We start from the raw sequence: 135,863 nt of genomic DNA, 5'->3' as shown, positions 1-135,863 counted from the left end.
CAGTGTGGTTTGAAGGGCAATGGCTTCAACCTGGAAGAAGCTCAATTTAGGTGGGATGTTGGGAAGAAATTCTTCCCCATGAAGGGTGGTGAGGCACTAGAACAGGCTGCCTGGAGAAGCTGTGGAGGAAGGCTCCTGGAAGTGTTCAAAACTAGGTTGGATGGGGTCTTGAGCAACCTGATCTACTAGGAGGTGTCCCTGCCCAAGGCAGGAGGTTTGGAACTAGATGATCTTTAAAGTCCCATCCAACCCAAAGCATTCTGTGATGAGGAAAAAAAGTGATGCAGTAGTCTGAAGCCTTGACCATCATTCTCCCATTCCTGCAAGAGTTTCTTACTGCCATCTGAGGATGCCAGCTGTGTGTGGTTGCACTCTGAACTGGAAATGGAAAAAGAATTACCAACCACAGCTGAACAAGAGCAGTTCCCAGGCAGTAAAGCTCCATGAGGGTACGGGGAGAGCACAAACCTCTTATATCAGATGTCTCAATGAGGGCAATACCTTGAAAACACAAAATACTTGTGCTAGAAGGCAGCATCCAAACAAGGTGCCTAGCTGCACTCTCCATGCGTGAAACATGACTCTTGCCTCTAGAGAGGCAGTTCTGGAGTTAACCCCAAATACGTAACTACAGCATGGTTCACAGAAGGGGCCTTGCTTATGGAGAACTTGCCACACATTTAATCTGTCCTCCAAGCATAGCAAGAGCTGGAAAAAGGCAAAGAACCATTCCAAGGCAGGGCAACAGCAGCGATGCTGGTGGCATGAAGTACATGGGACACAGCAACACACATTCCCAAAGTAACTGTTGGGAAGTGGTTGAAGGCAGATACCCACCAATGTGGTCCAAGGGAATGCCAAGATACCGATAAATTAACATTTCAGTCTCTTCATAATTAAGGGGATAGATAAAAAGAGGGACAAAAAGAAAAATGCTAGGGGATGGGGGGGGGGGGGGAATGTGAAATTGCTGGGTTTGAAATTGGCTTGTGTGGGAAAAGGCAGTTCCCTTAGAAAAGTGCTGATAGATGGAATGCGAAGGCAGATCACAGCAAAAGAAACATCATCTTTGTTGTTTTCATGATCCTGTGTTGAGCCACTGAGTTTGAGCATTTCCCCCTGCTCTGGAGCTGGAATAACTTCTTTGGGTGCTATGATTCCACTACAGCTAACAACATTCAAGAAGGGACAACAGGAACCATCTTTTGCTCCTTTTATTTTTTTTCCCCTAGATTTGCACCACCTGTCAGAAATGCACCACAAAGTCTGAATAGACCATTTGGAATCCCTAGCAAATTCAGTAACTCCTCCCTGGGGATGAAGCAACACTAAGAAATCACAGAATTGCAGCACTATAAAGTAATAAAAATGTCTTCCACATGTCCAATAAAAAGAAAGCTTTTGTTCTTATTGTTGATGCACTGTAAACTCATACTCAGCTGCTTTATAAAAGCCTTTTTGGTAAGTTTAAATGTTGGGTGAGGGGCCACAACACCCATGGCTGCAGCAATCCTCTACCTCTGGCAGGACTGCATGCCCACAGTACTTACACCCTGCTCTGAAGAGCTTGTGAAGTAGATTTTTGAATCACCATGTGTTAAATTTTCAGCCAGCTCACATGTGGAAAGTGTTCTTCACAGCTGTCTTTTCTCTGGCTGGTGTTTAAGGTCTGTTTTAGCTTGGCGGGCTGCATCAGGAAGGTCTGACTGACTGCCAGGTGAGTTCCAGCATGTGGCCTCCAAATGCAGGTTTCTCACCTCTGAGGAAGTCTGACTTTGTGGCCCATGTGCACAAGATTGAGTTGTGGCTGCTGCTGTTCTTGCCTGGCACAACCAGGCCACCTAATGGGTGGCCTTTAACTCCTGTGCTGCCAGCAAGCACTTAAGTAAAGAGTACATTTTACTGTCAAGCAAGGATAGCCCAGAATATGCCTTTCTATCATTCACAAAACCACAGATTCACAGGGTTTTGATTGGAAAGGACCTTAAGATCATCCAGTTCCAAGCCCCTGCCATGGTCAGGGACACCTTCCACTTCATCCCACCTGGCCTTGAACACCTCCAGGGAGGAGGCAACCACAACCCCCCTGGGCAGCCTGTTCCAGTGTCTCCCTACCCTCACTGTAAAGATTACTTTCTAATAGCCAGTCTAAAACATTTCGTCTAAAATTCTAGTCTAAATTTTATAGTCTTAGTCTAAACTAAAACTAAATATATATTCTAAATATCTAGTTTAGAATTCACAGTCATAAAATCGTTTGGGTTAGAGAAGACCTTTAAGATGATCAAGCCCAACCCTTAGCCCAGCACTGCCAGGTCACCATTAAACCACGTCCCTCAGCACCACATCCTCACAGCTTGTATACCCCTCCAGTGATACCGACTGACCTGGGCAGCCTGTGTTAGGGCTCGACAACCCCTCGGAGGAAGAAATTCCTCCTCATGTCCGACCTAAACCTCCCCTGATGCAACTTCGGGCCATTTCTTGTGTTACCACTCGATACTTGGGACAGTCAGAGAAGAGCTGGTGAGGAGGGGTTACACAGAACAGCTTCCCAAGGGATTCGTGCAACGCCTGGGCCTGAGGCGCGGGTGGAGGAACAGCAACGTCGCTAGTGAGCCGGCACCCCAGGGGCACGCCGAGTCAAAGCAGCCCTACCCCGCCGCCATTTTCTTTCACCGAGGCGGGGGGCGGCCGCGGTAGGAGGGGCCGGGGCCGGGCCCGCCTCAGTGGCGCGGCCATGGCGGCGGGTTTCGTGCGGGAGCTGGAGCGGCGCGCCGGGCCGGCACTGCGGCTGGAGCAGCGGGCAGCAGGCGGCGTGGGCTGCGTCGTGTGGGACGCCGCCTTAGTGCTCGCCAAGTTCCTGGAGACCGGCGCTTGTCCCCTCGCCCATCGCCACGTCCTTGAGCTGGGCGCCGGTACCGGCGCTGTCGGCATCATGGCGGCCACGCTGGGGTGAGCAGGGGCGCTGGCCAGGGGCTGCGCGCGGCCGGGGCGGCGCTGGCTGCCGGCGCGGGGCAGCTCCTCGCCGCCTGTCCCTCCGCCCTCCATCCTGCCTGTCCCTCCGCCCTCCATCCTGCCTGTCCCTCCGCCCTCTATCCCTCCTGTCCCTCCGCCCTCTATCCCTCCTGTCCCTCCGCCCTCTATCCCGCTTGTCCTGTCTTGGAAACCTAACTTCTGGCCAGACCGCGGTTCTGTATGTGCTTGAGCGCGGTGGCTTGGGCCCTAACCCCACGTGTGTTCCAGGGCAAACGTGACGGTCACTGACCTTGAGGAGCTGCAGGAGCTGTTGATGGTTAATATAGAGAACAACAAACATTTGGTGACAGGGTCAGTCCGAGCCAAGGTACTGAAATGGTTTGTATGATCCTTTAATGTCTCTGTTAACGGGGGCGTGTTCAGTTGCCAAATGTGCTTCAAAACACTGCTGTAAAGGGGAGGCTCAATATGAGAGTGTAGTAATTCACTTCATGCTCCATCCTTTTGTAGTATATCTTGTCATCACCGGTTTGTTTTGTTTTTTTCTTGTTTTTAGGGGTGAAGATGTGACAGAATTTCAGCCTCCCCCTGATTACATACTAATGGCTGATTGCATTTACTATGAGGAGGTAAATGAGGAATTGACAAAACCCCTGTAAAAAGCTTTCTTGGGAGGGGTGTGGGTTCAGTGTGAGGAAAGCTCAGACAACTGTACTTGCATCTTGATCCCCATGTTTTGGAGGAATACATAGAAAAGGCTGGAAAAGATACTTTAAGCTGATTCTAGGCTGGTTTCAATTCAACCAGTGATCTTTCTATGTTTAAAAACCTCTCAAACGTAATACTTGTGCTTCCTCCCCCTTTTATTTTTACATTAAGAATGAGGTGTGAAGCAAAACATTGTGACTGATAGTTGTAAGCTGCTTCATGCATTGGTAAATAGAATTTCATAGGGCCACGACTGCACTGCTTGGGTTTTCCTCACACTTCCATTGGGAAGGCAAAAGGAGAAATCATGCTCCAGCAAAGTGGTTGCTATAGCCTGCCCTATCTCCTCAGCTGGAGCTCTGCAGGGTGTGCAGCACAAACTGCAAGAAAGGGAAATGACCTGACAAAACCTATGTCACAGTGCCCTTTGTTAGTCTTACCAGCCCCTGCATGTTGCTCTTATTTCTTTATGCATTGGTCTGGATCTGAGCTGTGTTCCAAGAATGACAGAGAAAACGCCCTTTTGAAACATGTCATTGTTGTGTGCCTCAGAAAAATGCCCACTCAGCAGTGTAGGACATTTTTGGCTTTGATGCTAGTTCAGTTTTCTTGGTCAGTCTGTGAAACTCCTCCTGTGCAGTCCCCCTTTCTGCTCTGCTTTCCAGCTTACCCCTCTGTTCTTTTTGTCCCAGTTAAAGGACTAAAAATAACTCTCTGAAGAGAAAAACTGGAAAGGTCTCTCTTGGGTGAAGATTTTCTCTAGCTAGAGGGTATCATACTGGTAAAATGAACTTGAAATCTAAGTGGGAAATGTTAACCTCTTTTGGGCAGTCCTTGGAACCATTACTGAAGACCCTGAAGGACCTCACTGGCCCTGATACGTGCATCTTGTGCTGCTACGAACAGAGGACTATGGGAAAGAACCCGGAAATTGAGAGAAAGTACTTTGAGGTAAATGTTTTCAATGTGTGCTTTTTGAATACTGGGAGAACATCTTGGCTATAAGGAGGACTTTGGATCAGCTGAACCTGTAAGTTGCTGCACATACAGATTCAGCTGACTGCACAAAGTAGAGTTATAGCAGGAGAAGCATATTTGTCTTTCGGTGGGGCACAAATTTTGGATGGTGGCTCTTGAAGTTACTGCCCAGCTTAGTAGTAGAGACTTAGTGGACACTTGCTGAGCTTTCCTTCCCTCAGAAGGTCAAACTAACCTTACTAATTTTTAAGTGCATTGATGCTTTTGATCCAGGCAGAGGTTGTTAGAAGTCTTTCCAGCTCCTGTTGCCTTCCAGATTTCCAGCAGGGCTATCACACATGAAGCAATACCTGTCAAGACAGTCTTGCTTTTTTTGTGGAAGCAAGTGAATGAGCAGTTGGCTTCTATGGTGATTGTCTTTGATATTACCAGAGGTTATTGGAAGGATTAAAAATTAATCTGGTGAAAGGTTACTTTCTTTTGTATTGCATCACTGAAGCAGAGGGAAAATACAAGTAAAGTTTTCCACAGTGAGTCAGGAGCTCAAGACTCTGCTAAGTGAGAGAGCTGCTTTTGCAAACATTTTCCCCCTCTGCTGAGAGAGGTGATATAATCAAATCTAATCAAACAGTCCAGCTGTATGTTCTCTGCAGGTAAAGAAAAGCAAGACAGGTGAGAGCTGCATTGTTCCTCAGCTTGTGGGGTTGACTTTCACTACAGGATTTAACTCTATACCTATGAAGTCTACTGAAAAACAGCCCTTGTGCAGGACTACTTGATTATATTTAATGAAAAAACCAAATCTACAAAACAGGGGAGGGCAAGAATTCTGGGCTGATTTGTGCATGTTCATAGAAGCACCTCTTTGATAATTACCTGTACCTCAAACTCTTATGGGGACCTGCTTGTGAGGAGGGTTGGTGTAATGGGTATCTGCTCTGATGGGCTGCCTCTCCCACAATAAACACAATCAGTGTAGGTGTTTCTGGGCAATTCCTGCTTTCTTGTAATTTATTTCCTTCCTTAGCATGCCAGGGATCAGCCAGTTTCATCCACTGAGCACACTGCAGAGTCAACTCTGAAGTACTATTTTACGGGGTTTTTTAGCTTTTTTCTCCCCCTCCTCCTCCCCTCCAGTTGCAGACAGAGGAAGGTGCTGTGGTTTGGCTTAGCCCTTTGGAAGAAGCAAAATGTTTTATGTCAAGCTTTTGAGGTTTAGACTTGATAGAATCATTCAGGTTGGAAAAGACCTGTAAGATCATGGAATCCAACTGTCACCCCAACACCACCATGCCCACCAAACCATGTCCCAGAGTGTCTACACGTTTTTTGAATACTTACATGTGGCAAGGGGTCTGTATCTTTGAATTGACAGCAGAGTGGTTGAAAGCAGGGTGGGTGTGCTGCATGGGGGTAAAATTAGCCTCTATGCTTGTAGAGTCCTTCAGTGGCATGGTCTGAGCCTGGTGGTTCCAGCATCCTACCTCATTTTGCCCCTGTGCAGTGTCTTGTGGCACCTTTCAATTGAATGTGCTCAGTTCAAAAGGGCAGTGGGTGTCATTTGAACTGTTTTGTGTTTTCTCTGGTAACAGCTGCTTCAGGTGGACTTTGAGCTGGAAAAAATTCCCCTGGATAAGCACGACAAGGAGTATCGCAGTGAAGACATTCATATCATGAACATCCACAAGAAGCAAGCAGTAGGTTAACTGAACTGGTGCAGCAGTGCTGCCAGGAGCTCAGAGAGCTGCTGGTTGCTTGGCTTGTTCCAAGGCTGAAGCTCTAGACTCTGAAATACCAGAGTCAGGCTGGTTTGGGTTGCCAGAGACCTTTCAAGGTCATCTAGTCCAACCACCTTGCAGTCAGCAGGGACATCTGCAGCTAGGGCAGGTTCCTCAGAGCCCTGAACACCCTGACCCAGAACGGTTCCAGGCATGGGACATCTACCACCTCTCTGGGCAACCTGGGCCAGTGTTTCACCACCCTCAGCATCAAAAAAATCTCTTTCTCTCTAGTCTGAATGTTCCTGTTTTAGTTTAACTCTGTTACCCCTTCTCCTGTCTCAACATGCCCTCCTCATTAGTCTGCCCCCAGCTTTCTGATTGGCCCCTTTAAGCACTGAAAAGTCAGCAGGTCTCCCTGGAGCCTTCTCCAGGCTGAACAACCCCAACTCTCAGCCTGGCCTCACACCAGAGGGCTTCCAGCCCTCCTGTCATTGTTGTGGCCTCCTCTGGCTCTGCTCCAACAGGCCCATGTATGTCCTGTGCTGAGGACTCCAGAGCTGGCCTCAGCACTGCAGAGGGGCAGGTCCTTCATCAGGCCCATCCTTGAGCTGCACACTGACTTTCTTTTCTACTTCCACACTCTGTAGTGCCTTGGAATCTCAAAACTGGAGTTTTGAAGCACCAAAATAATGCCCTCAGTGCTGCTTTTAGCAGTGTGTGCTCTGCTGCACAGCCCTCTCCACAAAAACACTGTCTTGAGGTGGTACTTCACACCTGTCTGGGTTGGTTAGGTCCCTTTTTGGTTAATTGATGGAGAAGACAGTTCTGCATGACAAAATATTTTGCATGTTGGGCTGACAGAAGGTGTGGCTCCAGTGCTTAAAAAGGGAGCACTTAAAGATTCATACTTCTTTTTTTTTTCCTATCTTTTCACAGATTTTTCCATCGTGAGATCTTTGGCCACAAGATCTGTCCTCTGTCAGATGGTAGAGCTGTGTAAAGGAGGGAGTGGGTATAGACTAACACCACAAAGGGACTGTCTCCATTGTGGTTTGTGACTCATCTACAGAAAGCAGTTTCTCAAAGGTGAACTTGGCATGAGACACCACAAGTGGGCTCCTCTTTAGACCAGATCCACTGATGGCACCTTCCAGGAGGTCAGATGTGAGCTGCTGATGTCTGCAAGCTGAGGAAGGCCTAAAACGGACCCAGAGCTTCACCTAGAGCAGTGCTGGGTGCATGTTCTGGTTACCTCTTACGAGAGCAGTGGGTGGCTTGTGAGTGCTCACAGAACAGAGCTGAGGCCACCCCACCAAAGGCTCTGTGAGGAGAAAATGCTTGTGAGCAAGCTCACACAGCCTCAAAGAGCCACTCAATAAAAGCTTTCCAGTTGAGGTGGGTCTTGGATGGTGGCCTGTGTTCTGTGGCATTCCTGCATGGCCAGAGTCCTGGCAATCTAGTTCCAAGAGCAGAGGAACATGGTGGTGGATACTGCACAGCTAGAATATGCAGATAGTTCCTGCACCTGCATGAAATTGTGCCCTTAAAGATGGTGACTTGGTCTAGTGGAAGGTGTCCCCGCCCAAGGCAAGGATGCTGGAACTAGATCATAGAGTCATAGAATCACCAGAGCTGGAAATGTCCTCCAAAGGTCATCTAGTTTAATGCTATTGCCTCCCCCACCACTAGCCATCATCTTCCTAAAGAACTGCCAGCTGCCCCCCAACCCCCTTTCATCTTCCCAAAGCAGCCCCTGCTACACCTCCCCAAACCTCCCAAACACCTCCTGCTCCACAACCACCGTTTTTGCACCCATCCCAGAGCCAGAGGCAAGACCCTCAACCAGCCAAGATACCACACAGCAGAGCTCAGAAGCTGTAAGGAGGCCTAGCCAGCCCCCATGGATGATACTGCAACTCTCAACTGCAGCTGCAGAGAGGCTTGAAACAAATTTGTTGTGATAAGTCTTTCTTATTATGATCACAATGCATATTGTTTGACCTTGCTTAGAAGAGCTACTAAAAAGGAACTAAATTAAATAACTCTCCTTTCTTACATATTTACCTTCATTTCTTACAGAGGCACAGCAGAATTCCATCAAGTTCATTTACTAAGAGAGTTACCATTTTTTCTAGCTCAGAAGCCAAACCTGAGGTACTATGAAGGCTTCTAAAGGAGAGCTGTTTAAATATAAGACTCAGAAAATTTGAGGTTAGTTGCTGGAAAAATCACCTTCAACATATTTCTGGGAAAGAAAATACATCAGCAGAGACAAGAGTGTTTGTGTCCATATAGTTCAGTGTGTTTGGAAGCAAAGCTAGCTATTAACAAATGCCTGTCACAGAACCAGGGAGTGGGAGGGCTTGGACAGGACCTCTGAAGGTCATCTAGCCCAGCTCTTCAAGAGTAGCCTTCCTGCCCTTTCTCTCAATCAGAACTTATTGAGTCAGGCTGCAAAATCAGCCATGGATTTTGGAGTTTTTCTAGAGTGACAGAATACATTGGTAAGGCAACATGTCTGTGAGTTATGCCTTTACTCCAGAGTTTCCACTACCTGCACTTCAGACAAAGACTAACTTTTGCTGAGCAATGGCACTGAAACAGCCAAACCTTCTCCACAAATTCAGTGGGATTTTACATGGTTCTTCTGCCAATGGCTTTTACTCATTCCTGAATTTCATGTAACCATTTCATTTCTTGTGTCAACACACAGAAGACCTTATTTTCAAAGGAAGGAAGGGGCCTCTAAAGGTCATCTAGTTTAATGCTCCTGCCTCCCCCACCTCCAGCCTTCATCCTCCCAAAGCAGCCCCTGCTGCACCTCCCCAAACTCCCACCTAAGCAGCTCCTGCTCCACAACCACCCTCTTTGCACCCATCCCAAAGCCAGAGGCAAGACCCTCCCCAGCCAAGATACCACACAGCAGAGCTCAGCCCCAGGAAGGAGGCCCAGGCAGCACCCGTGGATGATACTGGAGGAGTCCTCAATCATTGCCCTACCTAACCGGGGGGCCACCAGGCCCCCCGGCCTTTGTTGTCACCACCACCATCACCCAGTGTGCACCATGGGCACTCACCAGTGATGAGAGGAGGATCCCTCAGCCCAGATGGGCTCAGCTTGGGGCTTCTGCCTTTCCTGGGGGAGATTAAAAAGGGGAGTGGGTGGGGAGGGCAAAGTGGCCACACCTGGGCTGGGAGGAGACTCCAACAGCACCCAGGTGCTCTGGGATTTGAGGGGAAAAAGGGGTGAAATGGGTGGGGTGGAAAGGGGACAGAGATGGTGGGAAAGGGGAGGTGGTGGTAGGAGGGGATTTTAAAATAACTTTATTTTCCATAAATCTTTCATCATGCACAACTGCAGTTCATGCTTTGCTTTGCCTCCATGCACAAAGAACAAACCCATCAGTACTTCATCAAATAAAGCACAATGGTGGCTAGGACAACAAAATCTTCCCTCGTTATCATTTTGCTGGGTGGGGAAATCTCTGCTTTTCAGATCAAAACAAGAAGTTTTAACCACAAAAAAAAGTTCCCCAAGAATGAATTTTCTCCCTCAGGTAGCCCAGAGAAGCAGGGATGCTCCCCTTGTTGCATGGTTGCAACACGAATAAAGGCTGTGCTGCAGGGGACAGGTAGCAGCTCTCATTCTGATCCATTGGGCTGTAAGGGCAGGGCAAGGCCTTGGCTGCAATTCCCTTTGAATGTCTGGCTAAGCATTCTCCTCCCTGGGTTAATTCTCCTCCTCTTCCATCTGAACAGGAGGAGAAACTTGTTTGCTGTGAGTGTGCTGGAGGCCTGGAGCAGGCTGCCCAGAGAGGCTGTGGAGTCTCCTTCTCTGGAGAGATTCCAAAGCCACCTGGACACTATGATCCTGGGCAAGCTGCTGTGGGTCCCCCTGCACTAGGCGGGCTGGGTTGGATGATCTCCAGACATCCCTTCCAACCCCCACCAGGCTGAGATTCTTGCTGCACTCTGCAAAATCAGGTTTGCAGGCACCTAGGTGCTTTTGGGATCTCCCCTGAGCTCAAGCTCTCTTTGTCCCCAGTAGGAGCATTCCATGTAAACGTCACACTCCATAAAGCACCTCCTTGGTGTGGTGGCACAGCAACAGTGGTTGGTGAATGTGCTGCAAGGCCAGAGCGCAATTAGTGGTAAGCACCTGTGTTATTTGTTAACTCATTATGAAAAGAGCTCCTTAATTACCTGGTGGCCTGCAGGAAGGTATTCATGGACATGTTATGGCAACATGGCTTCCCTGGTGGAAACTCTTGTTCCAGAAGAGCTGTCCAAAGGTTGTGCTGGTAACATCTCCCCACAGAGTGCAGACCCTAAGAAGGTGGCAGTGATTCATAGAATCAGAGAATGGTTTGTGTTGAACCTTAAATATGATCTAGTTCTAACCCCCCTGCCATGGGCAGGGACACCTCCCACTCCAGGCATCATCCTACCTGGCCTTGAATCCCTTTAGGGAAGGGGCATCCATGACCTCCCTGGGCAATTCCAGTGTCACACCACCCTCACTGTGTTCCAGAAGAGCTGCCCAAAGGATGTGCTGGTAGCATCTCCCCGCTGCAGACCCCTGTGAGGGTGGGAGTGATGTTTCCTCAGGGCTTGGTGCTGACCTCATGGTTGTGCTTTGTCCACGGCTGTGTGATTTCAGCACTTCCTTTTAGACAGGAGCTCAGGTCTCTTGCTCAAAAGAAAAAAAGGAAGTCGGGCGCTTTGTCTTCCCCTCAGTGCCCTCAACTTCAGTGTTCAAGTTGCCAGGCCAGCAGGACCTTGGGGGGGGGGAAGCATATCCCATCATGCCCACCCCCAACACCATCACCAGCTGCGTCTGCTGCAGGAGCTGGGGGGAGGGAGTGGGGACATAAAACCCAACCGCTGTGAAGAGGAAACTGCTGCAGAGCAGGGGAAGTGGGGTGACGTGTGGCAGCTGCTGCCTCACTGCATCTTGTCCCTGGAACCACCAGAAGAAACTGCTACTCTTTTTTTGGGGTGTGGGGGAAGGGCTTTAAAGAAGGGGGTTGAGCTTTGGGGTGGCTGTGGTGCTGGCTGCCAGGGCATAGGAATTGCTGCTCTTAGCAGTGAGTGGGTATAGGCCCCTCATGGGAAATGGGGTGTGAGGGTGATGCCAGTCCTGCTTCCTGCCAGCTGCTCCCTCGCCTGCCCATGTCTCTGACCAGGCTGCATGAGGCTTTGAGCAGCCTTGTCTAATGGGAGGTGTCCCTGCCCATGGCAGGGGGTTTGGAACTATATGATCTTTAAGGTCCTTTCCAATCCAAACCATTCTACAAATATCTGAATCTGTCCTCATTTGCTTTTTGTCCCAGCCCCGTCCCCTTGAGGGCAGGTGTCAGCTCCATGCCCATAAACACAGGGGCTCTTCTGCAAGGTTTGCCTGTGGCAAGGTGCCTGGCAGTGCCCATGTGCCACTTTGCTGGTGCTGCACACTCCTAAGAACACTTCCCATCCCTGCCAACTCTGGCCCTGGTCTATCCCAGTACACTCACACAGGAGAGCTCATCCCTGAATTGGCTTCAGTGGGCACATAGCTGCCTCCAAGCTGGCTGCCACAGGAGCACCAAAGCTGCAGTATCTGAGCTGGGCACCCATCCTCTGCATCATCTCACCAAAATTTGATGACACCCCCACAGGAGAGAGCAGCAAACCACAGTGGTGGGAGCTGGTTTGTCGTCACCGGTCACAGTGGAGACATTCGGGAGCATGAGGTGTTCGTCACACTTAGCTATGGGTAGTTTTCTGGGATAATTTCAACAACAGCTGATATGGTGAGAAACACAATGCATGGGTTGTGGGTGTGGAGGTCATGGGTGATTTCCATGGGAGACCCATGATGTGCTGGGGTGGCATCACCTCATGCTCAGGTCAGGCCACAGCCTCAGCTGGTGGCTCATTCCTGCCTCTGGTGATCTGATCCCTCTGGTGACACTGATGATGGTACTGTTGTCATATGGTCTCCCTGGGACTTTGCTGGGCTGCTCAGTCTTTGCTGTCACAGTTGTTACAGTTCTTTGCTTCCACTTATATCAACACTGAGGGCATCTGGACGTGGTCAGGGATTGAGCACGATGTTTAACAACAGCGCAGCACCAGCCACTGTAAGCGCTGGTTACTTCGTATCTGATGGACAGGCTGGAGAGTCCTGCGTCTGGGGAGGAATAACAGCAGGCAACAGTACAGACTAAGGGTCATCCTGCTGGAAAGCAGCTCCATGAAGAAAGACCTTGGAGTTCTAGTGGACAGGAAGTTATCCATGGGACAGCAATGTGCCCTCGTGGCCAAGAGGGCCAACAGCATCTTGGACAAATGGGTTTTCCTCTTAGGAAATGATCCTCCTTGCCCATGACATCTCTTCCTGCTCCCACCACCTGCTAGTGGGTCTTCATCAAATGGGCAAATAGCCCAGTTCAGCTGTGCCTCTGGTTCCTTCAGAGGGAGCAAATGTCCCTGAGTCTGTGGTTCATCAGTGCTTTTGGGCCATATCTTGAGCTCAGCTCAGGAGCTGCTCCAGACAAGCTTCATTGTCCTTCTCTGAACCTGCTCTAGCAGGGCCCAAAAATGAATCCTATATCTGAGGTGCAACTTTGATCCATTCCAATGTCCAAATTTAGTGCCCTCTTTTGATGTCTTTTTCCTCCTAGCCCCTGTCCCATGGGACAGGGAGGGAAGATGCTCATGAGCAGAGAGAGCAGTGGCTGAAGTTCTGGCAAACATTTCTTGGCCTTCAGAGATCTTTCTGGAGGGTGCTTCTTGCTGCCCCTTGGGATAGGTGGCTGAGTCCAGCACAGGTTTGCCATGGGAGGTTTCTCCTGTTCTCCTGTTGCTGCAAGCTGTGAAACCCTTGTGCCCACAAGCAGCACCTCCCTCTTCATGCCTGTTAATTAGCATGTGGCAATTATCTCTGCCCTCACAAGCTCCCACGTGGAACTGGGGGACAGCTGAGGGCTTATAGAGGTGACTGGGCATGGGTGGTGAAAGCAGGAGCTTTGGCTGGGTTGGGTTTTTATTCCTCTTCCACTTCTGGTTTGTGGTTTTGGGTGGTTTTTTTCTGCAGGGAGAAGCCAGCAGTGGGCGGGAGGGAGGTGGGGACACCCTGGGGAAGCAGCCAGGCTGGAGACAGCTCTTGCCAAGCTGGGATGTGGTCCCTGGTCCCCTGCCAGCGCCGGCTGGGAAGTACAGGCAGCCCCACGCTGGTGGCCGGTGTGGCTGCTGGCAGGCCTGGGAGGACGCGTGGCACGGCCCTCTCCACGTGTGCCCCCATGACTTCCTCTCACTGTAGCCCTGAGGGCAAGCCCCACGTTTCTTCTCACTTCTTCCGCACTCTGCCCCAGAGGAGCTTTTGCTCACCATGGTGCAGCCCTCGGTGGCCTTAAGGCCCTGTCCTGGCACGTTCCCCATCCCAGCACGTCCCCATCCCTGCTGAGCCCGCGCTTCCCATTGTGCCCAAAACCTCTGACTCATCCAGCTCATGGCCAGCGGCCGGGGCTGGGCTGCTCCCCTCCAGTACAGTCCTGGAGTGTGGCGGGGACATCTGCCACCTCCCTGGCTCATCCGTGTTTCTGTTTCTCTCCATTAGCCACTTCCCACGCTGAGCAGCCCCTGAAGCCCAGATCTCAGCTTCAGCAGAGTCCTGGCCCCAGAGCACTGGTTTGAGGGATTCATTGGCTGCTGCTGAGGACCTGTGCTGCCCCAAGGGCAAAAGAAGTGCAGTTTTGTCCCTGATGGAGATGACCCCAGGTCACAATAAATGCTCCAAAACATATGGAGCATCTCTGTGAGGAGGAAAGGCAGAAAGACCTGGGGCTGTTTATCATGGAGAGGAGAAGGCTGAGAAGTGATCTGATCAAAGCTGATTGTGGGTGGGGTGGTGGAGTAGGTTGTGTGTTAAAGTTGGGGGGAAGGCAGGGGGAGCAGGGGAAAGAGGATGGGGCCAGACTCGTGCCACTGGTGTTTAGTGACAGGACAAAGGGCAGAGAGCACAAACTGGAACCCAGGAGGTTCCATCTGAACAGGAGGAGAAACTTAGCTGCTGAGAGGGTAGGCTGCCCAGAGAGGTTGTGGAGTCTCTTGTGGAAAGATTCTAGAGCCACCTGTGATTCTGGGCAAGCTGCCTTGGGTGACCCTGCTTTAGCAGGGAGGTTGGACTAGATGATCTCTAGAGGTTCCTTCCAATCTCCACCATGCTGGGATTCTGTGATCATTTTACAGGGAGTGCACCATATTTGTGAAAGCAGTGTGGTTTCAGGGGTTGCTTTCCCCCTCGGCTTCCACCCTTTTCCACTGCATGTAGGACCTGGAGACCCCCAAGTGTTGCTGCACAAGAGCAACATGAGTGGGATGAGACAAGTGCATGCTCTGGGCCTTGAAGGAATCAAGTGAGCCCCATTGGAGCTTGGAGGTCCCCATGGGAGCCAGAGGGTCCCCACAGGAGCTCAGAGAGCCCTGTTGCCCCAGCCCTGCTGCCCAAGCTGTGGTTGAACCTCTCCTGCATGTTCAGTTCTTTCTGCCCTGGCACACAGAGGATCTCCCCAGGGTGGTTTCACACCCACCGCCTCGTTTGCTCATCCAACCCAGTTGAGGTGCCCAATTTCCTTTTGATTTAAATGCAAAGAAAGAGTTAAGGAGCTCCAGGCTCCTGTGGATTTGGGCCAGATATTTAAAGCTCTATGGCTGGGAAAGGAAAAGGGGAGGTGTGATGCTCTCCAAACGCTCTCCGCAAACACCTCGGAGGCTCCCGCTGCCGACGTCGTCCCCGCACTGCCGGCAGTGGCTGGCGGGGGAGAGGCAGAAGATGCCTTTCTCCTATTTTTAGCTCTTTGGTGGTGTCATTAGAATAATCTGGGATTGGAAAACATTGCTCTGCAAAAACTCAAAATGTAGGTCTGGGATGCTGCAGGCTAAAGGTGATGGGGATGGAGAGGAGACACGTGGCCATGGTCAAACGAGAGCTGCCCAGAGTGAGCAGGTGGTGATGAGGACAAGCTGTGAGGATGTGACAGTTTAATAGACATGTCCTTATTAATATCCCAGGAGAGAAGGGGTTTAAATAGAGAGGAGGTGCCTCCCAGGGAGGGTTATCCAGGCTAGTGGAACATGGCCAGCTCCTTGCCAGCAATAGGAATACTTCTGAAGCCTTGTCAGTGGTGCCACCAGGCACCTCATCTCGTCCCCTTAGTGCAGCCCTTGCAAATGCCCCTCTGGAGCCCACTGTGATGGGGATGAAACACATTAGGAAAGGCTGAGCATTAGATGAAGAGCTAAACTAAACATAGGAGCTCAGCAAAGCCTTGTCATCAAATGTCCTCCTGCTGAACTGGGACCAACCAGTAGAAATTACACCCAGAAATCACTCCCCTCAGGGCTGGAGCCCATGCAGGAGCCCTGGCCATGGGGAGCCACGACTGACTAGCAGCCACCTGACACCCCGCTTGGATTTCCTGCCCTCAGCCTCCTTTGTCCCTTGGACAACTTGGCAAAGTCCAAAGCTAAACATTAGCTCAGGCTTTGGAGCAGCTGCCGATGGCTGACATGCTGCCCTCAGCCTTCCCTGGCCAGGTCAAACCTCACCCCCTTAGTCTCAGCTTCCATTTCCATGCATTCAATCACTGCTGCAGTCTCTCAGAGCCAGCCGCCATTTCTGCACCTTTGCCTTCAGTCTATGCCCAGAAAGGTAGCATCTCCCTGGTGACATAGCCTTGGTGGTCCCACCAAACCCTCTTCTCAGTACTATGCTGCCTTTGTGTCCTCTGGTTTCCCTTGTACTACTTCTCCTTTCCATCCCACAAGCTTCACCCATCCCAAAATGATCTGGTTTCACATCCTGATCCTGCATCTGAACCTCATCCACAACACTGCCCCTGCAAAGGCTGCAGGCACAAATACTTGGGCTCTATACTTGCCTGCATCCTACTTCTGGTGGAGGTTTTTAGGGGCTGTCCTGAATCTGTGGTACCTCCATCACGAGGAGCCTTTTATTTTGCAAATCAGATCATGGGAAAAGTGAGCGATGGCCTTGGGAGCATGACTGGGTCAGAGAGCACCCTTCCTGTCTCCAGCTGGGTTGGAGGAGGACCAGAGCATCTTCCTCTGGAAGTGGATATGTGGAACAGAGCTGGGAGACTTGTTGCAAACCCTGTCAAATGCATATTGAGCCTTGAAGGCTGAGTTGGACCCATCTGGATGTGATGGCTGCCATTTGGAGTGACACCTTGGAAGCCGGTGTCATGGCTGGATCATAGAATCACTTTGGTTGGAAGAGACCTTTAAGGTTATTGATTCCAACCACTATCTAATTCTACCAAGCATCTTGTGCTAAACCATGTCCCTCAGCACCACATCTCTGCCTTTTTTAAACAGTTTCAGGGATGGACATTCAACCACCTCCCTGAGGAGCCTCTTACCAGTGTTTGAGAACCCTTTTGGGGAAGAAGTTTCTTCTAATGTTCACCTTAAACCTTCCCAGGTGTAGCTTGAGGCCATTTCCTCTTGTCCTATCACTAGGAAGAAGAGAATGACCCCACCAGGCTCCAACCTCCTTTCAGGGAGATGTAGAGAGCCAGGAGGTCTCCCCTCAGCCTCCTTTACTCCCGTCTAAACACCCCACAGTTCCTTCAGCTGCTCCTCACCAGACCTGTTCTCCAGTCAACTGGGAAAATGGGAAAGAAGATTCATCTCAAGCAGAGCAAAGACCAGGGGTCTCAGACCACCTTCCCTCCCTCACACTAAGGGTTACAACTTGCCTGGGTGCATCTCTTGGCGATCAGAAGGTCCTATTTCGGGCGAGCAAAGCTCACTGAAGGGCAGGACCGTTGCTCTCCAGCCTCAGTGGGGGGCGCTGGGGGACCTCACGGCGGGTGCCCATTGCCCGCCAGCTGTGTTTGAGGGCCGCCGTGGCGGGAGGGTGGAGCGCGCTCCTTGCACGGTTAATTGGATTTGGCCGCTGCGACAGAAGGGCTGGGGATTAGGGAGCAGGGGAGGAATTACTGGCGGGGGCGGGAGCTGCCCTCGGGGTCTTTTGTCCCAGGGGATTATTGGCAGGGGGCTGAGGGACAGGGCTTGATGTCATGCTCACAATGGTTGATGTAATCGCTTGTCGCAGCGCTGCGGGAGGCCCTCAGGGGTGGAGGATCCACGGGCTTCAGCTCCTCCATAGACAAAACCTCTGGGCTCTCTGTGGAGATGAAGGATACTCCAAGCACTTATGCATGAAGAAGGCTTCTCCATCTGTCCCCAGGCAAGGGAAGGGAATGTGTCCACCGCCACAGAATCATAGAATCTGGCCTGCAGCCAGCCAGATTGTCCAAGCAGCCCCCTCCGAGCCTGGTTAGCTCCTGGCATTGACCATCCTCCAAATGGTCAGATTCTGTCCACCTTGGATCTCGGGTTCTTTAAAATGGGGACCTTGAGACAGGGCAGAAGGCAGGGGCTATGCTTTTTGCTCCCATTTCTGGCTGACAGAATCTCAGAGCTTCCCAAAATGGAGAAACATCCCAAAAAAAAAGCCCATAAGGGGTTGTGGATGTAGCACCTCTGGGCCAGGACAGGGAGAGGAGTACCATAGGGGCCTCCTCCAACACTCCTCTCCCATCATGTGGTTCCTTCTCTACCAAAGCAGCTAAAATGCCTCATTTCCATGGAAATGAGGGAGAAATAAGCTCCCCAAATCATCTGGACATTGGCCATCTTGCTGCTGATCTTGCAGGGGAAAAAACATCAGAGCAACCCAGCCTGGAGGGGACATTCAGGCCTCTGGACCCAGGGTTTGCCCACAGTGGTGCACGTGAACGTCTGCCTAGTGCTAGAATAGCCCCAAAATCCCTGAACCAGCTTTGACACATGGCATGGATAAGCCCCCACAAGATTGTGCCAAAGGGCCTTGATCAATGTTGGGTGTTTGCTCCACGCCCAGTGCTGGATGTGTAAACTTTCTTAAGGAAAGCAAATGCCTTCATCCATGATGTGAGGGGCCTGAGACCCTTTCAGGGTTTGCCAGGGAGGGAGGAGATGAGGGACAACCACTTGTCCCACTAGGTGGGACACATCCCACTAGCCAGGGCTCACCCCTCAGCACGAACATGGTGGTGCCAGCAGTGGGGATTTTGGGCAATGCCAGGCTCAGGGAGGATACCAACTCTGCTCTCGGTCAGCCAGAAGCTGATAAACCAGTTCCTCTGGAAACCCAGGAGAAGCTGGTGGAGCAAAGTGAGTGATGCAGTGTGGTAGCTGGAAGTCACCAAGGCACCTCCCTGCTCAGATGCTGTCTGGGGCCACCTAGGGCATCCCCTGAAATGAAACATCAAGCAAAGTCAATCCCCCAGGGGCAAATCCCAGGGACATGGAGGTTCTGCAGGAGCCAGGTCAGACCATGTCACCAGTCGCCCCTTATAGAACCACAGAACTGTTCAGGTTGGAAGAGACCTTCGAGATCATCAAATCTAACTGCTTGCCCAAAGCTCACAATCCCACCACCATTGCTAAGCCACTGCCACCAGGCTGTGTCCCTCAGCACCACAGCCACATCTTTGAGATCTCTCCAGGGATGGTGACTCCACCACCTCCCTGGACAGCCTGTTCCTGGCCTTGACAACCCTTTCAGTGAAGAAATTTTTCCTAGTATCCAACCTGAACCTCCCCTGGAAACACTTGAGGCTGTTTCCTCTTGTCTTTTCACTCACTCACCTGACTCCAACCTCCTTTGAGGCAGCTGTAGAGGGTGATGAAGTCTCCCCTCAGCCTCCTCTTCTGAAGACTAAGCAACCCGTTTCCTCAGATGTTCCTCACAGGACTTGTGTTCAAGGCCCTTCACCAACTTAGTTGTTCTTCTTTGGACAAGCTCCAGCACATCAATATCTTTCTCAGAGTGAGTGGCCCAAAACTGAACCCAGTACTTGAGGTGTGGCCTCCTCAGTGCCGAGTAGAGGGGGAAAAATCTCCTTGGGCACTGCAATCCTCTCCCATCAGGAAGATCCTCCCCTATTTATTTTGGAAGACTGGAAAGAAAACACAGCTGATCCTTGCTGCCACTGTCCCACTGCTGCTGGCAGGAGAAGACCCAAATTCATCGTGGGGGCCTGGGCAAGCTGCCTGGGACAACCCAAGCAATGCAGGACAAGTTCCAGCAGTCCAGGAACAGGTCATACCTGCTGCACCTCATGGCAGGGCTCCCAGGGCGTGAGCAGTGTGGAATGGGTGAAACCCTGCGGCCCGGCCTGCACCACGCTCCCGGTGGTTCCAGCTGTGACAAAAGGAGGAAGAGTAGCAGGGAAGGTCAGGGGGAAGCAGAGGTGGCTTTTGTACCTGCTGCTGGTTTTCTCTGGCAAAGGGAATGCCATGGCATTGCTCTGTGGCTGGCACACACCTGAAGCATGGCAGCATGGACAGGAAGCTTCAAGAAATCTTCATCTAGACAAATCCCCAATTCATAGCCAAACCCCAAGCATGGGAGATGGAGGTTCTTCTCCACAGAGAAGCACCTCCCACCCTCCACACCTGGGAGTGCTGGTGGAAAACAAGTTTACCATGAGCCTTCAATGTGCCCTCATGGCCAAGAATGACAATGATCTCCTGGGGTGTATTAGGAACAGTGTGGCCAGCAGGTCAAGGAAGTTCTTGTCTCTGCCCTAATACACTTCTGGACTACTTGGTCCAGAAGTAGTTCAAAACAGACAGGGAACTACTGGAGAGAGTCCAGTGAAGGCTCCAAAGATGCTGAGGGGCCTGGAGAATCTCTGTGAGGAAGAAAGGCTGAAACCTAAGGCTATTTAGCCTGGAGAAGAGCAGCCTCAGAGGGGAATCTGATCAATGCTCAGCAAGAGCTAAAGGGTGCAGGCAGGAAGATGAAACCAGACTTTTGCCACTAATGCCCAGTGACAGGACAAGGAACAATGGGCTCAAACTGGAACCCAGGAGGTTCCATCTGAGCAGGAAGAGAAACTTAGTTGCTGTGAGGGTGCTAGAGCCCTGGAGCAGGCTGCCCAGGGAGGTTGTGGAATCTCCTTCTCTGGAAAGATTCCAAAGCCACCTGGACACTGCCTATCCTGGGCAACCTGCTATGGGTGACACTGCTTTAGCAGAGGAGTTGGACTCCAGGGGTCCCTTCCAACCCCTGTCATTCTGTGACTCTGTGATCAACTTCGGCCCTGGTGCCACTGAGCATCCCCCACACTCCAGCCCTGGCCAGGGTGGGGACACCACAGTTTTGCTTCAGGGCTGACACTCCCAAACACAACTGTAGGAGGGTTTCACTTCACAGCAAACCAGAGGCATGCCAGTTCTTCCCTGATGTTCTCCCCAGCTGCTGGGCTCCGGAGGGAAGTCACGCCGGGTGCTTTCCTCATCAGCTGCAGTCACATTTTCCAGACAGAGCCTCAGTGTGCAGTGCTGCACAGCAGAGATATTCTCCTTTCTCAGCTGAGATTGCTCAAGGAGCTTTGACTAAAATGGGGTGTCATCAAGCCACCAAGAAGGCTCCAAGGAACCCATATAGAAGCCTTCCAGTACCTGAAGGGGGCTACAAAAAAGCTGGGGACAGACTTTTTACAAGGGCTTGTACTGTACCAGGATGATTTGCCATACTGGCAGCTCCACAAAATCCTCAAACCTGGGGCAAGCTGTGGTGGAGGGGCAGGAAGATGCTTAGTCCAGTAGCAAACCCCACTTTTGGCACAAGGATCAGCTGAAGGTGCTGAGGGTTTCTCCAGCCCGGGTGTGTGCACAAAGGCAGGAGATGATTTGCATTGTGAGATCACAAGTTGCTTTGAAAGGATGTGACCTAATTAAGTCTCAGCTCTTTTCAATATGATTTTCATACTCATAGGGCTCTTTGTGACCTGTGGAACCAGCTGTCCCAGCCTTGGAAGTGGAAGAGGAGAAAACATCTACATTTCTCCTGGGAGTAGCCTCAGAGGCAAAATGTGAGGTCTCTCCAAAGCTCCAATCTGCTCCCAAATTTCACTTCCTAGCATGGAGCCAATGAACTCATGGAGCTCTCCCTATCCCTGCAAAACAGGGAAGGTTATCCAAATGATCACCCAGAGGTGATGAGGACTCCAAGGGCTGGCAGCAAGAACTTTTCCTCCCCAAGCCAACAGGAGAAATTTGCTTCACAACAGATATTTTTTTTTCCCTTCAGTTATTCCTCCACTATTTTTGGTGCTTAGGGCCAAAAAAGGGGAAGGGTTCTTACCACATTGTATTCCCTCCCCATCCCATTTTTCTCCATCAGCCCAATGACAGGCTTGGTCCAAAGCTGGTCAACCAGAGGCTATGAGAGTTGCAAAAAGAAATCACTTTGATGGATGTGACAGTGTGCAATGGATTGGAAACTGGAGCAAGAGTTTTGCATTCCAGTTTCAGTGGCTCGTGGTGCAGAGGGGGACATGGTTCTCCCACTCTTATTCTGGCCGATTTTAGGGCAGATCAGAGAGCAGAGTGGGAGAAGATGGGGTAAAAGCAGGTGATGATGTTGCATGAGAGGTCTCCAGTCCAGACAGGTCCCATTAACCCATCAGAACTCCTAAGCACCAGGTGAAACCAACCATCCCTCACAACCAGATCTCCCCAGGAGTCTTTTAAACCAACACATATGGATTTGACTCTTAATTTTCCCCACAGGGAGGTTCTGGGAGGGTTCATTCAGCAGTGTGGGCAATGCAGGTCCCCAAGGAGGGTATCCTCTGTGTTTTCTTGCCTGGATGAGCAGAATATCCTACACTTCTTTGTTACTATGGCGAGGGTGAGAGCTGGGATTGTAAAGCATGGGTTGGTAAATCCACTTGGTTCTGCATGGTTCATTTGCCCTGCAATTAAGGGCATTCTTCACTTCCCCTTGCAATTAGCATAAAGAAAACCAATTAACTCCTGCATGGTGGAAGCTGAGCGCTGCTTTCCGCAGTGTAAGAACCTCATCACTCTCCCATCTTTTGGTAGAGTCAGAAATCCTGTGAAAGAAAGACATTTGTCAGGCTGCAAGCAGGCCCTGCACTCATGTCAGGTGTGACACCAGGGCCACATGTTCCAGCCTGGTCTGTGTGGGAACATCTGGTATTGGACCCAGTGAATCACAGAATCCCAGTATGGTAGGGGTTAGAAGGGATGTCTGGAGATCACCCAACCCCCCTACTAGAGCAGAGGCACCCACAGCAGCTTGCCCAGGATCACAATGTCCAGGTGGATTTGGAATCTCTCCAGAGGAGGAGACTCCACAATCTCTCAGGGGAGCCTGTTCCAGTGCTCTGTGATCTTTACAGTGAAGAAGTTCCTTCTCACATTGAGATGTAACTTCCTGTGCTGTAGTTCATAACAATAACTCAAACTATTCTGCCCCAGATTATCAATCTCCAAGCTGTGCAGGAAGCATTGATAAAATGTTTGAAAAAAAAGAGCAGCTTGGGCTGTACAAGGAGTCTTGTGACTGAAAACCTCAGCTGTCACTTTAAAGAGATGCTAGAATACAAACCCCAACCCTTCCTTCCACCTGTGTACAAACTCTCAACTGCAGCTGCAGAAAGGCTTGAAACAAATTTGTAGTGATAAAGTCGTTCTTATTATAAAACAACGTGCATTGTGATTATTTTTACCTCACTTAGAAGAGCTGCTAAAAAAGAACTAAATTAAATAACTCTCCTTTCTTACATATTTACCTTCATTTCTTACAGAGGCACAGCAGAATTCCAACAAGTTGTTCATTTACTAAGAGAGTTACCATTTTTTCTAGCTCAGAAGCCAAACCTGAGGTACTATGAAGGCTTCTAAAGGAGAGCTGTTTAAATATAAGACTCAGAAAATTTGAGGTTAGTTGCTGGAAAAATCACCTTCAACATATTTCTGGGAAAGAAAATACATCAGTAGAGACAAGAGTGTTTGTGTCCATATAGTTCAGTGTGTTTGGAAGCAAAGCTAGCTATTAACAAATGCCTGTCACAGAACCAGGGAGTGGGAGGGCTTGGAAAGGACCTCTGAAGGTCATCTAGCCCAGCTCTCCAAGAGTAGCCTTCCTGCCCTTTCTCTCAATCAGAACTTATTGAGTCAGGCTGCAAAATCAGCCATGGATTTTGGAGTTTTTCTAGAGTGACAGAATACATTGGTAAGGCAACATGTCTGTGAGTTATGCCTTTACTCCAGAGTTTCCACTACCTGCACTTCAGACACAGACTAACTTTTGCTGAGCAATGGCACTGAAACAGCCAAACCTTCTCCACAAATTCAGTGGGATTTTACATGGTTCTTCTGCCAATGGCTTTTACTCATTCCTGAATTTCATGTAACCATTTCATTTCTTGTGTCAACACACAGAAGACCTTATTTTCAAAGGAAGGAAGGGGCCTCTAAAGGTCATCTAGTTTAATGCCCCTGCCTCCCCCACCTCCAGCCTTCATCCTCCCAAAGCAGCCCCTGCTGCACCTCCCCAAACCCCCCCAAACTCCCACCTAAGCAGCTCCTGCTCCACAACCACCCTCTTTGCACCCATCCCAAAGCCAGAGGCAAGACCCTCCCCAGCCAAGATACCACACAGCAGAGCTCAGCCCCAGGAAGGAGGCCCAGGCAGCACCCGTGGATGATACTGGAGGAGTCCTCAATCATTGCCCTACCTAGCCGGGGGGCCACCAGGCCCCCCGGCCTTTGTTGTCACCACCACCATCACCCAGTGTGCACCATGGGCACTCACCAGTGATGAGAGGAGGATCCTCCAGCCCAGATGGGCTCAGCTTGGGGCTTCTGCCTTTCCTGGGGGAGATTAAAAAGGGGAGTGGGTGGGGAGGGCAAAGTGGCCACACCTGGGCTGGGAGGAGACTCCAACAGCACCCAGGTGCTCTGGGATTTGAGGGGGAAAAGGGGTGAAATGGGTGGGGTGGAAAGGGGACAGAGATGGTGGGAAAGGGGAGGTGGTGGTAGGAGGGGATTTTAAAATAACTTTATTTTCCATAAATCTTTCATCATGCACAACTGCAGTTCATGCTTTGCTTTGCCTCCATGCACAAAGAACAAACCCATCAGTACTTCATCAAATAAAGCACAATGGTGGCTAGGACAACAAAATCTTCCCTCGTTATCATTTTGCTGGGTGGGGAAATCTCTGCTTTTCAGATCAAAACAACAAGCTTTAACCACAAAAAAAAGTTCTCCAAGAATGAATTTTCTCCCTCAGGTAGCCCAGAGAAGCAGGGATGCTCCCCTTGTTGCATGGTTGCAACACGAATAAAGGCTGTGCTGCAGGGGACAGGTAGCAGCTCTCATTCTGATCCATTGGGCTGTAAGGGCAGGGCAAGGCCTTGGCTGCAATTCCCTTTGAATGTCTGGCTAAGCATTCTCCTCCCTGGGTTAATTCTCCTCCTCTTCCATCTGAACAGGAGGAGAAACTTGTTTGCTGTGAGTGTGCTGGAGGCCTGGAGCAGGCTGCCCAGAGAGGTTTTTCAACTTTCAAGACTCCTCCGGATGCATTCCTGTGTGACCTACACTAGATTCTATGGCCCTGCTCTGGCAGGGGGGTTGGACTCTATGATCTCTGGAGGTTCCTTCCAACCCCTGACATCCTGTGAACCTCCTGACTTGCAGTTTGCACCCTCTGCCCCTTTCCCTATCACTGGGCATCAGTGACAAGTGTCTGGCCCCATCCTCTTGCTTGCACCCTTTAGCTCTTGCTGAGCATTGATCGGATCCCCTTTGAGGCTGTTCTTCTCCAGGCTCAACAGCCCCAGCTCTCTCAGCCTTTCCTCCTCACAGAGATGCTCCAGTCCCCTCAGCATCTTTGGAGCCTCTACTGGACTTTATACAGTAGTTCCTTGTCTCTCCTGAACTGGGGAGTCCAGAACTGGATGTAGTTTTCCAGATGTGGCTTCACTAGGGCAGAGCAGAGGAGCAGGAAAATCTCCCTCAATCTGTCAGCCACACTCTTCTTGCTGTATCCCACAAGGCCATTGCTGCCTCATGGTGAACTTGTCCACCAGCACTCCTAGGTCTTTCTCCACAGACCTCCTTTCCAACAGGTCACCCCTCACTTGTATTGGTGCAGGGGTTATCCCTCCCCAGGTACAGGGCCCTGTGCTTGCCCTTGTTGAACTTCATGAGGTTCCTCTCTGTCCAGGTCTCACTGAACACAGCCTGAGGGGGTGTTGGCCATCAGGTGGGTGCCATCATTTCTACCAGAGCTTTCCCTAGGAGGCAAACAGGTGCCATCAGCCTCACAAGCTCAGGGTGTGGGTCAATATTGTCTCTCTTTAATCTATACAACTGCAGGTGCCTACATTCCCTCTCTGGGTTTGCAACAGCTCCATGCCAAGGCTGGTCCACCCATCACCACATCTTTCTTCTAGGGGAAAACCTGATGTTTATACCCAATGTGACACTCAGGACTTGTATGTGTGCCAGGTGTAAAACCACAGGGAGGACTCACTGCTGCCATCCCCACAGGACCTCCTTACACTTTCTCAGCATTCCACCACATCTCTTGCAACCTCCAGGATCAAACAGCTCTCCACTTCTAGCTTTGCAACCTCTGGAAAAGAAAAAGGAAACCTTTTCCCAACCTCACCAGCAGCTTTCTCTCCAGCTACTTGTGATCCAGCCTCCTGCAACCCCACTTCTGCTGTGTCAGATGCTTACGGATGTCCACATGCATTGAGGTCTTGATTTGGGAGGAGAAAGCAGTTACAGCTACATTGCTTGGCAACAGATTTCTTTCCAAAAAAACCCCAACTCCAACCCCAAGCCCACGTGTTACATAGAATTCAGTGGAAAGGCCTCCAGGCAATACCCTGTGAATGCTGTCGGGGCAGTCTGAGCTGTGAGAGCTCGGTGGGGAAGGTATTTTGGGAAGACAGGGGCTGCTGCCAGGAAGACAAGGCTGCTGACGTGAGGGGGATTGCTCCCAATGCCTCACACTGACATAAAGAAAAGGCAGAAGAGCCCAGATGCAGTCCCTGAGTCTCCCACAAGCCAAGTGAGGGTGGTGTGTCTGCCTGAGAGATCACCGGGAGCCATATCAGAGACCTTTCTCCTTGCCATGACCCTCCCCCCAGCAGCCATCTGACCTAAAAGGGGCTTTAGCTTAAGCAAAAAAGGAGGGGGGCTGGGGGCAGGGCTGTGGCTTGAACATGAAGGGTTTGCCCCAAAATAAAACACCTGGCCCAAACAGGCATCACCAGCCCCACGGTTTGTGAGGTCCATGCAGGACCAGGTTGGGGTTCACAGTCTTGGCTTATAAACACCCCCATCTCCTTCAGGGTTTAAGCCAGGACCAGCTTCCTGACAATTAAACATCCTGAGGAGATGGCTGTAGCTGTGGATCCATCACACATCAACATAGACAAACCTTTGCAATCGTTTATAGGTCTGCAAACCTTTGAAGTTTAAGCCAGCAGCAGTCACTGGGGTCGTTTTTGTTCACTTACAACATACAGAGACAGATAGGGGGGTGGGTTTTGGTCTCTTCTCCAGGCAAGAAATGATAGGAGGACAGGCCTCAGATTGAATCATGGGAGATTTAGGTTGCACATTAGAAGAAACTTCTTCACAGAGAGGGTTCTCAAACAGTGGAACAGGCTCTTCAGGGAGGTGGTTGAATGCCTGTCCCTGGAGGTGTTTAAAAGCTGCAGAGATATGATGCTGAGGGACGCAGCAGAGTTAGAGAATGGTTGAGCTCAATAGCATCCACGGCAGCCCTCAGAACACCCATGGGGGCTGGAGAGCAACAGTCCTGCCCTTTAATGAGGTTTGCTCACCCAAAAAAGGACCTCCTGATAGCCAAGAGGTGCATCCCAGCAAGTTGTAACCCCTGGTGTGAGGGAGGGGAGGTGGTCTGGGACTTGTAGTCTTTGCCTGGTTGGAGATTAGAATATTCTTCTTAACTGAAAGTGTTCTCACATGCTGTCAGTGGGATGGTAGGTTGGGAGATGTGAATCATAGAACTGTTGAGGTTGGAAGAGACCTTTGAGATCATCAAGTCCAACCGCTCACAAAGAGCTCACAATCCCACCATTATTGCTAAGCTGCTACCACTAAACCATGTCCCTCAGCATCACATCCACACATGTTTTAAATCTCTCCAGGGATGGTAACTCCACCACCTCCCTGGGCAGCCTGTTCCAGTGCCTGAGAATCCTTTCTGTGAAGAATGTTTTTCTAATATCCAACCCCACAAAGAAGCTCAGAGGTAAGAATGGGTGCAAGGAATGGTCCCCTCATGGTCACCATGTCTCTGCTTGGTTGCCCTCCCTATGCCTTTCCCAGCTGCTCTCCTTCTGTTTCATCACCACAGGGATTGGGCTGGGGATGAATGGAGACCCTCTAATGTGTTTATTTAGTAAAAACAATGCTGGTGCTGCTGTGCTGAGTTCTAGTGGCCATCCCCAGCAGCATGAGGTTTCACTGGTGGTGGTGTGGAGCAGGAGGTGGGTGAGCTCACCCTCAGCATGCAGAATTCATTTTAGATCTAATTTAGATCCACATTTCAAGGCATTTTGCATCCAGCGCCTGACCGCGGCCCCACGCACGGACTGCAGCCAAGCTGAGTGTGTTAGATGTTGGCTCTGCTGCAGAAACATCATCCTGCTCTTTTTTATCCAACAGCTCCAAGCTGACAAAGCAGCTGGTGTGGAAAGATGCTCAGGGACCTCATGCTGCTGCACTGGATCACCCGGCTCTGGCAGCAGGGAAGAGCTGCTGGTTGTGCCTCCTGCTCTTCCGTCACAGCTGGCATTTTCCAGCCACATTTTGGTGGGAAGGATGAGCAGCACTGATCCCACAAAAGCTGATGAAGAGGTTTGGGCCCTGCTGGGAGATCTGAAGTCCCTCAACCTTGTGGTTTTGCTGGAATATGGACCAGGAGCCTGCAAATGAACACAGCACATGCAAACCCTGCCCCCACCCCCAGCTTTCAGCATGGGCAGGATCTTTGCCAGGACATACAGTACAGATGTAGGCAAAGAGTCACAAAATGGTTTGGGTTGCAAGGGACCTTAAAGATCATCTAGTTCTGACCCCCCTGCTATAGGCAGGGACACCTTCCACTAGAGCAGGGTGCTCAATACCCTCCCCCCCACCCATCCAACATGCTTGGAGCTTCCACAACTTCCTGGGCGACCCATTCCAGTGCCTCACCACCCTCATGGGAAAGAACCTCCTGTCACTCTATGCCTTTGTAAAAAGTCCCTCTCCAGCTCCCCTGTAGCCCACTTCAGATACTGGAAGGCTACTCCAAGGTCTCTCCAGAGCCTTCTCTTCTCCAGGCTGAACAAGCCCAACTCTCTCAGCCTGTCTTCATAGCAGTGGTGCTCGAGCCCCCTGATCATCTTTATGGCCTTCTCCGGACCTGCTCTGACAGTCCAATGTCCTTCTTGTGCTGAGAATGCCAGAGCTGGACCCAGTGCTGCTGGTGAGGTCTGAGCAGAGCATAGTAGAAGGAGAGAGATCCAGAGTGGTCTGGATTTCCTTGTGTCCTCAGGAGGTAGCTTCACACCCCACATTAATCTCTTTCTTAATGAGTGCTGTCAGCCTCCGCACCCTTCCGCGGCACCTCGCGGGGAGTGCTCAGTGGACAGCCTGTTTGGCACGCTACACCACCTGGGGCTTGTTCTTCTCAACCCTGTTTATTTATTAGCCAGCATTGCCTTCCACACCTACCAGGTTTCATTTTTTTGTTCCAGTTGGCAGGGATTTTATTGAGTGTGGAGAGGCAGATATTGCAGAAGATGCTGAGGTCACAGAATCATAGAATTGTTTCCGTTGGAATAAACTTCTAAGATCATCGAGGCCAGCTGTCAGCCTCAGACCACCATGGCCACTAAACCAGGTCTCAAAGTGCCACGTCCACATGCTTCTTGAACACCTTGAGGGATGGTGACTCCACCACCTCCCTGGGCAGCCTGTTTAAATGCCTGACCGTACTTGCAGGAAATACATTGTTCCTAATGTCCAACCTAAACCTCCCGTGGCATAACTTGAGGCCATTTCCTCTCATCCTATCACCTGATATTAGGGAAAAGAGACCAACCCCCATATGGATCTAACCACCTTTGAGGGACTCGTAGAGAGCCAGGAGGTCTCCCCTCAGCCTCCTCATCTGCAGACTAAACCACCCCAGCTCCCTCTGATGCTCCTCTCAAGACCTGTTCTCCAGACCCTTCACCACCTTTGTTGACCTTCTCTGGCTGTACTCCAGCACCTCAATGTCTTTCTTGGAGTGAGGGGCCCAAAACTGAACCCAGTACTCAAGGTGTGGCCTCACCAGTTCCAATTACCCATTACATTCCTGGTCCTGCTGGCCACACTGTTGCTGATCCAGGCCAGGATGCTGTTTGCCTTCTTGGCCACCTGGGCACACCTGGGCAGGACTCATATCCTGCTAGCTGTCAACCAGCACCCCCAGGTCCCTTTTTCCTGGGCAACTTTCCAGCCACTCTGCCCCAAGCCTGCAGCATTGCATGGGCTGGGACAGAGCAGCCCGTCACCTGCCGGATTGACAGCCCAAAGCCAAAAGGGCAATGAAGAAGCAGCAGCTTGAGCATCCTTTTCCCCTCTGTGCTGCTCTCAGAAGCCTCGCTGGTGGTGTTTAACTTACTCCAGACACAGGCTGGATGTGCACAGACATTCCTTGGCCATGTGATTAGACCGGAAAAGATGCCTTCAGCCCAAGAACCGCAGCGGGAGGGAAAGAGGCTGGGGAGAAGCTGTGCCTCAGCCGCCGCCAGAATGCTGCAGCCTCCAGAAAAAGCTGCACTCAACACTTTCCTTTCTTTTCTTTTTTTGTTAGGAGACTCAGTGCTAAAAGAGGAACTGCTGAGGGATGCATGATTGGAAAGGCCTAGATGGGTGTGGGGGGGAACTGCTTTTATTTTGGCAGAAAGCCTTCTCCTCCTCCTTGCAAATCTCTCTGCAGAGGGACTTTACGCACTGTGAGGACCTGCCTTTGCATTGTAGAATCAGGGACTCACAGAGTGGTTTGGTTTGGAAAGGACCTTAAATATCATCTAGTTCCAACCTCTCTGCTGTTGCCAGGGACATCTTCCCACTAGACCAGGTTGCTCAAAGCCTCATCCAACCTGGCATTGAACACCTCCAGCCCCTCCCAAGACCTTCCCAGGATCAGGATCCAGGATGCCACCAAGCCAACTTCTCACATCACCTTACACCTTATTAGTCACCTCTCCCATCACTGACCATCGCAGCTGAGGTGCAAAGCACCAGCACAGCTTCGATACCACCAAGCCCTTCACCCAGCCAGGGCCTTCTTCCTCCCAGGACCAGGTCAGGTGGGTGTTGGTCTCTTCTCCCAAGCAACTAGTCATAGGACAAGAGGAAATGGACTCAAGTTGCAGCAGGGGTGGTTTATGTTGGACATGAGGAACGATTTTTTCACTGAAAGGGTTGTCAGGCATTGGAACAGGCTGCCCAGGCAGATGGAGGAGTCACCATCCCTGGAGGTGTTTAAAAGCTCTGTAGGCATGCTGCTTGGGGATATGGCTTAATGGTGGACTTGGCAGGGTAGGGTTGGACTCGATAATCTTGGTGGTCATTACCAAGCCAAATGATTCTATGATTCTAAGCTCAGCCACTCCATGTCTCAACAGTCCCAAGACTACCACAGCTTTTGGCAACAACAAGGTGGACAAACAACACACAGAATCACAGAAACATTCAGGTTGGAAAGACCCTCAGGATCACCAAGTCCAACCCATAACCCTACTCTACAAGGTTCACCCCTAAACTATATCCCCAAGCACCATATCCAAACCACCTTTAAACACATCCGGGGTTGGTGACTCAACCACCTCCCTGGGCAGCACATCCCAATGCCTGACCATTCTTTCCCTGAAATTTTTTTTCCTACTGTCCAGTCTAAACCTACCCAGTTGCACCTTGAGGCCATTCCCTCTTGTTCTCTCACTAATTAATTGGGAGAAGAGACCAGCACCATACTCGAGGAGTGGCCTCACCAGAGCTGAGTACAAGGGGACAATCACCTTCCTACTCCTACTGGACACAGCATCTCTAATCCCAGCCAGGAGGCCATTTGCTTTCCTGGCCACCTGGGCACACTGCTTGCTCATATTCAGTTGCTTGTTGGTTAGAACCCCCAGGTCCCTTTCTGCCAGACAGCTTTCCAGCCATACTTCCCCAGTCCTGTAGCATTGCATGGGGTTGTTGTGACCCAAGTGCAAGACCTGGCATTTGGCCTTGTTGAAGCTCATCCTGTCAGCATTGGCCATGGATCCAATCTGTCCAAGAAGATAGGAGACAGTGTCACTGCTCCAAGCATTTGGCACAAACCAGGGGAGCTCTGTGCTTTGCTCTGAGCATCATTGAGCAGGACAGATGCTTAGCACAGGCACGATTGGGACCAGAAGTGGAGCTTGCTCCCAGCCTCCCCCTGGTTTGGACCAGGAGTGGGGCTGAGCCCCCTCCCTCCCCCTGCCTGGCACATGGCTTTGGTGCGGGTAGCTTCAGGCCGGAGCGGTGCTGTGCTGGGTGCTGAGCGCATCAGTCACTCCTGGTGCCACACCAGCATTTGCATAATTCCAATTATGCCTCCAAAACAAGGAACAGGCTTTGACAACAGCTCTGCAGTACCTTGAAACATCAAGAGAAGGCAGAGAAGGTGAGGCAGTCCAGGGTTTTGACACTGAAACCAATGGAAATAAACATTTGAGGAAAAAGACATACCCCCATCCCCCCCTTCCTGGCACTGCTTTCTCTCTCTGCCCTGTACCTGTCACCCTCCTGTGCCCACCACCCTCCCCACAGCCCCCATCATCTCCCTCAGCCCCCAAACATCTCAGCTACAAACAGCTTGTGCCTTTTGCCATTTTCCCCTACATTCATAGGATCACAGGACAGTTTGGGTTGGAAGTGACCTCTGAAGGTCACCTAGACCAACACCCCTGCAGGCAGCAGGGACATCCACAACTAGATCAGGTTGCTTAGAGCCCCATCAAGCCTGACCTTGAATGTCTCTAGGGATGGGGGCCTCCACCACCTCCCTGGTCAACCCATTCCAGTATTTGACCATCTTCATAGTAAAGAACTTTTTCCTTAATGTCCACATTGAGAGGCAAAATTAAACCAGAGCTTATGGAGCCAGCTGTGCCCCCACCCCCTCCCCATATCTGCCATCAGGGTGTTGAGACATCACTGCCTACAAGGAGGGTGCAACAGGGATATTTACACTTCATTTGTCACCTCACCCTCCCTATCTGTCATCTGCAAGTGCTCCAGCTTGAACTGCAGGTTTGGGAGCAAGCTGGTGCATACCCACGCAGCTGTCCTGGAGTGTTCCTCGGAGCTGTGGTGCATATTTTTGGAAACCTGGAGATGCTGGAGACATGGGAGAGGTTAAACACATCCGTGGATCCAATGCCTTAAACAGCACTTGCTTTTGGAAGGCTGGTGGCCGGGTGGTGGTTTAGCACTCAGGAGCAAAGCCTGCTCACAGCAGCCGGCAGCAAAATATTCCAGGTCTTGGCATTAAGCATTCCAAGAGAGGAGGAAGCTGCGAGCTTCCGATGAGACACGTCAATCCGTACAACCCTCAAGTGTTGGGAAGCTCTGTTTTATTTTCTGCAGGCCCAAAAGCAGCCCAGCTGCTGAATAATGCATCAGGCTGCTGAGGAGCTGGCACCCCGCGGGCGGAACGAGTTAATCCACGGATCCCGCGTGCTCGGGTGCCAGCACTCCTTCAGCGGCAACGTGACTAACCAGTTTCACTACTTGCAGTGTTTCCGGGAGGGCTGGGAGCTGCTGCAGTGTGTGAAAGAGGGGAAGGAGAAGCTGTGGAACTCCTTCTTCCCTGTGGTGTGGTGGGGCTGGGGGGCCACCAGCACAGTGAAGAGGAAACCATGAGCCAAAGAAAGTTTAGTGTTGAGGCAAGGGGCTTTCAGGATATGACTTTGGTGGTCTTAGCTGAAGGAAACCCATGTGCAGCTTCAAACAAGGTGGAAAGCTGTAGATCATCTTTGTGGTGAGATGCAGCCCTCCTCCCTCTCTCTAGTATCAGGTGATAGGACAAGAGGAAATGGCTTCAAATTGTGCCAGGGGAGGTTCAGGTTGGGAATGAAGGACAATTTCATTCCTGCAGGAGTGGTCAGGCATTGGAACAGGCTGCTCAGGAAGATGGTGGAGTTACCGTCCCTGGAGATGGTCAAGAAACACATGCACTTTGGGACATGGTTTAATGGCCATGGTGGTGGTAGTTGGACTGATAATCTTAGAGGTCTTTTCCAACCAAACCAAGTATATGATTCATAAATCATTAATAAGATCCATGGAAATAAAATCTGGGAAGCTCTGGTGCTGTGTTTGAGTATAGCCTCCTACCAAGAGGAAAATGCAGAAGATCATTTGTTAGGTATCAACCAAACAGGTAAGGCAGGAGCTGAGATCCTGAGATCGCAGCTGCAATGCTGCAGGCAGCATGACTTAAGGGAGAACATACACTACCCTGATCCAAAATGTTCCCATCCCTCCCTTAGGAGCAACAGAAAGCTGCAGCACAGTGGCCAGAAGCAGGCCTGAGGCAAAAAAAACCAGGTGCCTTTGAAGCTGCAGAAGCAGCCTAGGAGCATCATCAGTGTCCAGGCAGCAGCAGCCCAGCCCAGCCAATGGTGACCCTGGCTTGCACATACCACATACTCAAGATGCTTGAAGGCAAGGGCTGGAGGACTTTGAATTCATAAACTAGTCCAAGGTTGTAAGATGAACCAGCCAGAACGAGATCCAGGGACAGCTTACTGGCAGCCATTCAACATCTTCTACAATGCAGTGCCCAATGCCAACAACTTTGGGGTTTTGCTGCCTTGCTGAACTTGGCTCCTCTTCCAGCTTGGCCAGGTGCTGGGAAACTTTGTCCTGAAGCTTTGTATTAGGTAGCAAGAAGAAATGGAGCAAACCAACAGAGCCTGTCCTACTGCTGTCCCTCATCTCCCCCTGAAGTGCTTTTATTTTGAGTGTTGACATGAAAACCATCCCACTGCAGGTCAAAGCAGCCAAAACAACCCTTTAGAAGGAGAAGAGGAGTATCCTGGGGTGCATTAAGAAAAGCATGGCCAGTAGGTCAAGGGAGATTCTCCTCCCCCTCTACTCTGTCCTGGTGAGATACATCTGGAGTACTGTGTCCACTTTTTGGGGCCCCCAGTTCAAGAGGGACAGGGATATACTGGAGAGTGTCCAACAGAGGCTACAAAGACATTTAGAAGACTGGAGCATCTGTCTGATGAGGAAAGGCTGAGAGACCTGGGGCTGTTTAGTCTGGAGAAGAGAAGACTGAGAAAGGATCTTGTTAGTATTTATAAATATCTGAAAGGTGAGTATCAAGAACATGCCAGTCTCTTTCAAGTGGTGCCCAGTGACAGGACAAGGGGCAATGGGCACAAACTGGAACCCAGGAGGTTCCATCTGAACATAAGGAGAAACTTGTTTGGTGTAAGGGTGCTGCTCTGGAGCAGGCTGCCCAGAGAGGTTGTGGAGTCTCCTCTGAAGACTTTCAAAACCTGCCTGGATGCATTCCCCACACAGCCTGCCCTTGGTGATCGTGCTTTGGCAGGGGGCTTGGACTCGATGATCTCCAGAGGTCCTTTCCAGCCCCTCCCATTCTATGATGTAGGATGCAATCTGAACTCTCAACCGTGATACAGTTTGAACATTTAATCAGCCAGCCTTGCTCTGGCAGGAAAGGCAGAGCCAAATCACTGCTGTGCTTGCAAGAGCTCCTGCTCTCCGGTGAGAGCCGGGTTGAGTTACTGTTAGGGCAGCAGATTGAAAGCCACAATACGTGATAGGAAAAGCTTCCTGGAGAGCTGGGTCAGTTCCAGACTAATCCAGCCCCCATGGGAAAAGGGCCTTCTGGCAGATGTTAAGCTAATGGGATCACTGCAGGAGTGCACCTCGCTCCAGTGGAAGTTAACAACCATGGGGTTCGTGCCTGCTCCCCAACACCCATGTCTTCAAAAGGGAAATGCAGAAAGCTCCTCAGAGCAAACCCAGCAAATATTAACAGCACGAGGACTATGTGACCCCACATTCCACAAGCTCAAAGTGCAAAGTCTCCTCCTGGGAACACGTGCCAAGCAAATGTGACTTCTGAGTCTGAAGCTGTCAGCACCGGGTGTTGGGCTCGGTGCCAGAGATTCATAGAATGGCCTAGGTTGTAAGGGACCTTAGAGATCATCTACTCCAACCTGCCATGAGCAGGGACACCTCTCAACTAGATGTGGTTGCTCAAGGTCTCATCCAGCCCAGCCTTGAATACCTCCAGGGAGGAGGCATCCACAACCCCTCTGGGCAACCTATTCCAGAGTCTCAGCACCCTTGTACTGAAGAACATCTTCCTAAGATCCAGTCTAAACCTACTCTCCCTCATCTTAAAACCATCCCTCTTGTCCTGTTGCCAGACACCTTTACGAAAAGTCTCTTTCCAGCTTTCCTGTAGGCTCCCTTCAAGTAAGGCAGCTGTAAGCCCCCCCCAGAGTCTTCTCTTTTCCAGGCTGAGATTCATAGAATGGTTTGGATTGGAAAGGACCTTAAAGATTATCTAGTTCCAACCCCATTGCCACAGACAGGGACACCTCCCACTAGACCAGGTTGCCCCACCCTGCAGCCTTACCCTAGTGCTGCAAACCCATACAGCTCCCACTCTTCATCTAACCACTTTGTTCTTCAAGTACCAGTTTCAAATGAACACCATGGGTATTTCAGAGATGTCAGCCCTGGATGCTTTCCTCCTCTCCACCCCAAGTAGCTGGAGGTTGGCCACCTGCCGCTTTCCCCATGATGTGCCTTCCTCTGATGGACTCTCATGGGCCTGGGGACAAGCATCACTGCAGCTCAAGCACACAAAGAGCAATACAGTCTCCTCAAACAGTCCTCGTTAAAATGCTTCTCCTTGCTACTGGTCTGCCAGGCAGCCCACCCCACGCTCTCCTGCAAGTGCAGAGATCGAGGGATGGTGTGAGACAGCTGAGCACAGTGTGAGCTGTCTAAAGGTCTTTCTTTTCCCTCCCAAAACATGAATTCAGAGAGCACTCCCTTAAAACAGCCACCCTGTTAGCATGCAGCACAGCACTTTCCACAAGTTTTCATCTCCTGTAATGATGAGAGAAAAGCTTCCCCTCCTCTCCTGCTCCACCAGAAAGAAACCTCAGGGTGAAGCCAGCACCTGGCCCAGGCAGCATCACCCCCATTCTGTTTCAAACAAGGAATCCATTCTAGGCACAGACACACAAACAAGTTCAGTTCAGCCTGTTACCAACACCTTGGCTTCATCCCTCCTCTCTACTTAACCACTGAAGGAGGTTTTAACCAACTCTGAAGGGCAGTTGGGGCACCACAGGGTCCTACACAGACATCAGCTGCTGGTGCTGGTTGCCCCTTGAGGTTGCACTCAGCTGAATACTCCTGATGAAAATGAAGTGTTTCATGAGTTACCAGGTTTGAAATGTTATCAGTTTCCATGCATTAGGAAGAAGTTGTTCACTATGGAAGACACTGAAACAGGTTGCCCAGAGAGGTTGTGGACACCTCATTCCTGGAAGTGTTGAAGACCAAGTTGGATGATGCTCTGAGCAACCTGGTCTAAGTGGGAGATGTCCCTGCCCACGGCAGGGGGCTTGGGACTAGAGGATCTTGAAGGTCCCTTCCAACACAAGCCATCCTGTGACTCCATCTCTCACAAAACACCATGAAGTCCTGCTTAATCAATTTTCCTAACTCATGCCATCCTAAAAGATACAGCTACAGAAACCAGCAACAGAGAAGCAAAGTGCATTTTCAGGAAGGCAAAACACTTCTCTGCAGGCAAAGCAAGGGCCTTGAGCCTGCTAAACCACGGTGAGGCTCTGAGGCTGGAGAAGTCAGCAGATGACTCACATCTTTACCAGATGTTTTTTTTTAAACCCTCCCTTTCTTTTCTCTTGTTTTTTTTTTAAGGAGGCCAGAGATACCTGTTCTTGGGCAAGAGAAGAACAACTTCCTGGGTAAGACACCACATACCCAGCTATGCCTATGAAAAGACAGCGCTCACTCGAGCTCCCGGCGCGTTCTGGGGACACTGCCCTGGCTGCTGAGCACCACGGGGCTCTGACTCACCCGCTTCACCCCTTTGGAACTAAAGTGACGCTGCTCTTCCTCATCCTCCCGCTTTTGAAAGCCAGACAGATTGTGGTGCTCAAGTCATCCACCTCAACCTCAAGCCCTGAGAGCGTAATTCTGAGACACAGACTTGAGCAGCCTTGGTGTTCCTCAAGACATCAGAAGGGGGACAGAAGCAGTGTGTTGAGATGCCACCAACTCACCAAGGATGAGGCTTCCCCCAACAAAGGCAAAGCTTTCATTTTCCCGAAAGCACCAAAGCTGAGGGGATTTCAGATTTCTGAGCCCATCAGGCTGGACAGACATTAGAAACAAATCCAAGATAAAAGGCACAACCATGTGTTAGTGGAAAGTCTGAGTCATGGTGCCCACACCAAGGCTACTTCCACACTCCCAGAGCAAGCTCTCCCCTCCCAGCTGTTGCTTCTACTACTCCCAGCTCCCAAGGCAAGCTCTTCACTCCCAACAGTCACTTCTCCTGTTCCCAGTGAGAAGGAAAACACCATCCAGGTCCATCAGTGAAGCAAACAGCTATAGCAGCTCACTTTGACAACAGAACCAATTGGTTTTTAACCAGGAGACATTCCTTTGGGGAAAGTATGCCATTAAACAGGGTTAATCTCCAATTAGAGATGGCAGGGACATTTCTCCCAACCCTATCCATGAGGGCCATGGCCCTGTGACTGGGGAACAACAAAAAAAATAGCCCTGCTGAGGTGTGAGTCACGGGAAGGGTGCTCTGGGGAGTCATGCTAACTGCTGCTGTAACAAAGGTCCGATTGAAAAGGAGAAGGTGCTGACATTTGGAGACATGACTAAGTGCTCCAGTGAAAGAGACATGCGTTTACTCTTCTGGAACCTTGTCTCCAAACTCCCAGGTCGTTTAATTAAGGCAGAGTTAAGTTCATTTACACAGCCACACCCTTAACTGACATTCAGGTAGACAGAGCCCAATCTCAACACCCTGGAAGAGAAACTGCTTTGAGGAGGATTGCAGCCACCCCAGCACCCAGGCTCAACAAAGGTTCCCTGGCAATTCCCAAGAGCTTTTGCAACAAGGAAAAACAGGCAGCTCCTCATCTCCTGGCCTCACAACTGCAGTTCTGAGTGCTGGGAGCCACCTCAAACCTCTGTTGGCTGCTCATTTGAGTGGCTGGTGGCAGTTTGAGGTGGCTCCCAGCCCAGTAGCTGTCGTTGCAGTAACCCCACTGCTAGCACCCAAGTCCTTTCATCAGACCAGCTTGTGTCCTATCCATCAGAGACCTCCCAGCTTCACACCTGTCACTCCACAAGCACAGCCCTATTCACTCAGCTACCATTTTGTCCAGCCTCATCTTCCCTTTCCAACCAAGTCCTTGCTCAGCCACAGTCCCTCCCTGGGTTACGTGGAGCTGACACTAAAGTTTGGCCAAAGACTCTGAACTGCACATGGGAGCATTAAAGCAGCACCACTGATAAAATTAGTAGTTAATCTACATCTGGGAGGAGATAAGACTTCTGAATCTCAGATACAGAACAGAGCCTTCTGTGTTGGCAGGACACACTTACTCCAACTCCATTTTGCCCCTTCCTGTTTCTCTCAGAATTAAATGTAAGTAAGATACCAGGAGAGCTCTGCTGTATAATTGCTTTATTTTCTGCTTATTAGTTCTTTACCAACACTACAGCCATATTGAGAACACAAAAAAAAAAATAAAAAGAAAAAAGAGTCCTGTTGACTTTTTAAGTCAGGGAGATCACAGTCTACAAACTCATTCACTTATCAGACACGAGTTAACGCCATTCAGAACTTACTCCATAGATTCACATGAACACAAAAATCGATGCGCTTTGAAACCCCCAAATTAAAAGTTTCCAAATCATAGGATTTCTCACAGAACTTGCCACTTGATCCTACAGGCTCTGCTTGGCTGCCTGCTGACCACTATTTCATGGTGAGCTTCAGCTACAACCTAGAAAGGATGTGTTGAAAGTGAAACCTTGATCTGTGGTTCAGCAGCGATGGCCGTTTATTTTTGACGTCTCCAACACGTTTCAGTAACTTTTTTTTTTCCCCTCTCCCTCCCCCACCCTCCCAACTTCAAAAAAAAAAAAAGAGATATTAAAAAAGGTAATAATTCAGAAGCATAAACCAGTTTCCTTTCACCTACAAAAATGGAATAACAAAGTCACTAAGGGAATACAAAACTGTGGATTCAACTTAACGTAAAATCTAGAGAGAGAATTCTGCCCCAGCACTTGGAAACATCATAAATCAACTCAGACACAAAAAAAAAATGAAGTTACTGAAGTTTCATGGTGACTGAGAATAGATTTAAGAAAGTTCAAGAACCATTAATAGAGAGCTTCAAGTTTTCCAGTTTAGGCATTTACTTTGTGCTTGGCTGCTTTATTTACGCTCCAGAAGAAAACAGTAACCAGATTCTTGTATTTTTAGTCTTTATACCACCACACTATTTGTTAAGTTACATCAACAGCAAAGGAAAAAAAAACAAAACACCAAAACCCCCAAAAAACAAAACCCCAAACACAACCAACTAGAAAATAGAGCAATGACATTTCAGTGGCAAAAAGCCTCGAGTAAGAAAAAGAACCCCCAAACATCTCATCTCCTCTTCTTTGGAGCTGAGGTTTAAGTTATTCTACATTAAGCTGCTGCAGACTCTCTAACATAAAGGCTTCCAGCCCATCAATGCTCTATCTTCTAGCATCCAGACCCCATTCAGTCCCCACATCGAGAGAAATCATTTGGAACCAGGTTCTAAAAAGAACTTTGAAGTGGTCCAAAGCATTCCAGAAGCAAACTCAGTATTGTTTTCTTTCCACCTTCCCATACATCTTTGGTAAGAGCTTCCATACACAATGTACTCAGCGTGCGGCGTCGACACCGCAGAAATGTAGTGTAATGCCCCCCGGTTTCACGTAAAAATCCTTGAAAATAGACAACAAAAAAGACCAAAAACATAGTAGTAATTAAAAAAAAAAATTAATAATTCCATTTTCTTCTGGTTGTGTAGCATACATTCCTAGAATTCCCCAATGGAGTTTAACTCCTTGAGGAAATCTTAAGTTAATCCTTAAGGCTGAGTAAGAACCAGCTGCTTTTAACATTTTGTGCACCCAGCATTAATACTTGATTGAGTTTTCAGGCTAATACTTCTGAGTGGGGTGGGGTGGTATTTTTTTTTCTGCCAGTCACATCTGTGAGCTGTGAAATGGCAAATGAGCTGCTTGCCCTTTAAGAACTAATTATGGAAGTTTACATTCATAGTCGTCTACTCCCTCACTCGCTGCTGTCTTTCCTCCTCCTCCTCCCCGCTCTCATTAGGAGTTACTCAATGGGCTGCAGACATCCCAACATAGTTCTCTTCTTACAGGACCTACAGCAACAACCGGCTACAGGAGACACGGATGGTGAAGGCTGCAACTACCTGCAGAAGCTCAGGCGAGCCATGGAAAATTTAAACCCATGAGTGGGGCTTTTTTTTCCCCCCCCTCCCCTCAAAATGGCTATTTTTCAGATGGCAGGAGGTCTGAGCTCGGTGAGAGCTTAGCACAGAAGTCTACAAAATGGAAAAGGAAATAATAAAGCTTCTTTCTCCAGGAGCACAGCAGAAAGAAGCAGAAATTTTTAATTATTTTAAGATGCTTTCAACTGTCTTGAGACGAAAGTAATTCGACAGGCAAGTCGGCGCTAGTTTCTTTGCCTTAAGATCTGCCATTTACAGTCAAATTTGTGACACTGCCATGTTATTGCTGCATTTTCTGGAAGGAACCCATCTTGCACTGACTCAGAGACCGACACAAGGAGTCAAAAAAAAAAAGAAAAAAAGGCAGCTAAACATTAAAGTTTGCAATGCAAGAGGCAAAACTCAAAGAGTATCTACCCTGGAACGACAAGCGCCTTCATGTCTTATTGGCTATATGGTAGCTATGTGGTATGGGGAACTTCTTTCAGATCCCTCCTCATGCATGATGTATTGTTCAGAACTCCCCAGTTGACACTTCAAAGCAGTTCTTATGTTACCTGGTGAACACTAGGGCCTGATATGCACTTTGAACAGTGGTATCCATGCTATCTGCTCCTGCAGGCAAGGATTCGGTGCATTATGAGGCCGAGAGATGAAGACTGAGAGTCACTATTTAGTTACAGATTAACAGAAATTAACCAAAAAAACAACAACAACAAAAAAAGTCCTCAATATAAAAAGACAGACTGCAGTTTGATTTTTTTTTTTTTTAAAGCAGTAATTTTCAGTTTACTAGATGAAGCAGACCTAGCAACATATTTTCGGCGTGAAGGCAAAAATGTAGCAATCTACAGCAAGTGAGAGAAAGGAAAAATAATGTAATCCAAAAAAAAAAAAGAAAAGAAGGGGGGAAAAAAATCCACAAAAGAAGAGAAAGCATACACTGAAAACAACCCCTCCCCAGCCATCCCCCCACATAATCAAACCTTCTTAAGGGCTATCAAGAATAATTAAAAAAAAAGAAGTTACTTAGCAAGTCTACAATGTGTTCTTTCCCCTGTTTGCTGGAAGTCTGCCATAGCATCTAGTGCTTGTGTTCGTGTGTCACATTCGGAGGTTAGAGCATCCTAACGCCAAGCAAAGAGTTAAAACAGGAATCCAGTCAAGTGTGCAGAAGGAAAGGGTGGTAACTGGAGAAAGGTGATCATAATCCTATGGATGCTTTTACTTTTCAGTAGAGAATCATTCTTCTGGAAAGCCATGTGGGTTATTTGTTGGTTTGTTTTCTTTAATTCTTTGTAGACTAAATAGTTAAATTCTCTCATTAGGATTTATAATTGGACGTTAACCATGTCAGCCCTTCATAGAGTCCATCCCCTGTAGTAGCACAGGAGGGCTGCACGTACCAATTTCTATCCCTGATTCGGGTCAGGCCCAGTTTCTCCTGGATTTCATGGGGTTTCATGGCATCGGGCAGGTCCTGCTTGTTGGCGAAGATGAGGATGATGGCGTCCCGCATCTCCCTGTCGTTGATAATGCGGTGGAGCTCCTGGCGGGCCTCGTCGATGCGGTCTCGATCGGCGCAGTCCACCACAAAGATCAAGCCTTGCGTGCCCGTGTAGTAATGCCTCCAGAGGGGACGGATCTTGTCCTGGCCCCCCACATCCCACACGTTGAACTTGACGTTTTTGTACGTAACCGTCTCCACGTTGAAGCCCACGGTAGGGATGGTGGTGACGGACTGGCCCAGCTTCAGTTTGTACAGGATGGTAGTTTTACCAGCCGCGTCCAGACCCAGCATCAGGATCCGCATCTCCTTGTTGCCGAAGATCTTGGACAGCACCTTGCCCATCTCGGCGGCATCCAAGGGGCCCGGCGCCTCCGGGGCAGGGGTTGGGGGGGAGCAGAGGGCGAGCGCCGACCCACCCGAGCAGCCCGCTCTGGGCGGGGGCCGAAGCGGAGCGGAGCCGGTCCGGCGGGGCGAAAGGGGTAGGAGGGGGTGTCAGGGCAAGGGCAGGCGGGGCTCAACGCCGGCCGCGCATGGGGCGGCTGCGGAAGAAGCAGGACGGGAGCAAAGGGGTGGGGGTGAGGAGAAGCCTCAGCGGTGCGGGAAGAGTGGCCGCGCCGCGTTCTGCTCCGCTCCTCCACCGGGCCTTAGGCGGCGGCGGCGGCTCCGCCCGGCTCGCTGCCTTGGCTCCCACCCCGGCGCCTCTCAGCTCATGGATGCCGGCTCAGAGGGCGGCGGCTCGGCGTCCCAACCTGCAGAGGGACGGGAGAGAATGTGAGACAGGGCGGCGGGCCGAGGCGGGCGAACAGGAGACAAGGAAGCAGGAACCGGCGGCAAGTTACCTGAGGACGGCCCAGCGGGGCTCGGGGCCGGCTCCGCTCCGCGCCGCTCCCTCAGCCAGCACCGCCGGAAAAGGCGCCTCGCGAGCCCGCCTCACTTCCCCTCCTCCGCCGCCACCGCGCATGCGCGGCCCGCGCCCCGCCCGCCCCGCCCCACCGCTCAACGGCGCCACCCTCCGCCGCCACTCGCCGCAGCGCATCTGCGCATGAGCTGCCGCCGGCTCGCGGGGTAGGCGGAACTGGGCGCTCATTTTCCCGCCCCTTTCCGCTCCGGGGTGTCTTGCGCGCGCTACCCCGCTTCCCGCGCGGCCTCGGGCGGGGACTGCGCCTGCGCCTGCGTGGCGGGGCCGGAAGTAAGGGGGCGGGGTTTCCGTGGGGAGAGGCGCCACGCGATCCCACGTCAGCGGGAGCGGCCGCGGGGAGCATCTTAAAGGGCCCAGCCCACCGTGCCCTCCCCTCCCCTGGCCCGCGGGGCGGCTCCGCCAGCGGGAGTCCGTGAGCCCCTGGGAAGAGAAAACGGACTGGGTTGGGGCGTTGTAGGAACGACCTGTGCTCCGAGGGTTTACAGCTCAGTGCTTGGGGGTGGGGAAGCGTGTGGGGTGTGGTGCTGGACTAAGGTGCGCTCCAGTCACTGTGCTCCTGGAGTGCCACAGCTGCCCCCTCATGGGGTCATTGCGGATTCATGGAATGGTGACCTGTAAAGGTCATCTAATCCGACGCCTCTCTAGTCAGCAAGGACATCTGCAACTAGAGTGGTTTCCTCACAGCACTGAGATGGTTTGGAATGGTTCCAGGGATCAAGCATCTACTACATCTCAGGGCCACCTGGGCCAGTGTCTTGCCACCCTCCACAGAAAAATTTCTAGTCTAAATCTCCCTCTATTAGTTTAACTTCATCACCACTTAACCTGCCACAACAGGCTCTGCTCAAAAGTCTGTCCTCAACTTACTGATAAGTTCCTTCAAGCACTGGAAAGCCACCAGAAGATCTTTCTGGAGCCTGCTGCAGGCTGAACAACCCCAACTCTCAGCCTGCCCTCACAGCAGATCATCTTTCTCATCACCTTCTGGACTGCATGGGTTTTGGAGACCAAAGGTGTGCTCTCAGTTGGGATTGTGTGTGTAAAAATTACCATATCCTTCTACCCCTTCAAAAATACCAATTCTTTAGTTATTTTTTTACGGCACATGTTATGTGGCACACACAAAGCAATCCCCTGTGGAACAGCAAAAAGGAAATTGGTGTCAGTCTAGAAGAATTGGGAGATTTCCTAGACTGCAGGACTCCTAAGTGGATGACAATAAGAGTTTCCAAGGAAGCCTTGCTCTTTCATGCAGTGAGAGCAAAGAGGGAGGATGCCAAGGAAAACATTCCATCTGCGGTCTCCTAGTGAACCCGTGCAGGCTGTGCTGGGGGTACGCTCTGCTGACACCAGGGCTCACAAGTGTCCTCTACACGTGTCAGGCACTGCCAGAGTTCATGCTCTGGTGTTTAAAGCAGTGGATAATACTGCTAAGTACTGTCCTGGCGTGGGATTTACAGCAAGCCCTGGTGATCCTGCTGGATACAGCCAGTTCAGCTTCTTGCTGGCATGGGAAATTTATCCAAGTAGAGTTTACTGCACAGCAGAGCTAAAATTAACATCAGGATGTGGATGTTAGTGGGTTTCTATTTGGCTCTGCTCCCTGCACCATTTCCCTGCTGGCGAACACTTGTGGTAGTTATTACATCAGGCAGCAGTAGTGCAGCACCACGAGTCTTGACCAAAGTACTTGGGAATCATAGAATGGTTTGGGTTGGAAGGGACTTTAAAGATCCTCTAGTTCCAACCCTCTGCCTTTGGCAGAGCCACCTCCCACTAGACCAGGTTGCTCATCCAACCTAGCCTTGAACACCTCCAGGAAGGGAACATCCACAACCTCCCTGGGCAACCTGTTCCAGTGTCTCACCACCTTCACCCTACAGAATTTCTTCCTAATATTCAGTTTAAATTCTCCCCATTTCAGCTGCAATCCATTCCCCCTCATTCTATCACTGCAAGCCCCTCTATATTCTTTCTTGTAGCCCCCTTCAAATACTGGAAAGGACATGTCAGGATCTGTAAAATGCTGGTTTTGTCCCTGTGCAGGCATTGATTGCTCTACCTGCTGGCCTCCCAGCAGCATTTTCTGGTTTCAGGTAGTGACTCTTTTCAGCGTTTTAGTTCTGACTGTGTAAAGCATTAAGGGGAGGGTGTGACCCAACAGGAGGCTTTTCTGCTTTTCCTTTCAATAGCTGAGAGTTTGCTCCTTTCTCCTGGGATCTGCCAGTTGAGGAATGTGAATTTCAAGCATTAAATATGTGTCAGTGCCCAGCAGCCAGCACGGTCAATGAAACAGCAAATGGTGGGTGTCTGGGGTGCTTATCAGTCTGCTCATAGAGATTGGTCTCTTCTCCCAAGTGACAGGATGAGAGGAAATGGCCTCATGTTGGACCAGGGGACATTTAAGTTGAGTATTAGAAGAACTTTCTTCACTGGAAGGGTTCTGACACACTAGGAACAGGCTACCCAGGGAGGTGGTTGAATCACCACCCCTGGAGGTGTTTAAAAGATGCAGAGATGTAGTGCTGAGGGACATGGTTTAGCACCAGCCTTGAGAGAGAATGGTTGGACTTGATGATCTTAAAAGGCTTTCTCAACCAAAATGATTCTATGATTCTGGCTACATAAGATGGCTTTGTCACCCAGTAGTGGGTTCCACAAGGCACAAAGCAAAATGAGTCACTGCAAAGGGGGGAAGTACCTTTTCTATCACCTTCTCCCCCTGTTTTGGACCCAGGCATGCTGTCCCCTGGGTGTCTCCTCTTGAACCATGCCTTTTAAGGTTTACTGGTGACTGCTGTTCCTCATCTTTGGGGACTGTCTGCAGATGGGATTTAGCCAGTTTGGCTTTGCCCATTTCACCTGAGAAATAACTGAGCTCTTGGCTTTTCCTGAGCTCCTTCCCTCCTTTCCCACCTGGTAAACTGGAAGTAGTGGGACCTCTGAAATACTCTCTGAGGTGGGCAGTTGTTTTCAGAGAGACAGCAGCTGCTCTTGCATGAGAGCTGGTGAGGAGCAGATCTCCATGCAGTGGGGCCTTCTGCTGACTAAGCGGCAGTGCTTCCTGAGCTGCTCCCCTTGCTGGAGGGTTCCTGCATGCCCAGGCTTGATATCAGCAAACAAGAGGGTGCTCCAATCAGTGTTATCCCTCTGCCAGCTTGGGCCCGCTCCTTTCCTGCTGCATGTCCTGGCCTGGGTGAGTATGGGGCCAAGATGAGCTATGCTACTCCAGGCTATGGTCGGCAGCTTCTGCTTATCTGCCTTTGACCCACAAGTCCCTGAGCCTTTAGCAGCTGCATGTTCCTCAGCAGCTGGAGTGGGGACAAGCTGGGCACCCAATAGCTCCTTGAGCTCTTCCACTCCTGCCGCTGATGCTGCTCAGTTCTTGGACCACCTCGAGGTGGAGCATGGTGCTGTATTCTTCAGCTGCCACTGTGTGACCTGCTGAATGATAGGCTCACAGAATGGTGGAGGTTGGAAGGGACCTCTGGAGACCATCTAGTCCAACCTACCTGCCAGAGCAGGATCACATAGGGCAGGTCACGCAAGAATATATCCAGATGGGTCTTGAAATTCTACAGGGAAGGAGACTCCACAACGTTTCTAGGCAGCCTGTTTCAGAGCTCCAGAGCCTGACAGTAAAGAATTTTTTCTTCATGTTGAGGTGGAACTTCCTGTGTTCCAGTTTGTGTCCAAAGTTGATCTTGCCATCTTACAGGTCTAAAACCCCCAAAAGAAGCAGCAATGCACTGCAGTTCTTCAGACAGGGAGTCCAAAACTTAACTGAGGACATGGAGATACAGCTACATGCCACGGAATAGAAATGGGGTCTGCTCAGGCAAATGTCTTTTCCACCTGCGCTGGGCTTTGTTTGTGAGGATCCTCCCTGCCCTTCAGGAGAACTTTCTGTTTGTGCAGTATGTGCACCAGGAGAAGATTTGAGATGGTTGGGCATGTGGTTTTAAAGTCATTATTGCCACTCTCTAGGATAACATATAGTAGAAAAGACATTTGAGAACTCAGCACTTTCAATAGTTAAGATCTCAAATTAGTCACGAATAAACTCTGTTCATGTCAGTCCTTGTAGCTCACATTTCCCAGTCCCACAGAGAAAGGGTGAGAAGCTGGTGAGACAGCACCACCTACTTTTGAAACATTTTTATGTAGAGACGTACCAGTTTCCGTAAATGAACAGAAAGGTTGGTAAACAGGAAGCAGAATGTAAGTGGCATAACTTTGTAAAGCAAATAAAGGCTTTGTTGTCCAAGGAGCTACACTGCTGAGTCCCTGGATGGTATCTTGGAGAGCCAGGGGATCACACAGCTTGTGCTACAAGCCTCTAAAACGTGTCTTTGACCCAGTGTGAGATGTATTGTAAGACAGGTTCTTATTTTGAAGATAGTGACTCAAGTAGCTGTGGGATGGAAATGTGGCATCAAAGGTGAAGTGTGATGTTCTGAGCAAAAGAGATTCATCATCTCAGTGCTCGGCCTGTGGAAAGGTGACAGAAACCTACCCCCTAAAACCGCTCCTGGGAAAGAAGTGCACATTAGGCATTATGTATAGAATCATAGATTCATTTTGGTTGGAAGAGACTCTTAAGATCATCAAGTCCAATCTTTAACCCAGCACTGCCAGGTCACCACTAAACCATGTCTCTCACTGACACATCTATACCTACATGTCTTTTAAATACTTTGAGGGATGGGGATTCTATCACTGCCCTGGGCAACCCGATCCAGGGCTTGACAACCCTTCTGGGGAAGAAATTGTTCCTAATGTCCAACCTAAACCTCCCTTGGCAAAACTTGAGGCCATTTCTTCTCATCCTTTCATCAGCTACTTGGGAGAAGAGACTGACCCCCCCACCTGGCTCCAACCTCCTCTAAGGGAGTTGTGGAGAGTCAGAGGGTCCCCCCTCAATCTCCTTTTCTCCAGTTCCCTCGGCTACTCAGAATCACAGAATGCATCGGGTTGGGAGGGACCCTTGAAGGTCATTTTGTCCACCTCCCCCTGCAGCTGGCAGGGACATCTCCAAATAGATCAGGTTGCTCAAGGCCCCTTCAGGTTTGATCTTGAATATCTTCCTCATAAGACTTGTTCCCTAGACCCTTCAATAGCTTCATTGTCCTTCCCTGGACCCAATCCAGCACCTCAATGTCCTTCTTGTAGTGAGGGGCTGAAAACTGAACCCAGTATTTGAGGTACAGTCTGTTCCATACAGTGTAGATTCTTATGTTGCTGGTTGCTCCTCAAGGTCAAACACCCAACAAAAGCATTTACAATGGCAGACCGTGTTCTAGATTACCTGAAAAAAAGTGACCTCTTGGAGGTGGCTCAGTTTCACATGCCTGCTTAAGAATTAAAAACCTTCTTGGGTCCTTGACAACACCTAGTGAGTAACTGAGCACCCTGCACAAATTAAATATTTTAGAAGGAAGCACTGGCTGACAATGTGTCACTGAGCCAAGTGCCCCTTGTGTGCTGGCAGGGCTTTACAGCCCGGAAAGCAACAAGCAGTTATGGTTACAAAGTGATTATGGGTTAAAGCCTGGGGGAAAAGATAGCAAATATCAGTAGGACCTTTAGATATCTCTTCTAGGCCTGGCTGCAGGGAAGCCTGTTCCTTATCTTCAAAACATACAGGGGGTGCAGGTACCAAGGGTTGCATCTATTGTTTCATGGCTTGTGAGGCTGTGTTTGCATGTCCTGCCCTTCACTAAGTGCAGTCACAATAAAGAGGTGAATGAAAATCATAGAATTATAGAATCGTTTTGGTTGGAAAAGACCTTTAAGATCATCAAGTCCAACCATTATTTATCTCTACTGAGGCTGGTTCTACACCATGTCCCTCAGCACCACATCTCTGTGTCTTTTAAACACCTCCAGGGATGGGGATTCAGCCACTCCCCTGGGCAGCCTGTTTATGTAAGAACCCTTTCAGTGAAGAATATTCTTCTAATATCCAACCTAAACCTCCCATGGTGTGATTTGAGGCCATTTCCTCTTGTCCTATTATTTGTTACTTGGGAGAAGATCCTTACCTGCACCTGGCTGCAACCTCCTTTCAGGAAGCTGTAGAGAGTGAGAAGGTCTTCCCTCACCCTCCTTTGCTCCAGGCTCAACAACCCCAGTTCCCTCAGCTGCTCCTCACCAGACCTGTTCTCCAGACCCTTCAGCAGCTTTGTTGCCCTTCTCTGGACCTGTTCCAGCCTCTCAATTGTCCTCCTTGTAGTGAGGGGTCCAAAACAACCCAGCGTTCAAGATGTGCTGAGTACAGGGGTCAAAATTATACACCTTCATATGTTATGTGATAGCCATCACATCAGAATAAACAAACCTCAAGGAAATAGGTTCATAGCTGCTTGGGTTTTATCTCTGTGGATATAACTTCCCAAGGAGTTTGGATTATCAGACCAAGCCTATTTTAATATGGTGTAGCTCATCTTGTTGACCTTCCTCTCCTCTTTTGGCAGAGGGAGATAGGAAAAGACTCTGTTGCACTGATCCTTCAAAAACCTTTGTGGCTTTGCAAGGAAGGAAGAGGGAATATAATAATGCTTTGGGTTTAGTATCTACATTAGATAAACTCTTCTGCTGTGAAAACAAATTACATCCTTGACATTACAATTGCATTCCACTGGCAGATTTCTTATCGCCGAGATATCTGATACAATAGGGCAAGTGTCCTTTGTAGGGGTGAGTCAGGTTAGAGAAGCACTTTCCTTGAGCAAGTGGCTGTGGGCAGGGAGTGGTGGAGACGGTCCCCCGTGGGCGTCTCAGCCTTGTTTCCTGTGATTCTGTGATCTCTCTGTCTGTGCAGCCACAGCTGGGCTTGGCCAGGAAGCTAAACCTGCCGGCTCCAGCGGTGTGTGAGTGCTTTACTGCCAGCATGAGATCCTTGGCCCCTTCCCATAACGTCAGTGTAACAGCCCTAGGGAAGGAGCAGAGGTGGAAAGGAGGTGTTGTAGAGTATTCTGACCACAGCAGATTTCTGTGAGTGTGTGCCCTGAAATGATGTAACGAGCACCCTGAAGAACAACTCAAAATGCCACATTTTCCCTGGTGTAACTCCCTGAAAGGAGGTTGGAGCCAGGTGGGGGTTGGTCTCTCCTCTCTAGTATCAGGTGATAGGATGAGAGGAAATGACCTGAAATTGTGCCAGGGGAGGTTTAGTTTGGATATTAGGAAAAAAATTCTTCCCTGCAAGAGTGGTCAGGCATTGGAACAGGCTGCCCAGGGAGGTGGTGGAGTCACCATCCCTGGAGGTGTTCAAGAAACATGTGGATGTGGCACTTTGGGACTTGCTTTAATGGTCACAGTGGTGTCTGGGTCATGATTAGACTTGATGATCTTAGAGGTCTTTTCTAACCAAAATAATTCTGTGATTCTGTATTCCTCCAGTCTTCTGTGGAAGACCTCTTCTAAAGTGGCTTCCCAGCAGGAAAAACAGTTTGGCCTCCAGGTTGTTTAGGTTTGTTTTGTATCTTAAGTACATCAAAATTGGTTTGCAGTTAGTATTGACAAACAAGCTGGCATCTTTCACAGGAAATTTTCAGTAGCAGACAGAGGAAGTGTAGGTGGGGGATAGTGCCCAACCATATTTGTATACTTCAAAATCCTGAATCACCACCACAACAATATCATCTGTAAAAACCATGAAGCCTTAACAGGAGTAAAAATAATTTGTGAGGCTTTTCCATTTTCACACCACCAGCAAAGCAGGAGATACAGAATGGTAGAGGTTGGAAGGGACCTCTGGAGATCATCTAGTCTTGGTCTCCTGCCAAAGCAGGGTCTGTCACAGCAGGTTGCCCAGGATTGCAATGGCCAGGTGGCTTTGGAATCTCTCCAGAGAATGAGACTGTGCAACCTCTATGGGCAGCCTGCCCCAGGGCTCTATCACCCTCAAAGTAAGTTTTACCTTATGTTTAGATTTACACCAATGACCTCCAGGACTCAGCTGGATGCACTGGTTGACCCCCTGGAGACCTGCATCCTGTGGTTTTTGCACCCCAAGCCAGGCCATTGGTGATGTCCTGATGTTCTGAGCCACCTCAGTGTCTTGCAAAACATGGCAGTGACACCAGGATGCCCAAGAAGCTCATAGTGGTGGTACTTTGCAGTCAGTGCTGCAGGCTGGCAGCTATCTGCTGTATTCTGCATCCACATTTTGATGCAGAGGCAGCTTTGATGACAGTTTCCAAGTTCTTTTTCCTTTTCTGGTTTGTCATTCAAAGGGTCTCTGGTTCCAGACACAGCAAGAGCATTGCCTAGACCTCAGGAGGGGTGGAGATTTGGAGCTCAGTGGGATCCCCAAGCTGGTTCTTTGGGAGCCCAGCTTACCCTTAAGGCTTTGCACAAAGCTGCAGCTCCTGCGTGTGGGGGATGCTCAGCTGGAGCCTGCAGTAGCTGCTCCTGCTGAGCAAGAGGCAATAACCAGCTGTCAGATGAGCACTACAGGGCAGACATCCCCCTGAGCTCTGAGCTGAGCAACCAAAGTGTCCCCAGCCCTGAGTGGCCTCATTTTTTATTTCAAGTGCTGCTTTGATGGTGAGGAGCTGCACCAAGGCACAGCGCTAGCGGGCCAGCACTGCTGTCAGGACTCTATCTGCATCCTAGCTGCGCTTTGCTCCTCCTCAGTCTGCCAAGCTCATTCCCATCAGATTTTCTCCCCTGTTTGTGAATGTCCAGTCTTCATGCTCATGACCCCTAAATCATTATCTTAATGCCTTTAACCAAAACTCCAGCTGTCACTGACAGCTCTTCTTTAAGTAGATAATAGGAGCCCAGAACAAGATGTCTCTTGGGCCCCATCCAGCCCTGACACCCTTAAGGACTTGAGGCTTGTGTAGCACTGGGGAGGACCTTTGTTTGTCTTTTCTGAGACTGTATTGCCACGTGTGTACTTTACCTCTGGACTTTGCTCCGCTAACTTGGGTCAGGCAGTCTGGAAGAAATGCTTTGATACCTCCAGAGTGGCTGCTGGTGGGCTTGGCCTTGGGCAGGAGGGGTGCCTGTGCCTTGAGGAGGAGGAGATATGTCCATATCTGAAATGGAGGGATGTGTACTTGGGTAGGGGTACACCCATGCCTTGACCTCTGCACTTCCAGAAATGCAAAGCAAAGACACCATCATTTAGTGTCTTTAGCACTTTGATCAGGGCTAGGGTGGCTTCAGCCTGGCCCTGTGCACAGGGTGGAGAGATCCTGGAGGGAACCTGTGGCGGTGGAGGCAGCAGCATGAGGCTCTGGCTGGGCTGGTGCTGCTGTCTGCCAATGGACACATCTGGATTAGACCAAAGGCTGCCTCAGCTGAGTATCTTGGCTCAAAGCTTTCCTTGCAGAAACAGGTCTCTGTGAGGCCAGAAAGAGATGAGGGACTTGCAGCATCCCCAGTCCTGACCAGATGCACAGTTACCTGCATTGGGATGCTTTGGGGAGGTCCCTCAGACAGGCCCTTCAAGACAGCAAAACACCGCATGAAGATCTCCAGTACTCTGTGGAAGTATTGCTAGACAGCTGTCTATCACAGCAGTGAATGGATACAGGCAAGAAGCTCCTGCATTTTATTCCTTGCATCACGTTTTTGTTACTTTTGTGTCCTTTGCTGAGAATCAAAACACATCTTTACACCTGCAGACATTCAGTGCAGCAAGTAGGTTGCCTCTTAGACTCTCTTCAGGAAATCCTTCTGAGCTCTCACTGGATACAGCCTAGAGTACGACCACAATGTGACGTTTTTGGCCTACAAAAGCTTAACTTGGCCTTTCCAGAGCAAAGTATTGTGTCGAATCTTAACTCAAAGAGCTGAATTTTGTTTAGAATCACATAATCATTTTGGTTGCAAGACATCTTTAAAATCATCAAGTCCAACTGTTAGCCCAGCTCTGCCAAGTCACCACTAAACCATGTCCCTGAGCACCACATCTATATGTGTTTTTTAATCCTTCCAGGGATGGGGATTTCACCATGTCCCTGGGCAGTCTGGTCCAGAGCTTCACAATTTCAGAGAAAAAACTTTTCTTAATGTCAAACCTCAGCTTCTCCTGGTGCACCTTTAGGCCATTTCCTCTTATCCTATAGTTTGTTACTTGAGAGAAAAAAATCCACCTCTGCCTTTTTACAATCTCTTTTCAGGTTGTTGTAGAGAGCCAGAAGGTCTCCCCTCAGCCTCCTTGTCTCCTGGCTAAACAACTCAGTTCTCTCAGCTGCTCCTCACAAGCCCTGTTCTCCAGACCCTTCATTAAGTTCATTGCCCTTCTCTGGACCTGCTCCAGCCCTGCAATGTCCTTCGTGGAGTGAGGGCCCCAAAACTGAACTCAGTATTTGAGGTGTGGTCTCACCAGTGCTGAGTACAGGTGGACCATCTCTACCCTGGACCTGCTGGCCACACTATTTCCCATGGGAGCCAGGGTTCCTGTACTTCATGCTCCTTCTCCCCTTCATTCCCACTGCGTTGCTGAAGCATTCATGTATCCAGTTGATGTGTTAATCACAAGAGGGATGATGTGCCAAGGAGTCCCCAAGCACTGAAAAGCAGAGGCAGCAAGAGCTGCAGCCAGCTGGGCACAGTGGCTTGTGCCTGTAATCCTAGCATCAGGGAGGCTGAGGCTGGTGGACGGCTTGAGCCCAGGAGTTCTGGGCTGCAGTGAGCTGTGCTGAGCGGGCGTCCGCGCTAAGGCCGGCATCGATATGGTGGTCCTGGGGGAGCCGGGGGCCACCAGGTCGCCTAAGGAGGGGTGAACCGGCCCAGGCCGGAGACGGAGCAGGTCAAAGCTCCCGTGCCGCTCGGTAGCGGGATGGCGCCTGTGAACAGCCCCTGTAGCACAGCCTGGGCGAGACAGCAGGACACAGCCTCTTTTGGCATCTTTCCCCTGCACAATGCTGTGCTTGTCAGCTGCCTGTGCCAGGGAGCAGTCACCAAAGGGTCCAGTACACTGGCAAAAGGCAAAACATCTCCCTGAGCAGCCGGAGGACATTCTCTCAGTTCCTCACTGCCCCTGTGTGGTCAGGCAGAGCCCACACAAGATGGATATCAAGAAACCTGCAAAACCCTGAAGAACAGCTGGGCAAGGTGGCTTGTGCCTGTAATCCAAGCACCAGAGAGGCTCAGACTGGTGGATTGGCTCAAGCCTGGGGTTTCTGGGCTGCAATAGATGTCTGTGCTGAAGCTGGCATCAGTATGGTGGTCCTGGGGGAACCAGGGACCATCAGGTCAGCTATGGAGGGGTGAACTGGCCCAGGCTGGAGATGGAGCAGGTCAACACTCCTGTGCTTATCAGTATCTGTGAACTGTCCCTGTAGCAGAGCCCAGGTGGGAGAGCAGGACCAATTTTCTTTTGCATGGAACGGGGCAGTGAGGTATTGGGACCTAAGTGCTGAAGCGCGTGCAGAGCTGGTATCTTGGGGCACCACAGCCAGGACAGCAGGGCGGGGACTACATCTCCAAGGGGAGAGAGAGGCACAGAGTGAAAAATTTAGATGTTTCTAAAACATGAAGAACAGGGCCCAGAAACACTCTTAAAGAAATTCCTTCATCAAAGAGCTGCCCCTGATCCTCTGCTGGCACCCAGCTAGAATCCACTATGAGATGCTGATGTCAAACCCTACATTGTGTGAGAAACAATGAATTGGGGGTTGTGCCGAGGAGGTGCCAGCTGCCCTGGGAGGAGCTCCCTTTTCCCCACCAGCTCAGAGCCTTGCTGCCTCCTCAGCAGGTAACAGTGTTGAATATGTGCTGAAGGGGCAAGAAGAGAAGGAGAACCACAGAATCCCAGACTGGTGGGAAGGTGGAAGGGACATCTGGAGATCATCTAGGCCAACTGCCCTGCTAAAGCAGGAGCACCCACGGCAGGTTGCCCAGGATCACAATGTGCAGGTGGCTTTGAATCTCTCCAGAGAAGGAGACTCCACAGCCTTTCTGGGCAGCCTGCTCCAAGACTCCAGCAGATTCAGAGCAAAGAAGCTTCTCCTCCTGTTGAGATGGAACCTCCTGGGTTCTATTTTGTGGCCATTGCTCCTTGTCTGATGCACCACTGAGAAGAGACTGGCTCCATCCTCTTGCCCTGCTCCCTCCCCCTTTTTCCTCTGCCCCCTTCAGCTCTTGGTGGGCATTGGTCAGATTCCCTCTGAGGCTGCTCTTCTCGAGGCTAAACAGCCCCAAGTCTGTCAGGCTTTCGTCCTCGCATAGTTGCTCCAGGCCCCTCAGTATCAGGGGAACACGGCAAAAGAAGGGGACCGAGAGGAGGAGGGAAGAGACTCAGCGGGAAGAAAGGAAGGCGGGCAGAGTTGCCGTGACGTCACGGCTGCGGCCGCACTAGAGGGCGGCAGCGGCCCCCGCCAACCGCCGGGCGCGGTGGCGCACGCCTGTAGTCCTAGCTACTCGGGAGGCTGAGCACGCCGGATCGCTTGAGCCCAGGAGTTCTGGGCTGCAGTGCGCTATGCCGAGCGGGCGTCCGCGCTAAGGCCGGCATCAATATGGTGAGCCCCGGGGAGCTGGGGCACACCAGGTTGACTAAGGAGGGGTGAACCGGCCCAGGTCGGAGACGGAGCAGGTCAAAGCTCCCGTGCCGGTCAGTAGCGGGATCGCGCCTGTGAATAGCCACTGCAGCGTAGCCTGGGCAACACAGAGAGACGCGGGCTCCTTTTGCACACCCCACACCCACACGGTTTTTTGTGCGCCCCCACGGTTCGCAGCCCGTGCACCGCGCCCCATGTTTTGCGCGCCACGGCCCGAGTCCCACAGCAGCGGCCCCGCACAGCAGCGCCTACTGCTGGCCGCTTGTAGCATAGCCGGCTGGGCACATGCACGGCCGCGGAGCGCAAAGATTTGGTGCCGGGCGCGACCCGTAACGGGGCCGCGGCGCAGGCGCGCAGTGGGATGCCTGGCGGTGCTGTCGGTGAGACCGGGTGGCGGAGCCGGAGCGATGAAGTCCCGCTTCAGCACCATCGATATCCGAGCGGTGCTCGCTGAGCTCCGGCAGAGGTACTGCTCCCTCGGCGCTGACTGACTCCTTTCCCGCTCTTCGCGGCCCCGAGAAGCCTCTCTCCCCTCAGCAGGGCTCGGCCTGGCGGTTCTTGGCCCTGGCCCAGCTGCCCCAGGTGCCCCGGACCCGCCGTGGCATCACGGCTGCGTGGGGCGGCCCAGCTCCGTATACAGCCCCGCACTGCCCCTCCTCGGTGCCCTGCCCTGCCTCACCCCTGCTCTGCCCTCCTCCTCTTGAGGTACCCGTTTGTGTTCCCCGCGCGTCCCGTCCCTCCCCCACCATCGGCACAGCCCTGCGCATCTCCCCTTTATCTGCTCTACCCACCTCCGGTCAGCTATGGTCCTTCGCAGTGCCCCATCTGACAGTTCTGCCAGCCCTCCTCCCTCCCCAGGTCGCGCCCCACCTTTCAGCCCTCCCCGATACTGTTTTGCTTTGGGGTCATTGCACCATCTCCATACAGAGACTGTGTCACACTCTGGGGAGCCCAGCCCCACGCTTTGGCTGCACCTCTGTCATGTGCTGCGGCAGCACAGGGCCCGTCTGCGTCCCCAGCACATCTCTGCCACTCGGTCCTCTCTGCCTCTCTTGTTACCCTATCAGGGAAGGCCTGGTGCTCTTCTGCCCCCTCTCATTGTCCTACTTATGTCCTCCAGCCTCTCCCTGGGGAGCAATTGAGTGCTCTCCTTTTCCTGTATGCATGGGGAAGGCCCGCTAGTTTGTCATTTATTCTCCCACCCAGCTGAGAAGCTCCAGTGCTTCTCAATCCATATCCCTAAGGAGCTCTGATACCCTTTTGGTGTCCAGGGCAATCTGCATATTCAGCCCCTTGGTGACCCCCTCCCAAACTGTTTCTGTGCTTGTGCTGAGACTACCAGTGCCCCATGCTTGCAAAGGGCTCCCTGAGTGATGCAGAATTAGTCCAGAGAAGCAAAGCATTCTGATATAACCAGTACATTTTGTATCCCTGCTACAAAGAGGAATGCTTGCAGGAGCTGGCAGCTTGGCCTCCATCATGTATTAGAGATCCAAAAGCTCTTTGGTTGCAGCCTGTTTAGCTTGTTGCACTTTTTTCATAGCAGTTTCTCCATTTCTTGGTTGTTTGGCTTCCAGCTCCTTCTGTTAATCTTCCTTTGCTGCCTCTTTGGTTACTGCTTGGTAATTCATCATGCCGCTCACTTCTCTATATTTTAATTACCACTGGGAATTATTTTTTCAGCCACTTGTGTGGTTTGTATGCTGCATTCTCCAAAGCATGTGTTTTCTTTTTGACAGCTTATTGGGAATGAGAGTAAACAATGTTTATGATGTGGATAATAAGACCTATCTCATCCGCCTTCAAAAGTAAGACCTTCTTCACCTTTCTTTGTGCTGTGGCTGTCCATGTCAGAACTAGATTTTGTTGTACATATGTAATTTCTGTTGACACTTGTGTGGCTTTTCTGATGGCTTTTCAGTGAAATTCTGCTGTTCCCTGGTAAAATGCAGTAATTTTTACCCAGGAATTTCTCAGGAGGGAGCATATGAAGGGTGAAATACTGCAGAAAACATACAAAAGTCCAAAGGTGTTGGAGCAAAACCACACAATTGCCTTTATTTCTTTTTATGTGGGGAGGGAATAGAAGAATTGGAAGAATGAAGAGCAGAATTGGTGATCCTGGTGCTCAGGCCAATTGGGAGGTATAGCTGATGTCATGTCATGAACCTGCCCATTCCATCAGTGTCTGGATGGAATTTTGCTCATCTTTGCCTCCACTTGTATTGGAGAATGTTTAACTCCATTTGGCTTGGCCAAATTACACATGAACTTAAGGGCATCTGATCTGGTTAAAGATGTCCCTGCTCACTGCAGAGTTGGACAAGGTGAGCTTTGATAGTCCCTTCCAACCCAACACAGTCTATGATTCATTCTAAAAGACATAGAGATGTGGTGCTGAGGGACATGGTTTATCACCAGACTTGGTAGAGTTAGAGAAGGGTTTGACTGGATAATCTTAAAGGTCTTTTCCAACTCAAACTGTTCTGTGATGTCCTTTTGCTGTCTACAGCACTGTTCAATCAGCTTTTCCAGCTCATTATTTTCTGTTGGTAGTGTGCTGCTGGTCTGTGGTGCTCTGATCTCATTCCAGTGCAAACTGGTGGGTGGTGAGAGGTGGCTGCTCATGTGCCAAGTGTTTGAGTCTTTGTTTTGTTTACAGACCAGACTGCAAGGCCACACTGCTGCTGGAATCTGGTATACGCATTCACATGACTGAGTTTGAGTGGCCAAAAAACATGATGCCATCCAGCTTTGCAATGAAGGTAAACTCACTCAGAGTTTCTTCTTGAGAAGGTGGCTGGATATCAGAAAGCAATTCTATATTCTTAACTTGGAGTCAGGAAAACAGGAAGAGGAATTGAGACGGAGGGGAAGGGTGGCAGGAGGTGAGATGGAGGGGGAAAGAGCGGCTGGAGGTGAGGCCGAGGGGGAAGAATGATTTGGGTTGGAAGGGACCTTAAAGATCAGCTAGTACCAGCACCCCTGAGATGGGTGTTCTATTAGATCAGGTTGCTTCAGGCCCTGTCCATCTTTCCCTTCCAGGGAGAGGGAAAGGGATCTTCAGGGATCTTCAACACCCATCAGGTCTGCTTGTATCATCTCACAGACATTTTTGCTGTCATTACAGTGCCGTAAGCACTTAAAGACCAGGAGGCTCGTCAGTGTGACACAGCTGGGGATAGACAGAATCGTGGACTTCCAGTTTGGGAGCGATGAGGCTGCTTATCACTTGATTGTTGAGCTGTATGACAGGGTGAGTGTGGTGTTGCCACGCTGTAAGCAAGGACCTGAGCACACGGCTCTGCTGATGGTCCCCTCTGGTGCGCTTGCAGGGTAACATTGTCCTGACAGACCATGAATACATCATTTTAAACATCCTGAGGTTCCGCACAGATGAAGCTGACGACGTCAGGTTTGCAGTTCGGGAACAATACCCAGTGGACAGTGCAAAAGCTCCTGCCCCTCTGCCAACCCTGGAAAGGTAATTGCTTTTAGATGGTGTTTCTACTGGAATAAACCCAAATTCCATGGAACTGTGAAAGGCAGCTTCTCTTTGAGTAGTTCTTTCACAGAATCTCAGCATGGTGTGGGTTGGAAGGGACCTCTGGAGATATCCAGTCCAACCCCCCTGCTAAAGCAGCTTGTCCAGGATCACAATGTGCAGGTGGGTTTGGAATCTCTCCAGAGCAGGAGACTCCACAGGCTTTCTGGGTAGCCTGCTCCAGGACTCACTAAAGAAATTTCCCCTCACACTAAAGAAGTTTCTCCTCATCTTCAGTTGGAACCTCCATTGCTGCTGCTGGGCACCACTGGCAGGAGCCTGACCACATCCTCTTGCCCCCAGCCCTTTAGTTATTGATCAGCATTGGGAAGATCCCCTCTCAGCCTTCTGCAGGCTAAGTAACCCCAGGTCTCTCAGCCTTTCCTCCTCACAGAAATGCTCCAAGCCCCTCAGCACCTTTGTAGCTTTTGATGGACTTCCTCAAGTAGTTCCCTCTCTGTCTTGAACTGGAGAGCCCAGGACTGGACTAGTACTTCAGATGTGGTTTCACTAGGTTAGAGGGTAGGAGAGTAGAGGGTAGAGTGGAGGGTAGGAGAACCTTCCTTGATGTGCTGACCACATTATTTTTCATGCACCCCAGGAGACCATTTTCCTTCTTAGCCGTGAGGGCACATTGCTGGCTCGTGGTGAACTTCTTGTCCACCAGCACTGCACAGAGCTGCTTTCCAGCAGCTCAATCCCTAACCTGTACTGGTGCTTTTCACATTTATAGGCCATTTTGCATTTCCATTTTGGAAACTGAAAATGTTTTGTAGCAATACATCATAGCCTTAAACCCCATTGTCCTCTGGCATTACTGCTCTCTGTTACCCTTCACAGGTTAACTGAAATAATCTTGAATGCACCCAAAGAGGAACAGCTGAAGAGGGTTCTTAACCCACATCTTCGTAAGTACTTGTGTGCTATTAGAAAACCAAGTGGGGTCAATACACATCATGTTTAGAGGATGAAGTTGTGGAGAGTCCAACCCTGGAAATGTTCAAAGCCAGGCTGGATAGGGCCTTGAGCAACCTGGTGGTGTGGCACCACAGGTGCCACCTGTCTGTGGCAGGGGGGTTTGGAACTAGGTGATCTTGAAGGTCCCTTCCAACCCAATCCAGTCTGTGGTTCTGTGATCCTGGAAATCTGAACAACTTCAAGCAGTCTTCTCTGTTTGATGTTGTCAATGACAATCTGTTTGAAAACTGACAAACAATAGAAGCCTTTGAAAACAGAGGAGATTTTTTTGATTCCAAGCCAGCTGAATGAAGAGATGGGTCTTGCCATGATCCTGCAGCAATGAAGATCTGACAGTATCTCTGTTAGACCTCTGACTTGATGCATTTTGCTCAGTGTCTTATCTTCAATGGAATCAAAGTGGGACTTTTTACAAGGATTTGTAGTGGCAGGATGAGGGGGAATGGATTGAAGCTGGAAGAGGGGAGATTTACACTGGAGATTAGAAAGAAATTCTTTCCAGTGAGGGTGGTGAGACACTGCAATACATTGCCCAGGGAGGTCACGGATGCCCCCTCCCTGGAGGTGTTCCAAGGCCAGGCTGGATGAGGCCTTGAGCAGTGTGGTCTAGTGGAAGGTGTCCCTGCCCATGGCAGCGGGGGTTGGAACTAGATGATCTTGCAGGTCCTTTCCAATCCAAACCATTCTATGAATCTCTGAATCAAACAGGAGATAAAAGTGTAAAGTCAGGGCAAGGATGTTGGTAGGAAGTGGTTGGAGGATGCTAGTGCCACCAGTCCCTGAAGTGGTGACCAGTGTGGTAAATCCAGGATGCTTGATGTATCTAGGTGTTCTCTGGCAGCCAGGCAAAGCCCATCCTCCTGGTATATTGTCACCCAATCCTAGACTTTTCCCAGTTCCAGATGAACCTAAGCACCCTGGAGAAGAGGAGACTGAGGGGTGACCTTATTACTCTCTACAACTACCTGAAGGGAGATGTTGGTCTCTTCTCCCAGGCAGCCAGTACCAGAACAAGAGGACACAGTCTCAGGCTGCACCAGGGGAGGTTCAGGCTAGATGTTAGGAAAAAGTTCTATACAGAGAGAGTGATTGCCCATTGGAATGGGCTGCCTGGGGAGGTGGTGGAGTCACCATCATTGGAGGTGTTCAGGAGAAGACTTGATGGGGTGCTTGGTGCCGTGGGTTAGTTGTTTGGGTGGTGTTTGATTGGTTGATGGGTTGGACGCGATGATCTTGAAGGTCTCTTCCAACCTGGTTTATTCTATGTATTCTATTCTATGTATTCTATATTGATACCCTTAAGTATGTAAGAACCAACCAGCTGTGAGATGAAACCCAGGCAGGGAGCATTTCTTAGAGAACCACCACAATTACCTGTTTTTCCTGGGCTCTGCCTCCTGAATTTGGGACCATAACTCCTTCCCTCTCCCCATCCTAAGGACTGGCTGCAGTTCCATGGCTCTAGCTTGTTGAAACACAGCATTTCAGTATGAATAGAGATTTCATTGTGAATGTCTTCTACTGATGATTCTTCACTATGTTCTTTTAACAGCTTATGGAGCCACTCTCATTGAGCATTGCCTTCTAGAAGTTGGATTTCCTGGCTCTGTCAAAATCAATCAGCATATGGAAAGTAAAGGTTTGTAGGAAAGAATGTTTTAAAGGCTGTACTACATCCCTGGTCATTTTGATGTCTGTATAGTAGAGACAGAAATGAGGCTTCCTTAAAGCTCTAGTTCTGACCATCTGGTTTTATACTATTAATGTTTTTAAGTCAGGGAGCCTCGCTGTTTACATTAAAACTCTTTAATTATGCATATATCATAAATAAAACATCAAAGTCCTCCTCTAGTCTAAATGATTTTGTAATGAGGGGAATTCTGGCCATGTAAAAGGTTATTTTAACATTAAACAAAGTCATCATTGTAATGTAAAAATCCCCATCTTCCTTTATTTGCAGCAAACTTGGTGGGGATTTGATAAAGCAGCAGCTTCACTTCTATTGGAAAAGTACAGTCAGAGCATGTTTTCCTGTAGTCTTATTTTTCTTGTGTGCTTTGTATTTGCCATAATTCAAAAGGATTGCAGTATGGTGCTGTAATAAATCAACTTTCTAGCAAACAGCTTGTTCAGAACAAGCAGTGATAGCTGTGGTGAAGTGCCAGGATTGAAGAAATGTCTGGGATGTTATTCTTGAGATAGCCTAGAATCCTTCTTCACGTGGTTAAGGTGGACAGGTTGCTTCAGGGACTGAAGAGCAGTTGCTTGGGTCTTCTGTTGATTTGTTTTGTGCTGTGTTTAGATAAAAATATCTTTCTGGTTTAGCTCTTCTAAAATACTCCTCCCCTTTTCTCTCTGTAGAAAACATTGAAAAAGTGCTCACTGCTTTAGAGAAAGCTGAAGAATATATGGCACTGACTGACAACTTCAGTGGGAAGGTGGGTCCCAGCCGGGCAGCTTGGTTACCAGTTAGGCAGGAACTGCAAAGCTCAACAGGGAGGCAGGTGTTGCTCAGCACTTGTTTTGGAGGCTTTGCTTTTGGGGCCAGATTCTTTCCAGTGGTGCCCAGTGACAGGACAAGGGGCAATGGGCACAAACTGGAACCCAGGAGGTTCCATCTGAACAGGAGGAGAATCTTGTTTGGTGTGAGGATGCTGGAGCCCTGGAGCAGGCTGCCCAGAGAGGTTGTAGAGTCTCCTTCTCTGGAGAGATTCCAAAGCCACCTGGACACTGTGATCCAAGCTGCTGTGGGTGCCCCTGCTTTAGCAGGGAGGCTGCATGATCTCCAGAGGTCCCTTCCACCCCCACCATGCTGGGATTCTTTGTTCCTGGTGTTACAACCTTCAGATTTTACTGTGAGCTTGGGCTCCAGGTAGTGACTGGGTATAAAAATTGTTGCCTTGCACTGGATATGCAGCAATTAAATCATTTACAAGCAGATGATGTATGAGAACTGGGCTTGTGCTTCAGTAGCACTGCCCTGGTTTCAGCTGGGAGAAAGTTAATTTTCCTCCTAGCAGCTGGTGCAATGCTGTCTCTTGAATCTAGTGTGAGAATTGTGGTGATAAGACACTGATGGTTCTGTTGTAATTAAGCAGTGTTTATACTAAGACAAGGACTTCTCAGCTTACGCCCTGCCAGCAGAGCCTGGGAGTGCAGAATGAACTAGAAGGGGGGACACAGCAAGGACAGCTGTCCCAAACTGGCCAAAAGGATGTTCTGTACCATATGACATCACAGCCAGTATATAAACTGGGGGGAGCTGGCTTGAGGAGTGGCTGGGCACTGATCAGCAGGTGGTGAGCAATTGTATTGTGCATCACTTGTGTATATTTTATATATTTAGTATTTTCCCTTCCTTTTCCCTCCTACCAGACTAGTTTTTATCTTAACCTATTTTCTTTTGGGTCCAGTTCTCTCCCTCATCCCACTGGGTGGGGAGTGAGCAAACATCTGTGTTATGCTTAGCTGCTGTCCAGGGTTACACCACAACATTCATGTGAAGCTTGAGGAGGAGAGATTTAGACAGTGAGGGTGGTGAGACACTGGAACAAGTTGCCCAGGGAGGTTGTGGATGCCCCCTCCCTGGAGGTGTTCATGGCCAGGTTGGATGAGGCCTTGAGCAACCTGGTCGAGTGGAAGGTGTCCCTGCCTATGGCAGGGGGATTTGCACTAGAAGATCTTGAAGATCTTTTTCAACCCAAACCATTTTGTGAGTCTGTGTAAACTCTGCATCTGTGTGAGATGCTGTAAGATTGTGCTGGGGTTTCTAAGAGAAGTCCACTTCTGTTTTTTCTGGAAGAAGTTGGAGTCAAGACAAACAGGAGATCAGGGCTTTACTTGGTGAGACACAGCACTTCTGCCACAGAGTCTCCCTGATAGAATGATTCAGTCTCATGCTGATTTGGATATTAGGAAGAAGTCCTAAGAGGGTGGTGGAACACTGAAACAGGTTGCCTGGGGAGGTGGTGGAGGTCCCATCCCTGAAGACATTCTTCAAGGTCAGGCTTGCTGGGGCCCTGTAGCTTTCTGTAGTTGCAGATGTCCCTGCTTACTGCAGGGGAGTTGGACTAGATGACCTCTAAAGGTCTCTTCCAACCCAATGCCTTCTATGATTCTATTCTATGATCAGTCAGCACCTAAAACTTGCTGCCTTAGCAAGATGAGTGGGAATCCTTTTCAAAGACAGATGCTGATGATGTATTTCTATGTTCTTTTAGGGTTACATTATCCAGAAAAAGGAGAAAAAGCCAAGTCTGGAAGCAGATAAACCAGCAGAAGAGATCTACACGTAAATAGTTGAAGCCTTTCTTTTTCTGCTGTTCTGTATAACATCAACTAGTTTTCAGGTGATAATATCAAATGTGTATTTTACAGATATGAGGAATTTCATCCTTTCTTGTTTTCTCAACATGCAAAATGTCCCTACTTGGAATTTGACTCATTCAATAAGGTACAGTGCTTTTGCTGATACTGTACTTAAGTGCTTTAGTTGATGCTAAAGAGTAATTAGATAAGTTGCTAATGAAAACATAGACCTTGGAAGAGATGATGGATTTTGTGGATAAAGTGTTTTACACAGAAAAGGCCAACTAAAGCAGAGCCTTTAGGCTGCTCCTGAGCAGTGCTGTCTCTGTGAGCTCGGGTCCCATGGCTGAAATAAGGCTTGTTGCACTGACTGGAAGTGTGCATGGAACCTGGGCTGATGCAGCTGTTACCAGCTCAGACACTGAGTTATTGCTGGAGGCAAACAGTCATCACATTTATACTTCTCCCAGTTACTACTTTGAAAGCTTGAGGCACTTGACTGAGTATGTCCTTGAAGTGCTATTTCTTCCTGGGCCTTGACTCATGAACATCTGAAATCATTAACTGCATGTTGTTCCTGACTTTGATCTCCAGAGTTCCGTTTCACTTTCCTAGCCATGCTTCGTGGCTGAATTGCTGCCATTATTTTCACACTACTGATGATCCAAACAGCCCAAAACCTTCCTCTCCTTTAGTTTTAAGCACTCTCTCTGGCAACTTGAACACCAGAAGCAGTTCTTGGGCATATTTTTTGGGGTTTTTGTGTGTCTTGTTTATTATTACTTTTAAAATTGACTTATTGAAGCAGGAGGAATTCCAGACAGACAGGTCTAGATTTGCAGTTCTTTAACCTGAAGAGCACAGTGTCAAACTGCAGCTTCATTTCCACCATTTCCTAGCAAAAAATACCCACCAAAACCAACAGCAAAATGGCCTGTAGCTTTGACAGTTATTTACTTGTGCATAACCCCTGGTTTACAGTGAGACACATACTTGAGGGTCTTGCTGAACTCATCTCATGCAAAGGTAAAATGGAGGAAGTTGTCACGTTTTTCTTCCCTCTTAGTGCTTCACAGCCACCTCTTGTGAGCAAAGCCACCTCTGTCTGCTTGTTCCTGGTGTAAGTTAGCAGCTTGGGGATTCTGATAGCTGATTTTCTCTTACAGGCAACAGATGAGTTCTACTCCAAGCTGGAGGGACAGAAAATTGATCTGAAAGCCCTGCAGCAGGTATGTTGTCATCCAAGACTGGGGCAGCTGAAGTGGCTCTCTGAGCTTCCAGTGATTCACTTGGTTCTTGTAGCCTGTGGTGAGGGAGGTCTCATTCCTTATTTTTGCTGTGGAACTCAACAGAATGCATTTTGGTTGGAAAAGACCTTTAAGATCATCAAGTCAACCATTCTCCAACTCTACCCAGTCTGGTGCTAAACCATATCCCTCAGCACCACATCTCTGCCTCATATAAACACTTTCAGGGATGGGGATTCAGCCACCCACCTGGGCAGTCTGTTCCAGTGTTTTAGATTGCTTTCAGTGAAGAAGTTTCTTCTAATGTCCAACCTAAACCTCCTCTGGTGCAACTTGAGGCCATTTCCTCTTGTCCTATCACTTGTTGCTAGGGAGAGGTAACCAATCCCCACCTAGCTCCAGCCTCAGAGAGCAATGAGGTCTCCCCTCAGTCTCCTTTTCTCCAGGCTGAACAGCCCCAGCTCCCTCAACTGCTCCACACCAGACCTGTTCTCCAGACCCTTCACCACCTTTGTGGCTTTTCTCTGGCCATGCTCCAGCACCTCAGTGTTTTTCTTGGATTGAGGGGCCCAAAACTGAACCCAGTACTCAAGATGTGGCCTCACCAGCGGCGAGTACAGGAGGGCAGTCACTTCTGTGGTCCTGTTGGTCACACTATTGCTGATAGTGATACATTCTTGATAGAGTGCTGAGTCTGTGGTAGTCAGGGTATAGGTTTCAAGATGTGTGATGTTGGTTCTGCTGGGATTACAAGTCATATAATTGATTTTCTGTTAATTTGTTGTTGCTGTTTTTTTCTTGAAGGAAAAGCAAGCCTTGAAGAAACTTGAAAATGTCCGTCGTGACCATGAGCACAGACTAGAAGCTCTCCAGCAAGCTCAGGTAAGACTCAGCTGCCCTGGTGCACCCAAGTGCAGGACCCAGCACCTGTCATTGTTGAACCTCATCCCACTGAACTCAGCCCATGGATCCAGCCTGTCCAGGTTGCCCTGTAGAGCCTCCCTACCCTCAAGCAGATCAACACTCTTGCCCAACTCGTCGTCTGCAAACTCACTGAGGGTGCCTCAGTGCCCTCGTCCAGATCACTGATAGAGATATGAAAGTGAGGAGGCCCCAGCACCCAGCCCTGTGAACACCTCTCAGTATTCATTAATACATTTGTTTTCTTCTAAAGACTTGCTGAATGTGTTTAACTTCAAAAGCTATGAACTTCTTTCTCTCCTTAAGGAAGCTGATAAGATAAAAGGAGAACTTATTGAAATGAACCTGGAGATCGTTGACCGAGCCATCCAGGTGGTCCGGAGTGCCTTAGCCAACCAGATAGACTGGACAGAGATTGGAGCCATTGTTAAAGAGGCTCAAGCCCAGGGAGACCCTGTTGCAAGTGCAATCAAAGAGTTAAAGCTTCAGACAAATCACATCACAATGCTGCTGAGGTAAGGACACTGCAGGTCACTGGTACCAAATGCAGGTCAGACTGGCGGTGGGAGCTGTGTAGGACACAGGCGTCGTCTTAGCTTGTGCTTTGGTACTGGTCAACAGGTCAAGGGAGGTGTTTCTGTCCCTCAGCATTTCTCTGGAGAAACCACATTTGGAGCACTGTGTCCAACTCTGGAGCCGTCACCACAAAACAGATATGGACCTGTTGGAGTGGGGCCAGAGGAGCCCACAAAGATAATCAGAGGGCTGGAATCCCTCTGCTGTGAGGCCAGCCTGAGAGAATTGGGGTTATTCAGCCTGGAGAAGAGATGACTCCAGGAAGACCTTCTGGTGGCCTTTCAGTTCTTAAAGGCATCAGGAAGCTTGGGATAGACTTTTGAGCAGGGCATGTTGTGACAGGACAAGGGGTGATGGGTTTGAACTAAAGGAGGGGAGAGTCAGATGAGAGAAAGAAGCGATTTTTGAAGCTGAGGGTGGTGAGACCCTGGCACAGGTTGCCCATAAAGGTGGTAGATGCCCCATCCCTGGAACTATTCCAGGTCAAGTTGTTTGGGATTCTGAGCAACCTGCTCTAGTTGCACATATCCCTGCTGACTGCAGTGGGGTTGGACTAGATGACCTTGAAGGGTCCCTTCCAACCCAAACCACTCCATGATTCTATTTAAATCATTCAGTTTTTCTTACAGCAGCATGAAGAGAACAGAGTTGTTTGAGCAGAGGGTTGCTTCCTTTTCTGCTTTCAAAATTAATAGTAATTAGATTACCATAACAGCTTTTCTTTTAGTATTTTTAGAGTCTGTCTGACTTTATTCTAAACCACTGGAAGGTTTCCTTAAGCAGCATAGGTCCCAAGCTCCAGCAGTTTCTGCAAACAAAGAATCACAGAATCAATTTCTTCCTTTTGATAGAAGAAATTGATAGAAGAAATTGCCTTGGGAAATGGTGTTTCCTTGGAAAACCTGTGTTTTATCTTCTGCTTTGGTTTTCTTTTTCCTTCTCAAGCTTTGGCTGACTCTAAGACACCAACAGGCTTGTGTGTAAGGCATTCTGGGTTCCTTAGTCCATACTGAGTCCTCATGAGAGAATAAAAGCAGGAGTGCATTGCACTGGGGGTGAAAAATAATCCCTTCTCCTATCTTAATCATATGATGCCATGTGTTTTTAGGAACCCATATGTGTTATCTGAAGAAGAGGAGGAGGAGGATGCTGCTGATGTAGAGAAAGAAGAAACCGAAGAACCAAAGGGAAAAAAGAAGAAGAATAAACCTAAACAGCTGAAGAAACCCCAGAAGAACAAACCATCGTTGGTTGACGTCGATCTCAGTCTGTCTGCTTATGCCAATGCCAAAAAGTAAGATTCCAAGTGAAGGGCAGAAGCTCCTGCATGCCAGGAATTCTTAGTGGCATCATCATAGGAAGCAGGACTCTCTATGTCTTCTTAGAAATAAAAATTAGAAACTGAAATGGGTAGCTTGCACTGAGCTCTTGTGCATCCTCAGTAAGTTTGCAGATGACACTAAACTGGGTGGGAGTGGTGATCTGCTTGAGGGTAGGAAGGTTCTACAGAGCCACCTGGTCAGGCTGGATCAATGGGCCAAGGCCAGTGGAATGAGGTTCATCAAGGCCAAGTGCTGAGTCCTGCACTTGGGTCACAACAACCCCATGAACACTCCAGGCTTGGGGCAGAGTGGCTGGAAACTGCCTGGTGGAAAAGGACCTGGGGGTGTTGGTTGATGGCCAGCTGAAGATGAGCTAACAATGTGCCCATGTGGCCAAGAAGGCCACCACCATCCTGGCCTGGATCAGTGAAAGTGTGGCCAGCAGGATCAGGGCAGGGACTGTCCTCCTGTACTCAGCATTGGTGAGGCCAGACCTTGAATACTGGGATGAGTTTTGTGCCTCTCGCTCTGAGAAGGACATTGAGGTGCTGGAGCATGTCCAGAGAAGGGCAATGAAGCTGGTTAAGGTTCTAGAGCACAAATCTTGTGAGGAGCAGCTGAGGGTTGTTCATCCTGGAGAAAAGGAGGCTGAAGGGAAACCTTACTGTCTACAATTCCCTGAAAGGAGGTTGGAGCCAGGAGGAAGTTGGTCTCTCCTCCCCAGTGTCAGGTGATAGAGGAAATGGCCTCAAGTTGCACCAGAGGAGGTCTGGGTTGGATATTAGGAAAAATTTCTTTCCTGCAGGAGTGATCAGGCATTGGGAACAGGCTGCCACCCCTCAAGGTGTTCAAGAAAGGTGTGGGCATGGCTCTTTAGGATGTTTCATGGTTATGATGGTTATTTTGAGCACAATTCTGTGTGGTGACCCATGGAACAAAACAGCAGCTTTTGCCACACAGACTTCCTCTGCCTGCTCTTCTCTGGGGAAGACCAAGACAAAGATTTGGACTGTAACAAACAAACAAAAACCCCAAACCAAAACAAAACCATCTTAAAGCTGAATACTGAACAACAGATACAGAGGATTGTGATTGAGTACCTTTTGAAAATGAGGGGTTGTGGTAGGATTTCAGGTTATGGATTGTGGGATTTCAGATGATTCTGGATACAAACAAAGTCCTGTTTCACAGGTACTACGATCACAAAAGACATGCAGCTAAGAAAACTCAGAAGACAGTGGAAGCTGCAGAAAAGGTATTTCTTTTTCCTGTGTTTTTAGGAGATAATTTAAATGCAGGGATATTTAAAGAGGCAGAGAGATTTAAATTCAGAGCTCCTGTCAGTAGTCAGTGGAGAATCCTGATGTGGTCTTAGCAGCCCTAATAAGATAATGAAGTTAAAAACCAGCCAGCCAGGGTTGTTTCATTCTTGAGTTTGTACTCTGAGGATCACAGATCCCTGCTGTATCATCTGGTTTCCACCAGGACACCTTGTGGAGATACTGACAGAGCAGTGCTGATGGAGGCAGGAGGGCAGAACTGGGGAAATCCTTACAATAAAGAGCTCAGTCACTCTCCTTGGAAGTGTTGCAGACACAGCACTTTGGGATGTGGGTTAGTGGCCACAATGGTCCTAGGGTTGATGGTTGGACTCCATGCTCTTAGAGGTCTTTTCCAATCCAAACAACTCTGTGATTCTCTGAAGGTTTTAAGGCATCTCTCTTGCAGGTGCATGAGGGGCATGAGGCCTGCGAAGAGCAGTAGATGCTCAGAGACATTTCCTAGCAGCTTCCCTGCTGTTCAGTTGACACTGTGGTGATTCCTGTGCTGGCTTTTCATGCTTTCTGTCTTCTCTGCAGGCATTTAAATCAGCAGAGAAGAAGACGAAGCAGACCTTGAGGGAAGTGCAGACAGTCTCCACCATTCAGAAGGCCAGGAAGGTCTACTGGCAAGTGCAGTTTCATTACCTAAGGACCTGTCAATGTGCAGATTTAGGACCGGGTCAGGCCGACTTTCCACTGGTGTAGAAGTGGAGCTCACCATGAGTTCCACCTCAAAATGAGGAAAAATTTCTTTGCTGTGAGGGTGCTGGAACCCTGGAGCAGGCTGTCCAGAGAGGTTGTGGAGTCCTTCTCTGGAGAGATTACAAAGCCACATGGCCATTGTGATCCTGGGCAGGCTGTTGTGGATGATCCTGGTTTAGCAGGTGGCTTGGACTGGATGATCTTCAGAGGTCCCTTCCAACCTTCACCAGTCTGTGAATCCTTGAAGAAGGCTTTATGGTGATGCTGTTTGTTTCTTCTCAAAGCATCTTTGGCAGGGCTGTTGTATTTGCACCATGCCTTGTTTTTATGCCCCAGGCATGTGCATCGATGTGAAACTGCAGTTTCTGCAAGTTGTAGATGCTGAGATGGATATTCACAAAAGCATGGCATAAAGATCTCTGCAAAGTTCTGTTAGTCCCAGGTGTTTTTCACACAATGGGTTGTTGTCATTTGCCAGGTTTGAAAAGTTCCTGTGGTTCATTAGCTCAGAGAATTACCTTATCATTGCTGGAAGAGATCAACAGCAGAACGAGCTGATTGTGAAGCGCTATCTAAAACCAGGTGAGTCTGGGTTTTGTCTTGTCTTCCACTTTGTAGATGCACAAGGGTGACATGGAAAGGTCTCTCTGCTTTGTTCTTAGGTAGGTTCTTAGGTGAAAGGGTATTTTGGTGACACTGACTCCTGAGGACTGTGTTGTCCATGGAGTGCTGGGGCTCTGCTGTGGGAGGCTGGATCCTCATCCTCTGAGGGATAAGAGTAGGAGCTGATTGTGTCCAGTTCTGGGCTCCCTAATTCAAGGAGGACAGGGACGTGCTGGGGAGGGTACAGCAAAGGGCTACAAAGATACTGAGGGAACTGGAACATCTCTCTTCTGAGGAAAGAATGAGAGAATTGGGGCTTTCTAGTCTGGAAGAGAGCAGACTGAGGGAGGATCTGATCAACGCTGATCAATACTTCAAGGGAGGGTGTCAGGAGTCTATTTTCAGTAGTGCCCAGTGACAGGACAAGGGATAATGGGCACAAACTTGAGGTCCCTTCCAGCCTCTACCACTCTGTGATTCTGTGTGATACTCTTTGGAGCAGAGGAACCAGCGAAGGAGCTGGGGCAGCTGGGATGGACTAGAAGTCTCCCGTGTCCTCTTCCCATTCTGCTCCTTGCAGCCATAGTAGCTGTTTCCAGCTAACATGAGAAACCCTCACCTCAGCTGGAGTGCTCTGTGTAGCTGCCACATGTGTGACTGATCCAAGCCACTTCTTTTCCAGGGGACATCTACGTGCATGCCGATCTCCATGGAGCCACGAGCTGTGTGGTCAAGAACCCATCAGGTACCTTCTGCAGGGCTGATGCAGGAACTTGCAGAACCCTGGGGACACTGTGACTTGGCAGTTTCTGTATTGCATCTCTGAGCCCAGGCTGGTGCTCACCTCACAGTGGTACTCAGCTCCAGCTGACCCTTCCCCTTGGGATGTCAGAGGCAGTAGTTCTTCCAAGGCTGGGTTGTCACTGACTGCTGCTGCTCCTCAGCCATGACTGGTTGCTTGCAGTTGATCACTTAAGCTTCTGGTGGGAAGGACTCATGGAGATGTGCCTGCAGAGGCAAGTGATACTCGCTGGCAGAGGTGGTGGTGCCAGTGCTTGCTGCTGGACACAGAGCCTGGCATCCTTCTGAGGCTTTGATTGGTGGCACAAGCACCACATGATCTCAGCCACAAAGTGTTAATATGGTGGGATGGCTCTCACAGGAGACCAGATGTGCAAGCCCTACCTGTGTCCCATTGCTGGGAGGTGGTGGAAGGTGGTCTTCTGTTGTTGGGAGAATAGTCAGCCTGGCCAGGCTGGAGAGTTGGGCAGAGGTAAACCTCATGAAGTTCAACAAGGACAAGTGTAGAGTCCTGCCCCTGGGGAGAAATAGCCTCTGCACCAGTACAGGTGAGGGGTTTAAGCCACCCGGACATTGTGATCCTGGGCAAGCCACTGTGAGTGTCCCTGCAGGGACATTGGAATGGATGATCGCCAGAGGTCCCTTCCAAACTCCACCATGCTGGGATTCTGGGATAGTTCCTGCTTGCTTGTGGAGCTGAGCCATAGCACAGGTGGCTTCAGCCTCCGTTGGGAGCTGTGAAGAGCAGTTGTTGATGCTGCCTGTGCTCTGTCCATGCTGTCTTCAAGCTGAGCCAGGCCTTGTTATCTCTGCCCAAAGCCCCTGGAAATTCCACATGCTGGATTAGGCCACACGTGGAAGCTGCAGAATTTCATGTGCTGAGCATGGATCATGTTGTCTGACATGCTGGCTGTCACTTCACAGGTGAACCTATCCCTCCTCGGACCCTGACAGAGGCAGGCACCATGGCCTTGTGCTACAGCGCCGCCTGGGACGCCCGCGTTGTCACCAGTGCTTGGTGGGTCTCCCACAACCAGGTAAGGACACTCCTGCAACAGCTTTGCAGGCAGCACATCTGAAGGATCTGGGGTGGGAATGCAGATGAAGTGTCTGTGTCTGCAGAGTACTGTGTCCAGTCTGCACTCCCTGGTTCAAGGAGGACAAAGATGCTGAGGGGACTGGGACAGCTCTTTTATGAGGAAAGACTGAGAGGCCTGGGACTGGTTAGTCTGGAGAACAGCAACCTGAGGGGCATCCCATCAATGCTGATCAATACTTGAAGGGTGGGTGTCAGGAGGATGGGACCAGTCTATTTTCAGTGGTGCCCAGTGACGGGACAAGGGGCAGTGGGCACAACCTTGAACATAAGTCGCATCTAAACGTGAGGAGGAACTTCTGGAATTTAAGGGTGCTGGAGCACTGGAGCAGGCTGCCCAGAGAGGTGGTGGAGTCTTCATTCTGGAGACATTCAAAACCCACCTGGACATGTTTCTTTGTGACCTTCTCTAGGTGATCCTGCCTTGACAGGGACTCGATGGTGTCCAGAGGTCCCTTCCAACCCCTACCATTCTGTGATTCTGTCTCTGTGTGGGAACTGATCCATGTGGGGGAAAATTGTCTCTGATACTGTTCCCTGTGGGTCCTCCCTGGCACTGCCACACTTTGGGACAGAGGCAGAGGAGAGCCCTTGGTGTGACATGCATATCATACATCAAAATCAAGGTCATGGTGCTTTAGTTCTTGTTTCCTGAATAAGTCAGTTGCTGTCCCAGGACTTCTAAGACATAGTGCCAGTAGCTGGGTGTTGAGCTGAATTGTATTGGGAAGAAATGCTTTAGAGGTAGGGTAGTGAAACACTGGAACAGGTTGCCCAGGGAGGTCACGGATGCCCCCTTCCTAGAGGTGTTCAAGGCCAAGTTGTCTGGGACTGTGAGCAGCCTAGTCTTGTGGAGGGTGTCCTTCCAGGGGTGTTGGATGATCTTTAAGGTTCCTTCCAAGCCCATTCTGTAAGTCTGTGAATCTCTTGGGAAAATACCCTACACAGGACAGGAAGAACCTCTTTGGACACAGGGTCCTTCTGCAGAGCTGTCCTCATAAGTTAAAAACACAGCTTGCTTGAACGTTGCTTTTGTTTAGAGCTGCTCCTGCCCAGCCCTGACCTGTGCCAGGTCCCCTTTAGAGTATGTCATGGTGTCTTTTTTTCAGGTTTCTAAAACTGCCCCTACAGGAGAATACCTCACTACTGGAAGTTTCATGATTCGAGGTGAGACAAAGGAACAGTATGAAGCAGACATGAGGGGTTTGTCTGAAGATGCTGTGTTGGCCTGCAGTGACAGCCACCTGAGGTGCTTCCCTCACCCTGGCAGCTGGCAGATTGCTCTCTTCTCCTGAAGATCCATTCTGAGCAGTTTAGGCATTATCAGGCAGCTGCAGCAGCATTTCCAGCTGAGCCCTGGGCAGAAGACCATTAGCTAAATTGCTTTTGAGTTTCTCCTGATGTTATCTAAGAGACAGAACAAGCCCCAGTGTCATTTTGATGGTAGCCTGAAGCCTCTGATCAAAAGGAATTTTGAAAACCCATCAAGTAGCACAGCTGCTAAACCTCCTCATGAGAACCTATCTTTGTTTTTCAGGGAAGAAGAATTTCCTTCCACCTTCTTACCTGATGATGGGCTTTAGCTTCTTGTTCAAGGTACTGCTTTCCCTGTGCAGCTCCTGCTGGCTTTTGTCATTTGGTTTGAGCTGTAGGAGGCTTCTTTTCTGCTTCTTGCTTATCAGTGTATTCCCAATTGGTTTTCCCACTGGGACAAATCCCATAAGAAGCTGTTTGCTGTAAACGACTCCACTTTCATTTCCATTTCCCCCCACTTTGCACTGTCTTCACATAAAACAGACACTGAACATTACTACTTCTGTTTCATTTTGATAGCAGCTCTGTTGGAAGCAGGTTTTGGGAGCCTGCTGGTGGTGCAGCTGTGCATGCCTCTCCTCACTGGCTCTGCTTTCTGGGTTGTCTGATGGGTTTCAGTGTGCTGGTTTCATCTTCAACCCACCACACCTTTTAAACAGCAAAAAGTGCTCAAAGGGAAAGAATAAAGCTGGGTCTGGCTCTGAACTGGCTGGTGAAGGAGCTAGTGCTGGCATGAGGTGAAGGCCTCTCTTGGTGCTAGGTGGATGAAAGCTGTGTTTGGAGACACCGAGAAGAAAGGAAAATCAAAGTGCAGGAAGAGGATGTGGAAACGGTGTCCAGCAGTGCCAGTGAACTGATGGCTGAAGAAGTGGAGCTCTTAGGTACAGTGGATGTGACAGATGCTGTGTGCACTGCTGATGACTTGGATGGGACTTTGGGCAACCTGGCAGGGTGGGTCAGACTAGATGATCATAGAATCTTAGAACTGCTGAGGTTGGAAGAGACCTTTGAGAGCATCAAGTCCAACCACTGGCCCAGAGCTCACGATACCACCGATACTGCTAAGCTGCTACCACTTAGCCATGTCCCTCAGCACCACATCTATCTTTAAGGTCTTCAAAGTCTCTTCCAACCCAAACCATTCTGTGATTCTATGACTGTTTGGGGTTTGGCACCGAGTTCCCTGCACTGTTAAGGGTCATTTTGGCACTTCACACATGAGATGTGTTTTCTTCATGTGTCTGCCCTAGATGGAGGAGACAGCAGCAATGAAGATGAAAAAGCAGAGTGTCAGGAAGCATCAGAGGATGTGGAAGCTGTGCCTGAGGGTAATCATCATGAGGATGTTGCTGATCTCGACCAGGATGGGGCAAGCACACCTCCTCCTCCAGAGGGTGACTCTGAAGAGGAGGATGGAGAATCTGAAGATGAAGTGGAACACCCAGAGTCAAAGAGTGAAGTGAAGGAGGAAGAGGTGAATTACCCAGATACAACCATCGACCTGTCACATCTTCAGTCTCAAAGGTGAGTGAAGAAGCAGCTGCTTTGTCAGCAGTGGGGACACTTCTGAGGGGCTCCAGCCTCTTCAAATGCTGCCCAGATGAGGGCTAGGAGGAGCTGCCATCACTTCTTTTGGTGCTCAGCTCTGTAGGCAGAGTGCAGGGCAGCAGGCCTGGATGGTGGGAACAGTGCCATACTGGGTGCCATTCCCTGCTTTTGTCCTGCATGGCTGTTTGTGGGCTGCTAGCTTTGGACCTCTCTCCCAAATCCCAGGGAGATTGGGTTCTTTCATCTCTGCTCTTCCCTGTTCTGGCCCAAGCATCCCACCACACACTGATTTTACTCCTCAGGAGGTGGCTTCCCTCATTTTTCTTAGAGCTGCCAGAAATTGAGTCACGAGTTGTTCTTCTCTGCCAGGCTGGTGCTGATTTACTGCTTTGCATGTGGCTGCAAGATGAGCTTGTCCCTGGAAGTGGCAATCCTTAGAGGGTGTGAGGAGATGGGATTGAGTGGGTGGAAATGGGAAGCTCTGCTGGACCTACCACAGCCCATGCTGTACCAGGCTGTCTTTGTGGTTTGTTGGTATACGAGCATGAGACAAGCTGGCAGAGATCTGATCTGGTTTTGTAAATCCCAGTGGTGTTCCTCCTTCCATCTATCCACTGGGATTTTCAAGAACCAGAAAGCTGAAAGTGTGCTACAGTCAAGGCAGCTAATGTCTGGGCTGTGCTTGACAAGTCCATAGCTGAGCTGCGCCACGTCTGCTGATGAGCTCCATTTCCATCTCCCCACAGATCCCTGCAGAGAGTCATCCCCAAAGAGGAAGAGCCCAGCTTGGTAAGGTGCCAGCTGAGATGTTTGGCAAAGGGCAGTGTGGACTGCTGCTGGACATGGTGTGCTCTAACTGCCTTTCACTTCGCAGATTGACAGCAAGTCCCAGGGGCGAAGGCATCTGTCTGCCAAGGAGAGGAGGTGAGAACCTCTTTGTGTTTGCTGTGAGGTGAATCCTTCCTCTCTGTTGCCTCTCCAGGGCTTCACTGCACCTCCCAGTATGAGCTGGTTCATGCTCATTGCCCATCCTGCATTTCCAGTGTGGGTTCTGCCACTGGGATGGTGCCTCCTCCTGTCCTTTGGGAGTGCTGGTTGTGAACAGTTTCTTGTGTACTTAAGAGGTTTTCCAGAGAAGGGGTTGGTTACTCCCAGTGTACCTGCCTCAGGTTCCCCTGTAGCAGGGAGGTGGGGTGGCACTGCTGGCAGAGGTCACAACAAGAGCCAGTGTGTCAACTCATTGCTTTCCTTAGAGAAATGAAGAAAAAGAAGCAACTAAATGACTCTGAGAACTTGGAGTCTCTTGAAGACAAGCAGAAAGAGACAGAAACACAGCCTCCCCCGGCTCCCAGCAGCAACAAGGGTGTGCCAGCCCCTCAGCCCATCAAGCGAGGCCAGAAGGTAGGCTGGAACCAGGTTTACCTACGGGTTCAGCTGTTGCCATGTGAAGTGTGGGCAGAAATCCCAGGTTTCTGGTGGAGGGCTGTGGCTGCCTGATGGAATCACAGAGTCACAGACTGGTTTGGGTCAGAAGGGACCTTTCAAGGTCATCCACTCCAACCCCCCTGCACTCCACAGGGACATCTGCAACTAGAGCAGGTTGCTCAGAGCCCCTAACAACCTGACATGGAATGGTTCCAGGGATAGGGCTTCAACTTCTATGGGCAGCTTGGGACAGTGTCTCACCACCCCCATGGCAAACAATTTCCTCATTCTCTCCACTCTTTTGGTTTAAACCCATCAACCCTTGTCCTGCCACAGGCCCTGCTGAAAGATTGTCTCCATAGTTTTGGGCTTTTGACTGGTCTGGTGGCATTGAGCATGTTGTTTTCCTCACTGAAAGCACAGTCTCTTGGCTACTGGTGAGCTGCTCAGTAGACTGGGAAGGAAAATGCACGTGGGGTCAGCAACTAGGAGTTTGTGGATTCAAAACTCTGCAAAAGTCAGTGTTTCTAAAGCTGTTGGTGTGTTCTCTTCTGCAGAGTAAAATGAAGAAGATGAAGGAGAAGTACAAGGACCAGGACGAAGAGGACCGGGAGCTCATCATGAAGCTGCTGGGGGTGAGTGAGAGAAGTTCTGCCTTCCCCTGGGGCAAGGTCACTTGGTCTGTTAGCTCTGACTACATCTGTGTGTCACCACAGTCTGCAGGGACAAACAAGGAGGAGAAAGGAAAAAAAGGGAAAAAGGGGAAGACAAAAGAAGAAGCAAAGAAGCAACAGCAGAAAACCAAGGCTGTGCGTCGTGGTGCTGGAGGGGGCAAGGAGACACTCCCAGCAGGAGTCCTGCTGCATGATTCACAGGACCCAGACATGGAGGAGCAGCAGGATGAGAAGGTGAGCAGCACTGAATCTCAGCTGGTCCCTTGGAAGGGACCTCATCTAGTCCAACCCTCCTGCTAAAGCAGGGCCACCCACAGCAGCTTGCCCAGGATCACAATGTCCAGGCGGCTTTGCAATCTCTCCAGACCAGGAGACTCTACAACCTCTCTGGGCAGCCTGCTCCAGGGCTCCAGCACCCTCACACCAAACAAGATTCTACTCCTGCTCAGATGGAACCTCCTGGGTTCCAGTTTGTGCCCTTGTCCTGTCACTGGGCAGCACTGAAAAGAATCTGGCCCCATCCAGACATGGGGAAGTGCTGCAGCTCTCCCCTTTTGCTGTACCAGTGTCACTGCAAGGACCAAGTGGCTTTGTGTGGTCTGCTGGTAAATGAATTGATTTCCTCCAGGGGCTGGGGGAGAAAGCATGAAGTTGTGTGCTCATTTCAGCTCTGATATCTCCTTCTTGTTGTTTACAGGAGGAGCAAGACCAGGATCAGCCAGGAGTGGAGGTAAATGCTCATCTTTGAAGCTAAGTGATGAGGAGAAGGCTTCATTCCTGCTGGAAGCTGGTGGGTCCTGCTGCAGCACGCAGCTTGCTGTGAGCAGCGCAAGAGGCACAGGCTGTCAGCTGCTCTTAGTAGTCCTCTTCTTGCCTCGTGGCTCTTTGAACCCAGCTTTCCTCTATTTTCATCAAAACAAACTCTTTTTTTGGTAGGGGGCTTCCAAGAAAGCTGGAGAGAGATTTTACAAGGACCTGTAGTGATAAGATGAGGAGGAATGGACTGAAGGTGGAACAAGGCAGATTTAGAATGGATATTAGGAAGAAATTCTCTAGTGAGGATGGTGAGACACTGGAACAGGTTTGCCCAGAGGGGCTGTGGATACCCCCTGCCTGAAGGTGTTCACGGCCAGATTGGATGAGGCCTTGAGCAACCTGGTCTAGTGGAAGGTGTCCTTGCCCATGGCAGGGGCTTTGGAATTAGATCATCTTTAAAGTCCCTTGTAACCCAAACCATTCTGTAAATCTATGATTCTATGATTTTTCCTTTTCTACCCTGTTTCTGGCATAGAGAAACTAAGGCCTGACACACTTGTGCCTTGCATTTGCCTCTGGAGGTGTCTCAGGGCTGGAGGATGGCACAACACGATGCACTGCTACTTCCTCATTAGTTTACAAGTTGATTTACATATAAAATGGCTTTAAATTTTCTGTAATTACAGGCTGGGGGTGTTGCCCAAGGCAAGGTTTCCTCCTTTAGATTCTTTAATGAAGGAGGATAACAGTTGTTTGGAGGTGAAAGGTGTTGGTGATGCCCTGAAGGCCTAACTACATTTTGGGGGGTCCTGTTTGATTCATTTGAAAATAAATTCACCCTGTTTCAAATGATGTGATTTTAGTAATCAAAGATCATAGAATCCCAGACTGGTTTGGGATGGAATGGACCTCTCAAGAATACTCACTTCAACCTCCCCCTGCAGTCAGCAGGGACATCTGGAACTGGAGCAGGTTGCTCAGAGCCACAACCTGACCTGGGTTCCAGGGAAAAGGCTTTCTACCACCTCTCTGGGCAACCTGGGCCAGGGTCTCATCACCCTCAGTGTCAAAAATCTCTTCTCTCTAGTCTAAATGTTCCTCTTTCAGTTTAAACCATCACCCCTTGTCCTGTCACAAGAAGCCCTGCTCCAAAGTCTGTCTCCAGCTTTCTTAGCCCCTTTAAGCACTGAAAGGCCATCAGAAGGTCCACCTGGAGCCTTCTCTTCTCCAGGATGAACAGCCCCAAATCTCACAGTCTGGCCTCATAGCAGAGGGCTCCCAGCCCTCCCATCATTGCTGTGGCCTCCAGTAGCCCTGCTCAAACAGGTCCATGTTTCTGCTGTGCTGAGGACTCCAGAGCTAGATCCAGCACTGCAGCTGGGGTCTCAGCAGAGCAGAGGGGCAGAATCCCCTCCCTCCACCTGCTGCCCATGCAGCTGTGGATCACCCCAGGGCACAGCTGGCTCTGGGCTGTGGGGAGATGGTCAGTAACAAGTTGGAACTTGGTGATCCGATGCCAGTGACATGATGAAGCTAAACTGAGTCTGGTTTGGTTCTGACACATAGTACCTGTGGAACTGCAGTTGTAGTTCAGCTGGAAGGGAAGACGTCTTCAGCCTCTGTCCCCAGTGAAACCAGTAGGTAGGTGTTGGGGGGATGCGCTCTGGTTTCACAGTGAAGCTACTTTGCCCATGCAGGAGGGTGAGGCCTTGCTGGACTCCCTGACAGGCCAGCCACACCCCGAGGACATCCTGCTCTTCGCTGTCCCCATCTGCGCTCCCTACACAGCGATGACGAACTACAAGTGAGTGGCAGCGCTTGGGGTGGGCAGGGCGTGCTGGCTGCTGCCTTCTCACAGAAACCTTTTCTTCTTGAAGGTACAAAGTCAAGCTCACTCCAGGCACCCAGAAGAAGGGAAAAGGTACTGTACAAAAGCTCTGGAGTCCTTCTCAGCACTCCAGCAGGTTCTTAGGGCCTGGTTGAACGTTTTCTGTGTTTTCACAGCTGCCAAGATCGCCTTGCACAATTTCATGCAGTCGAAAGAAGCCAGCGCGAGAGAAAAGGACCTGTTCCGCAGCGTGAAGGTGACTGCCCTCTCTGCAGGCATTCTCCACAAACACAGCAGCACCACAACTCACAGTCACAGAAGGGTTTGGGTTGGAAGGGACCTTAAAGATTATCTGGTTCTAACACCCCTGCCATGGGCAGGGACACCTCCCACTAGACCAGGTTGCTCAAGGCCTCATCCAGCCTGACCTTGAACACCTAGCATCATTTTGGGCTGAAATACTCCCAAACCCAAGGCTTTTTTTAGCAGGGTTGTGTTTCTCAGTGCTGCTGTGGAAGAGGCACTGCTTAGGCTGGAAAGAGTCACAGAATCAGAATGGGTTTGGCTGGAAAAGACCCTTAGGATCGAGTCCAACCATTCTCTAACAATGCTGCTCCAACCATGTCCCTCAGCACCACATCGCTGCCTCTTGCACACCTCTAGGGAGGTGTTTAAAAGCTCCCTGGGCAGCCTGTTCCAGGATTGCTAATGTATTGGGCACGAGGCTCCTGTGCTGTGTATAGTGTCTGACAAAAGTGCCTTCTCCCAAGATGCCCTCTAGTTTTGGGAGGGGGAATTTCCACTGCCCCTGGCAGTGTGTGGTGGAAGAGGCAGCTTCTTGGCACTGGGAGTTCACAAGGCTCATGGTGGGCTCTTGCCTGCCCCTGTCCCCTAGCAGGGTGCTTATTGTGGGCTGGGTAAGTGTCCCTCTGCTTGGGAAGGTCTTACCCCCATGATGCAGTTTTCTTCTCCATTCTTGCCCATTCTACCATTTCCCCCTCAAACTGACCCCATCAGCCTGCAGTGCTCACATACCTGCCACTTGGGAGAGGGTTAGTTCCTTGCTGGGCTCTTCTTCCATGGATGTCAGCTGTTTGACCCAAAGTCCTCTTGTTCCTCCTGTGCTGCCTGTTGTGACTTTCAGTCCCGAGGTGTTTATTTCACAGAATCCCAGCATGGTGGGGGGTGGAAGAGTCTGGTCCCATCCTCACCCCACCCCCAGCCTCTAGCTCTTGCTGAGGGGAAGATCCCTTCCCAGGCTGCTCTTCTCCAGGCTAAACAGCCCCAGGTCTTCCAGCCTTTCCACTTCACAGAGATGCTCCAGGTCACTCAGCATTTTTGGACTCAGAACTTGTCAACCACTTACTTCATGTCAGTGATCCTCATCTATGGGCTGCCTGCTGGGCTGTAATGCCTCAGTGATTAGAAGCTGAACAGCAGCAGTCACAGTGTTGACTTTGTGGTACTTTGCTACAAACACCACAATTAATGGTCAGCCACCCTGAAGGGAACAGTCAGGGACCTGCTGACCCAGCCCATCCCAGTGGAATCGATGCATGGAAGCTGCACAGACATTGAGACTTCAGTTAGCAAAACCCAGTGAGAGGGCAGAAGCCCCCACATCAGCTTCGTATTCATAGACTCATTTGGATGGGAAGGGATCTTCATATCATCCAGTTCCCACCTCTCTGCCACGGGCAGAGACACCTTCCACTAGACCAGGTTGTTCAAGGCCACATCCACCCTGGCCCTGACCACCTCCAGACAGGGGGCATCCACAATCTCCCTGGGCAGCCTAGGGCTGAAGATGGCAGAAAGAGGCACATCAGCTCCTGCCAGTGAACTCTGGAGTGAGGATGGATGGTGTTCATACACAGTCTGCTGTCTCCAGTCTCATCCTTTTCTTTTGTAGGACACGGATTTGTCAAGAAATATTCCTGGAAAAGTGAAAGTGTCTGCACCTCACCTCCTGAACAGGAAGAAGAAGTGAGCCTAGAACTGGACTTCCCACAGGCACGCTGCTGCTGCGGTCAGAATCCAGTAGCTGGGACAGACGGACAGACCTGGACTGAATTTGGGTTCCGTGGGAACACCATGGGTCAGAGGGACTCCAACAGCTCCACACAAGTAACATAAAAGCACCCAGTAAAGCACTGGCTTTTGGTCAGTGAGCTGATCTCACCTGCTTCCTTCTCTAAGGCCTTGACCACTGGAGCTCAGCAGCTCCTTCCCCACACCCTGGGGAAGAGGCAAAGCCCTGCCTTGGTCTGCCACAGCAGAACTCAGTGGTGGTTGCTCCTTATCCCTGCTGCTTCCCTCTGCAGGAGACTGGAGTTTCTAGCAGGCGTGGGACAGTATCAGTGCAAAGTACTTGAGAAAAGGGAGTTTTATTCTTCCCCAAATGTGCCCTTGGCTGCCAGGAGATGGGAGGTGTAGCCCCAGCTCTTAGCTCTCCAGAGCATCTGCTCCCACCAGTACAGCCCAGCTGGGCCATGCAGTTATTGCCCCTGTGGAGGTGAGGAGGAGGCTGCCTAGAGAGTTGTGGAATCTTCTTCTCTGGAGGGATTCCAAACCCACCTGGACACTGTGATCCTGGATAAGCTGCTATGGCTGCCCCTGCTTTAGCCCTTCCAATCCTCCATCATGCTGGGATTCTGGGATTTTGTGATAGAACCTGAGGCTAGAGGGTCAGAACAAAGCCCCTGTGCTGTGTTGGTACCCCCCTGAGATGTGAAACCACAACCTTTATGGTCTGCATCACCCAAGCCACAGCTGAAGCTCCTCCAAATCAGTGCAGGCACCACAGGAATGAGTTTGTTTTAGAAGTCAAAGGTTTTAATTTGTTGGGGTTTTTTGAGGAGAACTTGGACATGATTTTACCCCTTCTCCCACAGCAGCAGAGCCTGGTCCTTGTCACCCATGTCACCTGCTGGCAGGAGGTGACCTATTCCATGGTCACTTCCAGTGTAACTCCACCATGCTGGAGTCCTTCAGGCTGTTCCATCTGTAGGCAAGCTCCACAGGTCACTGACATAGCTGGTAAGAGGCTCAAGCAGGTTCAGTCCCACTTCTCAGGGCAGAATATCTGCTACCTAAGGTTCACAACTGAAGTTCCACAACATCAATGAGTTCCAAAACAACAAACTACAAACAAAGGAGGGAGCAGCAGTGCTCCACCAGCTGAATGTTTACCACAGTTCATCAACGCTGACAATGTGACAAGTTCCAAAATCCCATTGCTCTGACTTTAAAGCAGGTTTCCTAAAGCTGTAGACTACACCAGGACTCCTCACCTGGCTTGGCCATCTTCAGCCTACACTAAAGCCACACTCAGCAGTCAGGGCATGCCCCAGCATCTCCTGCATGACCACTGAAGCCCTCGGGTTCTTTAAGAAGGACTCCATAGTGAGTGTTTTCCCTCCACCCACCCCATCTTCTCACCTGGGGCTGCCCTTCTTCAAGGGGGACAAGCCCCGAACTAGTTTTTAGTTTCAGCAGAGGCTGTGTCTCCCACCTGCATTAAATACATTTATTGCAAACATCTTTACACAAAAATAGGTTCTCTCTAGGCCATTCACATGCAACTGAAAGGCAAGAAGCACCTACCTACGAGGATACGGATAGTTAACCTAGACAACGTTAACGTTTGCCACGCTTGGTCAAGTGATGACATCATCTGGGAGCTGCTCCTCCATGCACAGCTCAGGGCTGGCCCCAGGGCTCAGGAGCCCGAGGTGTTGTTGCTTCCGAACCGCTGATTGACGCTGTGCAGCAAGTGCTTGGGGAGGCAGTTCCAGGAACTGGCCAACATCTCCTTGAAGCAGATGACTGCTTCCAGGCACAGCCTTGGGGAGAGGGAAGACACAACTGGAGTTAGGAGGACCATGGGCTGCAAGGGAAGGGTTCTGCACAGCTTGCCGGTGAGGGATCGGTCTCGGCAGCAGTGCCAAGTGTGTACTTCTGACCTGGGGCCAGCAATTCTGCCCCTCTGCTCTGCTCTTGTGAGACCCCACCTGGAGTACTGTGTCTAGCTCTGAAGCCCCCAACACAAGGACTCCTATCTGTTAGGGTCCAGAGGAGACTGCAAAGATGATCAGAGGACTAGAGCACCTCTGCTGTGGGGACAGGCTGAGGGAGTTGTGGCTGTTCAGCCTGGAGAAGAAAAGGCTCCAGCAGGGCCTTTTAGTACCTGAAGGGGGGCTACAAGAGAGCTGGAGAGGGACTATTTCTAAGGGCCTGTAGTGACAGGACAAGGGATAATGGTTTGAAACTAGAGCAGGGTAGATTTAGAGTGGCCATTAAGAAGTTCTTGACTATGAGGATGGTGAAAAACTGGAACAGGTTGCCCAGATAAGTTGTGGATGCCTCATCCCTGGAAGTATTTTAAGACCAGGGTGGATGAGGCTTTAAGCAGTTTGGTCTAATGTGAGGTGTCCCTGTCTCAGGGGGATTTGAACTGGATGATCTTTAAGGTCCCTTCCAAATCAAGCCATTCTGTAAGGAAGGGATGTTGCTCTGTCTTTGCACAATGCTGCTGTTCTTCCAGAGGAAAGAATGTTTTGAAGTAGTTTAGGGACAGGAATAGGTCTGGGGGTGACCCTGCACTGCCTTGGATGAAGACAACAGTTTCAGGTTGAAGTCTTTAATGATTGGACTTGATCTCAGGTGGTCTCTTCAAACCTAAGCAATTCTGATTGCTGCTTTCTTACCTTACGAGAGATCTTGGTTGTAGAGAAAAGATGAGGATTTCATTACTATGAGCCTGAGGGTGAAGAGAGAGAGGAAAGCAGCTGGGTCACGTGGTTCCACCTTGGTACAGCAGAAACCAAACTACCCAAGGCTCACACAAACAGACCCTGGAAATGGTATGGGACTGGTGAGGAAAAGCTGATGGTGAGAACTGAACTCCACCTAAATCACCCCGGCCACAGACAGAAATGTCCACCAAATCCTACAAGAGGGGAAGTTATAGGCACACTGGGGGCTCCAGGTGAATCAAAACCCAGATCTGGTGCCACTTTCAACATCTGCCTGGACATGTTCCTGTGTGACCTGCCCTAGGTGATCCTGCTCTGTAGTGGGGTGGAACTCTTCAGAGGTCCCTTCGAACCCCTACCACTCTGTAATGGGCTCACACGTGTTGGAGTGAGAAGATGCCAACAAGGACTTGGGCTACCAAAGAAGTGGAGGGGGAAAGCTCAAAAATCAACTTACAGCTTTAGAATGGGCAAGCAAGTTGTTGGCACAGCCTCCAAAAACGATGACCTCTCCCTCTTCACTTGCACACGCTGTGTGCCACAACCTAGAATCGCAAGCAAAATCAAGCCCAAATTTTGAAGTTAATGAGAGGAAGTTTTGTCCTTCGTGAGGGTAAACTGAGGCGAGGTTGCCTGGTTAGAGCAGAAGCTGCAAGCAGATGGTTACAGCCATCCTCCAGAAGCAACACAGCTTCTGGAGGATCACAGTATCACAGTAGTGTGATCCTCCAGAAGCCACGGCTGTAACTATCTGCTTGCACAATCCTTATTTCACAAGCCAAAACATCACCCTCACCATCCTCACCAGCAGCAAGAGCAAGGCCAAAGAGGTGCAGGCAACATTTCCAGGTGGACCCTACCTTGGTTTTTCAGCATAATTGTGCTCAAACTGTATCCACTCGTTCTTGCTGATGCAATAAATCCAAGCGTCACCTGAAAAGGAGCAAAAAAACAAACCCAACCCCAACTTCTGTTGGTTCTCCCATGTTTGTGGCACCAAACATGGGCTTCAGCCCATTTTTTGCTCTTAAATCAGCCATTTTTAGAAAAATCTTACAGAATATTGGGCTGCAAGTTTGAGTAATGGTTTATGGGAGTGAAGGCAGAAGGGGAAGATGGAGAACTATGATGGTCCACATGCAGTTTGCATCAGATCAATTTTTAGAGCAGATTCATTGCCATAAATAATACTGTCTAAACACAACTGGTAGCCCCTGCTCTGTGGAATTGGCTGCTGACCATAAAGAGATGGATCAGAAGTTGCAGGGTTGGCATTTGGCAAAAATTTTAAGGTGCTGAGACACTAATTCAAAGCTGCTGTGCTCCACTGTTCAAGGACACAAAGCCCAAGACCCAAACCATCAAGAGCCTAAAACCCAACACAAGGAAGCCAAACCCAAACCACCAAGAACCCAAAAGCCGACAGAAGGCAAAATCCTTTTGGGGTGACTTACTTAATGGCTGCTTGTCAGTGGTGAATCCTCCAAAGAGAAAGAGGTGATCTGAGGAGATTGGTGTTAAAGAATGCCACGAGCGGCCAACTGGGCAGATGCCTTGTGTGATTCTACATTTCAAGAGAAGAACCACAAATACACACATGCTACAATAACATCACAGAATCACAAACTGGTAGGCTTGGAAGGGACCTCTGAAGATCTAGTCCAACCCCCCCTGCTAAAGCAGGGTCACCCACAGCAGCTTGCCCAGGATCACAATATCCAGGCTGGTTTAGAATCTCTCCAGATGAGACTCCACAGCCTCTCTGGGCAGTCTGCTCCAGGCCTCCAGCACCCTCATACCAAACAAGTTTCTCCCCCTGTTGAGATGTAACCTCCTGAGTTTAAGGTGTGTGTCCTCTGCCCATTGTCCTGTCAGTGGGCACCACTGGAAACAGTCTGTCCCCATTGTCTTGTCCCCCACCATTTAGATCTTGCTGAGCATTGAGAAGATTCCTTCTTTGTCTTCTCCAGTGCTGCTCTTTTTTGCTCTACTTCCTTGTAGTTATTTGAAGGTTGCAGCTTCACACTGTGCTCAGCTCATGACCCAACAGCCAGTTTAATTTCTTTAGACACAGAAAAAGAGTTTTGTTTGTATCAGTACTTTGAAAAGCCTGACAGCAAGAGCCAGCAGCTGGTAAGGAGGCTCAGTTCTACCTGAGTTTTCTTCCTGGAGTAGACCAAGGTTCACTAGAATTATTAGACGTGAATCCCAGAATGGTTTGGGTTGGAAAGGACCTTAAAGATCACCTAGTTCCAACCTCCCTGCCATGGGTAGGGACACCTTCAACTGGACCAGGGTGCTCAAGGCTCTCTTCAACCTGGCTTTGTGTTGACTATTTCAATTTGTAACATCAGAAGTGACTTTGGAAACATCTTACTGTATAAAATCAAAGTGTCACCTTGACATTGCTTTGCACACTAAAGAACTCAAGGTTTAGAACCTACATTTCATTCCACTCCCAGGTATCCAGATTCAGGTAGTAGAGATCGTTCATCCTGGACTCCTACAAGAAAGCAGAAGATGGTTGAGATGCTCTGCTGAAGTTTCAGTGACATGTGGTCAAACTGGGCTGGGTCTTACTCTGTATCTGCCACCGAACACGTAGCCTCTGTTCCCAACAGTGGCACAGGCGTGAGCTGCTCGTGGGGATGGAGTTTTACCCTGGGAACAGAAAACGTGAGATAAGAAGGTAAGTTCAGTGGAGACACGAAAGAAAACCTGCAGCAGATTAGGAGGAGCTGACTGAAGATGCCCACCACAGAGAGAAAACACTGTGGCTATGGCCACACCAGGCACCCTGAGTGGTGTGGGGTGACAGGACACATGATGAGTGGGTGGGTGCTCTTGGCCATGTGAGTGTCAGGAAGAGTCCTCCCATATGTGGAGGTGATTTGGGGTGGGCTGAGCTGCAGCTGGCCTGGAGAACCAGCCACAGCTGTCTTGGAGGGACAAGAGAAGTGGTGAAACCAAATGGTGGTGATGGGCATGGTAGTGATGCCCACCAAAGCTTGGACCAAGAACAAGGAGCATAGAAGTGGAAGTGGTGTTCATAACCAGGCTGGATGGGGACTTGAGCAACCTAACCTGCTCTAGGAGGTGTCCCTGCCCATCGCAGGGGGGGTGGAACTAGATGATCTTTAAGGTCCCTTCCAGCTCAAACCAGCCTGTGATTCTGTGGGGTGGGAGCTGGGCTCCTCTCAGACCTCCCAGGAGAGGTCTTAGTGTCCTGCAAGCAAGGCAAGCAAGCCCTCACAGTTCCACCCATCAGTCACCAGAGAGTAAAGGCTGAACTAAAGTCAGACTTAAGGCCATCATGGAACAGTGTGAAAAAACCTCTATTAAATTGCTCTATCTACAGAAACTTCTCTTTTTTTCCCACAGATCCATAGATTCATAGCATGGTTTAGGTCCAACATCTCTACCATAGGCAGGGACACTTTCCACTAGACCAAGTTAGTCAAGGCTTCATCCAACCTGGCCTTGAACACCTCTGGGGGGGGCATCCATTTTTGATGGATGGAAGATCAGAAAACTCATTACAAATTGGGTTAGAGTTGTTTTTGATTCCCCCCCACACACCTTTTAAGTCTCAAGGTATCTGGCAGGGGGGTTGGACTAGATCTCCAGATGAACCTCCACCACCCTGTGATTTTGTGACATAAATTCTGCTTTTAGAGATCTACAGACTCACAGATGGCGTTGGGTTGGAAGGGACCCTCAAAGGGGTGTCCAACCCCCCTGCAGGGACAACTAGATCAGGCTGCCCAGGGCACACCGCATCTGATCTTGAATGTCTCCAGGGACGGAGCCTCAACCACATCCCCAGGCAGCCTGTCCCAGTATTTTGCCACTCTCATTGTAAAGAACTTCCTCCTAATGTCCAAAGTGCTTATGCCAGAAGGTCCTTCAGGTCACAGAAGACTTGGGACTGTAAATAAGATAATAAATTTTTAGACACTGTTTTTCTTGAGTTATTTCTTGAGGTCTGTATGCAGCAAGACAAAGCCATTCTTTGGCAAGCTCAATAAGGAGTTACAGATCTCCAATTTCATTTCCTCCAATTCTCAGGCAATCTTACTGCACTTCTGTTCCTCAGCACTTCTGGGACATTTCAGATAGCATCTACTTGTAAGGAGAGTGCTTTGTTCTGTTTTGACAATCCTGCACCCAAGAGAAATGTACCAAGCCATCACTTTACAGTAAGGATGACAGGAAACCAAGTATTTTGTATTCCTGAGCTCCCCAGGAGCACAATGTCACTGAAGGATGAAAGCATGCAAGTCAATGGGAACAAAAGGTGAGGAGAGAAAGACAGATCCAAACAGAATCATAGAACTGTTTTGGAAGGAAGAGACATTTAAGATCACAGCCAACCATTAACCCAGCACCCCCAAGTCCACCACTAAACCATGTTCCTCAGCACCACAGCTACACAGCTCTGAAATCCCTCCAGGGATGAGGAGTCCATCACTGTCCTGGGCAGCCTGTTTAAGGCATTGACAATCCTTTTGGAGAAGAAATTTTTCGTAATGTCCAACCTAAACCTCCTTTGGTGAAACTTGAGGCTGTTTCCTCTTGTCCTGTAACTTGCTAGTTGGAAGAAGAGACCAACCCCAACCTGGCTTCAACCTCCTTTCAGGCAGTTGTAGAGAGAAGGTCTCCCCTCAGCCTCCTCTTCTCCAGACTTAATACCCCCAGTTCCCTCAGGTGCTCCTCACCAGACCTGTTCTCCAGACCCTTCACCAGCTTCATTGCCCTTCTCTAGACCTTGATCTCCTTCTTGGAGTGAGGAGGCTAGAACTGAAAAACTCAAAATAAAAGGCAAGTTTCATGGTTTTGGTGGGAGGGAAATCCTTGGTAAAAGAGTGGTTTGAATGAAGTTTAAGTGGCCTCAAGAATGCTCCTGACTAGGCTGCAGGTCCTTTGTATTTTGAGGGGATGTTTCTGAGCCAGTTCTACCAAGAGTATCTCAAAGGTAAGGCCCCAAATACAAGCTAATGATACCTCAAGGAGTCCATCTCTAGGAGAGAAAACAGTCCCACTTCCCTGGCAAGAGAGCAAGGTGCAGGGAATTGAAACAGAGAACTGAAGAGAGTCCTGGTCACATGGTCCTGGCCAGGTTTCCTCCCCTAGCTGGATCAGAGAGACTAAGTAAAGACCCTGTTGTAGCTTCCTGCTCCACAGGCTTGCCGTAGTCCAGCTATGCAGGAGGTTGAGGGTGGAAGAGAATTATCTCAGGAAGGGCAGGGACTTCTGGCTCTCCTCTTGGGAGCATCTGCTTTCTCAGTGTTCCTGGCTTCCAGAGAACAGGACTCCACAGTGCTCTGGCACAGGTGACAGCTCACGTGGCCAGGAGTGCCTGCCAGAACAGCAAACAGCAGTGCTGCAGACATGGTTCTTCCCACCAGCCACAGCCTGTGATTCATCATCCAGCAAACACCACTGAGAGCAGCTCAGCTCCACACAGCCAGCTGGGGAGTCCTGCAGGGCAGTTCTCACTTCCTCCTGCTAGCTACTACTAGGTCCTGCAGAGAGATCTTCCACCTTTTCTGATTCCTGGCATTTAGGGACGGGTTTGGATCCCAAAGAAGGCAAGGTCACAGAGCACATGACAGTTAAAGGCTGGTAACAGAAAGAAGGCTGCAAGGCGAAGCAGAGAAGGAGAGTAACCTATTGTGGCTGAGTTTCTGCGCTGCTTGCTTGCAAACAGTTAACCAGAGAGACAAGAGGCTAGAGAAGGATCCTCCTCACGAGACACAGCAGGTTAAGAGCTTCACACTGCACACTGTAGTGCAATAACAGGGTGCCAGAGCATTGCACCAAGCTGCCCAGAGAGGCTGTGGAGTCTGCTCCTCTGGAGAGATTCCAAACCCAGCTGGACATTTTGATCTTGGACAACCTGCTGTGGGTGACCCTGCTTCAGCATGGGGGTTGGTCTGGGCGATTTCCAGAGGTCCCTTCCAACCCTCACCAGTCTGTGATTCTGTTGATCAAGTATACAGCCAGGCACACAGCCCATCTGCAGCCCATAGCTGCTTGGACAGGCCACTGCTAACCCTGCAAAGCCACATGAGGAGGCCATTTTATCATCATCCTCTTCTAACTTGACACAAATTAAAGCAGCAAGGTCAGGCTCAGCAGAGTCATGATTATTTTCAGAGGATGCTACAAGAGACAGGCATTGGAAGAGGTTGCCCAGGGAGGTGGTGGAGTCACTGTCCCTGGAGGTGTTCAATAAACGTGTAGACATGGCACTCTGGGACATGCTTTAATGGCCATGGTGGTCTCAGGATGAAGGTTGGACTCTATGATCTTAAAGAACTCTTCCAAACCAAACAATTCTATGATTCCAAGAGACAGAGCACACAGTGCACATCTCTCTGAAGAGCTGCAATTTTAACTGACAGAGGACCTACTGTAGTTATAGGCTGGCTCCAAGTAAAAGTTTCGGTGTCCAGAACATGCACGTGGTCATTCCACCCTCTAGGAAGACCTGAATTCTTTAAAAACATGAAATAAGCCATAAGTTTTAATAAGCACTCATCAAATAGTAAACTTTAAATAGAAATGGCTTCAAGGTGGACTTACCCAAAAAGAGGTTTCATCAAACTCAAAAGTCCCTCGTTGCTTCCCTTCAGGAAAATAACCATAGCCACCAAAAAATATTAGCCTGAAACACAAAACAGTGCACAAAAGCTTATGAGAAAGGCTAGCATGGAATCACAGAACCATGTAGGTTGGAAAAGACCTTTAAGATGATCAAGTCCAACCATTAATTTTTCACATCTGTTGCTACAAACCAAAGTTCAGCAAAGGCTGTACTCGAACAGGACACAAGAAAAACAGGGAAGCTCCTTCAGCTCCCAGTAAGCCGACAATGCAAGTTTGCCAGGTGTGGGGCCCTGTTTCTTGCCTAATCAACCCTACCCTCCCACAATAAATCCTTCTGCAGCTGCTTCCCAGGCCTCAGGCTTCCAAGCTTTGCTCTGGTTCCAACTGTGTCAAGCTACCAGCTTGCTGCCAGCTTGCTGCCAGCTTGCTGCTTGTCAACCTTCCCTACCTGTGCTCCCACACAGCAGCTACAGGGATTTTATTCCTGCGGTTTTCCATCTCTGCCCTTTCCAAGCCCTCTTCCCACACTAGCTGAGCCCAAAACATTCACTGACATTCCTGTAAGAAGGGAAAGAATTACAGCTTGGGCATGGTCAATGTGGAGGAGGCGGCCAGGGGACATTACATGCAGCAGATCCTCTACCAGTGAAGCCGCCCAAGAAGTCTTCAGTTGTGGGGAAGCCATCTTCTTGCTCAGTTTGGTTTTGAAGGCTGAAGAACTGTGACCATGAGCAGTCACTCAGATGGTTTCACTGCTCTTTTGAGGGTTTAAAACTGATTTCAGTGTAACTTAGATTTTATGCTTGGGTTTCAGCACATACTAGAAACTCATGGCATGGCTTGAACAAAAATTCTTACTGCATTATGAAAGAATCAAAACCAAGCTACACCAAACTGAACACCCACAGCTCCAGCCTTGCATGCCTGATCTGATCACATCACCTACTGCAACCACAAGCTTTCTCTCCACAGCAAGGACCTGAAAACCATCACCACAGGCAAATGGCACTGAATCAGACTGGTTTGGGGTTGGACCTTAAAGATACTGAATTCCAGCCTCCATTTCCTATCTTTCTTGAGCCTCTGCCACAAACCACATAGTAAAAATCCCAACAGTGAGCTTTCTCTCCATGTAATGGACACACCAGAAAATGCCTGTGCTGTCCAGGTAAGGTTTTGTAGGTAGTAGCTGAAATCCCTACCCTGACGTGACAGTAAGAACCTGTAACCTTTGCCAGCTGTGACCAAAGAAGAATCAGAGGCCCATGATTGCCACCTCAGATTCACACCAAGTCTTCCCAGCCCCTGGCAACATGTACTCCAGTAGCACTGCTCACACCTGGCCCACAGCTTGTGGAGAGAGCCTTGCTCTGCAGGGATCAGCCTTTCCAGCTTCTCCTGCAAGGGGACAATCCTGATTGTGTGAGCTGTCACCATCTTGAAGTTCTGTTCTCTGGAAGCCAGGAACCCTCTGAGAAACCAATCTGGGGTAGATATTCCAGGAGGAGCAAGGGGAAACTATTTGCTGTGAGGGTGCCGGAACCCTGGAGCAGGCTGCCCAGAGATTGTGGAGTCTCCTTCTCTGGAGAGATTGCAAACCCAACTGGACAAGATCCTGTGCAACCTGGTCTTTCCTCAGTCTATCCTGCAGTGCCAGAAGGCTGGATTGATCTCATGGCACCACTCCCTGCCCAGGGAACTAGCACTACACTAACCAAATGGAGGAGGAGAGTGCAAGGCAAGTGCAATGCTTTGCATGTCAGCTCATCTGGCTTCAACACCTTCTCCTTGTCTTCCTAATTTTTTCCAGCGTTTGCAGTGCCAAAAAGCCTTCTGGCATCTCTGGGACACTATCCCAACATGTTCAATCAGGTAAGATCAACAGGAGATAACACAGTCCTGAATTAACCATGTGCATCGCTGAACAAGCCAGATGCACGGCTTCCTGCTCCCCAGCTATCAAAGAAACAGAGATCCCACCTGCAGTGCTGAGGCCTCAAAGATGATCAGAGGGCTGGAACCCCTCTGCTACGGGGACAGGCCAAGGGAGTTGTGTCTGTTCAGCCTGGAGAAGAGAAGGCTCCATGGTGGAGCCTTAGAGCAGCTCAAGAGCAGCCTTGCAGTACTAGAAGGGGGCTACAGGAGAGGGATGTTTTACAAAGGCATGGACAAGGATTTGTAAGAAGTTTGATTGAGATGAGACATTAGAACAAAATGCTTCCCCAAGAGAGTGATGAGGCAATGGAACAGGGTGCCCTGTTCTCAACAAAGAACTTGGGGAGACTCCAAGGCTGTAAGTGTTCAAAGCCAGATTGGATGGAGCCTTGAGCAACCTGGTCTAGTGCAAGGTGTCCCTGCCCACGACATGGAGTTGGAACAAGATGATCTTTGTGGTCCCTTCCAAGCCAAACCACTCTGTGATACGATGAAAGGCATGAGATGTGCCCAGAAGATTGCATTTGGAGAATCACAGAATGGTTTGGGTTGGAAGGGACCTTAAAGATCATCTAGTTCCAACCCCACTTCTAATCCTCCACAGGGTTGTTCTGGGAAGAATAAATTTCCCATGCAGCTGCTTACACAGCTAACCATGATGCAGCACTCGTGAAGCGAGGTGCTGAGCGTGGAAAGTTTGCCTGTGACAAGCCCACATTTCGGGCTGTGACTCACACAGGCACGTTGCAGCTCACAGACACCCAAGTGGGGAGGGAGGGTTTTCCATCTAATCACAAATTAAAGGATGGAGCAGTTTTAAAAGGTGAGCCAAGGAATAAATCCAGCCCTCCCTGCAGCACATCAGCAGGCAGAGTCCTCCCCCAGCTCTTGTTCAAAGAAGGCACAATAAGGATAAGGCTAAGAGGCAACAGAAGCAGAGACACACACAAGGGCAGGCAGTGCTGACTTGGGTGCTGCAGCCTTACTTGTTTTTGTAAACCCAAACACCAAGCTTGTCCTTTGATGAGGGGGGCACCCCCTGACACTCTACTCTGACCCACTGCAGCACTTTGTCCGTGGATCTGGAATTCAACATGTAGAACTGCAGAGAAAAAAAAGAGGTTTGGTTGGTTGGTTTTTCACCCACACAGCTTCAAGCTTTTAAAAAAATTAAAATACTGACTTCTAATGAGTATGTACTGGTAGAGACAAAACTAGAATCACTAGAATCACAGAATGGGTTGGAAGGTACCCTAAGGATCATCTAGCTCCAAGCCCCCCTGGCTAAAGGAGGGGCACCCACAGCAGCTTGCCCAGGATCACAATGTCCAGGTGGCTTTGGAATCTCTCTACAGAAAGAGATTCCACAACCTCTCTTGGCAGCCTGCTCTAGGGCTCCAGCACCCTCACACCAAACAAGTTTCTCCTCCTTGTCTTGTCAGTGGGCATCACTGAAGAGTCCAGCCCCACTGTCTTGTCCCTACCCTGATGCTGATCAGCACTGAGAAGATCTCTTCTTAGTCTTCTCCAGTGCTGCTCTTTTTTGCTCTAATTCCTTGTCAGTTATTTGAAGGATGCAGCTTCACACTGTGCTCAGCTCATGACCCAGCAGCCAGTTTAATTTCTTTAGACACAGAAAAAGAGTTTTGTTTGTATCAATACTTTGAAAAGCCTGACAACAAGAGCCAGCAACTAGTGAGGAGGCTCAGATCTACCCAAGTAGAACTGCCTGCATGGCCAGTGACACCTTCCACTAGACCAGGTTGCTCAAGGCCTCATTCAACCTGGCCTTGAACACCTACAGGGAGGGGGCATCCCCAATCTCCCTGGGCAACCTGTTCCAGTGTCTCACCACCCTTACTGTAAACAATTTCTCCTTAATATCCAGTCTACATCCTAGCTGCACAGAGCACTGACATCTGGAACAAAATCTTTTTGCAAAATCTGTTATCTATTTTGCAGATTCAAGCCTCAGAATACCTTCTTTGCACAGCTCTGGGCATTTGACACACCCAGTGAGGGTGGGTACAAAGTAGCAGTTGTCTTACCACCAAGAAAACCTTGTTAAAAAGCAATGGGGTTTTATAGCATCATCCCTTCCCTGCATGTTCCTGCATTTTACATGGGGAGAAATTGCTGACACACATCTATAAACTACCAGCAAACGTCAGAATAGCACAGCAGGAAGGAAGCAAGTCACAATTTATCAGCTCAGATTGTTCCAGGGCTCTTTGCAAGCATCACATCAAAGCTGCTTGCAGTTTAGCTTTAAGAGCGAAGGCAAAACTAATTCAAACCACACTTCAGGAACATCAGAAAGTATTATCAGAGGCTCCAGAGAACAAAAAACATTCCAAACAGCTACAGAGCAGTTTCATGTCACCTCCTGGTGCTATTTCAGCAGCTCTGGAAATCCCCACCTTTCAAGAGGAGTCAATTCAAACACACCAACCAGCGCAACGTGATTTATAGGGTGAACTGCATAACAACAGCAACCACCCAGATCTTAGGTCAGGGTGTTTCTTCTGCGGTGCAAAGCTATGACCATGTGAAATGATGCAGAGCTGAGGGCTGATCTGTGTTACAAAAGTCTTGTTATCAGACCTGTTGCACAGAAATGAATGCACTCAACAGGCAAAAGTCAGCCAGCTCATCACCTGCGTGGAAAAATAACCCTCCGAGCACTGAGTGCTGTGTTTTGTTAGTCAAAACCTCTTAGGCAAGCACAAAAAGTGCACAGCTCCAGTTAGTTCATGTCTGGGGAAACCACTGACACGATGAAAAAGCTATTCATTGGCTTCCAAGAACTTAGAGATGCAGCCAGGAGATGAAAACGCTGTGCTGCAGAAGCTGTGAAGGACACGATGACTGGGCATGACACCTTCAGCGTCCCCTGTTATTAAAGCTCTGAAATGAGGTCCAAGCTGCCCAGTCATTCCCAAGAACTTGTTTCCATGATTTGTGAAGATCACATGCTTCTTCTGGCTTTGGATGGACATTAGTTCACTGACAAGGTGAACCACGCTGAAAAAAAGCTAAGGAGGAGAAAACGAGGAGGGGGTTATCTCTGAATTACCAACCTTGTTTGTATTGCCACGTGCATGATGTCCCCCAAAGAGGTAGACTACTCTGTCCACACACACAGCACAGCTTCCAGACATGGAAGGTGGAACATCTCCCTCCGTTTTACTCTTCTTCCTAGAAGCACAGTTGAAAGATTTTAATGCCTGATAAGGATTTTACCTGGAGTGGAATTGTATACCACCACCCTTTTGAAACTGTACTGGGTCACTGTGGGCCATTCCAAGCTGCTGAGTTCTTCACATCCTCACAGGCTGAACAATTTACAACACAAAGCCAGTACGAGGGAGGTGGGGGGGGATTTCATTAATGAGGCAATTTAATTAATACATGTTTTGTGGGGGAGGAATCCTGCCTGCCCAGTTCCAGAGCTAGTGTGGTACGTGATTTATGCGTTCAAAACCCTCAGAGAGATCCTCAGGCAAAAAATGATGTGCTTGTCTAAACTGAAGGTTCCTCTTCCGCTACTGGATTTTGCATGCTGTAAACATCATAACCGCAAAGATGAACTTCCAGGCCATGTCCAGGGCCCTGCCTGACCGCCACGAGGGCTGGAAGCACAGATGAAATCACAAAGTGCTGAGGGGATTTGGCTTCACAGCAAGGCCCCAGACAGCACCAGAAGCAGATTTCATTTTTCTCTCGCTGTCAGGCCTGATGGTTTCATGCTTCCAGGCTCCCACTGATCTAAGATGACTTGAGTTTCTGAGACCATCTCTCTGGCCACATCAACGTTTACAACTAACCCCTTAAAGAGATGCCCTCACTGATGTACCACCACAATCAAAATACAATTTCCAGGTGCTGTTTCCTGCACAAACACTTCACAGTGTTGGTAACACACTCCTGCCTCAGCTGCCCCTCCTACTTCACCCCCTTCAGAACATTTTTGTTGTTGAAAAGAACCCAGAAAAACTGGCAAATATTTCACACATTTATTCTGCAGTTTGATAGGTGGTGACAAGGAGATCAGGGAATTCTCTCACTGTCCAAAACCCCTCAGCAAGCATTCTAGACCAATTTAAATATTTTTCTGGGTGCTCCCCCACCCACCCACCGCCAAACCCAACAATTAAGTTAATTGTTTACTGTACCATCTTCCAGTTTCCATGTTGTAGATCCATATTTCATCCCTAGGCAGGTAGAAGTCATAAAATCCCCTCACTTGGGCATTCTGCAGAAGAGGTCAGAAAAGAGAAAGCAACACAAGAAGGATGCTTGGTGTGTTGAGTTACTCCTGGGCATGTTTATGCCCCCTCAGCGACCTACTCACAGGTCAGCAACAAGTGCAGTGCTTGCCATGCTCCTGTACCTCTCCACCTGCTTGGAGAGCAGGTATGAGCCTATTCTAGCTTCTGCTGGAGACCAGACAACCTCCCAGCAGAGGCAGGTTGGGGTAAATGGAAGTTAAACCACAATGTCACAGCCCAGGCTGGGTAACCAGGGTGCAGGTCAGGCATTGGAACAGATTGCCCAGGGAGGCAGTGGAGTCACCATCCTTGGAGGTGCTCCAAAATACGTGTGGACACGGAACTCTGGGACGTGGTTTAATGGCCATGGTGGTCTTAGGTTGATGGCTGGACTCGATCTTAGATGCCTTTTCCAACCAAAACAATTCTATGATAAATGAGTCAAAAGGTCCTTTTCCGTTCCTCTGCCCCCTGCATGACACCACCAGAACACCACACCAAAGCTGCCCCTGGAAATACCAGCTTACTCACTGACAATTCATCTCAATTGCTGTCAAAACTGTGAAATGACTTGCAGCCCCTGCACACCCCAGGCTGACAAACCACAACCAACCAACCTGCCACAAGTAACACACAGCATTGAGATGTGCTGATAATGCTGCCAATATCAGCACTTTTTTGCATGGTGTGCAGTTCAGCCTGGTCTAGAAGGGCTCTGTCCACGTCAGGGGGGTTGCAACTAGATGATCTTGAAGGTCCCTTCCAACCCAAATCATTCTATGAAATCAGACAGGATTTTCTCCTCTCCCAGCAGACACACTGAGCTGACAAACACCGTGCAGCACCCCACAAAAGCTACCTGTGTGCGGAGATCTGCCTTTTAACACAATTCACTCTGACACTTCAGAACTCATGTATGTCGGATTCTAATCTGTTAACTGGAGCTTTTCTGTTCCAGGGCAGGGATAATTCTCAGAGTCACTCCCAAACTAATGGGACCTAATTAGCAGCACCACGGGTGGCAGAAGGTTTACTTCACAGCCTACCTTATAGCCTCCCCAGACATACATGCAGCGGCCATCAGTGACTGCCACGTGCCCACTGCGCTCAGCAGGGCTGTCATTCTCCAGCTGCTCAAAGCTCTCCTCAGCTGGAGCTGGGAGCTCTTCATCTGCCTGCAGGTCTTCGTTCTCGTCAGCCATTTCGACACAGCACTACGTGCACAGAATAACAGAGGAGGAAGCTCTGAAAACCACCAGAGGGAAAAAACCCACAGAGAAGCTATACATTGTTTCTTTCACAGTGATGGAAGTGGTGTTCCCTAGGACTCAGTACTGGGACCAGTTCTCTTTTGTATCTTTACCAATGATCTGAGTGAGGGGACTGAGGAACCCTTGGTAAGTTTGTAGATGACACTGAACTGGGAGGGAGTGTTGATCTGCTTGAGGGTAGGGAGGCTCTACAGAGGGACCTGGACAGGCTGGATCAATGGGCTGAGGTTCAACAAGGCCAAGTGCTGGGTCCTGCACTTGGGTCACAACCTCCCCATGAACGCTCCAGGCATGGGGCAGAGTGGCTGGAAAGTGCCTGGTGGAAAAGGACCTGAGGGTTTTGGTTGACAGCTGGCTAAAGATGAGCTGGTGTGTAGCCAGATGGCCAAGAATGCCACCAGCACCCTGGCCTAGATCAGCAGTAGTGTGGCCAGCAGGATCAGGGATGTGATTGTCACCCTATACTGGGCACCAGTGAGGCCACACCTCTAAAATTGGGACACAGAGGTGCTACAGTGAGTCCAGAGAAACAAAGCTGGTGAAGGGTCTGGAGAACAGGTCTGGTGAGGAGCAACTGAGGGACCTGGGGTTGTTTAGTCTGGAGAAAAGGAGGCTGAGGGTAGACCTTCTGTCTCTCTCTAACTCCCTGAAAGGAGGTAGGAGACAGGTAGGGGTTGGTCTCTTCTCCCTGGTAACAAGCAACAGGACGTGAAGTTGCACCAGGGGAGGTTTAGGCTGGATATTAGAACAAACTTCTTCACTGAAAGGGTTCTCAAATACTGGAACAGGTCCCCAGTGAGGTGGGTGAATCACCATCCCTGAAGGTATTTGAAAGATGCAAAGATGTGGTGCTGAGGGCCATGGTTTAGCACCAGACTTGGTTGGACTTGATGATCTTAAAGGTCTTTTCCAAACAAAATGATTCTATGAACCATTCTATGATGTTTTCATGGTAGAATCTATCCCATCAGTCAAGACAGTTTCATACAGGAATTCCTCAGCTGTATGTAATTTTTCATCATTTCTGTTCCAAACTGAAGACAAGGTCTCTATTTTTGTTTTTAAATCACACTCATCTGTAAATACATTAACTGGTGACCAAAAAAAAAACAACCAACCAACCCACAGTGTAATAAATTTGACATCTTTGCTTACAATATGGCCTTCACAGAAGTGAAAGGTCTTGCAGCTTTTCAAGCAAAGCTCCTTTTGGGCTAACTAAGCCAGGTGTCCCAAACACAAACCTTCCCACAGCTATTAAATGCAGGACATGTTACCTCTGCTGAAACAAAACCCCACGAAGCATAGCCATCCCAATGGCCTGAAAGGTCTTTTCCAGAAGGACAAACCCCAGAGTGTCCTGAAAAGACCACAGCTATGTGCATCCAGCCTACAGCTCCTGAGCTCAGGGGTAAGAACAGCCTCCACACAAGAGCCTTTGGTATAAGTGAAGCCCCAGGGCCATGCTGTCACTGGGGTCACTGGTAATTCAAAGCCACAGCTATGGGAGGAATCAAACCAGGAAGGGACACTGAGGTCAGCCCTGCCAGGCAATTCTGGAAATTGGCTGAAATGGAGCACGGGGACCCCTGAGAAACACTGAGTCACCTTCCACTTATGGGTTACTCCCCAGTCCTTGTCTGTTTTTAGGTTTCCTGCAGCTGAAGCTGTCACCTCACCAAGAACTTTAGACACAGATCAAACGGTGAGGGAGGCTGAACAGACCGGGAGATGGTTCTGTGCAGCCAGAAGGGCTGCAATGAGGTGATCAGACCCTGCACGCACAGCAAACCCTCCACACCTACACCGCTGCTGACAGGACTCTCTTTAACGTGAATTTCTCCAGCGATGGAGGCACTACACCACCTTCGGTACCTTATTTTTGAGCTTCAGTTATGCTTTACGTTAGAAAGCTTTTGCCCACACCCCAGTGAAATCCGCCTGCTTCGAGCTGAGCAGATTTTTACTGACCTCTCCCCAGTCACCACCATTCTTCAATTATCTTTTTTCCACGTTTTTGTTTTTAAACAAACTAAGACACTCTGGGCAACTTGTATCCCCCTTCAGCAATTTCACAGTCCTGTAGCGAAACGTTTCTCCTAAGTCCCTGCCATTTCCCAGCCCTCTATGCTTAGACACATCTCTCTGGTCACAGACAGAAATTATCTCCTCACGACACATTTTCCCTGTCGCGACATACCCCTAACAGCAATGCGCCATCACTCACCAACCGCCTTAACGAGGCCTCGACCCTCCTCGCTTTCTGTCAAGGGCCGATCCCCCCTCTCTCCCCCAGCCCGCAGCCTCCTCACCGTCCACTCCTAGCTCCGGCCCTCCCCCTTTCCGCCTCCAGAGCCCCCGAGCCGCCGTTCCCCGGGCCCTACCGCGGTGGTGGTGGTGGGTCTGCAGGCCCGGTGTCACCGTTGCCGCCTCCTTCCCGCCCTCCCCCCTGCCCCTCACCTCAGCGGGCCGCGCTCCGTCAACATCCGCTGCGGGCAGCGGCTTCCGGCAGCGCCGCGCAGGCGCGCCCAGCCCCCGCGGCACCGGAGAGGCTCTCCCGAGCGCTCGGCTTGAGGGGGCGGCGGCGACACCCGCTCCGGTTGCTAACAGGAGTCACCTCAGCGCAGGAGCTGAGCCACTGCGAGACACTTGCAGTGACTCAGGGCTGTGACAGGTAGAGCCACTGCGGGATGGTCAGTGACCTGTCCCGTCCAGTCATGGAGCCATTAGGGTCGGTGAAGATCAACCCTCAACCCACAGTCGTCCCCTAAACCGTATCTTGAAATGCCCTTGAGAGAAGAGACTAACACCCAGCACGCACCCCCAAACTCCTTTCAGGGAGTTGTACAGAGCCAGAAGGTCTCCCCTCAGCCTCCTTCAGTCAGGGAGCTGCTCCTCACCAGGCCTGTTCTCCAGATCCTTCACCAGCTTTGTTGCCTGCATACAGGGGCCCATCACTGACCTGGTCCTGATGGGCACTCTATTGCTGTTCCAGGGGCCTTCCTGGCTCCCCTCTCCAGAAGAAAGCTCTGGGACCAACACAGATGAGGGGTGTTTCATTGTCAAGAGAAATGGGTGTTACCATCTCAGGGATGACAACCTAAGCATTCAGTATTACATGTCTACCTTTTTTTTTTAAGTTTAAGACATGAAATTACAGCTCTGCTACCATTCCCAGTCCCCAAATGGCCCTTTCTGGGGTAACTTGGCTCCAAAAAAATCCTTTCCCCACGTAAGTAATGTTGCAGGAAAGAAAAAAAAAAAAGTCAAAATAGGTCTTGATTGAACCCTCTATAAAATTTTAATGACTGTGCTCCTAGATATTTGAAACAGGAAAATAGCAAGTACTACATATGCTCCTCTTAAACAATAAATAAGCATTATTTTTTTTTTAAACCAAGAAATATAAACTTTACACATCCAAAATACAATATACAACCCATTTCAAAAGAAGGGCTTCTTGCTGACAAACGTGGCAAAACCATTTTGTGAACTGCTCAGAGGTTTTCTTATACAAACAGCAGCGCTGCTCACTGCAGCTTCTTCTCCCAGTTCCACGGTTACTGTACTGGTTTTTCCTACTTCTGGATGGCCAGATCACAGAGTCTGGTGGAATCAGATAGATTCAGTAGTGGTTAGTAGGTTGCTACCTTTCCCAAGGCTGTGAATCCTCCAAGGATAGTGCGTTGAACCAATTCTGTCTTTGTGGAAAGGCTGATGTGCTAAGGCTGGAGCAAGATTTTTGACTTATGCCATTGTTTTTAATCCCACTGGAAAACATTTTGAACCATCTTTGTTACCTTCAAAAAATAATTAAGTTGTATGGACTGCCTCATTAAGACCACAACTGCAGAAATTAACTCTATATATATATACAAAATTTGATCAGTTTTCTATACTGCAGAAAACAAGGAGGCTTCCATGAAAAGGATTTCTTTGTTCTCAAACCTCACTTTAGAAACTGAGCTTAACATAGAGTTGTTCTGTAGCATTAGTAAAAGTTCACTAGCAAAAGACCCTGCTGCACACCGTAGATAAACCCAAGTGTTCAACGCTTTGGCTGATTGATGTCCTTCATGTGGTGTTCAGTTGGTTTTGTCTTTCAGTTTCAGCTTTTTTCTCCTGCCTGTGGCTGACTGCAGCCCAGAAGGTGATCTTTTTCAGCACTTGCTGCAGAAGTTTTGATGGCAAGCAGGGTATCTGATTCTTGAGGAGAGTTGCGTTCTTACCGATGCAGTCAAGACACAGCCTGAAGAAAGGGGGGAACAAATTAAATAAATGGTCTACAAACTAAAGAAAAAGTGACATCTGCTAGAACTGGCTGAAGGACAGAGCTCAGAGGGTTGTGATCAGTGGGGCAGCCTAGTCGGAGGCTCTTGGTGTCATCCTGTTCAGTATCTTCAAAGACTTGAAGACTCTGCAAGTTTGGTGATGGTACAAAACAGGGAGTGGCTGACGCCCCCTTAGGCCGTGCTGCCATTCAGCGAGACCTGGACAAGCTGCAGAGCTGGGCAGAGGGACCTCATGAAGTTGAACAAGGACAAGTGTAGGGTCCCACACCTGGGGATGAAAAACCCCTGCACCAGTAACAGGCGAGAGATGGGCTGCTGGAAAGCAGCTCTGTGGAGGAGGACCTGGGAGTGCTGTTGGACAAATTCACCATGAGCCAGAAACATGCTCTTGTGATCAAGGCAGCAAATGGCGTCCTGAGTTCCATTGAGAAGAGTCAAGCCAGCAGGTCAAGCCAGCAGGTCGAGCAAGGTTCTCCTGCCCCTCTACTCTGCCCTGGTGAGGCCACACCTGAAGTATTATGTCCAGTTCTGGGCTCCCCAGTTCAAGAGAGACAGGGAACAACAAAAGAGAGTGCAGTGGAGGCTCCAAAGATGAGAGGCCTGGAGCATCTCCATGAGAAGAAAAGGCTGAGAGACATGGGTATGCTGAGCCTGAAGAAGACCAGCCTGAAAGGGGATTTGAGCAATGCTCAACAAGAGCTAAAGTACTTGCAGGGGGCAAGAGGGTGGAGCCAGACTCTTTCCAGTGGTGCCCAGTGACAGGACAAGGGGCAACAGGCACAAAATGGAAGCCAGAAGGTTCCATCTGAACAGGAGGAGAAAATTCTCTGCTGTGAGGGTGCTGGAGCCCTGGAGCAGGCTGCCCAGAGAGGTTGTGGAGTCTCCTTCTCTGGAGAGACTCCAAAGCCACCTGGACATTGAGATCCTGGGCAAGCTGCTGTGTGTGACCCTGCTTTAGCAGAGGGGTTGGACTGGATGATCTCCAGAGGTCTCTTCCAACCCCCAAGAGTCAGTGCTTCTTTGAAGAGCTTGTGATGTTCACTACATATGTTGTGCTTGCATGTGCAGAAGGGACTTTTCTACACCACCAACATATAAACTGCTCTGGATCACCACACACTACATGTTTCAAGTATTTACTGAGAAGATAACCATATTTCACCTGCCTACATAGAATGTGGTTAACACCCCCATGTAAAAGCACACATAATTTACACTTGACTTTGTGCCAATAACCTCAACTCACCTGAGGAGTGAATAAGGTTGAGTCTGAAATATCAACAAGTCACTGCAGTGACCCTGAACAACAGGAAAAAAAAAAAAGAACAGTTAAAATAACAAACAGCTGATCTCAGCAAAATTGCTACTGTCTGAAATTACTACTATATTAATGACTAAATGTTACCAAAACTGTAACATTTGCAATGAAGGTAGTGATACACTATCCCAGGCTGCTCAGAGACTTGGTAGATGCCCTACTGCTGGAACCATTCCAAGTCATTTGGGGCTCTGAGCAACCTGCTCTAGTTGCAGATGTCCCTGCTGACTGCAGGGGGAAGTTGGACTAGGTGACCTTGAAAGGTCGCTTGTAACCCAACTAATTTTGTGGTTCTCTGATTCTATACAGTTGTCAATAACTGAGGCCCAATTAGGAAACAGATTAATTTCTGGAGATGACTGTTACATAGGTTAATTACACTTAGGAACTATTCTAGGTTAAATGTCCCTCCCAGCACAAAACATTCTTCTCCAGGTCATTCTATAATTCATTACAACACACATCATTTAAAACTGGTAACACCTAAGTAGTTATTTATAAAGAGTGTCAGTAGCAATTTCCTTTTTATAAGCTTATATAATTTATAAGCATACACACACACACATATAAAGGAATACATTTATTCCTTTTTGTAATGGCAGGAAAAACCCTCCTAAAACTCTAAGAGCAAGAAGGGTCACATCTGTCTCCCCAAGTGAACAGAATGAACCCAATAATGTTAACTTCATCTAAATTTTAATTGCCATAAAATTTCATTATTCAGTTTACTGACTGTGTCCATGAAATGCAGGTCATCTTTGCTTCCACCAAACACCATCACTTCTCCCTCTTTTCCAAGGCAGGCTGTGTGCCACAATCTAGAAATAAAGTGATAGACACAATTAGTGATCAAGCAGCAACCAGCAGTTGTGTGTTAGCAGCAAAACACATCTCAAAATCCCTGGTTTTGAAGGGATTCAGATAAGCAGTAAGTTTACTGGCATGTTAACCTCTTCACCTCACACATAGTCTCCTCCATTCTTCATACTCAAGTTTCTTTTCAAGACATTTTTTGCTTTAAGGAACTAAGTTAATGGAAATGGAATAAGAAAATGGAAAGGTCATTTCTCTACTCCTGGTTGGAAACGACCTTTAAGATCAAGTCCAACTGTGCTTTAACAATACCAAGTCTGGTGCTGAACCACATCCCTCAGCACCACATTTCTCTGTCTTTTAAACATCTCCAGGGTATGAGGCACAGAGCCTTGAAGTCTTGCTGGCCTCACTACTTACCCAGGAGAGTTTTATAGTTTGAGGTGCCACTTTACACATTGCTCTGTGGCCTACAGAAACGACAAAGATGCTTTATCAGCTTTGTGTCCCATGTTCTTGGGGAAGAATGGAGAACTGAGTGAGGCAATTACGAGATTTATTTGCACAGAGTATGTTTGGACTTAGGACCTCTGAGCTTCTCGGTTTTGTCAAATATCACTGAAATAGGTCAACTGATTCAAAATGCATCTGAGAAGCAGCCCTGCATGCACAGAGCACTGCAATGTAACCTTTCTTAGGAAACCAAGACAAAGACATAATTTCAGAAGGCTTCAAAGGTAGAAAATAGAGCCTTAAAATAGGATGTGACTCACTTCTTCGGCAATATAAAAGGGGAGAGCAATGTGACATCCATCTCTTGAGAATTTCCCTGAATGGTCACACATCAGAGTCATTTAGGTTGGAAAAGACCTTTAAGACCATCAAGTCCAACCACTGTATTTTATCCAGAACAATTTTTGTCATTCTTTGACTCATCTGTACTCACTTTATGCACTTATTTATCACCACTCCAACCAAACCTTACAGCAGAAAGTGTTTAGAAAAATCACATGAAACAAGCTTTGACCATCAATAGCTTTTGTTTCTCTCTTCAAAATTTCCACTCTTTCTTAAATTCATGGAATGGTTTGGGTTGGAAGGGACCTTGAAGATCATCTAGTTTCAACACCCCTGCCATGGTCACAAGACCAGGCTGCTCAAGGCCTCATAACTTCAATACTAACAGCTTTAAGATTGGGGGATTTTCAGTACTGACTCTTATCCCCTAACGCTAGGATGAGAGCTTAGAACACAAATTATTCTACTGCAGCTTTACTCTTTCCCCCAGATATTCCTGGGAACCATTTTCTGTGTGTCATTTACATCCCATCCACACAACTTGTGCTGTGTGTATAAAAGTACAAGGTGTAAAAGACCCCCAAACCAACCCAAAAGTAAAAACCTTACTTTACCAAAGATTTTGCTACTTCAGCAGCTGCATTTTGCTAGATTTGGTTTTATTATTATCAGATCAAAAATCTGTATTTCTACTGAAGTATCACAAGATGATTATCAGCACAGAGCTCTGGCCCTTTTTAAAGTCTGCTTAACCCCAGTGACATGCAAAAATAAACATTTTTAGGTCCTCACTCCAGTCATATCAACAATTGTTCACTGTTCTCCTTAGGCTAAACTGTATCCCACCTTTTCTCCTCCTCATACCTGTAGGATAGATCTGTCTCTGCCTTATCTGCATTAGGAAAACTCTGGCCTGGATTTCATCACCGAAGAACACTGGGAAGCCTTTCCTGCCTTCACTCTGGAGACATCCTAGCTTGCAACCTGAGGCTTTTTTTTCTACCGACTGACAGTTCCTGGCCTCTGACAGCTGCTCTAACTTATCACCTAAACATTCTGACAAAGCACGTTATTTGAATTACACAAATGTAGCCTTTTTTTGGTTTTGTTTTCAAGCAGCTCTTCTAACCAGAACAACAGAATTACATTGCAACCAAAACAACCAAAACACCGGGGAGCGAGTTAAACATACAATTTGTTCTCTTTCAACCCAGCATGCAAAATGTTAGCTGAAGTACGGTTGGTGGGCATAATTTTCTACCCAGAGAGAATCACAGATCTATGACCTGGAAGGTAATTTCTCTAGAAATTACTAAATTACTTGTTTAGAATAAATAGTTGGTTTACAAATTACTAAAAATGGAGGTTGAAGGACATTCTCCTTTACAGTATTTAAGGAGGGAATGGATTTTGCAGAAGCAGCAGGAAAATATACTCCTGCAGGCATGATATACCATCTAGCATCATAAAATATATTATACATGTAATAAAAATATACCTAAAAGTACACATGTACAGATCCTTGCCAGTGTATTTTAAGTCCTGCTGTAAAGCCATGAGTGACACAACCGACTTAAACCTTTTCTGGTTGCAGAAATCCTGCAGCACAGGGATACAATCATGGTACAACTAAATACTTCCCACTCAAACCAGTTCTATATATGAACAGGGTTTTCATGTGGTTCCTTTTATCAATGTTTTCAAGAATTCCTAAAAAAGTTTACTGATGTATTTTTTGTTTTATTGTTTAAAGGGAGGGGAGCAATTTACTTCAATGATTAATCAATGGAAGGCAATGGCCCTCAGCCTACAAGCTGCACACCAAGACCTTCAAATGGTGAACCACAGGACGTGTTTGGGCTTGAGGGAGCTCTGAGACTCTTGTCAGTGGGTCACCCAAAAGCTCTGCTCTTAGGAGGGTCTGGACTGAGTGGACAGTACAGTCCCCAGCAAATTTAGCAGTACCAACACCAGGAACCCTCTTTGGTGCTTCTTCTGCAGCAAGGAATGTGGTTTGCTCAACAGCCTCTCTGCCAGCACAGCCAAGTGACTGTTCCACTGTGTAGCCCAGTATGGGATCTGCTCTCAACTTGCCTGAAAACCACTTGGGGCTCAGGTCACAGGTTCCTAGGATCCAGCCCTACCACCACCTCAGGCACAAATGTTACTCCAGCTTAATTACAGTGTAAAGGCTGAGCTGCAGCCTCCTGGGCTGCTACCTGTAGAAAAAAAAAAAACCCTCACATCCTGTCCCTTCCCAATCCTCTTCCATGACTACAGGTGAGGAGCCCACTTCAGCAGTTAACTTTACTTGACTGGTCTCCTACCCGACCTGAACACAAAGACACAGGATCCCTGACTGCTATTGATGGGCTTTGATATTTAAGGCAGACATCAGTCCCCTCCTATCAGTTCACTGATTGTAAGAGGACAAAAAAAAAATTCTGGAGCTAAGATGCAAGTTTATTCAAGCTGGAGAGGGTCTGGAATCTAAGAAAGCAGAAGACTTGGTCTAAAAATGCTGTTTAAAAGACACCCTGGAATAGGATAAAACAGGAAGAAAATTAATGGAGGCAAAGATATTTCAGTAATAGAAAACAGAACATGAGGAAGGAAGCATGCAAGTGCCAGACCAGAATTGGACAGTCTGCTAAAGGAATGATGTAGAATTGTATTGAGAGTATCTGGGTGAATGTATAGAATGGATTTCATGAAAAGCTGAGTATTTACTGCCTAGAGCAAATCAACTCAATAGTATTTAGGTTATAAACACAGAGAATACTTCAGATATTGTGTTTAAAAAAACAAGTCTGCGCACTGATACAGCAAGAGCCTGTTTTTAATGGCAGCTTCTGGTTCAGAACATGAACCTTAGCCAGAAAGACTCTTCTGGAGCCTTAAACTAGAGAGGAGACAGGAACAGAGCCTGGAAGATCTGTGGTGTTGTTCCAAGTAGGAACACCAGACAGACATTCCAGAACTAGGTCCTTTTTGGCTGGCACTTAAGTCCTCAAAATAGACCTCCAGAGTAATTTACTGAACTGCTTAGTATTAAATTTAATTTTCCAAGACTATAATCACAATTAGCTGCTTCTGCTCAGGGCAAAAACACAACCAAACAGGGCTACTTTTGAACCTTGAACAGTGCAGAGTTTTCATGGTTGTCTCCCCCACATTTTTAATAATCCATCAACATTTATTAGCTTTGATTAGTCTCAGAAGTTAATTCCTCAAAAGTTGAGATACATACTTTCTCATATAATTTGGTGATAGAAGAGGAGGTTAATTGGACACCCAGATCCTTCACCACAAAATATCTTATAATGCAAGCAAGCATCAGCTGTAGTGAATACAGAAAGCAATAATGCTGTATCAAATCTGGAGGAACATGTTATTAAAGCAAATTATTCAACCACACTGCATCAATTTTCCAAGATTTTCATATAATGGGCTTTAAAAACACAGTTCAATAATTTAAATTACTTAATTTTCTCAAATGCTTCAATTTCAGCAAACAGGATTGATTTTTTTATACCTAGGCCTACTCTTAGGCAAGTGGGTGAGCTGTTTCCATCCATTTGTTGTAACACTGTGAATCCAGCCATCACCTACAACAGAAGAACATATATTAGAACATCAATACTTCTTCTTGGGACAAACTATCACCTTTGTTTATACAAAAAGCTCCATGTCCTAAGAGAGCATTTTATTAAGAGAACAGTAAAACCATCACTACATTTACTTGCATCTTTTCAGTCTGTCATTTAATCTCTTCATCACTCAAAGACCTCAATGCATTGAAATCTCCCTCCCAGTGGAATATAACTGACATTTAATTTTTTCACTCATTTCATGAAAAGATGACTTTTCTAGAAGAGGAACTCAGTATAAGACTATCCTACTTCGCAGTTAACATAGAATAGTTTGGGTTGAAAGGGACCTTAAAGATCATCTAGTTCCAACCCCCCTATCCTAGGGCAGCTTCTTCAAGGCCCCATCCAACCCGCCTTTGTACACTTCTAGGCTTGGAGCCTCCACAACTTCTCTTGGCAACCTCTTCCAGAGCCTCACCACCCTCATGGGGAACAATTTCTTCCTAAAGTCTAATCTCAAATGAGCTTCTTGCAGTTTGAAGCCATTACCCCTTGTCCTCTCACTCCATGCATTTGTCAAAACTTCCTCTCTTGTAGCCCCGTTCAAATACAGGAGACATGCTTCAGCCCTCTGATCATCTTCATGGCCTTCCTCTGGATCTGCTCTAACAGCTCCATGTCACTCCTGTGCTGAGGACTTCAGAGCTGGCCCCAGCACTGCAGGTGGGATTGCAGCAGAGCCCCTCAGAAAGGGGCAGAATCACTGCCTTCAGTGTGCTGCCCACAGTGCTGGGGATAAGCTCAGGATTCAGCTGCATTTTGTAGCTGTGATTTGATCCACTCAAAACCCTACATTGCATTGATGTTATTATTTGTATCTTCCTTCTGCAACTGCTGTTGATGTCAAAGTTACCCTTTGTTCATATCAAAAGGGTTGAACCTCTTGCCTTTATTCTTTTAAATGACAGTTTGATGAAAAATTTATTACCATGTGTTCTCACTGTACTACTCAATGTGCTCCTGTATTACTATAAAACAGTAAGAAGATAGAGAAATGCTCAAACATCAAGAAAGTTCTGTAACAAGTTTAAGGTTTCAGCAGTTTGAGGAAGACAACAAAGATACATGGTGCTACAAGGTTAGCACTAAAGTGAACAACAGAATAATAATCTCCAAATTACTTACTTAAAGGAACATTATCAGAGCTTAGCCCCCCAAAAAGAAAAAGTCTGTCATCTCCTATCGGAGTCAACGTGTGCCAGGATCGATCCTTTGGTTTCTCTCCACTGATATTAATTCTTGGGGAAGCAAAATAAACAAAACAAACATTCAAAGTATGTTGGGGGGGAAAATAAAAATCAACCTGACAGAAAATGTAATGATTAATTCAGTTTGTCCTAAAAGCAGCTTGACTATTTTCCCAGTGAAAAATGCTGCACTTACATGACCTGAATTAATTCTGGAAAAGAGAGCTCAGATTCAAAAGTGATTTCTTGTAATTAAGTGTTCAGAGAAGAGTTACTATCTAAACATCAAAGGGCAAACAAAATAATAATGTTTTAGTCTTAAGATCACAAGTCATTACTTAAGGTAATCACTGACTGAAATCACTCAGGGGAGCAAAGAAAGGACTGCATATTGAAACAATCTGCACAGCACATGTGGGGAAACTGACTAAGTTATTTGAGATAATACCCAGATAAAATGTAATGGATCCTGAGGAGCTACAGTCTCTCCCCTCCTGGGAAAATGCTACATGTAAACAAATCCTAGGAAGTACACCAATACCCAATTTAGTTCAAAACTGAAATACTTAGCTCACATTTTTACTTGATTTAAAAAAAAAAAAAAAAAAGCTAAGATGCATATCTTGGAGTGGAGGAGGATCTTTCCCCCATGATGAGCCAAATATAGGTAGTAAAAAGAGCATTCAAAAAGACATCACAACTAAAATTCCATATGGATAAAGGTACCCATCTAGAAAACGAGGATGTTAAATCACTACATGCTGTGCTTAAAACAGCATCATTGATGCTTTGGTGCAGAACAGAAAAAGCTTAGTAACCACTAGCAAATTAAATTAAATTGAAATCACAATGTAGCAGCTGTTAAAACAGTCCCCAAATTCCCATTCTGCTCTTGGAATAACTGTAAAATTACCACTGACACTATTTAGCAATATGTTTCAATCTGCTATGTGCAACTTGGATGTTTCAGAGAAAGAAACCTACCTTCCAGACCAAGTCCAAGTGTCTAAATTCAGGCAGTGCAAATCATTCATCCTAGTTTGCTACAAAATAAATCAAAAACCAGTTGTGTTATCTTAAGTAAACAATGAACAAAGCATTTCAGTTGAGGCCTTCCGAGGACAGAGTATTTATTGTGAGGAAAACTGTACCCGTGTGCCTTAAAATAACTCCGACTATGAGACAGAGGAAAAGACATTTCTTCTCAAATCCCACCATGCAACAACCAGAAAACTATCTGGGAGAAATAGTTACAGTGACACAACAGCAGTATGGGGCCAATTTTAACTTTTAATAGTGAAGAACTATGTGATTTTCAGCTCCTGTAAACATATTCAAATTTCATCCATAGAATTCATGGTAGGTGACTGCAGAAGGTGTAACACTCTACATATAGTTTCCTCTGATTTATTTGTCTTTGCATCCTCCTCCCTGATCACTTATTCCTCAAAATATTCTGGTAGATGCTGTACTTGGGACATGACGTGCCACAGAAAGTCCATCACACCGTCATTGGAGGTGTTCAGGAGGAGACTTGATGGGGTGCTTGGTGCCATGGTTTAGTTGATTAGGTGGGTTGGATTGGTTGATGGGTTGGACTTGATGATCTTGAAGGTCTCTTCCAACCTGGTCTGGTCTATTCTATTCTATTCTATCTGTAGTTTTCTTTGTTCCATACGGCAAGTTACAAAGTTACAAGATTTTATGACCCTTTAGCATTTGCCTTAAACCCCAGTAACATGGATCAATGAGAAATCAATACACTTGCTTATCCTCCTGTGCTTTGAGAGGAAGAGACTACCTCAGAACCATACAAGGGGGAGAATATAAGAAAGAATTTCTTTATTTTACACTGCAGCAATATTTTCAATGGCTCATGATATACTTAACTGCTATTTGTGATTCCCCTAGGTACTACAAAACAATAGCTGTGAAGTAGGGAAATGTATCTTGCCTTACCTTAACCATTTCTTTTCTCCTAGGGTAGTCCATAGATCTATTAGAATAAGCCTTTCTCCAGCTTGCAGCTCCTTTGTAGCAGAAACTAGACTTGTGATTTATGTCAGAACAGGAGTGGGTTTACCCTTGAGAACTCAGCCAGTTATTAGGGAGTTTGAGAGACTTGCAAAGCTATCCACCAGAGCAATGGAAAGTCTCTTGGATGTTTCAGGAAACAGCAAGGTTTTCAGGATAGCTCTGATCAAGTAGGTGCTAGCCCTTTGCTGTTCTAGGGAAGAGAATGTTGACAAGCATTTTTGAAAGGCCTTCCAAGGGGCCAATAGACCGAAGACAAGCAACTGAGGGCTTTTATGTACTGCCTGAGAAACTTTGTTATATTCACCATCTTGCAGAGATAAAGTGTAATCCAACTGACAGCTAGAGGAACAGATCTGTCTTCTGTTGAGAGGTCTACTTATTTCCTGCCGCTTCAGGTGGCTTTGAAGGTGGTGAGGAACAAATGATACAAGCAGAAAGCAAAATGTGATTACTAGCTTCTGCTGTACCTGTACAGAGCCAGACACTTTAAGAACAGGCAACATCCTGGCCTCTAGAACTAAAAATATTTCGTCATCTTGGAAAACATCAGTGTGATGTGCAGGATGTCTATTAAAGACTAGAAAGAAAGTTGCTGTTATGCTGGAATTTAAGGTTTCAAGAAGATCCTGTTCAAGCCCTCCTCGCTGACTCCTTTCCTAGGCATTAGGCAGGAGATGGAGCAGTTTTCAGTTTCTTGGTTCCTGGGAAATCAATGTGTTATCTTTACATTCTCATGATTTAACAGATTGACAGGTGCATCATTACATCAACCTCATTCTGAATTCAAAACACAGCATCAGCTGGGACATTCATGTCTAAGATTCAGTCCTTTATATAGCTTTAGCTACTGAAAATGCCTTCCTACCCAACCCTTATTTAAGATCCTGTAAAGCACAGTCAGGTTATGATATCACCACTTGGAATGTGCCAAGTTTCCTTCCAGTTCCTCATGGATTTCTAAATACTACCTGCTGAATTCAATCATTCATCTGATAATTCCAGAACGATTCTCAAGTGGCTTAAAAGCATCAAGTCTCCTAAGAGGGTTTGCATTTCCTTTTGTGCTGCAAGGGCTCCTCAGAGATCCTACTTATCTGCAGCACGTTCAGTTCTGTGCAGCTCAGTAAACATGAAGAAAGATCTGCTTTGTCTCAGGATTAGCTTTCCAGAAGGATGAAAGGCATTAAAGGTGACATATTTACAGCTCATTGCTGTAACAGTAAACTCTTTGCAGCTCTCCAGTCTGAGATTTACCATCCAACAGCCACTGCAGCTCAAAGCTTTCTATGAGAAGGACTGCAGCTCAGTCTATCTTCTGATCTTCAGTGACAGAAAAGGTAAGGGGAAATAGAAACATGCATACATTACAGCATCAGATGTGTGAAGAGCTGCTGGAAAGACTTTGGGTTTTAATTCATCGTTCTTTACACAAAAATTTGCCACTTCAATCAAAAATATTTGTATCAACTTTTGGACTAACTCTCCTTCCTTCCCGCTTTCTCCCATTTGTTTGTTTGCAGGGGCTTACCTGGAGGAACAGAATCCACACAACACTTCTGAGCCTGTTTTCAAATGACTCCTGGTACAATTGATTTTGATCATCATCACCATCTTCTTTTACCAGCTCTATCTCCAAGTTTGGAAAAAGGTGCCCTTTCCTCCCAGAAAGATGAATAGGAGAAGCCTCATGACACTTCCTGGCCCTTTCTGGTTCCTTGCAGAGCCTTTTCCCTGGGAAGATTTGTATCATGGTGAACTAGAATGTGAAGAAGGAGCAGAGCAACCCCGTATTTGCTCCTTAATGTATGGAGAAAAGCAAGACTTTACCCTCTGGGGAGGAGTTACTCCTGTAGTCAGGAAATGTAGAGGCTTTCTGATGCCTTTAGCTTTCCTGTTTCATTAATTCCTCAAGCCCCATTGAACATTCCCTAACATCTCTAAGTCTCCATTCATTTATTTCTAGGATATAAAGTGAATCAATAACAATGACTAGGGTGAAAATTTAACTTGCTGCTCTTCTACAACATTAAATATGGCTTTCCAAAACTTCACTCTTCCTGACATTACTGCCAAGCAGTTTCACTGGAATTTTGCAAAAGGGTTATTAAGGAAGTTGATGCTACCTGAGGAAGACAAAAACCTTTTCAGATCAGAGTCGTCTTGTATTTCTGAGTCCTGTAGTCAAACAGGCAGAGTTAAAGAGAAGCCAGAGGGCACGTCCTCATAGGGCATATCTAGACATGCAGAGTGGAGAAATGACAGGCGAGTTCCAGTTTGCTAAGAATTTCACCTGCAGAGGCTGCATGAGAATCCCAGCTTGAGTTACAAAGCAGTCCAGTTGCAACAGGCACAGCGCAGTAACCCTAATTAGCTCAGACACAACACTCAGTGCTGTTCTGTCTCTGGGGTGAAGACCTCTGCACCATGCAGAGACAGCCCTTGCTAGCAAAAAAGCCAGAGGAAGCAAGGCTTTGAAGGCTGAAGAAGAGTTTAGTGGTAGGTCAGAAGGTCCTGAGCTGCATGTTTACTTCTTCCCATCTGTGCTTCTTTCCCCTCTCACACCTGCAGGCTTGCTAAATGATGAGCAGGGTTCAGTCCAGATGTGATTAGCAAGAGCTCATTTACACAGCAGATACCAAAGAGCATGTCCAAGCAGAGGCACAGGGCTCACTTGGCCAGGCCAACCCTGAACACACCAGATTCAAGACTAGATACTTGTTCAGTCTCTTCAAATAATCTTTTTATTTCCTGAGTTATTTGCAAATCAAGCTTGTCCATACCTCCAGCTCTGGAAATTAGGGCAGTTGTCTCTTGGACAGAGGTGGAGCTTGCACAACTATCCCAGAGACTGTGAGCCTGTGTGAAAGGCCACGGAACACATAATGGGAAGAATAAACAGGATCGGCTGTAGTTATTTTCTGATTGCTCAGAGAAGTTACCTGGCTAAAAACTTTTCCTACAGCTGTGGGAGGCAATTGAAACAGAAAAACTGACTGGAAGTTGTATAGCCCACTTTGAACCTGCCTGGATCTGTAGGTCTGGTTTCTGTCTGAGCAAGCAGGAGTAAGCCATTTTGTAACAGAACCGCAGACTTTCCCTGAGAAGAACACCACTTTAGAGCAGAGCTTTTACAAGGGGGCAGGAAACAAAGGGCACTTTTACAATGTTTTATTTGCAAGTACTTGAGAATGCAGGGGCGAGATTGTGGCAGCTTTCCAAGACGAAGCTGGCATGTAACTCCTGGAAGGGCATTTCCAACCAACAGCTAATTCTTCCTTTCTTAGAACAGAAATGCAGCACCATGGGGTTTAAAAAGCTTCTTCACTGTCATTTTGCATCATAACAAAGACAAAGTATCAGGTCTCATCCTCTAGCTGTATGTTATTAAAGGCTCTAATTAGCCACAGGTGAAAAGAGCAAGAAACTTAAATTTTAAAACAAATAGGGAAGAGTACACACAGTAACTTCAATTGGGAGGTTTTTTGTTTTTTCTACCTGCCTTACAGAATCTGCTTCTCACCTTCCTGACAAACTCCAGCTCATACAGATGCTTTTAAAGTACTATCTTCCCTTTGGTCTTGCAACAGTTCTAAAATCAGCTGGTACATTTTCCATCCAAGAAAGAAACGTACACAAGCAATAGGGGAGAGTGTTAGTTAAGACCACCTACTACCACCCTTATTTTAAGGCATAAGGCAGGAATGTGGGCTTTGTCTTTGATTTTGCTGCCTAGGGGTGAAAGTCTTACGTTAATGCTTCAGCAAAAGAAAAATCTCCTCCACCTAGTACTAGAAAAACTAAGCATACTTCCGAGAGGTTTTAGTATCTCCTTGCTTATCCGTGGTGGCTTCAGGTTTGCTAAGTATATCAGAAGGATGATGCTGATGGCTTTTAAGTTAAAAAGAGATAGGAAAATGTAAAATTACATAGCCAGGAACCTACCCTTGATTTAAATATGCGCTGATTGCATCCTACACACAGTTCTTACACTGCCTTTGACACTTACCTAAGGGACAACCCATTTAAGATCCTCCTACAGTGTACGAAGTGGTAACAATCTGGGATTAACTATCAAGAATACAAACACAAGCCTCACTTTTGGGATAAAAACCTTATGTTGGACCCACAAAATAAAGGTGTTGGAGCGTTCTCTATGGTGTGCTGCACATCTGTGTAAAGGGCACAGAGCACTGTTAAAGGTAAAGACTGAGACTGCAAAATTTAGCTTCAGAGAGCTGGGAAGAGGTTGAACAGGAGTGCAATGACCTCTGCCTGCAGCAGCCTGCGCTGTCAGATGACATGCTGCAGCAGCCTGAATGCACAGAGACTAAGAGCTTGCTACGCAGACACAATAATCACAGGCTGCTCTGCCAGACACCTGGATTTCAGTAATTTCTGTGCAACAAAAATGGCTACTTTAAATTATAGATCCAGCCAAGATCTGTTATTTCCTACCTTTCTGTTTGGAACTTCATTCTCCCAGGAAGCAAACATCAGGGTGTGAGAGATGTGTATGTGACTGTTCTAACACCTTTCCTCTTTCTTTAATGGGGAGGAGGGTGGGATGAAGGACAGGAGACAGATGGACAACCACAAGCTAAAATCTCAAGTTTTATTTACTACTTGCTAGCATTTAAGTGAGCAGGTTTGATGTATAACTGTGACAAACTACAGGAAGCACTGAATGCTAGCACCTCATCCTGTATTTGAACCTGTCTATCAGCAGGCTTCCTTCTCTTTATTTCTGAGGAACCATCTCCTACAGAGGTTAAGCACACAACTATTTTTGTTGATTGAAAATATCTACATTTACTATACAATCATCTCTTTCTTCCTCTTTTTGGGACAGTGTATGCTCGACCATTTATACTACTGACAGAATAGACTCCTCTTTGTGTGAGGTGGAGGTGGGGAGTGAAAAGCAGCATCCTGGATTCAACAACCCCTACTATAAAACAATTTGCTATTAAGAAAAAAAAAATAGATGGAAATAATATTAGTAACAATAACATGTTTTAATTCAACACTAACCAGCACTCGTCCTCCGAAGATGTAACCTTTATTTCCTAGCACAGCACATGTGTGAGCTGCTCGAGGCTGAGGTGGATCTCCACCCTGAAAGAAGCCAAAGAAGATCCTTCAGAATATTATCCAAAGATCACATAATGGTGGTGGCAAGTCAGTAAGACAGAGGTTGCAAAAATAAGACAAATATGCATCAACATAGAGCACAAGTACTGTGAGGAGTGGCTGAGGGCACTGGGGTTATTCAGCCTGGAGAAAGAGGTTGAGGGGAGACCTTGCTCTCTACAACTCCCTGGAAGGAGGTTGGAGCCAGGTGGGGCTTGTCTTTTCTCCCATGTTACAAGTGATAGGACAAGAGGAAATGGCCTGAAATTGTGCCAGGAGAGGTTTAGGTTGAACATTAGAAGAAACTTCTTCACTGAAAGGGCTATCAAACACCAGAACAGGCTGCCCAGGGAGGTGGTTGAATCCCCATCCCTGAAGGTGTTTAAAAGAGGCACAGATGTGGTGCTGAAAAACACGGTCTAGCACCAGACTTGGTAGAGTTAGATAGTGGTTGGACTTGGTCATAGGGGTCTTTTCCAACCAAAATGATTCTATGAATATGCTAACAGAACTCAAGCTGTAGATGGAAATAGTCATGTCCAAGATGCCACAGACATCGTAAAATACTTGCCAAGGACAGCTTTGATTAGTTCCTTCAGTTGACAACGTTAAACATATTCCTTCCTTACTTAAAAGTGAAATTCAATTAATTTCTAATCATAAAATTATAGTAACACATCAGTTATTGTTGCTATTCTGTGTGAAACATTACAATTCCAAGTGCAAACCATCACAAGCTGGCACTAGAGCTTCTTAAAATGTTGAGGTTACAGCCAACAGCCACATGCCAAAGATTCCTCAATGTCTAAAGCAGAAATAAAGATGGGGAAGAAAAATGGGGTTTATTTTTCAATAGTGATTTCATGGTTTTGCCTTTAGTTTGAGAGGAAGGCAATAAAATAGTGTCAGACAGTATATTACAATGTACTTCTGAGTTCTTACACAATCTCATCAGGATTTTATGAACTTTTATAGGCTACCATCGTATCTGTAGCATTGGAGAATGATTTGACTCAATCTTAAAGGTCTTTTCCAACCTATTCTATGTCAATATATGCGTTACTGTTTTACTGGGAAAGTGAGTGCACATGCTCTTTGGAAGACCATTAAAGCAGCATATTTGCTGCAGAACATCTGATCTGTTTACTCCAACACTATGGCATAACCAGGAGAGATTTGTTCAAAAGGTTTGTCAGCATTAACTGTGGAAGGGAATACACAGAATCACAGCATAGTGGAGTTGGAAGGGACCTCTAGAGATTAAAGCAGAGTCAGCCCAGGATCACAATGTCAAACTGGGTTTAGAATCTCTCCCAAGAGGGACACTCTGCAACCTCTCTGGGCAGCCTGCTCCAGGGCTCTGCCACCCTCACAGCAAAGCAGCTTTTCCTCATCTTCCTGTGGAACCTCCTGGTCTCTGGTTCATGCCCATTGTCCCTTGTCCTATCACTATACACCACTGAAAAGAATACAGCCCTATCCTCTTGCCCCCCACCCTTTAGCTCTTGCCGAACCTTTGAAAGATCCCCTCTCAGACTGCTCTTCTGCAGGCTAAACAGCCCCAACTCTCTCAGCCTTTCCTCCTCACAGAAATGCCCCAGTCCACTCAGGAACTTTGTAGCCTCTGCTGGTCTCTCTCCAGTATTTCCCATCTCTTGAACTGGGGAGCCCAAAACTGCACCCACAACTCCAGCTGCAGCTTCACTAGGGCAGATTCACAGAAGAATCTCCCTCCACCTGCTGGCCATACTCTTCTTAATGTGCCTCAGGAGACCACTGGCTTTCTTGGCCACAAAAGCACATTGCTAGCTCATGGTGACTTCGTTGCTGACCAGCACTCCCAGGTGCTTCTCCACAGAGCTGTTTACTAGCAGCTCAACCCCTCACCTGTACCGGTGATGCAGCTACACTTACACAATGCTCACAGTAACAAGCATTGGAAGCCTGAGCAGTCCTCAGCATATTCAAAACACTTCTCCCAACATCAATTTCTAGTGCACAACATAAGTCAAAATGATGTCCAAAAAAGACTACAAGACACTCACTCGAATTGCTGGTTGGGACCAAGTTTGTGTGGTTGTATCAAAAATGTGAACATCATTATGCCATCCCCAGAATATCTGGCCTTCCTGAAAAAAAGAAATGGAAAAAGTTAATAACAAAATTTTAAAAACGAAAAAGAAGTGTATTTTACTTTAAAATCTTTGTGTTTATTAAAAGATACAACCCTAGAAATGATCAACTAAACCAGAAAATTTTGATAAAAGCAACATTCTAATGGATTTACAGGAGCGAGGGTCTAGTTGAACTCAACAGCGCTCAGGAACGTGAGAGGTGCTGATGCTTCTGAACATGGGGTTTGGGCATCTACATCATTTACTGCAGCAAATTCTGCCTTCTAACTTTGAGTGTAAGACACTGAGAAATAAATAGATTGTACAGAGTAAGCCATTTCTCTAAGTATTTAACATTTGATGTAAGGATCTATACTCCCTTCAATACATATCTATTTATTAATTCTTCTTGTTAAATTCTAGAATAGAATAGACCAGGTTGGAAAAGACCTTTGAGATCATCCAGTCCAACCTATCATCCAAACACTATCTAACCAACTAAACCATGGCACCAGGCACTCCATCCAGTCTCTTAAATACCTCCAGTGATGGTGACTCCACCACCTCCCTGGGCAGCACATTCCAATGGCCAATCACTCTTTCTGTGAAGAACTTCTTCCTAACATCCAGCCTAAACCTGCCCTGGTGCAGCTTGAGACTGTGTCCTCTTGTTCTGGTGCTGGTTGCCTGGGAGAACAGACCAACCCCCCACCTGTCTACAACCTCCCTTCAGGTAGTTGTAGAGAGCAATTAAGGTCTCCTCTGAGATTCCTCTGCTCCAGGCTAAGCAAAACCAGTTCCCTCAACCTCTCCTCATAGGGCTTGTGCTCCAAACCCCTCACAAGCTTTAACAGCTCTCATTCTTTCTATGAATTGTAAGATCAAGCTAATACAAGGCATCTGAATTAAAACCTTCAAAATCCTGCAATTAAAAAGCCCAAATCTTCAAAATCCTCCACTAAAAATCTTCAAAATAAAGGCATTTATTCTGGAGAACAAGAAAATTAACTGATAATAATCGTCACTTAGACCTGTGCAGCTACAAATTTCCCATTGCTACCATCAAGGAAATAAATTCTACATTTTCAGTGAGTTTCATATGTAAAACATATCCTCAGATTTCAAATATTGCCTTTGTTCCTCTTTTGACAGCATCGCTTTGCTGCACTCAAAGCCTAGCACTGGGTACTTGTGATACATTCAACACCCACCGCTACTCCCAACATGGAATTTCAAATCCAAGCAGAAGATTCTAGTTTGATGATGCTCCAGGTAACAGAAAAGTTAGACATATTTCCCTATTTTTATACTACATTTATACTCAAGTCAGTATGAACACTTGAAAAGGTGAGGTTTTGACCATCAGAGAGGAGAAATGACTCAGAATTGTGACAGACTTCTTACCCAAAATGCATCGTGGACATCAAAACAATCACTCAGTTCATTGTGTTTCCTACAGCCATAGCCACCAAAATATATTAGCCTAAAAGAAAAACAACAAATCAGTTCAGTTGGCTGTTGTGTAATCAACAGTTAAATTAATACACTGTCAGAATAAATCAAGTTTTGGGCTCATTACTGTAGTATTAATAATATAAACAAATTTAAATGCTTCATATTGCACTAATTACATAGCAAACCCTATTGAGAGAAAGGTAACAGCTACACTCCTCAAGCCTGACAGAAATCCACTCAAGCAAGGAAGGAGCATGAAGTCCCTAATTTCCATTCCTCTATCTACAAACTTAGTTATCAAGTCACATTCTCAGACATCAGTCTCCAGAGGGCACAGAAGACAGTGGAATTCCTATGCTTTTGCTCCACTTTCCACCCCTTTCCAATGACATTCCTGTGCTCCTGCTATATTGGTTAGTCAGCTGTACACACAGAAACATAGAATTGTTCCTGTTGGAAAAGACCTTTAAGATCATCAAGCCCAAGATCATCTAATTCTGCCAAGTTTGGTGTTAAACCATGTCCTTCAGCACCACATCTGAGTCTTTTAAACACGTCCAGGCATGGAAGATTCAACCACCTCCCTGGGCAGCCTGTTGCAATCTTTGAGAACCCTTCAGAGAAGTTTCTTCTAATGCCTAACCTAAACCTCCACTGGTGCAACCTGAGGCCATTTCCTCTTCTCCTAACACTTGTTACCTGGGAGGACATACTGACCCCTATCTGGCTCTAACCTCCTTTCAGGGAATTGTAGAGTGCCAGAACATCTACCCTCGCCCTCCTTTTCTCCAGACTCAACAACCCCAGTTCCCTCAGCTGCTCCTCACCAGACCTGTTCTCCAGACCCTTCAGCAGCTTTGTTGCCCTTCTCTGGACCTGCTCCAGCACCTCGATGTCCTTCTTGGGTTGAGGGGCCCAAAACTGAACACACTATGCCAGATGCAGCCTCACCAGTGCTAAGTACAGAGAGACAATTGTTGCCCTGGTCCTGCTGGCCACACTATTGCTGATGCAAGCCAGGATGCTGGTGGCCTTCTTGGCCACCTGGGCACACACAATGGCTCATCTTCAGCAAGATGTCAACCAACAACCCCAGGTCTTTCTCCTGGGGAATCATCAGTCACTCTGCCCCAAGCCCCAAGTGTTCATGGGGTTGTTGTGACCCAAGTGCAGGACCCAGCACCTGGCCTTGTCGAGCCTCATCCCATCGGCCTCAACCCATCAACTTTTGCCTGTCCAGGTCCCTCTGTAGAGCCTCCGTACCCTCAAGCAGATCAACATTCCCTCCCAGCTTCATGTCATCTGCAAACTTATTGAGGGTTCCTGAATCTCCCTTTTAGTTTAAACCCATCACTCATTGTCCTGTCCTTTTAGAGGTTTTATTACTGCTATCATTCTTTCTTCTGCTGCTGTTTTCACAACTCCTTTAGTCTGCTCTGAAGAAGAAATTCAACCCTCAGCTATTTTATTGCAGGTAATAATTCTCAAACAACATAACAAAAAAAGGGGTCATTTTTGTAGAGAGTTTTCAATGTGTTAAAACGAAAACCTGAAGTAACAGACATGATTTTTATCTAAAGGCTCAAAGTATTCCACAAATTTGCACTGAATTTCTCAGCCCTTTCCTAAGGTGGGTTTCTCCTTACCATGACACAGAGCTCACATGTGAGAAAACTCTGGCAGAAAGCTGTTAGGAGAGAGACAAAATCCCACAGCAAGCCAAGCTACGCTTTAAAATGTCATGACTCCCAAACCTGTGTGCTCTTCACTTTATAGCACTTTCTCTCTGCAATTAACACATATGAAAGACTCTTAGTGTGTTACCTGTCCTTATACACCCAGCAGGAAAGCTTGTCACGTGGGGTAGGAGGTTGACCTTTAAAATTTGTTATTTTTTTCCACCTATAGGTTCCATTTTTTGTCCGCAAATTAACATAATACAGCTTAAAAGAAAAAAAATGACAAGATTTTCAGTATGAGCCATGGTGAAGAATCCAGCACAAAATCACCCACCACCCTCAGAAATCACTGCTTCATTTGCATTAAAAAAAAAATAATCAAAAACCCCCACAGTGATAGTGATGCAATCTATAGGAAGGGTTTAATACAGCACAAGAATCCAGTTAAAGTGTGAGAATGGTAGGAGTTGGAAGGGACCTCTGGAGTTCAACCCCCCCTGCCAAGGCAGATTCACCTAGAGAAGGTCACACAAACAGATCCAGGGGGGTTTTGAATGTCTCCAGAGATGGAGACTCCACCATCTCTTTGGGCAGCCAGTGCTGCATCACCCTTAAATTAAAGAAGTTTCTCCTCATATTTAGATGGAACTTCTCAAGGTTCAGGCTTCTGCCCCTCATCCTGTCACTGGGCACCAATGAAAACAGACTGGTTCCTATCCACCTGACACCCATCCTTCAGGTATCAATCAGCGTTGAAGAGAGCCCCCCCCCTCACCTGCTCTTTTCCAGACTAACAAAACCCAATTCTCTCAGTCTTTCCCTGTAAGAGAGATGTTCCAGTCCCCTCAGCATCTTTGCAGCCCTTTGCTGTACCCTCTCCATCAAGTCCCTGTCCTTGAACTGGGGAGCCCAGAACTGGACACAGTATTCCAGCTGTGGCCTCACCAGCAGGGCAGAGTAGAGGATGAAGAGAACCTCCCTCAACTTGCTTGACACACTCTTCTTAATGGACCCCAGGATGACATTGGCCATCTTGGCCACAAAGGCACATTGCTGGCTCATGGTCATCCTGTTATCCACTGGGACTCCCAGGTCTTTTTCCTTGTCTTCCCTTAGCCAGAGCAGAACAGTCTCATCCTGCTCCTTCCAGAATCAGATGAAGTCTTGCCAAGAACTTCTGCAAGACAAAGAGCTCCTGGTTCAGTTCTACTGGCCTAAACAAACCAGGCAGCTGCCCAATGGTCAGCAAGGTTTGTGCACTAAACTTGATCATAGCTTCTATTTTGTTTATTTTCTAGTCAGTACTGAGCTCTGACTTCATTTACACTAAGTGATAGAACAGCTCATTTCATCTGTTTTCCTGTTCCAGGCCTCAGTTACGAGGAAAACAGATTAGCTGATTGTACAAGAAAAGCAATCACTACCAAGGAGTGAAAATAAAAGCAGTATTCTGAGATGAATTTCAGTTCTGGATACCAAAATGTTTAGGAGACTGGGGAAGAAGACAACTGGAGAAAGCCCTGGGAGTTTTCAGAAATCAATAAAGAAAGTTTCCAGTAACAGAATTATTCTAGAGCAATGTTAGTGAAAAATCCCTCCCAAAATATATGGAGGTGAATATTAAAGCAATAATAAAAAAATACTCTTCTGCTTTACTTGTACTTTTTCTTCAATTAATAGGCAAAACACACCAGACAAAGCAGTAAAATCAGCATATTCCCTCATTCAAATACAAGATTATCATGGAAAGGAAGAATACAATACCCGATTACTGTAGCCTTTATCATCAAATCCACCAAAAATGTACAGCTTCCCATTAATGCTTGCCCCACAGCTTCCTGACATGGAGGTGGGCAGCTCTCCTTCCATCAGGTGCATTGTCCTGCAATTCAGCACAGACACCAACTCTATTTATAAAGTTGCTCTGTTAAAAGTAACAACCTTGACCCAAACAGAATAATCTTTTTTAAAGCTAAAAATAGTTTTGGCCAGAACTAGCCCCTGTGGTGTAAGAGGACTTTGAGGTGAGTATTGCACATGTGTTCATGGAGCATCTTGGTTCGCTTGAAGGTGAAGCCCATATTAAAAGAACTGAAGTATTAATCAGGCTCTGAGCAACCTGATCTTGTTGATGTCCCTTTTACAGTAGCAGGGGGTTGGACCAGATCATAGAATCACAGAACTGCTGAATCTGGAAGAGACCTTTGAGATCATAGAGAATAAGACAATTCCAGTTTGTATGAAGCTGAAAAATGAACTGTAACTGTGTAAGATCTGAGCCTTCACATTCCAGAGGTTACTTTTGTACCAAAACATTAGCTCACAGATTGCTATCATAGAACTACAGAGGTTGGAAGAGGCCACTGAGAGCATCAAGTCCAACTGCTCACCCAGAGCTCACAATCCCACCAATACTGCTAAGCCACTACCACTAAAGCGTGTCCCTCAGCAACACATCCACAAGTCTTTTAAATCCCTCCAGGGATGGTGACCCCACCACCTCCCTGGGCAGGCTGTTCCAATGCCTGAAAACCCTAGCCGTGAAGAATTTTTTCCTGATATCCAACCTGAACCTTTCTTGGCACAACTTGAGGCTGTTTCCTCTTGTCCTGTCACTTGTTGCATGTACACCAACCCCAACCTGTCTCAAATCTCCTTTTGAGTTGTAGAGGCTGATTTGAGATCTGATGCTTGGCTTTACCCCAGCCTAAAAGAACTGGAGGCAGACATTAAAAGGCAAAGCTTTTTATGTGCTGAATCACCAGATGTGAATGATGCACCTGTAACCTGCCCCTACTGGAAACGGTGCTCAGTAACAGCTGCCCAGGGCACTGCTTCTGAATCTTTGCTCTGGCCAGAGACACTGCCCCAGGCCAACCCTCTTTCCCCTTCTCCGCTCACGCTCTCTCTTTCTGCTCATTCCTGTGCACTCAACCCTACATGCACAACTATTTGTGCTGTAAACTACATGAGATCCAGAATGGATCCTGGTTAAAAATAACCCTGGGAAAAAATAGTTATATTTAACACAGATCACTTTCCTGATCTAATTTCCTGGGCGACCACATAAACAGCTGTAAGAGCACAACCAACACAGGGCCATCAGAGGTGAAAAGCGAGAGTGTGCAGTTGCTTTAGTCAAGTCCTTCAAAAAAAAGGCAGCAAAACAGTCTCAGTGAGGGTTATCATCTTAAAGAAGAAGAAAGATTTGCTAAAACTTTGCAGCTACCCATACAAAAACTGCTGTTTTCCCAGTCAGTGTCTTGACCCCACAGATGTGGAACTTTATCCATCCTGTAAAACATCTTCCTGATCTAACTCGCCTCTCTTTTTCCCTCCAAATTGTTGTTTTCAATATGACTAAGCAAGAAATAGATAAACAGGTGGGAGACTAGAGAGAAAGCTGGCAGAAAACACATCTAAGCTCAAAAAGATACTATTTCACCAGTCTGAATGAAAGTACTTTCAAAAGAAGCCACTGAAAAATGGTAAAAACAGGCTTTTGTCTCCCACAGACTACTTAACACAATGACTATAAAATGTGATTCTAGTGATGTGCAAGATTGTTTATGCAAGAACATAATTTATAGCCAAAATACAGTAATTGTAAATAGATGAAGAAGTCAAATATCCAGTGTTTCAATATTCCTTTTAACACAAAAGTTAACATATGGAGAACTAAACTCAAACAAAATGCACCTTTTTTTTTTAACCACAATGCTTTAAGTTGACCATTGTAAACAGGCCCTTGATTTAAAAAGCCCCACACAATTATACTTAAGGAATGAATGTGCTACCTACAGCTAACATACAAGTGCATATGCTTGTTCTTCAGTCTTCACGTTACATATCCATTATTTAAGCTGCAGGGGACACGACCAAGTAGTGATTTAACTGTAGCTAACCGTAATCTATGCAAAGACCAACTTTATATCATAAATAGCAACTCACCATAGCCCACTATCCATTTCATAGATCCAGAGCTCATCATTAGGCAGATAAACTTCATTTTCTTCAATTGACTGAAATCAAAAAAGAATTTGCAACTGTTAAGTCAGTCCTACACCATTAAAATGAAATACCAAATCATGTTCCTTAGCAACACAGAACAATCTTAAGGAGATGCATCTACCAGAGCACAAATCACACCCCAACATTATTGCTCTGATCATCACAATTTTAAACAGGCATCTCAATAATGCTCATATTTGACATTCCCAGGGAGATGGTGGTGTCACCGTCCCTGGAGGTGTTCAAGAGGGGATTGGACATGGCACTTGGTGCAATGGTCTAGTGGGCATGAGGTCTTGGGTAACAGGGTGGACTCGATGATCCTTGAGGTCTTTTCCAACCTTATTGATTCTATTCTGTTCTATTTTAGCCTAGAAGGCAAAAAAAAAAAAAGTTGGTTTTTATTTTTGGCAGCTGTTAAGAACACTGTGCTGGGTGTTTCCTAATGCCATTGAGCAGCACGGATTGTTAAGACTGCTTTTAATCACACGTTTTAAGGTATGAAGATTAGAAAGAAGTAAGTTTGGTCTACTAGAGGTAGGGAGTGCAGTGTTTCTACATTGAAGTCAGTAATATATTTCATATATTATATTCAATATATTTCAACAGCCAACTTGTAAAGGGTTGTCAAGCCCTGGCACAAGCCACCCAAGGAAATGGTGGAGTCCCCATTCCTGGAGGGATTTGAAGGACCTGTAGATGTGGTGCCGAGGGAGAGGGTTTGGTGGTGGACTTGGCAGTAATGGGTTAACTAGCTGTACTAGATCTTGGAGGTCTTTTCCAACCTTAAAGATTATGATTCTATAAATAGAGAGCATCAAAATACTAATGCTGTTCTTTGGGGCTTTTTGCAACTCTAAGGAAAAGAGGGTTCTGAAGGTTTTTTCCTCCTCATTCCACAACCCCTTTCTATTTTTTACAGAAAGAGACACTCTACCACATTGTGTAGACGGGTGAAACTCATTAGAAAGTTAGAAAAGGTACTAGTTTTAAAAACAAGGAACTTAATTACTCAGGCTCACTCATTAAAGGCACAGATTGACCAATTTAAGATTTTGCCAAGAAAGATGCGTAACAGCATAAGCCAGACCAGATTTGAAGCTCCCAAATGGAAACTCATTACCGTCTGTTTTGGTAGATACTTCTAATTAGGAGGCACTACTGGGCATAATGTATAAATATAGAGAAAAGTGTAACTGAAAGGCACAAAAAGAACAGTTGCTTGCAGTGACTGAAGGAAAGATTTTGGAAGAACAAAATGTCAGCTACAAATTAGCTTAACCTATACCATAACATGAAGGAGAGAATTAATTCCTAAGGGAAAACAGAACTGCAAGGGCTCCCAAACAGAGGCAATGTAAGGAAAATAATGATGAGGAAAAAGTAACAAACAGAAGAAGGAAGCTCAAAAGAATGTAACTGCAGCACTGAGGCTGAGTAACAATTACACCATTAATTATTGTCTTAGCATTAGAAAGAAATTAAAGAATGTTGGGGGATGTGGGGGTGTGGATAAGCAGCCAGAGTCAGTACATAAAAAGATCAGAATGAAATTAATGAGGAAAAATATTTAAATAGCTTTTTTTTCCCCCCATTTAACTTAACAGTTTAGTTACCGATGTTGATTTCTTGCCTTTCATTTATACTTCATTATTACCTTCTCACTTTGGAAGGTGCCAATCAGGCATTACACACTATATTTGGTACAGTTTAAACTGATAGGTACCTTTCATAAGGCAGGCTGTGCTGTTACACACTCTGTAGCTTTCAAAATGCAAAAAGTTTACTCAATTTAATCTTGATACGTCAGCAGTCAGAGGTGGAGCATTTGCTGCAGGGCCAGCTCTGAGCAAACACACTGATGCCAAAAATAACTTAGCTGAACAGCAGTCCACCATCAACATGTAAAACCAAAAATTATTTACCTGTTTCAAGTGCTGCTTAAAGAGTAACAACGATTTTCTCAATACTCTCCACAAATATGTAACACTACTAAAACGTCTGCAAAGTTGATCTGTGAAGCCTAACAGTCTGCCTCGTGTATGAGCCCAGGGTGCTTTATTAGCAAACTTTTGCGAACTCTGCATTAGCCTGTCCAACCTCAGCTTCTGAAGACCAAAGCACTCAGACCCAGCAAGTATTTGCAGTGATTCAGATGGTGAATATTTACATAGAGTGTTATGGAGTTTAACACCAGAAAAAGACACTGCATCTTCCTGGATATTACTGATGACTCACATTTAATGATATGTTTATTCTAAAGGTGGCTAACTACTTGACACTACAAATATACAAGTACTCAAATCCTTGCATGACTTGTAGTCACAAAAACCACTACCTACCAAAGACTCCCAAGGGGGGGAAAAAAAAGCTGTAGCAACAGTTTGCAACCTCTTGAAGGTTCCTCCATTTCATTATGTTTTGGTGTTGGGCAAGCCTGGGCATGTGATAGAAAAGGAGTGCCAGGGTAACCCAAACAGTGAAATCCTGCTGCCCCGCTTCCTACGCGGCTAAGAGTTTGCGTTTAGGTAAACAACATCTGTTTGTATTTTCAGTATTCCAGCAGCACAACCCTTTCTAAGTCAAATGCATTGAGCTCGGGACAAAAGCAATTCCTCAAATACCACAAGCTGCCCAGCTCTATCTAGATCCAATGTTTTTGGTTCAAAACAAGCTAAAAAACCACCACCAACAACAACAAAACACAACAAGAGAAAAACAAAACCCTAAACCAAATAAAACCAGTCTAATTTCCAGAAACTAAACTAGATGATAAACAAGAAACAACTAGCCACTAGTACCTGAGAGCCCTAGAAATGTCCTTCCCTCTGCTACTGCACACACTCATAATTTATAATCAATCTTAAAATTGAGTTCCAGGAGCCCCCAGGTAGAACTCTTTACTTAAGTACAGAAGGACACATTTGAAAATTTACCTTAGCCCATGAAAAATGCAGACAGAATATTAAATATATTAACAGAAGCAGGTCTTTGACTTAGGTAAAACCAGGATTAATACGAAGCACAAACACTTCCACATTTTAGGGCTGAGAAGCACAGATACTGTGGGTAAAGTGAACTTGCTGTGTATCACAAATGGTTTGGGTTGGAAAAGACCTTTAAAGGTCATGTGGTCCAGCCCCCGCAAGTGAGTATCACATATAGTTCTTTTGGATTGAATTCACTCACAGCTAAGGGTCATAAGGACTTACTTAGGCCAAAACTGGTACTGATCTTTCGACAGAAAAAAAAAAGAAGCAGATGTCACCAGCTTGTTTCTGAAGTGACAGAATTGCTTCTGAGGGAGGAAAATGCACGGTACGTAACACACAACTACTAAGAAGTAAAAAATGCAGGGACTCAGGAAGAAAAACACGAATTACACACTGTAAAATCACAGCTACAAATTACAGTTGTCACCTCACGGAGGAAATGAGACAAGAGAAGCACTTCCAGAGCAGGAAAGAACCATACGTTTATAGGGAAGCGGAAGCAAACCGGCTCCACCAGCCCTCCCCCCATGATGGAGACAGCTGAACACAGAGCAGCAGGCAGCCATGGGCGCCGGCTAGGAATATCTATAGTTAGAGAAGGGACAAACAGATAAGAGAATCTACGAAGAAAACTGCTTCCCTGAGGCCCTTCCCCGCAGAGCCGGCACTGGCGCCTTCGGCATTTAAAGCTCCCGCCCCTGCGGGGCACGCTGCAGCAGCAGCCAATCAGCGCCCGCGCTGAGGTAAACAGCGCTCCGCTGTCGGCCGCCGAGGGGCTGTGCCGGCTGAGGGGGCGGCGGGGGGCGAGCGGGCCAAGACCGGACAGAGGGGGAGTTTCCCCTGCTCCGCTTCTCCCTTGTCCCGCAGCTCCTCAGACTTCTTCCCCCTCGCCCCGAGTCGCCGTCCCGGCTTCCAGCGCTTCCCCCACACACACCCCCCCCCACGCCGTAACACACGCACACTCTCAGCTTCCCTCCCCCGCTCGCCCCCAGCGCCCTCCAGCCGCCTCCTCCCGCCTTACCACGTATCCCCCCCACACATAGAGAAAGTTCCCGTCCACCACGGCGCAGTGGCCGCTCCGCTCCTCGGCCACGCAGAACTGCTCCGTGGAGTCTGCCGCCATCTTAGGAGGAGGAGGAAGCAGCTCGTCTGCCTCAGTGTTCGCGTCCCGCCACCGCCTCCGCCGGGAGAGGCTGCGGCTCTCTGCCGGTCGCTCCCCTCAGGCGGACGGGAAGCGAGGAGGGTCCAAAGTATGGGGCGTCACCCTCTCCTCAGCGCAGGGGCCATAGCGGGCGTTGCCGCTGCGGCCTGGCCTTTATACCTTCTGTGGGTCAAGGGTTCGAGGCGCGCGAGGTGTTGCCTGGCGGTGCCCTGTCCGGCGGTGCCGTGCGGCTCCCTCGGCGCTGCTGCCGGGCGGGGGCTGTGAGGGGGTCACGGAAGTGGCCCTGTGGATACACTTTGGTAGATTTGTTCTTGCACGGTTCCTGGAAGGAACCCGTTGATGTGGGTACAGACTCCTGCTGTGGGCCAGAACACAAAGTGTCTGCCCAGCGAGGCTCGATGGATGTTATGGTGTGAGACGAGACTGAAAGTCTATTAAACCATGCCGCTGTGAATAACGAGCAAGAGAGGAGGAAAAAAAAAATCACTGAGGATATCTAAACACAAATCTCCTACAAGAACGGCAAGAAGAGTTTAATCTCACTATATACAGAACTTGCTATCTCTCTGAAGGTGTGACAGTCACATTCCTGCCAGAAATAGCTATGAAATAGTACCTGGTAGTAATTAAGAAAATTGTATAAGAGTTCAAACTGTTGAACCCTGAGAGAACCATCCTGTAGATACTATCCTTTACCCCACAGTCTGCAAGCAGAAGAAGCAAGAAACTCTATACAGCAATGTTGCAGAGTACTTCAGAGTGTTGGGGCTAGTGCTGAGCTAGAAATAGCTAACAGAATAAAGCTGATGCTGGGATTTCAATGGGTCATATCCCATCATGTCCCAAACTACACTTTATTATGTGAGGGATTTCTATCCCTGTTATTCCCACCATTAAAAACAAAGACTATCTATTTTTTTCCTCTGTGTTTGTCTGCCCGTAAACAGCAGACTGGAAAAAGCAATAGCTTCTTCCACTGCCCTTCCAACTCTTACACTGTTAGATCAAGAACAGTGAGTTCCAGCTGAACTGTGGATTGGGTTGGAATGAATGGAATTCAAAATAAAACAGGCACAGTTCTTCAGAAAGAGCAGTGGACTAGAGCTTGTGAGAAAGGAGCAGTTTAGCATCTTGTAAAAGGACACCAAAAAGTAATTGTAAGGATTTTCTTGTGAAAGTGGGATATATATTTGCTCTCTTTGATCTAGGAGGGAAGTAGATAGTGTTGGATGATAGGTTGGACTTGATGATCTCAAAGGTCTTTTCCAACCTGGTTAATTCTATTCTATTCTAAAATAACTATTTCTAACAACAATTGCTAATATAAATAGTTGGATTCAATGACCTGAAAGGTCTTTTCTAGACCAAATTATTCTATGATTCAATGAAAATGAAGAAATTTAATGATGTTTCTTTGGGTGATGGTTAAAACAGAAGAATAGGCATTTGGAAGAGGGATGAAGAACATGGCTAACAGGCAAACTCGACCTATAGATCTACAGGTCAGGTAGAGCTACAGTGATGTCTCAGAAACAAGCTTAGGAAAAGTGCAAAGTCAGCAGCCCATCTTTTTGCCAGCGAAGCAGTGACAGACATGCAAATTAGAGATTTATCATACTCAGTGTAACAAAACAATTCCATCGATTTACCTTCAGCATGAGGTCAATCTGTTGTCTGATTACAAACCATTAGGCTGTCTCTGCTCTAAAGGCACGTGTGCTGAGGCTGCAGCACAGTGATGTCCAACAAAGCCAGGGTAGGCAGTGGAGATGAAGAACTGGGCATAGAATCATACAATCTTTTTGGCTGGAAAAGACCTTTAAGATAATAATTTCCAACCATTCTCTAACTCTACCAAGGCTGGTGCTAAACAATGTCCATCAGCACCACATCTCTGTCTCTTTTAAACACCTACAGATATGGGGATTTAACCACATCCCTGGGCAGCCTGTTACAGTGTTTGAGTCTACCTCCGGGGCCTCCAACACAAGAGAGACATGGATCTGCTGCAGAGGGTCCAGAGGAGGGCCACCAAGATGATCAGAGGGTTGGAGCACTTCTCCTATGAAGAAAGGCTGAAAGAATGTGGGCTGTTCATCCTGGAGAAGAGAAAGTTCCAGAGAGACCTTATAGCTACATTTCAATATCTGAAGGGGACCCACAGGAAGGCTGGGGAAGGACTGTTTAGATGAGCTTGTAGTGGCAGGAGGAGGGGAAATGGTTTGAAACTGGAGCAGGGTAGATTTAGGTTGGACATTAGGAGGAAGTTCTTTACAACGAGAGTGGTGAAATACTGGAACAGGTTGCCCAGGGATGTGGTTGAGGCCCTGTCCCTGGAGACATTCAAGATCAAAACTCAATGTGCCCTGGACAGCCTGATCTAGTTGGAGGTGTCCACAGCTGCTGACTGCAGAAGGGTTTGACCAGATGACCTTTGAGAGTCCCTTCCAATCCAGTGCAATCTGTGAATCTGTGAATTTCCTCTTGTCCTATTGCTTGTTACCTGGGAGAAGAGACTGACCCCCACATGCCTCCAACCTCTTTTCAGGGAGCTGTAGAGAGCCAGAAGGTCTCCCCTCAGCTTCCTTTTCTCTAGGCTGAACAACTACAGTTCCCTCAGCTGCTCCTCACCAGACCTGTTCTCCAGACTCTTCACCAGCTTCATTGCCCTTCCCTGGACCCACTCCAGCACCCCAATGTCCTCCTTGAAGCGAGGGGCATAGCTTCTAGAGCTGAAGACAGATGGCTCAGTGGAACAGAAGTCTACAGCTCATGCTGGAATACTTTTATATCTCTGGTGGGAGGCTCCAGGCAACCTAACAGAACCCCAAATACATCAGGATGCTGTAGGAGTATGCTTTACACTCCCATTTTGGTCATAGCTGGAAAGAAAATTAGTTTATTTTTAGATGGGGGGTATATTTCTTCTCCAACTGTACCTTCCTTCTTTAAGTGAGACATGAGCTGAATGCCAACATCAGATATTCCTGAGAGAATAATCAGGAGTCTTACCAAACAGAAGAACTTGCATTAAGGATTGGGTTCATACTTTGTACCTAGCTGCATGCCTGCACTGAAAAATGGATCATATATCCTGACAAAATAGCTGAGACCTGTCAGATGGTAGCTCTTCCTCTAAAAAGAGAAAATACAGCTCCACCCATGAGCCTGCTCCCAGAGGAGGAGGAGTGATTGCAAATTATGCAGTTGAGAATGGCCTGTAAAAAACAGGCTGACATTTTTTATCCATCTTTCCATCCCTGCAGTCTTCTGATTGAGGAATTTTCTTTCAGAGGTGCTTTGTGAGCCTTCTGTGGAATGAATCTGTAATCTGTGAGACAGGGCTCAAAGTGTTTGAGTGAAATATCAATCATTTCTCACCTGGAGAGAAGCTGCCCCACAAGACTGGAACTGTCTGAGGCACAATATATTTATTGTGTTCTATACTGGGACTTGGGATGTTGCAACAGACTTCAACGTGTAAAAACAGCTGTGGAGACCATCATG

The 135,863-nt window shown here is 48.0% G+C and overlaps 5 protein-coding genes across 10 annotated transcripts; 2 read left to right on the top strand and 3 right to left on the bottom strand.

The window, feature by feature from the left end:
* Window positions 1-2,731: 2,731 nt before the first annotated feature.
* Window positions 2,732-7,867, top strand: VCPKMT (valosin containing protein lysine methyltransferase). Its single transcript, XM_054161636.1, has 6 exons — window positions 2,732-2,955; window positions 3,247-3,357; window positions 3,536-3,608; window positions 4,519-4,638; window positions 6,258-6,362; window positions 7,323-7,867. Exons 1-6 carry the CDS (start codon window positions 2,741-2,743, stop codon window positions 7,335-7,337), a joined length of 639 nt encoding a protein of 212 aa, XP_054017611.1. The 5' UTR covers window positions 2,732-2,740; the 3' UTR covers window positions 7,338-7,867.
* A 34,352-nt stretch (window positions 7,868-42,219) lies between these two features.
* ARF6 (ADP ribosylation factor 6) lies at window positions 42,220-43,414 on the bottom strand. Its single transcript, XM_054162198.1, has 2 exons — window positions 43,303-43,414; window positions 42,220-43,212 (listed from the first exon to the last, which is right to left on the bottom strand). Exon 2 carries the CDS (start codon window positions 42,803-42,805, stop codon window positions 42,278-42,280), a length of 528 nt encoding a protein of 175 aa, XP_054018173.1. The 5' UTR covers window positions 42,806-43,212; window positions 43,303-43,414; the 3' UTR covers window positions 42,220-42,277.
* Window positions 43,415-56,247: 12,833 nt separating this feature from the next.
* On the top strand, window positions 56,248-83,128 carry NEMF (nuclear export mediator factor). The gene is made up of 33 exons (XM_054161635.1): window positions 56,248-56,369; window positions 57,643-57,711; window positions 58,566-58,668; window positions 59,034-59,159; window positions 59,239-59,387; window positions 60,288-60,355; window positions 61,978-62,064; window positions 62,787-62,863; window positions 64,646-64,716; window positions 64,803-64,878; window positions 65,900-65,962; window positions 66,785-66,862; window positions 67,208-67,416; window positions 68,586-68,771; window positions 69,991-70,054; window positions 70,659-70,747; window positions 71,302-71,405; window positions 72,109-72,171; window positions 73,152-73,264; window positions 74,433-74,490; window positions 74,861-74,919; window positions 75,398-75,518; window positions 75,888-76,161; window positions 76,932-76,974; window positions 77,060-77,109; window positions 77,439-77,586; window positions 78,168-78,245; window positions 78,327-78,518; window positions 78,982-79,014; window positions 80,738-80,844; window positions 80,918-80,961; window positions 81,045-81,124; window positions 82,781-83,128. Exons 1-33 carry the CDS (start codon window positions 56,311-56,313, stop codon window positions 82,856-82,858), a joined length of 3,219 nt encoding a protein of 1,072 aa, XP_054017610.1. The 5' UTR covers window positions 56,248-56,310; the 3' UTR covers window positions 82,859-83,128.
* Window positions 83,129-83,647: 519 nt separating this feature from the next.
* Window positions 83,648-102,218, bottom strand: KLHDC2 (kelch domain containing 2). Of its 5 annotated transcripts, none has more exons than XM_054161633.1 (14): window positions 102,175-102,218; window positions 99,490-99,657; window positions 98,348-98,427; window positions 97,253-97,370; window positions 95,159-95,274; window positions 92,214-92,295; window positions 92,042-92,125; window positions 88,206-88,286; window positions 88,070-88,128; window positions 87,080-87,189; window positions 86,486-86,558; window positions 86,083-86,170; window positions 85,578-85,630; window positions 83,648-84,713 (listed from the first exon to the last, which is right to left on the bottom strand). In XM_054161633.1, the coding sequence occupies exons 2-14, from the start codon at window positions 99,643-99,645 to the stop codon at window positions 84,590-84,592; spliced, it is 1,224 nt and encodes a 407-aa protein (XP_054017608.1). In that variant the 5' UTR covers window positions 99,646-99,657; window positions 102,175-102,218; the 3' UTR covers window positions 83,648-84,589. The 5 variants fall into 5 exon arrangements, with proteins under 5 accessions (XP_054017608.1, XP_054017606.1, XP_054017609.1 ...); XM_054161631.1 differs by having other exon boundaries at window positions 99,490-99,688; window positions 102,175-102,190; XM_054161634.1 differs by lacking the exon at window positions 102,175-102,218 and adding an exon at window positions 102,027-102,064.
* A 788-nt stretch (window positions 102,219-103,006) lies between these two features.
* On the bottom strand, window positions 103,007-132,490 carry KLHDC1 (kelch domain containing 1). Of its 2 annotated transcripts, none has more exons than XM_054161629.1 (13): window positions 132,216-132,490; window positions 128,142-128,212; window positions 125,955-126,072; window positions 124,336-124,454; window positions 122,461-122,539; window positions 120,988-121,071; window positions 118,844-118,927; window positions 112,760-112,818; window positions 111,714-111,826; window positions 110,471-110,543; window positions 106,058-106,142; window positions 105,253-105,305; window positions 103,007-103,963 (listed from the first exon to the last, which is right to left on the bottom strand). In XM_054161629.1, exons 1-13 carry the CDS (start codon window positions 132,315-132,317, stop codon window positions 103,789-103,791), a joined length of 1,215 nt encoding a protein of 404 aa, XP_054017604.1. In that variant the 5' UTR covers window positions 132,318-132,490; the 3' UTR covers window positions 103,007-103,788. The 2 variants fall into 2 exon arrangements, with proteins under 2 accessions (XP_054017604.1, XP_009897830.1); XM_009899528.2 differs by lacking the exon at window positions 132,216-132,490 and adding an exon at window positions 131,676-131,738.
* Between the last annotated feature and the right edge of the window lie 3,373 nt (window positions 132,491-135,863).

This window comes from Dryobates pubescens, chromosome 5, assembly GCF_014839835.1.
Source record: "Dryobates pubescens isolate bDryPub1 chromosome 5, bDryPub1.pri, whole genome shotgun sequence".
In the NCBI taxonomy this organism is placed as follows: Eukaryota; Metazoa; Chordata; class Aves; order Piciformes; family Picidae; genus Dryobates; species Dryobates pubescens.
This window is presented reverse-complemented; position numbering and strand designations above follow the sequence as displayed.

Excerpts from the sequence above, each read along its gene's own strand:
- VCPKMT (XM_054161636.1), top strand. The coding sequence starts at position 2,741 with ATGGCGGCGGGTTTCGTGCGGGAGCTGGAGCGGCGCGCCGGGCCGGCA. Across the intron at positions 3,358-3,535 it reads CGAGCCAAGGTACTGAAATG|GGGTGAAGATGTGACAGAAT; the intron begins GTTTGTATGATC and ends TCTTGTTTTTAG. Across the intron at positions 3,609-4,518 it reads ATTGCATTTACTATGAGGAG|TCCTTGGAACCATTACTGAA; the intron begins GTAAATGAGGAA and ends TCTTTTGGGCAG.
- ARF6 (XM_054162198.1), bottom strand. The coding sequence starts at position 42,805 with ATGGGCAAGGTGCTGTCCAAGATCTTCGGCAACAAGGAGATGCGGATC.
- NEMF (XM_054161635.1), top strand. The coding sequence starts at position 56,311 with ATGAAGTCCCGCTTCAGCACCATCGATATCCGAGCGGTGCTCGCTGAG. Across the intron at positions 72,172-73,151 it reads TGTGGTCAAGAACCCATCAG|GTGAACCTATCCCTCCTCGG; the intron begins GTACCTTCTGCA and ends GTCACTTCACAG. Across the intron at positions 79,015-80,737 it reads AGGATCAGCCAGGAGTGGAG|GAGGGTGAGGCCTTGCTGGA; the intron begins GTAAATGCTCAT and ends TTGCCCATGCAG.
- KLHDC2 (XM_054161633.1), bottom strand. The coding sequence starts at position 99,645 with ATGGCTGACGAGAACGAAGACCTGCAGGCAGATGAAGAGCTCCCAGCT. Across the intron at positions 92,126-92,213 it reads TTGATGAAACCTCTTTTTGG|AATTCAGGTCTTCCTAGAGG; the intron begins GTAAGTCCACCT and ends ATGTTTTTAAAG. Across the intron at positions 86,171-86,485 it reads AATTATGCTGAAAAACCAAG|GTTGTGGCACACAGCGTGTG; the intron begins GTAGGGTCCACC and ends TTGCGATTCTAG.
- KLHDC1 (XM_054161629.1), bottom strand. The coding sequence starts at position 132,317 with ATGGCGGCAGACTCCACGGAGCAGTTCTGCGTGGCCGAGGAGCGGAGC. Across the intron at positions 112,819-118,843 it reads TCTTCGGAGGACGAGTGCTG|CAAACTAGGATGAATGATTT; the intron begins GTTAGTGTTGAA and ends TTTATTTTGTAG. Across the intron at positions 105,306-106,057 it reads ACCTGCATTTCATGGACACA|GGTCACTGCAGTGACTTGTT; the intron begins GTCAGTAAACTG and ends CCTGTTGTTCAG.